At 48.7% G+C, this 141,003-nt stretch overlaps 6 protein-coding genes across 11 annotated transcripts in view; 2 read left to right on the top strand and 4 right to left on the bottom strand.

Annotated features, from left to right (window-relative positions):
- CELF3 (CUGBP Elav-like family member 3) overlaps positions 1-12,196 on the bottom strand; it is an 85,507-nt gene extending 73,311 nt beyond the window's left edge. For 2 of the 3 annotated variants that reach the window (XR_014214258.1, XM_082202341.1), the window contains exon 1: positions 11,335-12,196. Coding sequence is in view for 2 of the 3 variants with exons in the window: in XM_082202341.1 (XP_082058467.1) it covers positions 11,335-11,479 (145 nt within the window). In the remaining variant the exon portion in view is untranslated. The remainder of the gene's footprint in view (positions 1-11,334) is intronic. The other variant, XM_082202340.1, reaches the window with a different exon arrangement.
- Positions 12,197-34,604: 22,408 nt separating this feature from the next.
- Positions 34,605-44,573, top strand: RIIAD1 (regulatory subunit of type II PKA R-subunit domain containing 1). The gene is made up of 4 exons (XM_082202669.1): positions 34,605-34,754; positions 40,133-40,209; positions 40,812-40,858; positions 44,221-44,573. Exons 1-4 carry the CDS (start codon positions 34,656-34,658, stop codon positions 44,292-44,294), a joined length of 297 nt encoding a protein of 98 aa, XP_082058795.1. The 5' UTR covers positions 34,605-34,655; the 3' UTR covers positions 44,295-44,573.
- Positions 44,574-50,881: 6,308 nt separating this feature from the next.
- On the bottom strand, positions 50,882-61,594 carry MRPL9 (mitochondrial ribosomal protein L9). Its single transcript, XM_082202565.1, has 7 exons — positions 61,430-61,594; positions 58,080-58,239; positions 57,182-57,306; positions 55,938-55,988; positions 54,057-54,158; positions 52,632-52,715; positions 50,882-51,323 (listed from the first exon to the last, which is right to left on the bottom strand). Exons 1-7 carry the CDS (start codon positions 61,517-61,519, stop codon positions 51,204-51,206), a joined length of 732 nt encoding a protein of 243 aa, XP_082058691.1. The 5' UTR covers positions 61,520-61,594; the 3' UTR covers positions 50,882-51,203.
- A 2,422-nt stretch (positions 61,595-64,016) lies between these two features.
- On the top strand, positions 64,017-70,141 carry OAZ3 (ornithine decarboxylase antizyme 3; the record flags this gene model as incomplete). The annotated part of the gene is given in 6 exon segments (XM_082204362.1): positions 64,017-64,036; positions 65,420-65,480; positions 65,482-65,556; positions 67,512-67,687; positions 68,903-68,988; positions 69,876-70,141. Coding segments are annotated over 6 exon segments (627 nt in total). The 3' UTR covers positions 70,085-70,141.
- Positions 70,142-72,928: 2,787 nt separating this feature from the next.
- TDRKH (tudor and KH domain containing) lies at positions 72,929-98,549 on the bottom strand. Of its 3 annotated transcripts, none has more exons than XM_082202158.1 (13): positions 98,487-98,549; positions 94,968-95,110; positions 92,858-92,964; positions 91,535-91,724; positions 90,685-90,818; positions 89,294-89,606; positions 87,576-87,739; positions 86,273-86,454; positions 83,132-83,196; positions 82,118-82,269; positions 81,130-81,252; positions 77,113-77,209; positions 72,929-73,008 (listed from the first exon to the last, which is right to left on the bottom strand). In XM_082202158.1, exons 2-13 carry the CDS (start codon positions 95,089-95,091, stop codon positions 72,944-72,946), a joined length of 1,716 nt encoding a protein of 571 aa, XP_082058284.1. In that variant the 5' UTR covers positions 95,092-95,110; positions 98,487-98,549; the 3' UTR covers positions 72,929-72,943. The 3 variants fall into 3 exon arrangements, with proteins under 3 accessions (XP_082058284.1, XP_082058282.1, XP_082058283.1); XM_082202156.1 differs by having other exon boundaries at positions 72,936-74,863; XM_082202157.1 differs by having other exon boundaries at positions 72,936-74,863; positions 98,425-98,515.
- A 1,241-nt stretch (positions 98,550-99,790) lies between these two features.
- LOC309520435 (semaphorin-7A-like) lies at positions 99,791-131,038 on the bottom strand. Of its 2 annotated transcripts, none has more exons than XM_082202213.1 (14): positions 130,607-131,038; positions 121,860-121,999; positions 119,553-119,615; positions 115,844-115,939; positions 115,234-115,342; positions 113,477-113,575; positions 111,060-111,202; positions 109,268-109,446; positions 107,715-107,823; positions 106,488-106,692; positions 105,016-105,131; positions 104,573-104,745; positions 102,813-102,868; positions 99,791-101,777 (listed from the first exon to the last, which is right to left on the bottom strand). In XM_082202213.1, the coding sequence occupies exons 1-14, from the start codon at positions 130,689-130,691 to the stop codon at positions 101,440-101,442; spliced, it is 1,911 nt and encodes a 636-aa protein (XP_082058339.1). In that variant the 5' UTR covers positions 130,692-131,038; the 3' UTR covers positions 99,791-101,439. The 2 variants fall into 2 exon arrangements, with proteins under 2 accessions (XP_082058339.1, XP_082058340.1); XM_082202214.1 differs by having other exon boundaries at positions 111,060-111,199; positions 130,607-131,037.
- Positions 131,039-141,003: the final 9,965 nt, after the last annotated feature.

Raw genomic sequence — 141,003 nt, 5'->3', positions numbered from 1 at the left:
GGGCAGATGTGTCCGTTTTCAGTTCTCAATCTGAAATTCAGTTCTCCACACTTCTACCTCAGGTTGCAAATCCTTTTTTTTAAAAGGTCCTCAAGAAAATTCAGCGGTATTTTAGTGCATTTTTCTCCTAATAGCCACACGCTCGCATGCAGTTTTAGCCTATGACACATATTTTAGCAAAGCAGTTCCCCCTAATACAACATGCATTTGTACATTACAGTGGTGCCTCGCAAGACGAAAAGAATCCGTTCTGTGATTCTCTTCGTCTAGTGGTTTTTTCGTCTTGCGAAGCAAGCCCATTGACGGATTAGCGGATTAGCACTATTAGCGCTATTAGCGGCTTTTAGTGGCTTTTAGCGGCTTATCTGATGGTCGGATCAGCTGACAAGCAGCTTAACGGCTTAGAAAAGGGGGGGGGGAACCAGCAGGAACTCGCAAGACATTTTCGTCTTGTGAAGCAAGCCCATAGGAAATTTGTTTTGCGAAGCACCTCCAAAACGGAAAACCCTTTCGTCTAGCGAGTTTTCCGTCTTGCGAGGCATTCGTCTTGCGGGGCACCACTGTATATGCATTCTTATGCACACTTTACCGCAGTATATGCATTTATGTACTTATAGAGGAGGGAGAAAGGTTGTTTTCTGCTGCTCCAGAGAAGCGGACACGGAGCAATGGATCCAAACTACAAGAAAGAAGATTCCACCTAAACATTAGGAAGAACTTCCTGACAGTAAGAGCTGCTCGACAGTGGAATTTGCTGCCAAGGAGTGTGGTGGAGTCTCCTACTTTGGAGGTCTTTAAGCAGAGGCTTGACAACCATATGTCAGGAGTGCTCTGATGGTGTTTCCTGCTTGGCAGGGGGTTGGACTCGATGGCCCTTGGGGTCTCTTCCAACTCTATGATTCGATGATTCTACACGCCACTTGGGTGGAGAACTGCATTGCAAAATTCGAAGGGGTGTGAGTTTTGCAGGAGGGCTGCATTTGGGTTCGTCAATTGTTTTGGAAAGTGTGAATTTGGTAGGTTTTTGCCTTTAAATGAGAACTCTGTCGAATTTCTCCCCCTATCCCATGGTTGCTGAGCAACACCAAATTATCTAGAGGCATTCCAAAGATTTCTGTGTGCAGGATGAGGTCCATTGGCCTCTGGTGCCATTTATGGGGAATTTTCACAAGTTTGATTTTGTCACTCCAGTCTAAGAAATGTGTCCCAACTGACGCCTCTCTCATTTACTCAAGTCTGCAAGGCCCAGGATTTCCTTTGCACCTGGCCTAACCTATCCCCCGTCTCTCAGACGAGGGGATGCCAACTGACCATGAAAAACCCAGACTAGTCTGCTCCTGCGCCCATTTCAGCCGGCTGATTTGCAGGAAACTAGGAAGTGAAACCATTGGCAGCATGGAAATAATGTCGGGTCAGCCCAAGCTCTGCTTTCCTGTTACATGAAATTTCAGGAGCGAGAGGCCGGTCCCAGAAGCTGGTGAGCCTGTCAAGGGTGAGATTTAAACCAGACACACTTTAAACCACACCCTGAATCTCTGCGTTACACCAGTTGTCTGATGGGTAGCAAACCACTGTATGCGGTTGGAGGATGGATGGAGGGCTAACAGATTGACAAGACAGAAGTACTGCTTTTGGGGGACAGGGGGCAGGTGGGTGTGGAGGACTCCCCGGTCTGGAATGGGGTAACTGTGCCCCTGAAGGAGCAGGTGTGCAGCCTGGGAGTCATTTTGGACTCACAGCTGTCCATGAAGGTGCAGGTTAATTCTGTGTCCAGGGCAGCTTATCTGCCAGCTCCATCTGGTGCGAAGGTTGAGACCCCACCTGTCTGCAGACTGTCTTGCCAAAGTGGTGCATGCTCTGGTTATCTCCCGCTTGGACTACTGCAATGTGCTCTATGTGGGGCTACCTTTGAAGGTGACCTGCAATTAATCCAGAATGCAGCAGCTAGACTGGTGACTGGGAGCGGCCGCCGAGACCATATAACACTGGTCTTGAAAGACCTACATTGGCTCCCAGTACGTATCCGAGCACAATTCAAAGTGTTGGGGTTGACCTTTAAAGCCCTAAATGGCCTCGGTCCAGTATACCTGAAGGAGCGTTTCCACCCCCATTGTTCTACCCGGACACTACCCGGCCATCCAGCCTCTGCTTAAAAACCTCCATGGAAGGAGAGTCCGCCACCTCCTGAGGGAGACAGTTCCACTGCCGAACAGCTCCTACTACCAGGAAGTTCTTGATGTTTAGTTGAAACCTCCTCTTTTGTAATTTGAAACCATTGATTTGGGTCCCAGAGCATGAGAAAACATCTTCCATGCGAGAGATATTTGGAGATGGCCAACATCTCTTCTCAGTTTCCTCTTTTCCACACTAATCATACCGCAGGGCCCTAGTCTCTTGTGTCAACTGGTGGTCGGTGCCCATGGAGACTGGTGGAGTGGAAGACAGGGAGACCCACAGTGGGCGGAGCCAGAGCCAACAAGACCCACAGTGGGCGGAGCCAGAGCCAACGATGGGCGGATCCAACTGATTCTCCATTGTACCCCAACCTCCTCCCTTCTACTAGGACAAAATTGAAGCTCAGGGCTAGGAAGATGACAGGGAGAGCCAAACCACAGGCTGGTTGAAAGTCCGAAGGCAGGGAGACCTACTGGTCTTGTCCGATCACAAAATGCCGAAATCTACAGCAAACAACTCCAGGTTCCAGGCAGGGAGATAGGACAGCAGGGGTCTGGCAGCTTATTCCACCCTATCTTTATATAACTTTTTAAACAATTCAAGGGTCAAAGTCGGCCTCTTTTTCCAGGAGGATTTGGATAGCTGTCGTTGGAGTGCTGAGATAAATCAACTGTTCCTCATAAGGCTGAGTTTCCAGACCCTTGATCATTTTGGTCACCCTCCTCTGCACACATTCCAGCTTGTCAATATCCTTCTTAAATTGTGGCACTCAGAACTGGACACAGATTCCAGGTGTGGCCTGACCAAGGCAGAAGAGAGTGACACTGATCTGACACTGTACTTCTGTTTATGTAGCCAAGAATAGCATTAGCTTGTTGGGGTTTTGGGGGGAGGGTTTTGGGGTTTTTTTGCAGAGCAGCGCTCCCAAACTTCTAATCAGATTCCATTTTCTGGCAGAGGGTCCAGGCTAGGTCTTTGGGAACATTGTTTTGGGTCTTTTTCTTTTTTCAATCAAGTGGTACATAAATCTTAAGAAATAAGTAAAACAAATAGTTCACAAAACCCTAAGCAACTTGGTTCTAAAGTTACTAGGGGGCTGCCTGATTCTACCTCAATCACCAAGATCATCTGATGGGCCACCTCTGGTGGTTCTCCCCAGGCCCCAGGGCTTCAGCTGGCCTTAGGACCCTAACCATTAGGTCCAGTTGTGACCGACTCTGGGGTTGCGGCACTCATCTCTCTTTACTGGCCGAGGGAGCCGGCGTACAACTTCCGGGTCATGTGGCCAGCAGGACTAAGCCAATTCTGGCGAACCAGAGCAGCGCACGGAAACACCGTTTACCTTCCCGCCAGAGTGGTACCTATTTATCTACTTTCACTTTGACGTGCTTTCGAACTGCTAGGTTGGCAGGAGCAGGGACCGAGCAACGGGAGCTCACCCCGTCGAGGGGATTCGAACCGCCGACCTTCTGATCAGCAAGTCCTAGGCTCTGTGGTTTAGACCACAGCGCCACTCGCGTCCCTTTCAGCTGGCCTTAACTGACCCTTCAATGCAGCGGGCTCTGCCCTGTGGAACTCCCTGCCTCTAGCGGTTCAGATGGAACCACCCCGATTTCTTTCAGGTGTCTTTCGAAAACTGAATGCTGCCTAGAAAAGGCCTTCATAAGACGAGCTTCTCTTTTCCACCATCCACCGAGGTTCTATTGATGTTTCCCAATAATTTTTTACAGATATTTATAAATGTGGCGTTTTCGACATGTTGTAAGCCGCCTTGAAAAAGTGGATTATAAATTGGCAAATAAACGAACGAATAAAATGCTTGTGCCGGAACAGGCAATGGGGGCAGGATACTTTTGGCTTCCCAGAAGGATCCAGCTGTGCGTTGCAACGGAAACAGTGTGTTGGGTCTAAATGGGCCTCCCTTGGGCTTGATCCATCAGGGGTCCGTGAAACTCTCCCAGGCCACGCCGTCTGAGCAAAGACAGATGGGGGTAAGGCCTGTCTATCTTCAAGCCCATCTACCTGTCTCTCCTTTCCTTGTTTGCTTAGTTAGTTAATATGCTCCTACATTATAATGAGCCATTCCCGTTGGGGCAATTAAGAGATTAAATTTGGCAGCTGTTCCTGTTCGCTCTGATTTGGCAATTTCCGTATCCCTCCCTCACCCCCAGCCCCAAATTGGGGGTTGAGCGGAACCAGCTATCACAGCTGCCCTGGGCAAAATTAATTTCATATCTATCCCCCCCCCAAAGCCCCTCTTCCTCAGATCTTGCTGTACCAAACTCAACCTAAGCAACAAAGAGCAGCAGAGTTGAATTTTCTGCTCCGGTTTTATGGATTGAGAGAGAAATGGACTGCTTGGGGGGGGGGCAGGAGACCAGGCAGGAGAGCTCCCCCTGGCTTGGGAGTATTTGTCCTGAGAGGGGTGGGGTTCTTCTCCCCCTAAGTTTTCCTTACTAGCTAGGCACCCCTGAGATTCTGCTGCACACCCCCACACCACAAGTAACCACCTGAACTAGCGAAATAAAGGCCTCCTTCATCATTTCCCAAAGACCCTTCTCAAAGAGTTACCGTATTTTCCGCTCCATGACACACTTTTTTCCTCCTAAAAAGTAAGGGGAAATGTCTGTGCGTCTTATGGAGCAAATGCGTGGTCTCTGGAGCTGAATTGCCCAGGGGCGAAAAGCAGATCGTGCTTTTTTTTTTTTTTTTTTAGAAAGAAGGAAGTGGGTGTTGCAGGGAAGCAGCTGATCGGCAAGTGATCAGGGAGGGAGATAAGGGAGGCTAGAGATAAAGGAGGCTGCCTGGGAGGGGGGAGGTAAAAGCCCGTGGATCCTCAGGATTTTTGCATTGGGTCACCCCAAATTCACCATCAGATCACATAGCATGTCCATGGCTACAGCCTGCACCAAAAAAATCACGCATCCACTGTTTTGTGGGGCCGCAGTGGTGCAAAAATGTGGTTACAAAGCATGGATCCGCATGGATCCTCAGGATTTTTGCACTGGGTCACCCCAAATTCACCGTCAAATCACATATCATGTCTGTGGCCACAGAATGAACCACAAAAATCATACATCCACTCTTTCGTTCAGAATATTTTTTTTCTTGTTTTCCTCCTCTAAAAACTAGGTGCGTCTTATGGAGCGAAAAATGCGTATCTAAAAGCGTGCAATGTTGCACAGCTGGCTGTTGCCGATAGGAATTGTGGTCCAAAACACTTGGAGGGCTCCAGTGTAGCAAAGCTTGGCCTATCTTTCCTTTAAAAGAAAACCACCATCAGCTGTGCTTGAAGGAGGGTTTCCCTTTTTTTGGGGGGGGGTGTATACAGACAGACCGAGGAAATAAAAGCCCCACAATCATTCCAGATTTTATTTTTGATTTATCTCGGCACACGCTGTTCAAATCCTCCTGGAAAAGGAGGCTGACTTTGCCCCTTGAATTGCTTAAAATTTTGCAAGTTATATAACAGACAGGGTGGAATAAGTTGCCAGACCCCTGCTGTCCTATCTCCCTGCCTGGAACCTGGAGCTGTTTGCTGTTGATTTTGGCATTTTGTGATCGGACAAGACCGGTCGGTAGATCCTAAGCATTATGGAGGCTCCATGCCTTCGGACTTTCAAGCAGCCTCTGGTTTGGTCCTCCCTGTCATCTTCCTAGCCCTGAGCTTCAATTTTGTCCTAGTAGAACACAGCAGGGAGGAGGTTGGGGGCAATGGAGAATTCGTTGGCTCCGCCCATCGTTGGCTCTGACTCCACCCACTGTGGGTCTCCCTGTCTTCCACCCCGCTGGTCTCCATGGGCACCAACCACCAAAGATTAAGGGTGCAAGGCAGAAGGAGACCCTCGTGAGCGTGTTTACTCAGAAGCAAGCCTCTCAGGTCTTGGCGAAGCTCGCTTCAGAGTAAGCACGGTTTAGGAATGTCAACTGGGAGCACCATCCCACGCAGGTTGACTCAGAAAGGAGTCCCACTGCGTTCAACAGCGTTTGCTCCCAGGTAAGTGTAGAATGGATTTCAACCTCCCTGTGTGTCCCTGTATCATGGAAAGTGAGAGACTGTTCAGTTCTGGGTTATGTAAACAATAACTTGTTGGGTATCCTTCATCTCTGGCAATTAGGCTTTAGGAAATTGGTGAGCAAGGAAGAAGGCAAGCTCACTGCCAAAGCTGTGTGATTGTTACGTGGATATTATATAGGCATAGTAAAAGGTAAAGGGACCCCTGACCATTAGGTCCAGTCATGGCCGACTCTGGGGTTGCGGCGCTCATCTTGCTTTACTGGCCGAGGGAGCCGGCGTACAGCTTCCGGGTCATGTGGCCAGCATAACTAAGCTGCTTCTGGCGAACCAGAGCAATTCTGGCGAACCGTTTACCTTCCCGCTGGAGCAGTGCCTATTTATCTACTTGCACTTTGACGTGCTTTCAAACTGCTAGGTTGGCAGGAGCAGGGACCGAGCAACGGGAGCTCACCTCGTCGTGGGGATTCGAACCACCGACCTTCTGATCGGCAAGTCCTAGGCTCTGTGGTTTAACCCACAGCGCCACCCACGTCCCCATTTATATATAGACATACCAACTTCTTATTTCTATGCCAGGAGTGGGGAACTTTTCTGGACTGGCCATCAGACCAGATCTCTCTCTCCCCACCCCTGCCAGGCCAAATTTGACAGGTGGGTGGGACCAATCACCTGTCAATCACCTGACATCACTTCAACATCACTGTGCCCCGACATTTGGGACTTCAAAGCACAGCACAGGCTGTTTCAAAAGCACATTTGCAAGCAGCCCTTTGCTGCTCTTTAAACCTCGAAAACCCTAGTTATACTGAAAGGCAGGCTTCCTCAACCTCGGCCCTCTAGATGTTTTGAGACTACAATTCCCATCACCCCTGACCACTGGTCCTGCTCACTAGGGATCATAGGAGTTGTAGGCCAAAAACATCTAGAGGGCTGAGGTTGAAGAAGCCTGCCTAAGGGTCTTCTCCACCTGGTTTGATCCACCAGCTCCGCAGAAATCCTGTCAATTTAAAAGCCAAAGAGGTGTTCAGTTCTTTAGAATAGGATGGTGGTGGGTTAGGATCATTCTTGCTAGATGCAGGATGTGTGAAATGGAAACCTAACACCTTAGCACTCATGCGCTAAAGCAACGAGGTGCATTTGTTTTCCCATGGAGAGATTTCGCTTCTAAAGATTCCTTGGCGGGGTCAGGGGTGCTTGGACTCTGCTACAAACTCGCACCAGCTAATTATTATTATCCAGAATGCGGCAGCTAGACTGGGGACTGCGGGCAGCCGCCGAGACCACTTAACACCAGTCTTGAAAGACCTACATTGGCTACCGGTATGTTTCCGAGCACAATTCAAAGTGTTGGTGCTGACCTTGAAAGCCCTAAATGGTCTCGGCCCAGTATCCCTGAAGGAGTGTCTCCACCCCCATCGTTCTGCCCGGACACTGAGATCCAGCTCCGATGGCCTTCTGGCGGTTCCCTCGCTGCGAGAAGCCAAGTTACAGGGAACCAAGCAAGAGGGCCTTCTTGGTGGTGGCACCCGCCCTGTGGAATGCCCTCCCATCAGAGATAAACAACTACCTGACATTCAGAAGACACCTGAAGGCAGCCCTGTTTAGGGAAATTTTTAATGTGTGACATTTTAGTGTATTTTTGGTCTTTGTTGGAAGCTGCCCAGAGTGGCTGGGGAAGCCCAGCCAGATGGGTGGGTAAAAATAATAAATTAAAGGTAAAGGTACCCCTGACCATTAGGTCCAGTTGTGGCCGACTCTGGGGTTGTGACGCTCATCTCGCTTTACTGGCTGAGGGAGCCGGTGTACAGCTTCTGGGTCATGTGGCCAGCAGGACTAAGTCGCTTCTGGTGAACCACAGCAGCAAACCGAAACGCCGTTTACCTTCCCGCCAGAGCGGTACCTATTTATCTACTTGCACTGGTGTGCTTTCAAACTGCTAGGTTGGCAGGAGCAAGGACCGAGCAACGGGAGCTCACCCCGTCGCGGGGATTCAAACCGCCGACCTTCTGATCGGCAAGTCCTAGGCTCTGTGGTTTAACCCACAGCGCCACCCACGTCCCAATAAATTATTATTATTATTGATTACGTTTATTGCCCACCTTTCTCCAAAGAGCTCCAGGTTCTCCCTCTCCCTGTTTTACCCTCACAACAGCCCTGTGAGGGAGGTCAGGCTGAGAAACAGAGAATGGCCCCGATGTCTCACCCAGTGGCTGAATGGGGTTCTCGAATCCTAGCTTACCACCACAGCTGGCTCAAGGCATCCACAAATATGAAGAAAAAGTACTGGGGGAGGAAGGAGGGACCACAATTTGCGTGGGGCAGGGGCCAGGAACACAGAATGTTCCCAGGAAACTGAGGACTCATCCTGCCTCCATTGGCATAGCCATTGTGGCCAGCAGTCAATCATAGCCCTGTTCCTCTGATCATAAGCCTGATCCTCTGAGCAAGGGTAGCCATGTGGTACCCTTGCTAGACTACAAATCCCATCCTCCTTGCCTGTTGCTGCACTGGCTGCTGGGCGTGAGGGTCTGAGGACCCCTCTGAGAGGGCTGGTCAGATGTGGTGAGGGGAAAACAACCACACACTGATCCCAAATGGCTTCTCCTCAGAACACCCAACCTTTTCCCTCGTTCAGCTACAGAGAAACTGAGGCTACTCAAAGGAATTCTAAACGAAAAAATATATTCAAACTGCATCATATTGCAGATTTAGAATATGCTTGTGTTTTTCCAGACCTGGAGGTTTGTCCTCCACCCCCAAGCCTTGCATGCAAATCTGAGGGAATTGGTTCGTTAATTGATCTTATTTTATTGCCAGTGTTTTGCAACGCCCAACATCCAATACCACCAAACATAAAACTTTAACTCCTGCTCAAACATCCTGTTTATTATTATTATTTTTTTTGGGGGGGGGGATATCCCACGCCCTGCAACTTCCAACTTACTCAGGCTCTAGGCCTCAATCTCGACTCATTTCCCTTCTAACAAAGATTGCCAATTCCTTTTCCAGCCCTTGCTCCTCCGCCTTTAATAGCATCTCAATTTATTGGAACTTGGGGGTGGTGTGGCTGGGGGGGGGAGATATTTTTCATGGCACTGGAGATAAACATGGTCCCCTTGTAAACACTTGTCAGCTGAACCCTTGTCCGAGTCACGGAAGCACAGGCTGATCACAAAAAGCTGGCAACTTCCTTGTCTGCGCGAAACCTACCAAATACCATTTGCAATAAAACGAAGAGAAACAAACCAACCCAAGAGCCTCACACCTGGTTATTGTGTTCCCAGCTGGCCTGATGGGTGATCAGTTCTCTTTTCCTAGACTTCAAAGACAAGAGCAGCTTCAAATGGGCTCCGCAAATGTTACTTCTTTCTGTTATTGCCCCCTCTCCCAGCAGTTTACAAAGCCAAAACCATTTTTCATGGTGCCGCAAATACCTGCCAAACAACGTCCATTAATCAGGGTTTTGGATCAGCAAACCCAGACACATACTAGACGCCTCTATCGGTTGCCAAAATTTGGATGCTGACGAAATCTCAGAAATTAAGCGAAGCTGGACCTCAGGAATTTTTGCCACTTTAAAAAAGACCCCCAAAACCCCCCAAACCCCTTAATGTTCTTAATTATACTCCATTCCCTTACTTGTGTTCCTTCAGGGTGTACTGAGTGGATTTTGCTTGCTTTCTCTTCCCTCTGAATCAGCACCTGAGGCCAGAGCCGTGTTTACCAGTCGGCATCACAGGGAAAAATAATAATAATAATAATAATAATAATAATCTTATATTGCAACTTTCCCTGCCACTCACCTACAAAAGTTTGATGCATCTTGGAATGTGGTTTCAAACACAATTTAAACAAAACAATTTCAGAGGTGGCTACTCTCTTACACAGCTGAGAATAAAGGCCTGGGAAGGGGAGGCAGCGACAGTGAGGGGCAGTTTTGCTGGGGAATCTGGAGGGGGAATGATCTGGCAAAAATAATAAAAACCACCCAAGAAAGACGAAAGCTTTCTTGTTCTGGAAACCAAGAGGTCTCCCGAGTTCTGTTGGAACAGGCATGTTGAAACCTGGAAATCGTTCCAGGGGCTGCAATTGTGTCACCCAGCACTGAGCTTCAGCTAAAATCACACATTGTTTCCTCTTCAAGAAGGTGGTTTTAATTTCCTTTTTTTTAAAAAAAGAAAAGGCAAAACTTGATAAGCGATTAGGTTACAAAAATCCAGAAGCTCTGCCGTCACAGGTAAAAACAACAACCGTGGATTTATTTAGCGACACTTTAAGAGGAGAGGCATCACTGAAGCCCTTTCTGAAAGGGGGGGGCTGGACCCCTCCCTCTTTCCAACTCCAAAAGGAAAACATAAAAGAGGAAATGAACTGGAGAAAGGGTCTGAAATCTTTTGCCCCCCCCCCGCCTCTCTCTCTCTCTCTCTCTCTCACACACACACACACACAAATACACACACCCCAAGCTCAAAGTCAGTGGAAATCTGCTCAAAACACCCTGATCCCCGCTAAACGATTCCTGCTCCCCTTCTAAGTTAGGGTCCTCTGCTTCCGAACCTTACTCCACACGACTCCAAGAAATCAGAATCTAGATGCCCACCCTCCATCCTATTGACAGGCAAGTCTCTAACCCCATCCTGTGGGTGGTTAGACATCCAGGGTTCTATTCATGGTGGCCTTTTGCAGGGGGGGGGGAGGCGGGAGAAATCTACTGGCTCTCTACCTCCGGCCATCTGTTACCATCTCCCGCCCCCCTCCCTCTCCTCCTGGAAAAACCGCTTACCCTCAAATGCCTTGCTCTGACAGCCCCCACCCCCCCCCAAGCCTACAAACTCCGCGCGTAACGCTCGCCAGTGACCAGCCGGGCGGTGCTTTCGGAACGACGAATTTATCCTCTCGCTTAAAGCGTTTTTTTGTGCGCCCCCTCCTCCAACCGGGCAGTGCAATTCCAGGCGATACTTGGGGCTCAGAATTCTCCTTCTTCTTCTCTCTGCCCCCCCTCACTCCCCCAGTAATGTCCCCATCGGCTTTGTTGTTCTTCGCCCGCTCCTATTCCATCCCCACCGCTGCCACCAGCGCACCCGACGCGCGGCGGTACCCGGGGCGCAGCGCTTGGTCTCTGCGCGTAACGCGCGCCTTACCTTTATGCATGCCGGTGTATTTATCCTTAATGACTGTCAACTCGTAGATTTTGCCGAACTGCTCGAAGATAGGCTTAAGGTCCTTCTCCTCTAAATTCCGGGGGATTTGTCCAATGAAAAGTTTGATGGCGTCTGGTTCCTTCATTGGTTCAAAAAGGAGCAAGCTGGAGCGAGCCTCGAATTCAGAATGTTCACCAAAAAAAGGGGGGGGATAAAGGAAGGGGGGACCACGCCGGAACAAAACAAAGAAAAAAAGAAAAGGGAAAAAAAGAGCAGAAAATCCCAAACTGGACTTGGTCGCCTTCGTCGTGTGTGCGTGGAAACAAAGAGATCAAAAGCCGCCAGCAGTTTGGGAGACAAAATTTCCCTCCAATCTCGCTTTAATTGAACGGCATTTCCGTCTGCCTCGCTTCTCTCCCAAACCCTTCAATTATTATTATTTTCTTTTTTTAAAAAAAACAACGATGAGGAAGTGTGGTAGGGGGACGAGAAAGAGAGGGACAGAGAGATTTCCTTTCCTTTTTTTCCCCCACGGGTGCAAAAAAATACAATAAAATTCCTATTGAAAAGATAAAAATAAAATAACAATTCTTCTTTTAAAAATAATGCAAAGAGTTCTACGATTCGGCCTTATCCCAGGGTCGTGGGCAGCCCCCAGACCCTCATTCTAATTCTTCTGATCAAACAATTATAAAGCTTGCAAGCAGTTAATTAGTTTATTGATTAACTTTCCGTGGCGCGGTTGAGATTCTGGGGTTTCTTGTGATTTCCCCCCCTTCTCCTCCTCTTCCTCCTCCTTCTCCCCTCTCTTTTCTTCGCTTATTGATTCATTTTCGCACCCTGACGGCTCTTTCCCTCCCTCCCACCCCTTTAAAATTTCCTTCCTTCCCTCCCCCCCAGCCCCACCTCAAGAGCGCGATTTCGGCTGCTTTTTCAGGTTTGACGGTCCCTTCCTTTAATGGATCTTGAGCTCTGTTTCAAATCTTTTTCTTTACCAACAAAACCTCCAGCAGCACACACAGCCCTGGCGGCCCCTCCTCCTCGCCCCCCCCGACTAATAATCATGTCAGAGTTAGGGACCGCCAACAAATTACCGGCTCAGGAGAGACGAGAGCAGCGCTCGGGCTGAGTGGGGAGCCAGGCAAACAATCCTTAAACCCTGAGAAAGGAGCCCTTTACCTGCTTTCAAAGAGTGACCTGGAAACTTTGCACACCCACCTGGGGGCAAATAACGCCTCCCTCCCAGGACCCACCTTATTTCTGCGGGATACTGGGGTGGGATATTGCTTAGGGGCTGATTTAATTTTGGAGATGTTCATTCTCCTGTTAATAGATACTCATTTGTTGCATCTTAATTTTCAGATCTTTGGTAATAACCTTTATTGGGATTTTTATTAAAGTGATTTTTATTAGAGTGCCTGGCATGCTCTGGTCCATGGAGTCACGAAGAGTCAGACGCGACTAAACGACTAAACAACAACAACGTTAAAGGGATGCAAAACAGGACCAAGAACAATGCAATAAATAAATAAACATAATAATCTCCCTGCTCTGCTGGTCTCTTTTGGTCTCCATCCTAATCCTATCATGTTTCACTGTGTTTTTAGATTTTATTATGACTCACGTGGGGGTTGTTTAATTTCCCTGTGCATATTTTGGTACACTTTTTATTTACTGCTTATGTCTACTTTTGTTACACTTTTGTAATTACGTAAATCTTCTCATGTTGCAAGCTGCCTTTTCAAGCGGCCCCCTGGTGTCATAATGATTGACAGGTGGGTGGCCCCATCCAGGCGGAAGGCTGATGGGGTAAAGAACTGGCTGGATCCAGTTCCCAACCCCTCCGTCAAAACATGGACAGAATAAAAAACCAGGCAATCAAACCATTCAATTTAAACAACAACTCAATGGTTCAGATGGAGAGATCAAGGGAAAGACGTCTGTGAAGCCACTGGTGACCCAAAATGGCCCTCTTGATACATCTTGCAGTCGTGAAATCCACAAGTTATTTTTATGCCTCGTATATATGACACAGGACTTCCCCGTCTAATTCGCTCCCTGTAGTCATAAGAACCAAGGAAGGGTTTTCTGGGTCAGGCCAGTGGCCTGCCTAGTCCATTCTCAGAGTAGCCACCCGGATCCTTGCAGGATACCCACAATCAGGATTCGAACACAAGAGCCCTAGGCAACCTAAGGCCCAGGGTCGTTATGCGGCCAAATCGCCTTCTCAGTCCGGCCCACTGACGGTCTGGGAATCAATATCTTTTTACATGAGTAGAATGTTTCCTTTTATTTAAAATGCATCTCTGGGTTATTTGTGGGGCCTGCCTGGTGTTTTCACATGAGTAGAATGTGTGCTTTTATTTAAAATGCATCTCTAATAATATTAAGTTTTATTTATACCCTGCCCTCCCCAGCCAAGACCGGCCTCAGGGCGGCAAACAACCAATAAAAAACAAGTTGATTGAAATGCAACTTAAAAAACAAGATTAAAATACAACATTAAAACATTCGGATGCAGCTTCATCACAGGAGGAGAAAGGAAAAAGAAAGAGGGGGAGGGAATCAAATTGACTCCAAGCCAAAGGCCAGGCAGAACAACTCTGCCTTACAGGCCCTGCGGAAAGAAATCAGATCCTGCAGGGCCCTGGTCTCATGAGACAGAGCGTTCCACCAGGCCGGAGCCACTGTTGAAAAGGCCCTGGCTCTGGATGAGGCTAATATAACTTCCTTCTCTGGTTACAAATAGGTAGCCGTGTTGGTCTGCCATAGTCAAAATAAAAGAATTCCTTCCAGTAGCACCTTAAAGACCAACTAAGTTAGTTCTTGGCATGAGCTTTCGTGTGCATGCACACTTCTGAAGTGTGCATGCACACGAAAGCTCATACCAAGAACTAACTTAGTTGGTCTTTAAGGTGCTACTGGAAGGAATTTTTTTATTCCTTCTCTGGATTATTTGTGGGGCATAGGAATTCGTTCTCTCCCCCCTCCAAAAAAAAAAATAGTCTGGCCCCACACATGGTCTGAGGGATGGTGGACCGGCCCATGGCTGAAAAAGGTTGCTGACCTATGCCCTACACAAATACAGAGTGGAGTCCCTAAGACGGTTGAATATCGTCTTGCACTGGAAACTCCTGCAGCCAAGTTGGTGCCGAATGTATAGCTTTGCCTTCCTTCGGACCACACTGGTGAGACTGGCGGGTGTCTTCTCATCTGGGCAGCCCAGGATCTCTATGCACTCTGCCCAGGCTTGCACCCCCAGAGGGGTCACTTGTCCCTCAAGACAGATGGATGGCAAAAACTATTGGCTCTGACCATGGTGCCAGAGCGTAGTCGTTGTGGCTAGTAGCATTCACTGGCCATGAATTTGTGCAATCTTATTTGAAAGCCATCTAAGCTAGCCGCCCCAGAAAGCCAAAGATTGGAAACACATCACTTGATGTTTTGGGGAACTTCCTGAAGATGTTCCAGGATGCTTTCCCCATTTTTATTTTATTTGAAAAATGGGAAATCTCAAAAAAGAGCTGTTTTTCTTCCCCTCTCCGGCTTATAGAAAGGGGCTGGATAACCCCCCTTTTGTCCTATAGAAAGATTGTCACAAATCTCCTCCGATAAGCAACAAGAATCTGACGCTAGGTTAATGAACCCAAAACTCTTTGGGTTGGTATCCAGCTAAACAATGTGCAGAGTAGACCCACCCTGAAATAACTGGATCGATGTTAGTCATGCCCATGGATGTCAGTGAGTTGTATGAAGTTATCATCAGAGTAGACCAACTGAAATTAATGAGCCTAAGTTAGCCTTGCCCATGAATTTCAATGGCTGTGCTCTGTGTAGGTCTAGCACGGGATACAATCCTTTGTTATTGCAGCATAGGTGAACAAGGGATAACGTCTGTCATTCAAATATGTCAAGGGAGCCCAAAATGCATGCATCCAATCCAGCTCAGGAATGCTAATTACTCTTGCTCATGGGATGAGCAAAGGAGTGATTAAAATCAGGGTTTCATTGGGGACAGCCTGGGCCCAGAACTTATTTTCAGTGCTGATGTTTAAACTGGAAATTGGCAGGTATTTAGCTGGCTGAGGGGGTGGCGGGCATCAAGTTGGGGATGGACTGGTCCAGGAGGACAGATATAAATACAGTTACACACACACACACACACACACACACACACACACACACACACACACCACAGTGAACACACACATGCCCATCAGATCTACTAAGCACAGCTCACCCTAACAGCCCTTAGTGAAAAATTAATTGGCTTACGCAAAGGTTTTAAAACCTTAAGAATACCAGAAGGGGCCTGGCTGCTGGATGAGGCCCAAAGGCACATCTAGTGCAGCACATTGTTCTCACAGTGGCCAGCCATGTGCCCCAGTGAGAAGCCCACAAGCGGGACCTGGGTGCGAAATCAGATCTCCCCATGAACCAGAATTCAGAAGCATTTAAGCCACTGGTTGTGGAGGCAACATGGCCAATAGCCACAGGTAGCCTATTCATCTGTTGATGTGCCTAATCCTGTTTTCAAACCATCCAGGTTGGTAGACCTTCCTAGGTTTAGACTATGCACTTTTTGAAGAGGTATCTCCATTGTAAGACAGCATCTTAAAAAGCAGAGGCATCACCTTGCCAACAAAGGTCCGTATAGTTCAAGCTCTGGTTTTCCCCGTAGTGATGTATGGAAGTGAGAGCTGGACCATAAAGAAGGCTGATCGCCGAAGAATGGATGCTTTTGAATTCTGGTGCTGGAGGAGACTCTTGAGAGTCCCATGGACTGCAAGAAGATCAAACCTCTCCATTCTGAAGGAAATCAGCCCTGAGTGCTCCCTGGAAGGACAGATCCTGAAGCTGAGACTCCAAAACATTGGCCACCTCATGAGAAGAGAAGACTCCCTGGAAAAGACCCTGATGTTGGGAAAGATGGAGGGCACAAGGAGAAGGGGACGACAGAGGACGAGATGCTTAGAAAGTGTTCTCGAAGCTACCAGCATGAGTTTGACCAAACTGCGGGACGCAGTGGAAGACAGGAGTGCCTGGCGTGCTCTGGTCCAGGGGGTCACAAAGAGGTGGAGACGACTAAACAACAACAACAACAACATCTCCCTTGTATGAGTCCTGTCTCTCCTAACATTGCTAAGAACATAAGAGGACAAGGAGAGACCACTGGATCAGGTCAAGGGCCCATCTGGGGCCGCATCCTGTTCTCACAGGGCCCCCTAAGTGCCTCTTCTGGGAAGCCTACAAGAATCTGAGTGCAAGAGCTCTCTCTCCTGTTGTGGCTTCCAGAAACAGGTATTGAAAAGCATGGCTCCTTCTTTGTTTGATGGCCCCGAATTCAAGTATCATAGAATCACAGAACTGTAGAGTTGGAAGGGACCCCAAGAGCATAGCTGTCAACTTTCCCCTTTTCTTGCGAGGAATCCTATTCAGAATAAGGGAATTTCCCTTTAAAAAGGGGGGAACATTGACAGCTATGCCCAAGAGTCATCTAGTCCAATTCCTGGATGGGCTAGAACCACCAACCTTCAACAGAGAGACACACTGACCCATTGCGTACTATGCGTACTGACCAGTACTATGAGCGAAGAGGAAAGCGTCTCCTCATTCAATTTCCCCAGTTTACAATTTGATGCAGAACAGATTTCCTGTATTCAAGCTCTTTCCCCCCCAGAATTTTTGGATGCTTTCGATAGGAAAACGTACACACAAAGCTTTAAAACATCTTCTTGATAAATGTCTCTGAGATTTGGCTCAGCTCTAACGCACGGCGCCTGGATGCTCTGCCCAAAATTTCAGACCATTTGGAGAACTGCATTTCATTAGCATTTAAAGAACACTCAGACCCTGGAGGCTGGTTCGTTAGGGTGAATGGGGCCGTGGCCTGCCAAACGCACGTCTGCTGTCTACCAGTCACCACCTGTATGCTTTCTTGCAACCCGTCCAGCGGGTGGTGACCTCGGCCGCCATCTTCCTCCTCCTTGATATCAGTGTTGCCCAATCAAATACACTGCAGGGGGAAAGAACCCACCGTAGAAATTCAGAACCAAATAGGTGAATCTGTGCATAGACGGTGCAGACTTGATCCACAATGTGATAGAAGAAAGTACTTTTTCACACAGCGTCTACTGTGGAACGCACTTCTGCACGAGACATTCATGGCCACCATCTTGGATGGCTTTAAATGAGGACTGGACAAATTCATGGAAGATAAGGCTATAGAGCCAGTGTGGGTAGTGGTGAGAGCTGGACTAGGACCCGGGAAAGAACAGGGTTCAAATCCACACTCGAATCCATGAAGATCACCGGGTGTGACTTTGGGCCAGTCCTTGCCTCTCAGCCTAACCTGCCTCACAGGATAAAAAAATACCTTGCAGTAGCACCTTAGAGACCAACTAAGTTTGTTATTGGTATGCAAAGGTCCGTATAGTTCAAGCTCTGGTTTTCCCAGTAGTGATGTATGGAAGTGAGAGCTGGACCATCAAGAAGGCTGATCGCCAAAGAATGGATGCTTTTGAATTCTGGTGCTGGAGGAGACTCTTGAGAGTCCCATGGACTGCAAGAAGATCAAACCTCTCCATTCTGAAGGAGATCAGCCCTGAGTGCTCACTGGAAGGACAGATCCTGAAGCTGAGGCTCCAAGACTTTGGCCACTTCATGAGAAGAGAAGACTCCCTGGAAAAGACCCTGATGTTGGGAAAGATGGAGAGCGCAAGGAGAAGGGGACGACAGAGAACGAGATGGTGGGACAGTGTTCTCGAAGCTACCAGCATGAGTTTGACCAAACTGCGGGAGGCAGTGGAAGACAGAAGTGCCTGGCGTGCTCTGGTCCAGGGGGTCACGAAGAGGCGGACATGACTAAACGACTAAACAACAACAACAACAAGGTGCAACTGGTGGGATTTTTTTTATTTTGTTTCAACTACGGCAGACCAACACGGCTACCTACCTGGAACGACCTCACAGGGTTGCTATGGAGAATAAATGAGAAATGTAAGAAGAGTTGGTTGGGTTAGGCTAATTGCCCATCTAGTCCAGCATCCCTGTTCTCTTTTTTTTTAAAATAAAATTTTTATTGGTTTTTCACAATTTTTATAAACACAAACAATACACAACATAAACAAACAAACACATAAACAAACATGTATAATTTCGAATCCTTTTTTCTTAAACCTTACTTCACCGACTTCCCCATACCTCCCCTTTCTGCATCCCAATTTCCAAATTTGTTTCAGCAAATCCTGCCCCTTGGTTTTATCAAATTTTCCCTTATTCTTTTCTTTTACTTAATCTTTTACAGCTGTAATCCCCTTTTTTTCTAAAACCTCCACATTTTAGCATTCATTAATTTTGCAATGTTTCTTAAGATAAATTTTAAATTTCTTCCAGTCTTCATCCGCCGTCTCTTTCCCCTGGTCTCGGATTCTGCCAGTCATTTCTGCCAGTCCCATATAGTCTATCACCTTCATCTGCCATTCTTCCAGGGTGGGTAGATCTTGTGTCTTCCAATACTTTGCAATGAGTATTCTTGCTGCTGTTGTAGCATACATAAAAAAAGTTCTGTCTTTCTTTGACACCAATTGGCCGACAATGCCCAAGAGAAAGGCTTCTGGTTTCTCAGGGAAAGTACATTTAAGTACCTTTTTCATTTCATTATATATCATTTCCCAGAAAGCCTTAATCCAGCATCCCTGTTCTCACACTGGCCAGGCAGATGCCCCCATGGGAAGCCCACCAGCAGAATTTGCGCACAGCAACACTTTCCTCTCTTGCCGTTTTCTGATATTTGGAACCACACAGCACTGCTCCCTGTGGCAGCGAGTTCAACTATGCTCTGTAGGCATACAACCATGTGCACCCCCTCAAGCCCCTTGAAGAAAAAGGTGGACTAGAAATAAAAATAATAATAAGTAAGTAATTTATTATTTGTACCCCGCCCATCTGGCTGGGTTTCCCCAGCCACTCTGGGCGGCTTCCAACAAAGACGAAAAATACATTAAAATGTCACGCATTACAAACTGCCTTCAGATGTCTTCTAAATGTCAGGTAGTTGTTTATCTCTTTGACATCTGGTGGGAGGGCGTTCCACAGGGCAGGCGCCACCACCGAGAAGGCCCTCTGTCGGGTTCCCTGTAGCTATGCTTCTCGCAGGGAGGGAACCGCCAAAAGGCCCTTGGCGCTGGACCTCAGTGTCTGGGCTGAACAATGGGGGTGGAGACGCTCCTTCAGGTATACTGGGCCAAGGCCATTTAGGGCTTTAAAGGTCAGCACCAACACTTTGAATTGTGCTCGGAAACGTACTGGGAGCCAATGTAGGTCTTTCTAGACTTGTGCTATATGGTCTCGGCGGCCGCTCCCAGTCCCCAGTCCGGCTGCCGCATTCTGGATTAGTTGTAGTTTCCGTGTCACCTTCAAAGGTAGCCCCACGAAGAGCGCATTGCAGTAGTCCAAGCGGGAGATAACCGGAGCATGCACCACTCTGGTGAGACAGTCCGCAGGCAGGTATATAATAAATGAGCTTCAACACAAGGCCCATTTTCCTTCAGTCCCTGGAGGAAGCCCGGACATGGACAGCCAGAAAGAGGGAGAAAGCGCGCCCCTCTCTGAGATTCTACCCCGCCCTGCATTCAACGCAACTGACTCGCCTGGAGTTTTCCTTTTCTGCCGGCTAGGAATTTGTTGAGCATCCCTAAGCCAGCCTCCCTCGCGCGCTGCCCCATTGTTCGGCTATGGCGCTGTCCTCGGTGCTGAAACACAGCTGGGCACATCACAATTGGAAGAAAGGCCTACCTTGGGGAGGTCGGGCAGGAAATGGACGGGGGGGGGGCTGGAGCAACCCACCCCCCTCTCGCTCGCCATGGATGGAGGGAGGGAGGGAGAGAAGAAAAAAGAGGGCCGGAGGGAGGGGGAGAAAAGGCTGTGCCAGCAGCCAAACCTCTACCCACCTCTTCTCTCTCATACGCATACGATTCTAGCCTACCCATTCGCACTGGCACGAGGCTTGGGGCGTAACCGGCCCCTGCGCTCCCCCTGGAACCTTCCCCCACCCCCCAGGATATATGTACAAAGAGAGTGCCTCTGAGCATATGCAGAGAGGCTCGCTTTCAAAAAGCAGCCAGCCTTGTTCCTCAGGGATCTGGAAGGGCTGGGAGAGAGCCCTGCCTTAAACCCAGGAGAGCTGCTGCCAAATGATGATAACAATAACAAAATAACAATAGCAATAACATCCCACCTTTCCCCCAGACAGGGTCTCAAGGCGGCTTGCACAGATGAAAGCATAGACAAAATAAAAAAATAATAATTATAAAGTAATTAAACTCTAGGAGAATTAGAACAATAAAAAAATCTACCCAAATACAGAATGAAAAGTTTCAGTTAGTGTTGACCATACATGGACCCCAATGGTGATGGGGATATACAGATACAAGAGAACCCAATATATTTTTGGTCTGGAGACATAAAACCAAAAGAGCTCCCTGTGGCTGTTTTGGGCCTCCCTGGGCATGGGGCCACAAAGAGAGTGAGAAGATCTCCTGCACAAAATGGATCAGGCTTAGGAAAAGATAAGCTAGATCAGAGGCCAACCAGATGGCTAGGAAAAGCTCACACTCAACCTGCCGCTGCTTTTCCTTCCTGGCAACCAGCATTCAAAGGTATACTGCTCTTGCCCGCATGGGATCCATTCAGCCCTCCTGGCTGTAATAGCCAAGGACAAATCTGTCTTCCTCCAGACGTTTGCTGAATCCCCTTTTAAAGCCACCTGAACTTCTTACTCTGTTCACAGAAGGTGGTGCAGGAGAATCTAGGTTGGCTGTGCTCTGGGGGTGGGGCAGGCTCCAGGGGGTCTCCTGGCCAGTTGGTGTCAATGATAACAATAATAAGTTTTATTTATACCCCGCCATCCCCGGCCGGAGCCGGGCTCAGGGCAGCTAACACCAATAAAATCACAGTAAAAACATAATAGGGGGGAAAGAGGGAGGGGAGGGGAAAAAACCAATTTAAAATACAGGTTAAAATGCAATTTAAAATGCAGCCTCATTTTAAAGTAGCTGATAAATCAAGACCGTAAGGGGAGGGAAACATAAGGGTCAGACTGAGTGTAAACCAAAGGACAGGTGGATCAGCTCTGTCTTGCAGGCTCTGCGGAAAGATGTCAAATCCGCAGGGCCCTGGTCTCTTGGGACAGAGCATTCCACCAGATCGGGGCCACTACTGAAAAGGCCCTGGCCCTAGTTGAGACCAATCTAACCTCCTTGAGGCTCGGGACCTCCAAAGTGTTGTTATTTGTGGACTTTAAGGTCCTCCGCGGGGCAGACCAGGAGAGGCGGTCCCTTAGGTACGTGGCTGCCCCCCAGATCTACTGCTTAATCTAGGCCGCTTCTGATGGCAGAAAACCAGTTTTACTTTCTATGCCATCTCTATGCACAACAGCACTTTTCACGCCATCGCAACCACAAGCCTGAGAACATCGTTGCAGGAGGTTGAGCTAGATAACCGCCTGGATTCCTTCCAATTCCATGGTTATATCCCAGGGGTCTGCAACCTTTAAGACAAAAAGAGCCACTTGGACCCGTTTCCGAAGAAAAAAACAACTGGGAGCCACAAAACTCGTCATTATAAAAATAACATTTTTGTCACTTTTTAATATTTCTTTGTTTGACCCCTCAGAATTACTCCTCCTCATAGAAATAAACGTTAAATTAACAATAAATAAACAGTGACCAGCGTACATGCCCCCTTTCAATGCAGTGACCAGCGTACATGCCCCCTTTCAATGCAGTGACCAGCGTACATGCCCCTTACAGTGTAGCGGGCGGGCGGGCAGGTGACGTCGGGACGGTGCGTGACTAACGCACGCACTGCCCCCATGCGACGTCACAGCCAGTGCAGCGCCCGCCACAGTGGGGAGTGTCGGGGCGCACAATGCGCCTCCTCCCCTCGCTAGTATCCACCCCGGAGCCACGGCAAAGGTGTAAAAGAGCCACATGCGGCTCCGGAGCCGCGGGTTGCAGACCCCTGTTATATCCCATTCCAGGCCAGCAGCCCTGCCAGCTCAGATTGACATGTCTAGCATCCTGATTCCTCACCGAGGCCAGATAGATGGCTGTAGTCTAGGGCAGCCCTCAAGCAGGGCAGAAGGCCTGAGCTGCCCCCTGGCACTTGAATTTCAGGGGCACACTGTACCTATACGTGGGTGTTCCATTCCTAAATATCACACCAATAAGAGAAGAAGGAGAGACCTGCTTAATCAGAACAGGTAGCCACCTCCAGTACCAGCTTCCTGCTTCCAGCAGAGGACAGCCAGAAAATCTCTGGGAAGGCCACAAGAGGAACAGGATGTGCTGAGGGCCTTCTGGAGGTTCCCTCATTGTGAGAAGTGAGTTTACAGGCAACCAAACAGAGGGCCTTCTTGGTGGTGGCGCCTGCCCTGTGGAATGCCCTCCCAACAGATGTCAAGGAAATAAGCAGCTATTTTATTTTTCAAAGACACCTGAAGGCAGCCCTGTTTAGGGAAGTTTTTAATGTTTAATGCTGTATTGTTTTTAACACTCGATTGGGAGCTGCCCAGAGTGGCTGGGGAAACTCAGCCAGATGGGCGGGGTACAAATAATAAATTTGTTGTTGTTTAGTCGTTTAGTCATGTCCGCCTCTTCGTGATCCCCTGGACCAGAGCAGGCCAGGCCCTCCTGTCTTCCACTGCCTCCCTCATGCTAGTAGCTTCGAGAACACTGTCCCACCATCTCGTCCTCTGTTGTCCCCTTCTCCTTGTGCCCTCCATCTTTCCCAGCATCAGGGTCTTTTCCAGGAAGTCTTCTCTTCTCAGGAGGTGGCCAAAGTCTTGGAGCCTCAGCTTCAGGATCTGTCCTTCCAGTGAGCCCTCAGGGCTGATTTCCTTCAGAACGGAGAGGTTGGATCTTCTTGCAGTCCATGGGACTCTCAAGAGTCTCCTCCAGCACCAGAATTCAAAAGCATCCATTCTTCGGCGATCAGCCTTCTTGATGGTCCAGCTCTCACTTCCATACATCACTACTGGGGAAACCAGAGCTTATTATTATTATTAGCATACTTTCCAGTGCATGCCACCTTTTTGCAATGGCTCTAGGTTTGAGGGGAGCACCCCCAGAACAAGAGCCCCCCTTCTCTCCTGTCTGTCTGTCTCTCTGTCTGTCTGTCTGTCTGTCTGCCTAATCTGTACCAGTGTCCAGCATAATAGAGGAGGGTTTGGGGTGGTTTTGTTGTTGCAAAGGAGGAGCAATTGGAGCAGCCACAGCAGAGACAAGGCCCAAGACATAGGCAGTGCCCCTCTGCCACACACAGGTCTCAGCCAATGCCCCACGCTGCTGCTGCTGCTCCCTGGTGCCTTCCAAGGCTGGCAATTCCCTTCCCATCTCACCCCCACCCCACCCCATGGCTAATAGCCTCAGCGCCGCCACCTCCAAAGCGTTAGACTTGAGGAACCTCCTGTCACGTAAGAGGCCCTCGGCGCCTCGGCGTGGGGACGGGCGAGATGCCCGCCCGTGTAATATATATTGGCATCTGTCGAGGAGCGTGCACTGTTTGTTGATATTGGAGATGACAAGATGATTTAAGAATTTGCTCGTTTCCACGATGATCTCATTCGTGCTTGGGGGGGGGTGTCAGAAGAATGAACTCTCCTCTTTGCCTCTCTTTCCCTCTGTCTGTGTAACACACACACACACACACACACACACACACCATTCATCTTATGCTAGCAGCCTGGTTCTGAGATACTCCCCACCCTCCCAGAGGCCAGTATTTAATTTTTCAAAACGAGCGGCGTTTTGCTCAGCTGTAATTCGTTTTGACCTGGATTGCAGTGGATCAAATCAAGCGGAGAGGCAGTAGATCTAGAGCGCAGGGAAAGGGAGGCAGGCCGACAGTCCTCAAGACTCTCAGGGAGCCAGAGTTGGAAGGTACCCTCAAGGATCATCTAGTCCACCCCACCCCCACAAAGCAGGAACCGCAACTTAATAATAATAATAATAATTTATTATTTGTACCCCGCTCATCTGGCTGGGTTTCCCCAGCCACTCTGGGTGGCTTCCAACAAAGATTAAAAATACATTAAAATGTCACACATTAAAAGCTTCCCTGAAGAATCCCTGGCAGATTCTCTAAAGTATCCTGGACAGTTGTTCTCTTGCAAAAAGCATGGCTGCATTTTCCAGGGGTGATGCCCTGTACCAGAAAGGTCCATTGCTGGAGAGCTCTAAGCAAAAAAGGGCTGTGTACCATTCGGTGGGGGGTAGAATCAGATTTGCAGGAAAAGTGTTCTCCGGGCAAGGCAGTGGAGTCTGGTGCTGCTCAGTTAACTCCAATGCAGTCAGACCAAAGCTTGTTCAGGTGGGTGACGCTTTAATTCTAGAGCATTTTAGTCCAAAAGCAGGTTATAAGTCAGGGGCCAAAGGTACCCTTCAGGTAGGGTTACCAGATGTCCCCGTTTTCCAGGGACAGTCCCCGGATTTGCAAATAAGTCCCCGGACAAATACCATCCCCGGAATGTCCCCGGATTTCATCTAATGTCCCCGGGAAACGCAGCAGTGGCAGTCTCAGCAGCCCGGAGCAGTTGGCTCTGGCTGGCTTCAGGAGCTGAATGGAAGTCCCCATATGATGGTGGTGCAGGGGCTCAAAGACGCAGCTTCCGGGCTGCTTCCACCTTCCCTGACCCCAGCAACTCAGCTGTGAAGGGAGGCTTCATGCTGCCAATCAGAGCTTGCGTGCAAGGAGGAGGGGGCAGGGATCTCGCAGTTAGGCAATGGGAAGCCTCCCTTCCCAGCTGAGGGATCCCTTTCCCCTCCTGCTTGCACACAAGTAGGAGTTGGTATGGGGCTGCTTCTCAATGTGTAGTATTTATTTATTTATTTATTTATTTAAAGTGTCCCAGGATTCATGGGGGGGGGGGACTGGTAACCTTACCCGGGCTTCAGGTGCTGTTGAACTCCCAGCTCCCATCAGTCCCAGGCCTTGGAGGCCAGACTATCCTCCCCCAGGGCCAGGGCCTCCTCAGTGGTGGCTCCGACCTGGTGGAATGCTCTGTCCCAGGAGACCAGGGCCCTGCAGGATTTCACTTCCTTCCGCAGGGCCTGTAAGACAGAGCTATTCCGCCTGGCTTTCAGTTTGAACTTAGCCTGATCTTTTCTTCCCCTTCCTTCCCTTTTTATGAAGATTACCCGCTTTGGGATCCCACAGCTAGTTCTCCCCTGGTCTCCTCGCTGGCCCAAATAGGACTAATTTAGCCAGCTAGCCCTGGTGACCATCTAATGTTTATTGGATGGATTTTGCCCCTAAACCACCAGAAGGCCCTCGGCACTGGACCTCAGTGTCCGGGCTGGACGATGGGCGTGGAGACGCTCCTTCAGGTATACTGGACCAAGGCCGTTTAGGGTTTTAAAGGTCAGCACCGGTCCCCAGTCTAGCTGCCGCATTCTGGGTTAGTTGTAGATGTAGTTATTATAATTAAAGACCTATTCTAGCTAGGAATGATAGTAATAAAATGAATGTGGGCTAATCTGGGCTGGGGAGAATCCTAAGGGCCAGAAAGACAGGGCTGGGGGCCACATCCCCCAAAACCTGCTATAATAGTTTTGGTTTTGAGAGCCCGTTTAAACCTGGGAAGGGGTGCAGAATGTGCTTTCCTCGACAGCTTTGTTATCAGTCAGCTGGTTGGATGGAAGGAACATGCACGGGGGGGGGGCGTCAAGGCGAGCCTGAACAGCTTGAGCCCTCCATGCCAGGGGGTGGAGGGGAAGGAGCAGAGAAAGTGGGTCAGGAGGGAGCCCATGGCTTAGAGAGACGGAACAGCTGCTGGAGACGGAGGAGGGCAAAAGGCAGGTTCGGCGGAGGGGCGAGAGCGGAGGGGGTGTCCCTCCATCCTGATTTGGAGACCTGCCAAGGTGAGTCTTGGCTAGCGTTGGCGGGGGGGGGGCGGGAGAGCTGCTGGGAATGGCCTGCCCTGTCCTGGATGAGCTGACAGGTTTCCCCCAGCTGATTTCTGACTGTGAGGGGTGACAGACGTATCTACACCCCAAGACTTAAATCAACTTTTATACAGATAACAGGGAACACAGGCAACTGGCTTGTGTTTGGTTAGGCCATACGTCCATCTAGCTTAGTGCTGCAGACACTGACTGGCAGAAGCTGTTCGGGGTTTCAGGTCTTTCTTGGCCTTGTATTGGGAGATCTCACTGGAAGGACAGATCCTGAAGCTGAGGCTCCAAGACTTTGGCCACCTCGTGAGAAGAGAAGACTCCCTGGAAAAGAACCTGATGCTGGGAAAGATGGAGGGCACAAGGAGAAGGGGATGACAGAGGACGAGATGGTGGGACAGTGTTCTCAAAGCTACCAGCATGAGTCTGACCAAACTGCGGGAGGCAGTGGAAGACAGGCGTGCCTGGCGTGCTCTGGTCCAGGGGGTCACGAAGAGGCGGACACGACTAAATGACTAAACAACAACAACTGGGAGATGTTGAGGGTTGAACCTGGAAGCTTGAGCGTGCAAAACAGGCATGTATGTGATAAAGGGGAGACATACCAGGGTGAAGGTGTCTTCTATTTGTCCCCGTGTCAGTTTCAGTTTTTGGGACGCGGGTGGCGCTGTGGGTTAAACCACAGAGCCTAGGACTTGCTGATCAGAAGGTCGGCGGTTCGAATCCCTGTGACGGGGTGAGCTCCTGCTGCTCGGTCCCTGCTCCTGCCCACCTAGCAGTTCGAAAGCACGTCAAAGTGCAAGTAGATAAATAGGTACCGCTCTGGCGGGAAGGTAAACGGCGTTTCCATGCGCTGCTCTGGTTCGCCAGAAGCGGCTTAGTCATGCTGGCCACATGACCCTGAAGTTGTCTGTGGACAAACACCAGCTCCCTTGGCCTATAGAGGTAAAGGGACCGCTGACCATTAGGTTCAGTCGTGACCGACTCTGGGGTTGCATTGCTCATCTCGCTTTACTGGCCGAGGGAGCCGGCGTACAGCTTCCGGGTCATGTGGCCAGCATGACTAAGCCACTTCTGGCGAACCAGAGCAGTGCACGGAAATGCCTTTTACCTTCCCACCGGAGCAGTACCTATTTATCTACTTGCACTTTGACGTGCTTTCGATTTGTTATATCATGTGGTTTTTTTGAAAGAGAGAAGGGGGTGTTGAAAGGAAGCAGCTGATCATTTGACATTCAAGGAGAGAGATAAGGGACGCTAGAGATAAAGGAGGCTGCCTGGGAGGGGGGAAGTAAAAGCTCATGGATCCTCAGGATTTTTCCATTGGGTCATCCCAAATTCACCATCAGATCACATGACTGTGGCCACAGCATGAACCACAGAAATCATACATCCACTGTTGCGTTCAGAATATTTCCCCCCTTGTTTTCCTCCTCTAAAAGCTAGGGGCGTCTTATGGTCAGGTGCGTCTTATGGAGCGAAAAATACGGTAAACAGCTGAGCTCAGGGTTGAGGAAGAACCATTTCCAGCTTGAGGTCCACATTCCAGACAATGGGCCCAAGTTAGCCAAATCCCTTAATCTTAATGGGTCTACTCAGAGTAAGACTAACACTGGCAACCACCCCAGCCAGATTTCTACACGTGCTCCTCTCTATCCAAGGAAGGAAGGAGCATGGCTGGAGTCCGAGGGCCCAATCCGACCAGGCAAAAACACTCCAGCCTGGGCTTTTAGAGAGAGGACTTGACGGTCGCATTCAGCCGCTGGCTTTGCCTTTCCAACCAAGGAAATGGAAAAACCACGACCCGCCCCCTCCTGACTTTGCACCCCTAACCAATGCCTCCTTTGCCAAGCTCGGCCTGACCCGGAGTGCTCTTGCCAGCTGCCTCCTTCCCTCCTGCTGGGACAAGGGAGAGCAGCTGGGGCACCTCCTACGGCAAAACATGGAAGGACCACGGGAAGCGGCTTTCTTCACGTCTATTATCTGCTCCCCACAGAGAGAGGGGAGGAAGGAGGAGAAAGGGGGGGCTACAGAAGGGACCTGTCTGAAAAGCTGCAGAGTGGATGGGGGTGGATGGGAGATGCTGTCTCCCCAGCGGGGGGCCCTGAACACGTCATCTCTTGCAGAAAGGGAACTGGGCCGATTCAGCTCCAGTGACTTCTGGGAAGGCCTGGGCCGTCTTAAGCTTATCTGGCGCCATGGTGCAAAGATCCCTCCGGCGCCCCCCCTGGCAACTCCAAAACAAGGGAGGGGGCAATGGAAAATGTCCTCTGCCTCCCCCACCGCCCTGATCCCTGGTGTGGCGGCGACGATTGAGCAGGAAAACGTGCTGGCGGACATCCTGTCCGGCGTCAGGGCACCCAGGAAGGCTGCACGCCGCCTTTCACCAGGAAGCAGGAGGACGACGGCGACTGGGATCAGGGCCGTCTTTAGCAGATGCAGAGGCCTCTGAGGGGATTGCTCTCCTCCCGAGGAGGCTTGGGAAGGAAGCTGCATGCCCGCCTGCCATATAGGTTGGATCTTCTTGCAGTCCATGGGACTCTCAAGAGTCTCCTCCAGCACCAGAATTCAAAAGCATCCATTCTTCAGCGATCAGCCTTCTTTATGGTCCAGCTCTCACTTCCATACATCACGACTAGGAAAAGCAGAGCTTTAACGATACGGACCTTTGTCGGCAAGGTGATGTCTCTGCTTTTTAAGATGCTGTCTAGGTTTGTCATTGCTTTTCTAAATCTCATATACCTCTCATTTTAAAAAAGCTGCATTGATTACCAGTTCATGGATTGCCAGGACCAATGAGTTGCCAAGCCCAATTTGAGTTGGGCCTCTTGGGTGTGAAGATTGGCAGAAAGGGTCCTCTTGGTAGTTCCAAGACCCTCAGAAGTTCAGGGTCTGTGTAGGTATTGCATACTTGCCAAGTGGCCCAGAAAAAAGGGACATCCTGTTTTTTCACCCTGTTGGGGTTGCCATACGCCCGGAATTTCCCAGACGTACCCGGAATACCGCCATCAAAAGCAGTGTCTGGGCAAGGTGTGGGTCACGTGAGTCACCCAGAAGACGAGCGTCCCAGTTCTGGGTCTGAAATGTTGGGCGGTATGGTACTGGCCTGAGAGAGGGCCTTCTTAGTGACATCCCCCCAGCCTGTGAAATTCCCTCCTCACAGAGGTGTGCCTGGCACCTTCATTGTATAATTTATGTCATGGGCTGAAGACGCAACTCTTTGCTCTGGCCTCTGATGCTTGAAGATGTATATTTGCAGGACCCCGCCCTGTTCTTGTGACCATGTTGTGTTTCAACCTGTTTTTAATACCGAATTTTAAATGTTTAAAAAACAGAGTAAGTAATGCTCAGCAATGATACTTCTTGACTGGCAGATGAATATGGGGATTGACACCCCACCCAAAACTATATTTTGAGGCATGAGGTCATACGAGCTGATAGGAGACTTTGAGCTACAACTGGGAGTTTTGCAGTTGGGCCTCTTCATAGGCTTGTAGACTTGCTTCTTCGGCTCAGTTTCATGAAAACGTTTGCTGACCCTACATTTAGACAGAATTGAAGAATGGACGCTTTTGAATTCTGGTGCTGGAGGAGACTCTTGAGAGTCCCATGGACTGCAAGAAGATCCAACCTCTCCATTCTGAAGGAAACCAGCCCTGAGAGCTCACTGGAAGGACAGATCCTGAAGCTGAGGCTCCAAGACTTTGGCCACCTCATGAGAAGAGAAGACTCCCTGGAAAAGACCCTGATGTTGGGAAAGACGGAGGGCACAAGGAGAAGGGGACGGTAGAGGACGAGATGGTGGGACAGTGTTCTTGAAGAGACCAGCATGAGTTTGACCAAACTGCGGGAGGCAGTGGAAGACAGGAGGGCCTGGCGTGCTCTGGTCCAGGGGGTCACGAAGAGTTGGACATGACTAAACAACAATATGAGATTTGGAAGGACCCAAACCAGGAAAGCTGCCTGCTGCATTTTGGACCAGCTGAGGTTCCTGAGCAGTCTTCAAGGGCAGCCCCACATAAGGGACATTGTAAACAATCAAATGCAGCCAAAAAGGGTGTGTGTGTGACATCAGATCGATTGCCCGGTTCTTTGCCAGGTTGCAGAAAGAGGCCCGTGGGCTGCTGATTTTGCCCTTCAAGGAGCAAATGTGCGAACGACTGTGTTTAGCGATGCCATGGCCGCCTCCGCTCGTCAGGAGATCATTGTAATTATCCTGCCAGGCCAGCTTCCCACCACTGGCAGCGCCATGCGCAGCAGTCTCTGTGAAGTGACGGGAGGCGGCGAGGAGAGGAGAGCCCGTCCTCTCAATTGGCAGGGCTTAATTTGCACCGAGGCAGCCTGCAGATCAGTTTCCAGTTGCCATGCTCATGAGAACGTAAGTGGAGCCTGTTACATTAGACCAGGGGTAGGCAAACTAAGGGCCAGGGGGCCGGATCCAGCCCTATCGCCTTCTCAATCCGGCCCACGGACGGTCCGGGAATCAGTGTGCTTTTTCATGAGTAGAATGTGTCCTTTTATTTAAAACGCATCTCTGAGTTATTTGTGGGGCCTGCCTGGTGTTTTTACATGAGTAGAATGTGTGCTTTTAATTTAAAATGCATCTCTGGGTTCTTTGTGGAGCATAGGAATCCATTCATTATTTTTTTCAAAATATAGTCCGGCCCCCCACAAGGCCTGAGGGACAGTGGACCGGCCCCCTGCTGAAAAAGTTTGCTGACCCCTGGATTAGACCAAAGGCCCATCTAATCCACCAACCTGGTCCTACAGTGGCCAAATATCCCTAAAAATCTAGGAATCTAGATAGACTCCCCCTGGAGCTGGAGGTTCTATAAAACAACCCCGGCTGAATCAGGCCAGGGGCTCCCCACGTAGCACGGCATCCTGTTCTCACAAGTCATTGCCACTAGTCCTTTGTGCAACAAAGCACATCTCTTGGCACTCAAAGCATCTCTCTCCATCTCTCTCTCTGCCAGTTTCTCCTTTCCTCCTTTCCAAAGGTCGCTGCTCTACCAAGAAATCTCAAACCAAAAGTCATCTTGGTGCAAAATATCGACTCTGGAGTGCGTGGCCTTCTTGCAGGCAGCTATTTTGGGCCCTCCTCGTTTTCCCACTTTCCCTCTTTTAATTAAAACGGGGGGGGGGGGACGCCTCACTCCATCCCTCTCTATTCCCTTTCCCATTCCTCCATCTGACATTCACTTGAAAGAAAATCTTCCCTACAGGTTAAAAAAAACAAAAACCACAAGGGGGGCGCATTAATATATCCAGGTGAGTGAGTTTGGCAATGCTTGCTAAGGCCAAATCGCCGCCCCCCCACCTCCACCTGCCCAGAGATGCTGGCTGGTTCGTGAAAATTTCTTCTTGAAAATTCACTAGATGGACGCCTTGCTTACACACCATTGGCAAACCCCATGACATTCCAGGGGGCAGCCGCTGCCAACTCCTGGCCTTGCTACAGGGAACCAGGCAGAGGGCCTTCTCGGTGGTGGCGCCCGCCCTATGGAACGCCCTCCCACCAGATGTCAAAGAGATAACCAACTACCTGACGTTTAGAAGACATCTGAAGGCAGCCCTGTTCAGGGAAGTTTTTAATGTGTGACATTTTAATGTATTTTTAATCTTTGTTGGAAGCCGCCCAGAGTGGCTGGGGAAACCCACCCAGATGGGCAGGGTACAAATAATAATAATTATTATTATATTAACCCTAACCCCCCTGAACTTGAAGCATGGGAAGTCCCAACAAAAAATATATAATCTAGGCAGAATATTTGGACTATTTGATATGTATTTGTAACATTCAATGTGATTTGATTTGATTGTTAAAATGGGAAACTTAATAAAAATGTTTTTTTTAAAAAATAAAATTATTATTATTATTATTATTATTATTATTATTATTATTATTATTATCGCTGCAGTGCTTTGGGGCTGTCCTTACCTCTTCACCTGCCCCACTCGGAGCATTGCAAGAACGCAGCCTCAGTTTCCCTTACGGTCTCCTCTCTGGGCAGTTAGGCAGCTCAGGGACAGAGGGCGAGTAGGTGGCAGGGCTTTGGAGCGAACCCCTGGTGGGGCATGATGAACCCCAACAAAAACCCTGTCGGAAGATGTGATGCGATAGAGAAGGGAAGCTTCTGAGCATGGGCAGAGTGCCTACCTTGCCAAAGGGCAAGAATGAGTTGCCGGGTTGGCCTGCACCAAAATTTCTCTTTCTGCTCACTCTTTCTGCTTCGTTTTGCTTTCCTTAATTAACCAACGCTGATATCCCGTTCAATTTCCGTGCCCTTGGTGTGGGGAGAGAACTTTGCAAGGCTGGTTTTAACCTTTCCGCTGCCATCAAACCATTTTGCTGCAAGTTTCTCTTCTCATTTTGCCCCCTCCACCCCGCACTCCTGCTCCTCGGCCGTTTTCAAGGGAGGACTTGCGGTCGCTCAGAGAAAATAAATAAATCTATTTATACAACCGCACAGCGAAACGAAAGAGGCTTCAGATAGGGCTGGGAGGCTGCCAAGGCCCTGAGGGCTGGGGAGGCTTAAGATAAACTCACGGGTCAAAACACTAACTGCCAGTGCCTGCCCAACACCCAGCAGGGCTCACGTCCCTTTTCCAGCTGCGCAGTCAGGCAGAAATCCAACTGGTGAAGTTCTCCCCCCCCCACAACTGCACCTGAAGAATTCCTGCCTGTGTTAAAGGCACAGCGCTTGTGCCAGCTCTGCTGATTGTGTTTACTTCTTCACCTTCATTATTTGTTGACTTTCTTACCCTTTGTCATCCCTAGGCCTCACCTGCCACACAAGGTGGTTGTGTGAGTGCAGAATGGGCAAGGAAGTGGGAGAGAGAACCAGATATGGCACACCTTGAACTCCTTTCCTTGGAAGAAAGGTGGGGTATAAATGAAACCCCAGATTTTCCGCTCCGCAAGACGCACCTGACCATAAGACGCACCTAGTTTTTAGAGGAGGAAAACAAGAAAAAAAATATTCCGAACGAAACTGGGTGTATGATTTTTGTGGTTCACGCTGTGGCCACAGACATGTGATTTGACGGTGAGTTTGGGGTAGCCCAATGCAAAAATCCTGAGAATCCATGTGGATCCGTGATTTGTAACCACGTTTCTGCGCCACTGTGGCCCCAGGAAACAGTGAGTGCATGTTTTTTTTGGTGCAGGCTGTAGCCAGGGACATGCTATGTGATCTGATGGTGAATTTGGGGTGACCCAATGCAAAAATCCTGAGGATCCATGGGCTTTTACCTCCCCCCTCCCAGGCAGCCTCTGCTAGCATCCCTTATCTCTCTCCCGATCCCACCAATCTGCTGTTTCCTTTCAACATTCCCTTCCCTCTTGTTTGCCTTAGTGTCTTTCCCTTAGCTGGAGCAGTTTTTTGCTCCTCCTTTTCTTCTAATTTCTCTGCTCGTTGCTTTCGTCTTCCTGTTTCCGCCCTTTGCAAGTTTGCTGTCTTTACCTCCCCCCTGCCAGACAGCCTCCTTTTTTGCTAGCGTCCCTTATCTTGCTCCCAATCGCTTGCCAATCAGCGGCTTTGTTTCAATACCCACTTCCCTCTTTCGAAAAAAGAGAGCATGATTTGCTTTTGCCCCTGGGCAATTTGGCTCCAGGGACCACGTATTCGCTCCATAAGACGCACAGACACTTCCCCTTACTTTTTAGGAAGAAAAAAGTGTGTCTTATGGAGCGAAAAATACGGTAAATATTACTAAATAAAGAATAATTTCCCCTGTCTGCAATCAATTGATGGTTAAGAAGCCCAGGAAATCTGGGGTCTAGGATTTCTCTCTCTCTCTCTCTCTAGGTTCTCTTTTGTGAATTATCCAATATAGAGAGGGTATATTATTGAAACTGCATTTACTGCCTGAGGTATAAACAGCGCATACCCTGAAGGAAGGAAGGAAGGAAGGAAGGAGAAGGAGAAGGGGGGAGAGAGAGAGAGATGGAAGGAAGGAAGAAAGGAGGAGGAGAGGGGGGGAGAGATGGAAGGAAGAAAGGAGGAGGAGAAGGGGGGGAGAGAGATGGAAGGAAGAAAGGAAGGAGGAGGAGAAGGGGAGAGAGAGAGAGAGAGATGGAAGGAAGAAAGGAAGGAGGAGGAGAAGGGGGGGAGAGAGAGATGGAAGGAAGAAAGGAGAAGAAGGGGAAAGAGAGAGAGATGGAAGAAAGAAAGAAAGAAAGAAGAAGTAGAAGGGGAGAAAGAGAGAGAGATGGAAGGAAGAAAGGAAGGAGGAGGAGAAGGAGGAGGAGAGAAAGATAGAGAGAGTGCCTGCTTCCTGAGGAATCTGGCGGGGATCCTGGCATGCGTCTCTGTGTGTCTCTGTCCCCATGGCAACGCCAGCCGCCTGCCTGCCTGCCTGAGCATGGCGCTCCGTGACATGGTGGACTTGGACTCCGGCCTGCAAGGCCAGGACTGGGGAGCCCTCAACCCAGAGCAGCAGCTCAAGCTCTCCCACTTCAAGGTGGGTCAAGGGGAGGCGAGGGGGGTGTATGGGGGGGTCCCTTAGAAAAGACCCGCAGAGCTCGGCGCTGTGGCTCCGCTTTCCCAAGGCATGCTGGGAGTCTGGTTCACGCGCCCTGCAAAGGGGCTTCTCTCCTGGTTCGGGAGGGGCAAAGCGGGTTTGGAGAGGGTGGGCAAGAAATAGCGATAAAGGGGATGAAAGGCGCGAAGATGGGGAGCACGGGGAAATGGGCAGTTTAGTTTTGGGGTGTGCAAAAGTCACAGCCCCCTGGAGAGGTTGCTTAGCATAATCACACTGTGGTTATGATTATGATTACTATGATTAAACCTGTTTCTTTCAGAACAAAGTTTTAAATAACTGCCTGCTTCGCGATGGCTTCTTTTTGTTGTTCTCTCTCTCTCTAATATCTATATCTATCTATCTATCTATCTATCTATCTATCTATCTATCTATCTATCTATCTCTCATCTAATCTATCATCTATCTGCCTTATCTATCTTATCTATCTGTCCGTCTGTCTAATGTCTAATACAGTGGTACCTCGGGTTAAGTACTTAATTTGTTCTGGAGGTCCGTTCTTAACCTGAAACTGTTCTTAACCTGAAGCACCACTTTAGTTATGGGGCCTCCTGCTGCTGCTATGCCGCCGGAGCACGATTTCTGTTCTTATCCTGAAGCAAAGTTCTTAACCTGAAGCACTATTTCTGGGTTAGCAGAGTCTGTAACCTGAAGCGTCTGTAACCTGAGGTACCACTGTATCTCTCTCTCTCTCATCTATCTATATCTATCTATATCTATCTATCTATCTATCTATCTATCTATCTATCTATCTATCTATCATCTATCTATCTATCTATCTATCATCTCTCTATCTCTATCTATCTATCTATCTATCTATCTATCTATCTATCTATCTATCTATCTATCTATCATCTATCATCTATCATCTTTTGTCTTTTTTTATGTGATGGCGCAATTTGGAGTGGGATTGACTTTATTTTCCCAGTGCAAAAGCTTCGGGTATTTGTCCATTTTGGGCGAGCCTCTGGGGCTGGCGTTAGCGATGGCTGCAAACTTGAATGGCTTTTAAAGAAGACTAGGCCTGCTCACAGAGGATACAGCTCTCGGGGTGTGTGTGTGGCTGCATGTGCTCATCAGCACTCTACACATGCTCCAGGATGCTTATTTTGCACTCAAAACACTTGCCTGCAATTAGTGGTGATCTTTACAGGTTGGGCTGCGCTGCTATATGGCTGCTGCTGAGATGTGACAGGCAGCTGTTACCTGTACTTTCCGGAAACAATTGAATACATTTTTATTTTATTTCCAAACTGGATAAAAAGATCTCAGCTTTGGCTTTCCTTTGCTTACCATCTTCAAAACTCTCTCTCTCTCTCTCTCTCTCTCTCTCTCTCTCTCTCTCTCTCTTTTTTAACGATATGACGGCAAATCGCCTCGAGACATGAATGTAAAAGCAGATTCGTAAATTAATAAATCATCGCCATCCTTTTAAGTAGACGCCCTCCCTGGTTTGCAACTGCATCGGGATTGTTTTGAGATATTTTAATTGCTTTCTCGTTTGTGCAGTTGCTGCCCTGGGCTCCTCTGGGAGGAAGGGCGGGATATAAATTTAATAAAACAAAACAAAGCAACCACAACCACCATAAAAGCTAACCGAGGCCGTATTTTAACTGTGACACGTCCCGGAGAGGGTAGCCTGGTATAACATCTCGATACAGCCAACACGGGGGGAAAGAGGAGCGCCGTGGCACCGTCAAGACAAAACAGATTTATTGTGGCAGACGGTTTCATGGACTGGAGCCCAGCACATCAGGCGCATCCAGTCCGCGAACGTTTATGCCACAATAAATCTGCTAGTCTTTAAAGGTGCCACATGGATCTTTGTTGTACATTTTAATGGGCCTCTCTGCAAGCTAAAGGTGTCTATATTATTATCAGAGGGGGCGGGGAGGATCCCTGTGGTCTTGATTTCCTGGGCAGTCTATCCCTGTCAGGGAACTGACATAGGAGCGAGAGGCGAAGGGGAGGCTCCCAGATGATGCTGGCGAAGGACCCAGCAGCAGGGGACGAAACACCAGGGATAAAGGGGGGCAGACGGGGGAATTGGAGAGAGGGCTCCAGGACTCTTCACTGGACATCAGTGGGGAGAGCCCAGGTCCTCCGCTACCCACGCCTTCCCTGCGCAGAAGACTCCCGCGCAGTGAGAGGAGGAGGAGGAGACTGGGTGTCAAACAACTTTTATGTTGGAAGAGGTTCAAGAAACGCCCACTGACGGATTCTGCCAGTGACTGAGACAGCCACCATGAGAAGGGGCTGCACAGTCAGAAAGTTTTAACAAGGCAAATTAGCCGAGAAAGGCACCAGTTTACGCACATACCCTACTCATAAGGTAAAGGTAAAGGGACCCCTGACCATTAGGTCCAGTCGCGGACGACTCTGGGGTTGCAGCACTCATCTCGCTTTATTGGCCGAGGGAGCCGGCGTACAGCTTCCGGGTCATGTGGCCAGCATGACTAAGCCGCTTCTGGTGAATCAGAGCAGCGCACGGAAACACCATTTACCTTCCCGCCGGAGTGGTACCTATTTATCTACTTGCACTTTGACGTGCTTTCAAACTGCTAGGTTGGCAGAAGCAGGGACCGAGCAACGGGAGCTCACCCCGTCGCGAGGATTTGAACCACCGACCTTCTGATCAAGTTGAAAATACACCCCCCCCCACACACAACCCAACTGTAGGTAGTGTCCCTCTTTTCATCTGGAAAATGTTTTTTTAGAGCAGGGGTCTCTTAAGGAATATGAAGAACCCAGTTTTTAAAAATGGATTTTTGAAACCAGTTCCATGAGATTTGGGGCAGCTGGGAAACTTGAGCCATCCCATAACTGGACTCACCTTCTTTATTCCACTGTATTCAGCCTTATTATTATTAATTATTATTATTATTAATTATTATTATTATTATTATTATTATTATTATTATTATTATTATTAAAACCCACCTAATTAGAATCTGATGCAACTTAAAAAATAATGCACAGCCAAGATGTGAATGAGAGAAAGTTGTTTTTGCAAACCTGCATGCAAGAAAAATAGCATAACCTGATGAACTGGATTTCACCTTAAATGGAGGAGGAAAACAGAGAATGTCAGTTCTTTGGAGGGGGTTTTTGGGGTGGGGAACAGCTACTGTTTTTTGCCATCTGCATTATGCCTTTTGCAAACTTTGGAAAGACCGTACAGGAGAGATTTGGTTAGCCATCTGATTCAAGGGACGGCTTCTGCCAGGCTGAAGAGTTAACAGCTGACTAGACCCGGAATCAGCAAGAAACGACGATTCTTGTCATTTTTTTAAAAAGGGCAACTTTACAAAAGGATATAGCCTGGGTTATCAGCTGGATCTCAGTGACGCCAGTCCAAGAGACCATGGGTAGGCCTCCATCGCAGTGATGGTCAAAGGAGCAGCATACACAAACTGAAAACTCTGTCTAGGTAACTCAACAAAGCGAGCCAATGCACATCCTTTAACTTTTTGTTTTAGCAACGTCCCCTTCCAACTGTCTGGTGTAACCACGATGTCCCCCCTCTTCCTCAAATCCTTTCAGGCTACCTGAAACTTTTATGTGCATCACAGTGTGGTTTAGTGGGTAGAATATGGACCTTAAGACCTGGGAGACATGAGTTCAAATCCCCACTCAGCCATGAAGCTCTCACTGGGTGATCTTGGGCCAGTCACCACTCTCTCTCTCAGCTTAACCTACAACACAGGGTTGTGGTGAGGGGGGAAAAAAGGAAACATGTTATTGCCAGGAGCAAGATAATATGGGCAAGATGAGCCTTTGGCCATATCCAGTATGGGAATAGTTTAGCGACTACTTTCCTCCCCACAATGTGCCTTTGAGGTTGAATCCTGACAAGACAGAAGTACTGTTCTTGGGGGACAGGGGGCAGGCAGGTGTGGACTCCTCTCTGGTCCTGAATGGGGTAACTGTGCCCCTGAAGGACCAGGTGCGCAGCCTGGGAGTCATTTTGGACTCGCAGCTGTCCATGGAGGCACAGGTCAATTCTGTGTCCAGGGCACCTGTTTATCAGCTGCATCTGGTATGCAGGATGAGACCCTCCCTGCTCCTGGACTGTCTCGCCAGAGTGGTGCATACTCTGGTTATCTCCCACTTGGACTACTGCAATGCACTCTATGTGGGGCTACCTTTTAAGGTGACCTGAAAACTACAACTAATCCAGAATGTGGCAGCCAGACTGGTGACTGGGAGCGGCCGCCAAGACCACGTAACACCGGTCTTGAAAGACCTACATTGGCTCCTGGTACATTTCCGAGCACAATTTGAAGTGTTGGTGTTGACTTTTAAAGCCCTAAACGGCCTCCGCCCAGTATACCTGAAGGAGCGTCTCCACCTCCATCGTTCTACCTGGACACTGAGGTCCAGCGCCGAGGGCCTCCTGGCGGTTCCCTCACTGCGAGAAGCTAAGTTACAGGGAACCAGGCAGAGGGCCTTCTCGGTGGTGGCACCCGCCCTGTGGAACGCCCTCCCAGCAGATGTCAAAGAGAGAAACAACTACCTGACATTCAGAAGACATCTTAATGTATTTTTAATCTTTGTTGGAAGCCGCCCAGAGTGACTGGGGAAACCCAGCCAGATGGGCCGGGTACAAATAACAAACAATTAGTATTATTATTAATTTCCCCATTGCTAGACCTTGTTTAGTATTTTTCCTCCCCAGCCAAAATGACCTTGCACTTCCCTCAAAGACTGAGCACTGCTTGTTCACATTCTATTGCTGGCAGTCCCTGCCACCAAGCTGTTAAGAAATGGGTTGTGAACATTCTCCTCCCACAGCTACCAGGTTTTTTGCCATAGCCTGCAATAATAATAATAATAATAATAATAATAATAATAATTTATTATTTATACCCCGCCCATCTGGCTGGGTTTCCCCAGCCACTCTGGGCAGCTTCCAAAAGAATATTAAAATACTATAATACATCAAACATTAAAAGCTTCCCTAAACAGGGTTGCCTTCAGGTGTCTTCTAAAAGTCTGGTAGTTGTTTCTCTCTTTGACGTCTGGTGGGAGGGCGTTCCACAGGGCGGGTGCCACCACCGAGAAGGCCCTCTGCCTGGTTCCCTGTAACTTAGCTTCTCGCAGTGAGGGAACCGCCAGAAGGCCGTCGGAGCTGGACCTCAGTGTCGAGGTAGAACAGTAGGGGTGGAGACGCTCCTTCAGGTATACTGGACCGAGGCCGTTTAAGATTTGGAACTGGGGAAAAACCTCGCCTCCAAGTCAGGGCAAATGTGCTCAGATGCTCAGATCTTAGCTTCTTCATGACCCTTTCCTCCCCCCAGATAAACACTAGGATCGCTAATGAGAAATACCTTCGTGCGCACAAGGAAGTGGAAATGCTGCTGTCGGGATTTCTCAGGTAAATTTTTCAACTTCTATGATTGTCGGCCACGGGGGGTGGGGGGTGGGAATCAGCCTTGGAAGAATCAGCTGGTGACCCACCATTTCAGTGAAAAAGTTATTTTAATTTACAAGGTCCCAGGGTATTTCTTGCGAGGCTGCAGTTCACCCTCACGGAAAAAAAAGTTTGGCAATTTCCCCCCACCCACCTCGCTTTCCTAGCTGCCTTGCTAATTGCTTTATCGATTCCCAATGAAGGAACCGTTGTAATTACGAAGAGGTCTTCTTAATTGTTATAAATATTTCCTCGGCCCTGTGACGCTTGTACGTTCTTGTTCCTTGTTTTTAATATAAAACTCCATCACACACGCACCTCCCCAAAGGTGAATGCAGATGTAAATTAAACGTTTCTCCCCGGTTGCTAATTGGCTTATCGATTCCCAATAAGGAAAGAGTGATTTACCAATTTGTCTTGCGTACCTTTGACAAGGACTTACAAAATCAACAGTGAGGAGAAAAGGGGGGGGGACACAATCAACTGCTTAAAAAACTCCCTTTTAAAAGTCTTTTTTTTTCCCCTGTCCACCTCTCTCCCCCCTCCTTCCTGCTCCATGTTTCCAGGGAAGTTCTGCTGCAAAGACCAAATAATATTCGGGAGTTTGCTGCTGGTAAGAGTTTCATTTACTAGCCTTATATATTGAGAGATTTTATTTTTTCACATACCAGTTGTTGAAAGGAACTGGAGGGGAGTATTTTCTTGTGCTCAAATCACACAGGTTTCCTGCAGGAATCTGGTTGCACTCAGGATGTTCAAACGGAAGGGCTGATGGCCTGATCCTGCAAATGCTTCCTCTGCTATTAAGAGCAGGTAGCACAGGAGCGTCTGGCGATGGGGTACCTGCAGCCCTCTGGAGGCTGTTGGGACTCCCAGCAACCCCTCATCCTTGGGCACCCGTAGCTGTCCTCTGCCCACCCCTGGCCTCATGCGTGCAACACCCGTGCAAAAGATTGTGGCGTCCGTCCCTGGCCATTACCTCCACAGCTGGCATGACCAGCTTCTGCGAGATGGCACTGGGCGTCACGGAATGCCCACAGACATTTCAACTGTGCAGGGGAGAGAACTGTCACGGTCCAGTTCGCGGGCGATCGAAGTCCCAGCTGGGGACATCGGGACCGGGGGCAAGATGGCGGGGTGGGAGAAGGAACGGGAGTCCAGAAGCCAGGAGTCCGAGGGTCAGAGAGCCGGGAGTCACGAAGTCAGGGGTCCGAGGGTCAGGAAGCAGGAGGTCATGAAGTCAGGGGTCCGAGGATTGAGAAGCAAGGAGTGACGAGTCAGGGGTCTGAGGAGCAAGGAGTCAAGGAACCAAACACAACAAGGCAGGGAATGTTTAGCCTGGAGAAGAGGAGGTTAAGGGGTGATATGATAGCCATGTTCAAATATATAAAAGGATGTCACATAGAGGAGGGAGAAAGGTTGTTTTCTGCTGCTCCAGAGAAGCGGACACGGAGCAATGGATCCAAACTACAAGAAAGAAGATTCCACCTAAACATTAGGAAGAACTTCCTGACAGTAAGAGCTGTTCGACAGTGGAATTTGCTGCCAAGGAGTGTGGTGGAGTCTCCTACTTTGGAGGTCTTTAAGCAGAGGCTTGACAACCATATATCAGGAGTGCTCTTATGGTGTTTCCTGCTTGGCAGGGGGTTGGACTCGATGGCCCTCGTGGTCTCTTCCAACTCTAGGATTCTATGAATGTGTTGCTGTGGCAAAGAGCTGAAGGGAAATGCTGACCTTATATCCCTTCCCAGCTCTTGCCACCAGGTGCTGTGAGTTACCAAGCAGCCTCACCTGTGAGGCTTCACCTTGCCTCTCCAGAACAAACTTAGGAAGGCCCCAATCCTGGTCACAGGACCTGGCTCCTGCACACACACCTGACAAGAACCAAGCGCACCTGAACGAACAGCGCACCAGTTTCTGCGCGGAGACGATGTGCACTTGAGTTACTGCTGTGTACCAAGAAGGGTCCCACCTTCCCGATTCCCGTCCCTTGTAAATCAGCGCCCCCATGTTTCCCTTTCGAGAACGTCCGGTCAAAATTTAGCCAAGAGTGATTAGTACTGTTCTCCCTTCGGGGAACTCAACCTAGGGCCTTCTGAAGGCTGCTGGATTCCAGTTCCCACCAGCCCCAACCACAGGAATGATGGGAACTGTAGTCCCAATAACAGGTTGGGGACCACGGCTTCCCCTGGAGTGCCTTTCCCTCACGACGACGCAGGACCCACCTGAAAAATCAAGTTTTTTGAAAGAGGAAGGGGGTTCTCAAAGAACAAGGGGCGCCCAACTAACAACCCAGCCCCGTCAGAAATCAAAGATCAGGAGGGAGAAACGGCTTGCAGAAGGAATATGCAGTGGTGCCCCGCAAGACGAATGCCTCGCAAGACGGAAAACCCGCTAGACGAAAGAGTTTTCCGTTTTGGAGGTGCTTCGCAAAACGAATCTCCTATGGGCTTGCTTCGCAAGACGACAATGTCTTGCGAGTTCCTGCGGGGTTTTTTCCCCTCCCCCCTTTTTCTAAGCCGCTAAGCCGCTTATCAGCTGATCCGATCAGCAGATAAGCCGCTAAAAGCCGCTAAAAGCCGCTAATAGCGCTAATCCGTCAATGGGCTTGCTTCGCAAGACGAAAAAACCGCTAGATGAAGAGAATCACAGAACGGATTCTTTTCGTCTTGCGAGGCACCACTGTAAACAGAAGTAAGAAACGGCTTGCAGAAGGAATATAAACAGCCCTTCCAACAAGGGCTGATGGGCTGGTCCCCTGGGTTTCCGTGAGGCGCGGTCCGAGTCCAGTCCAAGGTCGAGGCTGCAGTATTGAGGCCGTCTGTCAGAGCTGAAGCTGGGTCCAAGGCAGGGAGTCGGGTGAGGTCAGGAGATCCAGCAGAACAGGGTGCAGGCAGGAACTGGCTACCAACAACATTGCTCCCGCAACTTGGGACTGGGGCTGGCTGGCTTTTATCTGCCCCGAGGCATAGGGCAGCCCCAGTCCACAGGTGACTCGCCTCTCCTGGCCTGGAGGCAAGCACTCCTCCTGCGGGAACTTAGTTCCCTCCGCCTCTCTGCCCTGAGCCTCTGCAGCTCAGGAGAGGCTGGAGGGTGACCGGACCCAGAGGCAACCTCACCTTCTCCTGACGGGGCTGAGAGTGGAGCACCTGCAGTCAATGGGTCCTCCATCACCTCAGGAGCCAGAGCAGACTCAGCTGATGCCTGCACCTGAGGACCCAGCACAGGTGAGGACCCTTCAGGCTCAAGCCCCAGCCCTGGCTCAGCTGGTTCTGGAGGCGGGGAATCCTGTGCAGGCTGCAATTTCTCAGGTTCAGCCTTCGAGTCTGAATCCCAGGCCATCACAGTTGATGCTCTGGCACTGGGAGTGGAGCTCAGGAATGGCCAGTGCATGTAATACTCTTTGCTGTCGGGTCTGTGACAAAGAGAACACCCCGTACAGATGGGGTCATTCAATCATGGCCGCGGTGGGTGGGAAGAGAACAGGAAGCCGAGGCCTTTCAGTCCATTTCTGCTCTGCGCCCTGGAGCTTTTCTGGAGGAGCATGAACGGATGAGGCAGGCAGGTCAGCACCAGGTGTGCCTAGGGGCTCCATGCGGCCCCCAAACCACTCTCCCTGGCCCTCGGGGAGCTCTCGCCAGGCCACGTCCTCCACCAGCCCTGCCCCACAGATTCCTTGTGTGTTTTTCTCTGCCTGGGATGTGCCCTCTAGGGCCAAGGGTGGGGAAAGTCAGGAGCCAGATGCGGCCCTCCAGACCTCTCCGCCTGGCCCCCGAGAGTCTCCCCAGGCAATGCTCCCCTTCCACAGCCGCACACGACCGGAATGCTTTTGCTTGGCTGGGATATGCCCTTGAATTCTTGAGGATGCCTTGAAGGTCCTCGGTGCACCTTGGAGATGCAATAAATCTTTTAGCGGCCCTAGCTTCCTTCTCCCTTTGGCTAACCCCCTCGTCTTCCTTCTCCTTCTCCTCCCAGACTACTTCACCAACCCGGAACTCCCCAAGAAGATCCAGCAGCAGATGATGGAGAAACTCAACGAGGCCGTCTAAGCGACACCTCGCAATCGGGCCCCTCTCGGAGAATGCAAACTCTTCGCCTTTGGACTTCCCATCACAAATGAACAGACCTTCCCCTGGAAATACGTTGTTTGCGACTCGCTTCTATTCAAGAGGAGAACCTCTGAAACCAACATCCACCAATTTCAGTGGGTCTCCTCAGAGCAGGAGTGCGGAGCGGACAACCCAACTCTTTTACTCTTTTGCGTTTTAATTTAACCTCTTCTCCTCCGGGTCCGAAGGGGAGAGAATAAAGCTGGACTTCCAAAACAAGGGTGATGTTGACTTACTTTGCCATGACAATTATTTGCTTGGGGATGAAAGGTACCCATGAACGGTTAGAACAGGGGTCAGCAAACTTTTTCAGCAGGGGGCCAGTCCACTGTCCCTCAGACCTTGTGGGGGGCTGGACTATATTTTGAAGGGGGGGAAATAAACAAATTCCTATGCCCCACAAATAACCCAGAGATGCATTTTAAATAAAAGAACACATTCTACTCATGTAAAAACACGCTGATTCCCGGACCGTCCACAGGCCGGATTTAGAAGGTGATTGGGCCGGATCCAGCCCCCGGGCCTTAGTTTGCCTACCTATGGGTTAGAAGGCATACCTTTCTAAAAGGAAGTATGCCATCCTAAGTAGCCTTCCTCGGGAGTAAGGTCACATTCACTTTAAACAGCAATACCACTGCCATGGCTACCCCCCCAAAAATTCCGGGAGCTGCTTTTGCACCCTAGTCAGAGACCCCAGTTCGCCTCACAGAGCTACAACTCCCAGAACTACTCTGGGAATTGTAGAACGAAGCTGCATGCTGGTTTCCTGCTCAGTTCACTCTTGCCCAGCGTGGATCCGGAGTTAAAAAAAAAACCCTCTCGTTTCCTCTTTGGTTCATCTAGCTGGTGCCTGGATACCCCATGAACCCTCTGCTATTTGTGACGCATGTTCTTTGAGGTATGTGCTTTGATAGCAGGGCTCAAGGGACAGCCCAGAGATGGGCAGGGAGGGCAGGGCCTTTAGGATACCTGCGCCGCAAGGACGTCAGTTACGAAAACAAGGTAGTTTGGGGAAATGGGTGGCGAGAGACAGAATTCGCTTAGCGGTTTGAGGAGTCGAGGGCAGGATGAGGGCGGACAAGACAGGGGAACGCCCTCGTAAATCACCCGGAGGTGTGATTCGGCTGCCACCTGGTGGTGCCAAACAGGAAGAGGGGGGAAATTTACGTTGTCAGGGCTGTAAAATGAATAAAAATAGCAGCCAAATTGTAGGGAGGCAGACACCAACAAAAAAAGGGGAGGTGAATCTCTGCTTCAATAATAGAGATTGCCCTTCCCCTCTGCTCACAGCTCCCCAAGACTCCTAAGAAAATAACAATAATAATAATAATAATAATAATAATAATAATAATAATAATAATAATAATAATTTTTTTTTACTTATACCCCATTTGGCTGGGTTGCCCCAGCTACTCTTGTGTCTAGGCCCTGAGCTCTCACTAGGGTCCCAGATGGCATTTGTTTCATTATTTACCGTATTTTTTGCTCTATAAGGCTCACTTTTGCCCTCCTAAAAAGTAAGGGGAAATATGTGTGCGTCTTATGGAGTGAATGCAGGCTGTGCAGCTATCCCAGAAGCCAGAACAGCAAGAGGGATTGCTGCTTTCACTGCGCAGAGATCCCTCTTGCTGTTCTGGCTTCTGAGATTCAGAATATTTTTTTTCCTTGTTTTCCTCCTCCAAAAACTAGGTGCGTCTTGTGGTCTGGTGCGTCTTATAGAGCGAAAAATACAGTATATCCTGCTTTCCTATTGGAACAAAGCTGCTCAGAATTTAAGAAAGGGGAGAGAGCAATAGTGACCAAGAACTGGTGGCCACCCCTCTGGTTCCACTGGTCAACCTCTGGAAGAGCCAGTGTAGTAGTGTAGCAATGTCAGGCCAGGACTCTGAGTGACGAGGGTTCAAATCTACACTTGGCCATGATGTTCACTGGGTGCAAGCCTTTGGCCCTATCTGAAGGAGCGTCTCCACCCCCATTGTTCTGCCCGGACACTGCGGTCCAGCACTGAGGGCCTTCTGGTGGTTCCCTCTCTGCAAGAAACCAAGTTACAGGGAACCAGGGCCTTCTTGGTAGTGGCGCCCGCCCTGTGGAACACCCACCAGATGTCAAAGAGAACAACTACCAGACTTTTAGAAGACATCTGAATGTTTGATGCATTAAAAAGGTAAAGGGACCCCTGACCATTAGGTCCAGTCGTGGCCGACTCTGGGGTTGCAGCGCTCATCTCGCTTTACTGGCCGAGGGAGCCGGCGTACAGCTTCCAGGTCATGTGGCCAGCAGGACTAAGCCACTTATGGCGAACCAGAGCAGTGCACGGAAACGCCGTTTACCTTCCCGCCAGAGCGGTACCTATTTATCTACTTGCACTTTGATGTGCTTTCGAACTGCTAGGTGGGCAGGAGCGGGGACTGAACAACGGAAGCTCACCCCATTGCGGGGATTCAAACCGCCGACCTTCTGATCAACAAGTCTTAGGCTCTGTGGTTTAACCCACAGCACCTTTAATGTTTTGTTGGAGGCCGCCCAGAGTGGCTGGGGAAGCCCAGGCAGATGGGTGGGGTATAAATAATAAATTATTATTATTATTGTCACTGCCTCTCAGCCTGACCTAAATTGCAGGGTTGTTGGGGGCACTACAGAGAAGGGGGAGAGCCCTGCATATGCTCCTTGGAGAGAAAAAAGATCGCGAAGTACTGGAAAACACAAGATTTACCCACCCGGGAAGAATGGCAGATGAAGTTGATGGACTATATGGAATTGGCGGAAATGACTGGCAGAATCCGAGACCAGGGAGAAGAGTTGGTGGAAGAAGACTGGAAAAAGTTTAAAGACTATTTACAGAAATACTGTAAAATTAATGAATGTTAGAAAAATGTTGGAATGAAATTATATAGCTTTAGTAGAAATGTTATAAGGAATTAAGTATAAATAGATTAATAGAGTATTAAAGGAAAAATAAGGTTAGAATGTGTTAAGATAATTATAGGATAGAAAACAGAGGAAGATGGAAAGGAATTGCTGAAACAATTAACAGAAGTGGAATACAAAAAGGGAGGTGTGAGGAGGTCGTGGAAATAAGTGAATGAAAGATAAGATATTGAAATTGTTTGATTTATTTTAAACTGTTTTTGTTTTGTTAGTTTAATGTGTCAATGTTATGTAGTGTTTTTGTATTGTATTGTATTGTATTGTATTGTTTTTGTAGTGTTTAAATCGTTGGAAAAGTAATAAATATTAATTTTTAAAAAAATAAGAGAAAAAAAGATGGGGAAGAAATTCAATAAATAAATGCTAAACGGCTGGGGAGTATCTACAGGGGATGGGGAAGAGGCAGTAGGCGACACAATGGGAGGAGAAGACTGCAGGGATAGCTAGCACGGCTTCTTCCAGATCTTGTTGCCAACGGCCAGGCATGCTGCTAGCCACAATGGCTGCGCCCTTTCTCTACAGTCGGAGGGAAAAATGCTTCTGAAAATTGGTTGCTGGAAACCACAGGAAGGGAGACAGTTTGCACGCTTTCCTTTGGGGCGACTGGTTGGCCACTGTGAGAACAGGAGGTGGACCAGATAGGCCATTGGCCTGATCCATGAAGGCTCCTCCTGTGTTCCTATGCTGATGGGAGTCTGGCAAGATGTAGAGGCCCAAGGGTTAAGGCACCCCTGAGCTAGCTGAGGACGGGTGTCTGTAGACTGTGGAATGGACTCTCTCAGAAGGTAGTGGACTCTCCTTCACTGGACATTTTTCAGCAGAGGCTGGATGGCCGTCTGTCAGGGATTCTTGGGCTGCGAGGGGGTTGGACTGGATGACCCCTGCCGTCCCTCCTGTGCTGGGCCCAGGGGTAACCCGGGTAACGCAGTCCAGGTCCGGTCCCGAATCCAAGGGTTCCGCGAGGAGTCAGTCCGGCAGGGCCAAGGCAGGAAACCAGGCAAGGTCAGGCACCGGATCTCAGGCAGGATTTGGCATACAGCAATGTTGTTCCCGCAACCTGGGGCAGGGTCTGACAGGCTTTTATCTCTTTCGGGGTAACAGCCGGTCCTGATCCCCCGGCAACTCACCTCCCTGTCTCGCCTGAAGGCGAGCACTCCTCTTGCGAGTACTCAGGTCTTTCCTTCTCTCAGACCTCAGTCTCTGCAGCTCGGGAGACGTCGGTGGGTTACTAGACCCAGAGGCCGCCTCAGCCTCCCCTGACCCAACCGGTAGTGGAGCAGCTGTAAGGGATGGCCCAGCTGGAGGCAACGAGGTCATCCCCGCATCTGGAGCCAGGGCAGGATCAGGCCCCTGACTCGGCGCAGCTGGTGCTTGTTGCAAGGGAACCTGTGCAGACTGGGACTCTTCAGGATCAGGCCCCAGACTAAGTTTAGGTGCTGCCTGAGGCAAAGGGTCCGGTGCGGACTGAGACTCCTCTGGCTCTGTGTCCATCACGCCTCCCCACTCTACCATTCTATGACCTTCCAGGTGCTGTTAGGATTCCCAACTCCCAGCAAGAGCGGCGGAACGGGGGGTCCAAGCACATCTGGATGGCACCACGCTGACCGACTGCGCTTCGCAGCAAAACCACTGTGTGTCTTTACGGACTCGCTAGCGGGTGGCCAGATATTTGCATCCCAGCTGGGAGATCAACTTCCCACATCCGTCCCATTAAAGGAAGAGACGGGGATCAGCGCGCCACACCCTCTCCCTCCATCCGCCCCCCTGTCCTCTGAGCTGCCTTCCCCTCCCTAGCTTGGAAGAATCATCCTCTGACATTATCTCGGGAGTCACCTTGACGAGGCGGGACGTCAGCCTTGCCATAACTGATGGGCCTCCTGCGGCAAAGGGCCGAGCGCCTCTGTGAATATTCATGGCCGTGTTCCGTCTCCCACCGGCAGAGAGAGCCCCTCCGCCGGCCCACGTAAGGGGCTTAATGACACTTTTGGCAGCTTCCCCTGCTTTGCTTTTAAGAGGGAGGAGGGGAGGACGAAATAAAAAGCTTTCCCGGCTATCTTCCCCACGGGGAGGACGCAGCAGCACGCCCACACTTTCTTCCTGCCCGGGCCGCTCCAAGCGCTTCGCGGCTAAAGTGAGCGAAAGCTCGTGCTTCCCCTCCTGGGAGGGAGGGTGGTTTTTTTTAAAAAAAGGAGGAAGCAGAGGGCCCCATCCATCATCTGAAGGGCTGGCTCCAAAGGCACACAGCCCCAGGCGTGAATTATTCCAGAGCGCGCTTCAAACGCCATTGTTCATGCCGAAGGTGTGCAATGCTGTAATTAATGGCTGTGGAGGAGGAGAGACGCAGACCCGAACGGGCGAAGGTCCACAGGATGGGCCGCCAGGTGTCGTCCAGGATGGAGCCATCGGTTCCATCTCCTTTTGCACGACTTGGGGAAGGGGTCGCCAAGGCGGCAAAGTCTCCTTGGTGGCGGGACACACCGCAGAGGAAGATGGGTCGCTGCCGCAAGTCCTTCCAAGAGTTCTGTTCTCGAAAGGTTCGAAACTTCAGCTGGGGCACAGCTCAACCCATGCAGACTGCCAGCAGCTCCCCAGGGTCTCAGACAAGGATCCTAGCCCTATTGGGAGGTATCATTACACAATGACCCTAGCACCTTCTGCATGCACTGAGCTAAAAATAAAGCAAGATCCCAATTCTCACAACTCTGGAAAGATGATTCTGATGATGCATGGGTTTCTCCGACCCACAAGGGCCTCTCCTCTAAAAGGTAAAGGGACCCCTGACAGTTACGTCCATTCGCGAACGACTCTGGGGTTGCGGCGCTCATCTGTCTTTACTGGCCAAGGAAGCCAGCGTTTGTCCACAGACAGTTTTTCCAGGTCATGTGGCCAGCAGGACTAAGCCGCTTCTGGCAAACCAGAGCAGTGCATGGAAACGCAGTTTACCTTCCCGCCAGAGCGGTACCTATTTATCTACTTGCACTGGTGTGCTTTCGAACTGCTAGGTTGGCAGGAGCAGGGAGCAACGGGAGCTCAGCCCGTCGCAGGGATTTGAATCGCCAACCTTCTGATCGGCAAGCCCTAGGCTCTGTGGTTTAGACCACAGCGTCACTCCTCTAGCCTGCTCCTTTTCCTGGGTTTCTGCCCTTGCAACTCGTCCTCCTCCTGACCGTCTCTGTTTTCCCTGGGACCTCTCCCTCTTCAAACCTTCCCGTTCAAGGCTCTTTGCTGGGATATTCTGCCGGCCCCGCCCCTCTAGAGGAAACCGGGGGAAACTCAGCCAGTGGCAATTGACAACTGCTGCAGCGTCAGTGCAAGCTCAGCCAACAGCAGTTCCGTAACCTTTAGTGTCAGAGCAAGGCTCGGCCAATGGCAGATCAGCGGCTCCCTTCCGTCTCCGCACCCTGCGACCGAGGCAATCAATGGAGGCCAACTCCTCCATCGCCATCACAAAACCCTTTCAGTGCTTTACTATCCAGATGCCCTCAGACATTGAGAGAAGAGACGCAGAGTGCCTCAGCGGCCAGATCTCCCTCTAACTCCCCTTCCTGGTCCACAGAACGGGGATCTTGGCCGAGCTGACTCACTGCAACCAGGAAGAGTTTCTGATTTTGAAACGTTTTTATTCGTAAGAGACTTGACATTCTGTTGCTCCTCAAGAGAGGAAATCATAGAACTCTACTTGGTGTTATCCTCTTACTCGAGAGAAACACGTCCGTCAGAGATGCCTTTGAACGTTTAGGACAGGAGTACACCCCCCAAAAAAACCTCCCACCAATCTGACGAAGATCTTGTCCAAACCCAATCTGACGAAGATCCCTGGACCTCCTGAGCTGTGCAGGTAAGCTGGGTGCCCCCCCCAGTCTCTATCTTTTGTTTTGATAGCCCCCGCTGCTCCCTTCTCCTCCTGGGTTGGGGCAGATTTCAGTGATATTGCTGAGGAGCGTCTTCCGGCTGAGCCAGCCAGACCCTGTAGCTTTCGGGCTTGGGTTCTGCGAACCGCACCACAGAAAGAGGGACCCGGACGGTGTCGAGGTCGTTCACCTGCAAAAGGAGGGCAGAAGTGGGACAGGGGGCCCGGGTGTGTCCCCCCCAGAGCCAAGACGATGGTCAATCGAAAGAGGAGATGGGGAGGACGTTAAAGCTCCCCTGCTGAGACTAGGACTGCCTTTCCCGGTCCCTTTCAGGCAGACGGCTCGGCCACAGGACTCTAACATCCAGGCTGGACTATCGTCCCTGCAGGAGGCAGTAATGGCCTGATCCAGCGGACACTCCTTAAACTTTCATAATTACTGCCATGCGCTCCATGTGGGGCTGCCCTTGGAGATAATTCAGAAACTTCAACAGGCCCCAAACACAGTGCCCGTTACTGGCTGGAGTTCCATTTAGATGAAATGAAATACTTTATTGTAACTTGTACAACTTGTATACAGTGAGCTTACATGAGCACCCCCCACTCAGCTCTCTTAGTCTTAATTTAATCTTAATTAATCTCTTAGTCTCATATGACACCACCGTTTTAAAACAGCTGCCTGGGCTGCCGGTTTGTTTGCAGGCCCAAATCAAGGTGCTCACTTTACAATAGTAAAACCCTAAATGACTTGGGCCCAAAATATTTGAAATATCATCTCCCTGTACCCCGCAGACACTCTTGGGTGCTAGTATCAGTTGAGGGGTCCCTTTTGGCAGTTCCAACACCCTCAGAAAATTTGGGGAGTGTGCCTCAGCCTGGGAAGGGGGGTCTTCTCTGTGGCAACCCCCTAACCTGTGAAATTTCCCCTCCTGGCACCTTCATTATAGAGCTTCTGTCGTATGCAGAAGACACACTTCTTTCCTCTGATACCTGAGATAGTTTTTTTTAAGACCCGCCCTAATCTTGCTCCTATAACTTGTTTTGAACTGGCTTTCATATTGTACTTCTTAAATTGCTGGGACCTTGTGGTGGAAGAATGGGCAAAAAAATCGGAATAAAGAAAGAAACAAAGAAACGTATTTTACACAATACATACATCATCTACCCTGGCATTCTGGAGAAAAAGAGGGCACAATTTTCCTATTACAGTGGTACCTCGGGTTACATAAGCTTCAGGTTACATATGCTTCAGGTTACAGACTCCACTAACCCAGAAATAGTACCTCGGGTTAAGAACTTTGCTTCAGGATGAGAACAGAAATTGCACAGCAGCGGTGCGGCAGCAGCGGGAGGCCCCATTAGCTAAAATGGTGCTTCAGGTTAAGAACAGTTTCAGGTTAAGAACGGACCTCTGGAACGAATGAAGTACTTAACCCGAGGTACCACTGTACAAATATCCCATACATTGACCTGTATTAACATACAGGAGGCAAACTTACCGTAACTTCGCACCAATATTCCCCCAATTCCGTGATGGGCTCATCCGGAAGCTTCAAGGTATGCGGCAGAACCACGACCCCGAGCTGGAAGGACAAGGGCACAGCGTTATCAGAGCAACCCACTTCAAGCGGGGCAGGGGCACGTTGTCTGAGACCTCCACATCCCCTATGAAAACACCTCCTCTCCCCTCAACCGTCCCCGCAAGGATATATGCCACCCTTATCAGGTAGAGATCAACTCAACGAAATGCTCTTAAAACCCTCCGTTGCCAAACCCCACCACCCCGTAACTCATTAGGGCTCTCACCCAAACATCCTTGCCTTTCTTTTTTTGCAAATGGAAAAATGCTGTCACAAATCTAATGGGCAAAACAACAACAAACCTCTGGTTACGCGAAACATTCAATAAGCACACAAGACATAACTGGCTGTACGTTTGAAAAAAATAATATGTACTATTCATTGTGTTAAATTGTAGATTACAACAGAAGTAGCTCAAAGTTCAACGGAAAAAGTAGAAGACCCAGTGGATCAGTTCGTTCTCTAATCAGTTTATGCATAAGGTCCATATATGTGGAAGTGTCTATTCCACCTGTCTGTTCATAGAGTCCAACAATCCACACGAAAGGTTGTTGCAGTTCCACAGAATCCTTCCAGAGTCTAAGACAAGGATTCCAGGAATATTAGCCTTGTTTTGCCATCCTAGGCTTCATCAGTAGTACAAACTCAAGGTAATGCAAATAAATACAGTATCGTAATCTCACACATTTTTACAGCAAAAATAATACAAAAACCGTCAACAACCATACATACCATATAGGATATCACAGGACAGTGCATCTTATGGCATAGTAGTAGCTGATGTAAGCAGCAACTTTTACAGAGTGGCGTTAAATGGACAAGCACAATATGGATTCGAGTGACAGGTGTTGGCAATCAACAGATACAAAATTTATTTCTTAAAAAAAAAAAAAAAAATTCCTTCCAGTAGCACCTTAAAGACCAACTAAGTTAGTTCTTGGTATGAGCTTTCGTGTGCATGCACACTTCTTCAGATACCACGGCTACCTATTTATTTCTTAAAGTGACCCATATGGCACAGCAGAAGTAAAACAAACTAAATCCATATACATATAAACAGTAATGCAACTCATACAAAAATGTAATCAAATATCAGAACATATTATTTTTTCAAACGTACAGCCGGTTACGTCTTGTGTGCTTATTGAACAAATCTAATGGGCAGCATGGCCATTTTGGCCGACGATTCCCATCAGCCTCTGCCAGGACGGCCATTTTTTTTACTACGGCTCCCATCAGCCAGCCCAGGACTGTGTCGGCTGGGACTGAGAGGAGCCGGCCAGATCCCCTCCGTTCCCCACGCCAGGAAGGCAGGGCGCCAGCGGCCGCGCAGGCGGGGCTCACGTTTCTCAGGAAGTGCCGTGCCACGATCTCGTGGGTCAGCTCAAACTGCTCGCAGTCGTTCACGCCGACTTCCAGGGTGCACTTGCGCAGGAACCGGACGGTCTGAAAACCGGGAGAGGAACAACAGAAAGCCTTAAGAAAAGAAGCCCTCCAAAAAACTACACCCGGAAGATCGCCCATGGCAGAACACCTGTTTTGCATGCAGAAGGTCCCAAGTTCAATCCCAGCATCTGGGGCTGGGGGAGACCCCCCCCCCAAATCAAATCCCTGGAGAGCTTCTGCCCATCAGTGTAAATGCTGAGCTGGATAGGCCAGTGTTCTGGCTCGTGTAAGGCAACTTCCTCTATTCCTATTTATCAGCCCTTCATTCAGAACAATGAGGACTAGACTCCTGCTTTTCTTTCAGGGGAAAGGCTTAGCTCAGCGGACAGAGCAGAAGGTGCCAGGTTCAATGGAGAATGGGAATGGAGTTGAGGGATGACCTAACCTGGGGAGAAAACAGCAAAGACGTGATGCAGAGAGCACAGCAGAGGTTATATTTTCTGAGAATCCTCTGGAAAAACAATCTCTCCAAGGACCTGTTGATGGCATTTTACCATTGTGCTGTGGAGAGTTGTATTAACTTATGGTCTCCGTGTGTGGTTTGGGAGCTGCACGGTCAGGGAAAAAACAATGCTGTCCAGGGTTGTAAAGACTGCGGAGAGAATAATTGGGTGCACTCTTCCCACCTTGGATCAAATCTATGCTTCCAGGTGTCATTAGAAAGCTGCAGAGATAGTGCAGGATAGTGCACATCCTGGAAATGATCTCTTTCAGCTTCTGCCTTCTGGAAGAAGGTCCATGGTTATAAAGACCAGGACTAGCCGCCTGAGAAACAGTTTCTACCCAAATGCAATTCTGGTTTTAAACGCAGTATAAGGAGTCTCTATAGTATATTGTATTTTAAGATGGGGTTTCAGAGTTTTTAGGGGTTTGGGAATGTCTTATGTAGATTTTTCAATTTCATTGTTCTGTGTGGGACAATGACAATAAAGATATCGTATCGTATTGTATCGTAATCCCCAACAACTCTAGGTAGGGCTAGGGGAGACTCCCCACTGTCTGAACCCCTGGAGAGCCACTGTCAAACAGAGTAGACGAGACTGAACTAGGTGCACATGCAATCTGACTCTGTAAAAAGCCGCTTTCCCTGTTCCTCATAGCGTTGGGTCCTCCTGCTTGTAGCTGAAGGTGCCATTTGATGGGGCTTCTGCATATTCAAATGTGCGGTGGGGTTTCCTGGCCAGGGAGGGGAGAGGGAGAGATGGCCTGCTGCTGCCCCCCGCCCAAAGAGAGAACTGCAAGGGAGAATATACAACACTACCTGTCAGATGCTGGTGGGGGTTGCTCGTGAGTAACCAGGCAGGACTCCGACCTGTCTTTTACAGGTTTTATTGTGCAAACTATTTACAGTGCAGATCCACAAAGTTCATGTCAGTCTCTTGCAGAATCTGGGAGTGGCCCCTTCTGGTTTCTTCCCCAAAATAAGAACTTTGGCACCCCAAGTCTCCTCCTCCCCTCTTGCGTTTCACCCCTCTGCGCAAGCTGGGCGACGGAAGTGGTGAGTGTCCCACCCCTCCCCAGGAATCCATGATTTAGGAACTCTCACAAGATTTGCAACGTTCACGAAAGCGGCAAGCACTCGGCCACGCATGTTGCCATTGATCTGGTACTGCCAGGTTCTCCCTGTTGTGCCAGGTGGGAACTTGGAAGAGTTTTAGTAAACTTCACTTCCCAGCATTAGATTTTTGTGCTCAATTTCTGCTTTCAGGTTTCCCACTAGGGCACTGTCCTACCGGAAAACTGCATTTAGACACACGCCGCAGATCTGGATCAGTTTACCTTTTCGCCTGTGTGGGTCTGCAGCCTCGGCAGTTTCCCTTCCTGACGTAACTAAGGGGCAGAAAAACAGAAGAGAAGTCAAGGACGAGCGAGACAGCTTGCATATTGTCCCACTCAGCCCAGATAGACCAAGGCTACAGGCATACCCATGTCAATATTGAGGAGGGGTGTAAAAAAAAAATCATGCACTTTCAGGAGAAAGCGGATAATCTTTTCTCCCTCGCATATAATACAAGAGCGCGGCGCCATGCAATGAAGCCAGATAACGGAAGCTTCAGGGCAGAGCAATGCACTTTTTCATACAGCAAATAATTAAATGATGCTGCCACAGAGAGTATGTTAATGTCCACTGATTTTGTTAGCTTCGCAGGCATGAATCATCCTCAAATCCACCTTTTTGTACACAATTCTGGCCAATAGGCATTTTTTGTTTTGTTTTTGCAAGCTGTAGAGACATAAGAGGTTTCTCTCACTCTCTCATCATAACTAGAAGTTGGGGACATCCAATGATGATGATGATGATGATAATAATAATAATAATAATTTATTTATACCCTGCCCATCTGGCTGGGTCTTCCCAGCCACTCTGGGCGGCTTCCAACCAAATATCAAAAACAATACAGCACTGTCAGACATTAAAAACTTCCCTAAACAGGGCCGCCTTCAGGTGTCTTTTAAAAGTAAAATAGTTGTTTATTGCCTTGACATCTGCTGGGAGGGCATTCCATAGGGTGGGCGCCACCACCGAGAAGGCCCTCTGCCTGGTTCCCTGTAACCTCACTTCTTGCAGGGAGGGAACCGCCAGAAGGCCCTCGGAGCTGGACCTCAGTGTCTGGGCTGAACGATGGGGGTGGAGACGCTCCTTCAGGTATACTGGACCGAGGCCTTTTAGGGCTGTAAAGGTCAGCACCAACACTTTGAATTGTGCTCGGAAACGTACTGAGCTTCAGAGATTCAGTCCAGGCAAAGGGAAAGATCTCTTCACACAGTGTGGTTAAATTGTGACGCTCAATCCCAGGAGAGGCATCAAAGGCCCCCAACTTGGAAGGCTTCCGGAGAGAATTGGACAAATCCATAGAGGAGAAGCCTATCAATGGCTCTGCTCTGCTGTCACTGTCAGAAACTGCAGGAGATGCTGCTGCTGTGATTGTGGGGCCCCTGGTTGGCTGCTGTGAAAACAGGATGAGCCCCTCGCCCGGCCTGATCCAGCAGCCAAGGTCTTCCAGTGTTCTTACAGCACTCACCCGGTTTTCCTCTTCAAATATCTTCTTGTTTTCCGGAGAGGCGTAAACGGCTTTGTTCTGGTTGAGGAGACGGCTGCGGCCGAAAGATTTGGGCACCAGGACCGTGTCGCCTCGGCTCCCCACATCTGCGAACGAGAAACGTGGAATGTTTTTGCCTGCAAAGCGGGGTAGGAACTAAAGCGCTCTCCCAAAACACAGGGCAACACAGAGAGAGAGAGAGAGAGAGAGAATATGCTCCCTTTACAAAACACACCCGGTGTATAGTTCCTTCCTGGAAATCCCAGCTCAATTTTAAAATAAAAATTAAGGCAGGAGAGAAGTTTCCAGTCTGTATCACAACAGTTCCTAACCTGATGCTCTCCAAATAGGTTTCGGACTACCCCCTACTAAAGATACTTGCATATATATTTAACTGCACTATCCTAGCATCTATGTTTGGATGAAGATGTGATTTAGAGAACATGAAGAAATAAATGTGTGGTCCCTGGAGCCGAATTGCCCAGAGGCGAAAAGCAGATCATGCTTTTTTCTTTTTGAAAGAGGGAAGTGGGTGTTGAAAGGAAGCAGCTGATCGGCAATTGATCAGGGAGGGAGATAAGGGAGCCTAGAGATAAAGGAGGCTGCCTGGGAGGTAAAAGCCCATGGATCCTCAGGATTTTTGCATTGGGTCACCCCAAATTCACCATCAGGTCATACAGCATGTCCATGGGCTACAGCCTGCACCGCAAAAACCATACATCCACTGTTTCGTTCAGAATATTTTTTTCCCTTGTTTTCCTCCTCTAAAAACTAGGTGAGTCTTATGGAGCGAAAAATACGGTAAATTCGGATTAGCATGGGCTTCTGCATCTTCTGTAGAACGGCACCGGATGTGCAAGTAAGATGGGGAGCTACGTACCGTCCACGGTTTGGGTGAGGATGAGCTCCAGAGGCTCCTTGGGCTTGTGTTTGGTGTCCTCCACCAAGCGGTAGACCTTATACCGGCGGTGCTTAATCCGAGGCTCCCGGCCCACCTTGCTCAAAGGCACCTTCCACCAACGCTCCACGATGCACGTTTCCTGAGCAGCGGAGACAGAGAACTTGGGATAAGTCACCAACACCTCCGCTCTGACACAGCCGCTCGGACTGCCTCCTCGCCACTCCCTGTTAGGAGGCCCCCTCTCTAAAAACAAAGGTTCTAGTCCTCATGGTTCAAAGACAAGCACAGGGAGCCGCCTTGAGCCGAAAGCCAGATCCTTTTTTAAAAAAAATTATTTGCTATATACTTATTGCATACATACAAAAAGGAATACAATTGCATAAATTATAAAATTAAAATTCCAAAAATACAAAAATACAAAAAAAACCCCAAACCATACAAAAATTCCAGAAATACGAAGTGGAAAAAGAAAATAAAAAGAATAAGGATATACAAGAAAGAAAGAAAGAAAGAAAGAAAGAAAGAGAGGGAGGGAGGGAGGAAGGGAGGGAAAGGAAAGAAAAGAAAAAAGGTTGACTTCCTTCGACCACTATACAGGTTCTCTAATCTCTTATTTTGGTTGTCTGTAATCATTTTTTACTTTGCGAAGAGGCAATTTGTTTACCTTTAAAAAATGGTGATTTTCTTGAGTAAAAATGAGAGTACCCCTAAACATTTTTTTAGAAGAAAAGCACTGGGGACACACACACATATATATACACATATACATATATATACATATACATATACAGTGGTACCTCGGGTTAAGTACTTAATTTGTTCCGGAGGTCCATTCTTAACCTGAAACTGTTCTTAACCTGAAGCACCACTTTTGCTAATGGGGCCTCTGGTTGCTGCCGCATGATTCCTGTTCTCATCCTGAAGCAAAGTTCTTAACCCGAGGTACTATTTCTGGACTAGCAGAGTCTGTAACCTGAAGCATATGTAACCCGAGGTACCACTGTGTGTGTGTGTGTGTGTGTGTGTGTGTGTGTGTACACACACACACACACACACACACACACACACACACACACAGTGGTACCTCTAGATACCGGAACGGATCCCCATTCACATCTAGAAGCAAACGTAACTAGTGAAGGCACATCTGCGCACGCGCGCATCGCTTTTCGTCGCTTCTGCGCATGCACGTGACGTCATTTTGAGCATCTGCGCCTGCGGCGAAACCTGGAAGTAATGCGCTCCTTTACTTCCGGGTTGCCGTGGAGCGCAACTCGAACACGCTCAACCCGAAGCGCATTCAACCCCAAAGACCCCCCACCCCCTATATTTCTCCCCAAATCTAATATTTTAAAATATTTCTCTGTTTCGGAGGGGCCCCCAAAGCGACTCTGAAATGATGAAGGTGATGGACTACATGGAATTGGTGGAAATGACTGGCAGAATCCAAGACCAGGGAGAAGAGTCGGTGGAAGAAGATTGGAAGAAATTTAAAGACTATTTACAGAAACATTGTAAAATTAAGGAATGTTAGAAGGATGTCAGAATGAAATTGAGTGGTTCTAGCAGCAATGTCATAAAAATGGATGGTTAATAGGTGAGAATCTAAAGTTATAATATATTAAGTTAAAGGACTAAGACAAAAACAAAGAGGGAAAGGAATTGCTGAATTAACCAACTGAACTGGAATACAAAAAAAGGGAGGTGAGAGGAGGTCAGGGAAGTAAGGAAATGAAATGTAAGATACGGAAGGATTAATTTGTTTTTAAGTGTTTTTTTGTTTTTTCCCCCTGTACTTTGTATTTTGTATGTTTTTTCTTTTTATGTTTTTTTATATATATTTCCCCTTTTTTCTTTTCTCTTTAACTATGTAATTTTTTGTTTCTGAAATCTTAATAAATATCATTTAAAAAACAGTTACAGATAGGTAGCCGTGTTGGTCTGCCATAGTCAAAATAAAAAAATTCCTTCCTGTAGCACCTTAAAGACCAACTAAGTTAGTTCTTGGTATGAGCTTTCGTGTGCATGCACACTTCTTCAGATACACATTTATTTAAAAATAATTTATTTTATTTATTAAAAAATAAAACATTTATTAAAAAATAATTTATTTTATTTAAAAAACAAAACAAAAAAGCGACCCCCAGAGACACCCCCCGCCCTGTAATTTCTCTGAAATGACCCCCCACCTCCGTGTCCCCCAAAAAGAGCGTTTTAAAGGCCTCCATTTATAGGCATCACATTCCTGCCCCCTTTCGCCCCCTTAGCAGTCTCCCCAAAGACCCCCCACCCCCTAGATTTCTCCCCAAATCTCATATTTTAAAATATTTCTCTCTTTCGGAGGGGCCCCCAAAGCGACTCTGAAATGATGAAGGTGATGGACTACATGGAATTGGTGGAAATGACTGGCAGAATCCGAGACCAGGGAGAAGAGACGGTGGAAGAAGACTGGAAGAAATTTAAAGACTATTTACAGAAAAATTTTAAAATTAAGGAATGTTAGAAGGATGTCAGAATGAAATTAAGTGGTTCTAGCAGCAATGTATGTAAAAATGGGTGGTTAATAGGTGAGAATCTAAAGTTATAATATATTAAGTTAAAGGACTAAGACATAAACCAAGAGGGAAAGGAATTGCTGAATTAACCAATTGAACTGGAATACAAAAAAAGGGAGGTGAGAGGAGGTCAGGGAAGCAAGGAAACGAAATGTAAGATACGGAAGGATTAATTCGTTTTTAAGTGTTTTTTCCCCCTGTACTTTGTATTTTGTATGTTTTTTTCTTTTTATGTTTTTTTTAATATATATTTTCCCTTGTTTCTTTTCTCTTTAACTATGTAATTTTTTGTTCCTGAAATCTTAATAAATATCATTTAAAAAACAGTTACAGATAGGTAGCCGTGTTGGTCTGCCATAGTCAAAATAAATAAAATTCCTTCCAGTAGCACCTTAAAGACCAACTCAGTTAGTTCTTGGTATGAGCTTTCGTGTGCATGCACACTTCTTCAGGTGCACATTTATTTAAAAATAATTTATTTTATTTATTAAAAAATAAAACATTTATTAAAAAATAATTTATTTTATTTAAAAAACAAAACAAAAAAACCAAGCGACTCTGGAATGACCCCCAACCTCCGTGTCCCCCCCCAAAAAGAGCCTCGTTTTAAAGGCCTCCATTTAGATAGGCATCACATTCCTGCCCCCTTTCGCCCCCTTAGCAGTCTCCCCAAAGACCCCCCCCCACCCCCCCTATATTTCTCCCCAAATCTCATATTTTAAAATATTTCTCCCCAAAGACCCCCCCATACATTTCACCCCCCTCCTTCCTCACCAGGGGGGCCGAGAGGCGAAGCCCCCTACAGACGAGCGGGACCCCCAGGGAGGCCCCTGCCAGGATCAGGCCCCTCGCCGCCGCCAGCATCGCCCTGCCCCTCACGCGCCTCGCTCGCCTCGCGCAGGCCCCGCAGAAGCCTCGGCCTCGCCTGGCTCCGCCCGCCGGGGTGGGTCGACTGCGGGGCGGGCAGAGCGGGAGGGAGGAGCCGGCGTAACACACAACCGGCACGCTTCCTTCCCCCAGGATTTATTTACTCCTTTTCTCTCTCTCTCTCTCTCTCTCTCTCTCTCTCTCTCTCTCGACTATCGTGACACGGAAGCAAAAACCCACCTCCCTCGCCGCCCCCGATAAAAGCATGTCAAGAGTGCCCCTGAGCATACGCAGAGTGCAAAAAAATTATATATTTTTTTTTTGCGAAGAGGAGTCCTTTGCTGCAACCCGCCTGGGGTTCAGGCTGAGTCATCGATTTACACTCACTAGTTGTTATCCCCAGAAAGTTTTTTTTTTTAAAAAAAAATATTTATTAAGGTTTTACACAAAACATACAAAAAAAAAGAACAGTTAACAAGAAAATTACCAAAAAAGAAAAAAAAGACTTAAAAAAACCCAGTAGTTGAAAAAATAGAAAAGAGAAAAAAGAAAGAACAATATCTTAAAAAGAAATAATCCATTTTTCAATATCTTTAAGTTCATTTGCTCATTTCCTTGACCTCCTCACACCTCCCCTTTCGTATTCCCGTTTACAAAGTCCGTTCAGCAAATCCTTACCCTCTTTCATTCATCTTTATGATCTTAACCTATTATAACTATATCCCCAGAAAGTTTTTGATTTGAGTTTCTGCTGAAATGAGGCTGCATTTTAATGTTGTGTTTTAATCTTAAATTGCATTTTAATCCATTTTTAAAATGAATTTTATTAGTATTTTCCACACAACAACAACGCGAAAGATATCAAAAGATAACTACACAACACACAAAAATCAACATTCGAAAACTAAACAAAAAAACACAAACCAAAAACAAAACAAAACAAACAAACAAATCCATATCTTACAAGTTAATATTATAAACACTAAAACAACAACAACAAGACATTCAATATCTTGGAAGTCAATGTCTTAATCCATTGTTTTTATACCTGGTGTTAGCCGCCCGGTCTTGGCTGGGGAGGGCAGGGTATAAATAAAAATTATCAATATTATTATTATTCATATTTCTATTGCCAGCAAGATCATCGTTAAATTTATTTACTGACGCCCTGGACGCCGGTGCGGTTGGGCTGCGGTGCCTGCAGGGTGGGCAAAGAAAAGGGGCAGCAACTGGGGGCCGCAGCGCAGAAGCCTGGTGAGTAATGGGGTAATGGTCTCCCTTGGTTTGAATAGGCTGGACCAGTGGCTCTGGGCTGTAGGCCGGCTCAAAATACTGGGAATCAAGATCCTAGTCCTCATGATTGCAGCCGAAAGCTTTGCTCTTGGGCTCTGGGCTCCAGGCAGGCTAGCAAGTGATAAGAGCACAAGATTCTAGTCCTTAGGGTGGCAGCTGAAACTCTGAGCATGCGCCGAGTATGTTTCTCCTTTCCTTTCTCCAAGTACAGCATAAAGGTGATTTTTAAATTTATTTAAAAAGTCGTAAGGACAAAGGGCCTCAGAAAAGGCACGCTGTGCCTTTCTCTCGCCAACAACTCCAACAGAACTGAGGCTCTTCAAAAAGGAAGGGCAACGTGCCTCTGAGTGTGTGCAGAGTGCGCCCCTGAAGATAATTCACTGTTTCTTTAAAGAAATGCATAGAAAAAAATGAAATGATTTTAGACTGTTGTATCATTTTACTGTTTTTAGCCGCTCTGAGCCCGGCTTCGGCTGGGGAGGGCGGGATATAATTATTATTATTATTATTATTATTATTATTATTATTATTATTGCAGAAGGTCCCAGGCTTGGTCTCCAGCATCTCTTAGACCCTTGCCTGAAACCCTGGAGAGCAGCTGCCAGTCAGTGTGGGCAATAATATGGGCAGCCCCGAACCATAGATTTAAAGCACACCCATGCACATTTCAAACGCATGGCATCCCCCAAGGGATGCTGGGAACGGTAGTTTGCCAGGGGTTCTGCGAGCGAGGGAAACTACAGCTCCCATGATCCTCCTGGGGAAGCCGTGTGCCGGATATGTGTGTGTTGGATGTGCTTTAAATGCATCCCATTTGGTGCGGACCCAGAGCCAGGTGTGCTTATGAGGGAGAGGATGCTGTGGTACCCAGGAGTGGGAGGAGCTTCGCCTGGGTGTGGCCAGGAGGGGGCGTGGCCTCTCACAATGATGCTTGTGACACAGCCCAGTTGCCATGGGGCAGAAGCTCACGCAGGTCACAATAGGGGTCCCTCGGGTACTTAAGGCGGGGGCCCTGCCACCTAGGACCCACTTTGCCCGGGGCGGGAGGCACTGCCCAGCAAAACGCGGCGGAACCGGGCACCCACAAACACCCTTTCTTGGACCAAGAAGGGGGGGGGTACGGAACTGCCTTTATCCGCTATCATTCTCCAGCCCCTCTTTCTGCGCCATCAGCAAGCGCCGCCTTAGATATCGGCGGAAAATGACGCCCAGTGGCAAGAGGTAAGAGGTGGCCACACATGGGTGCCACCTTGGAGGACGTGCCACCCATATATTGCTAGAAACATATAGCGCGCACGGCCAAGGATCGGAGACTATGGGAGCGGCTGCATGTCCCCCATCCCAGGACTGGGAACTTTTGGACCCCCAGATTTTGTTGGGACAGCTGCCTGGAGATGAAGAAGCACCATAGTTCAGTGGTGGCACAGCTGCTTGTCATACAGAAGGCCTCGGGTTCAAGGCCCGGCATCTCCAGGCAGAGCTGTGTCAGAGACATGTTTTCAGAATGATGAGGACTAGAATCTTGCTTCATTTTTAAATCTCAGTGGTAGAGCATCTGCCTTGGAAGCAGAAGGTTCAGTGCCCCCACCATTTCCAGGTAGGGCTGGAGGAGACTCCTCTCTGAAATGCTGTTACGCTGCTGCCAGCCTGTGTAGACAATATTGAGCAAGATGGACCAATGGTCTGACTCCGCTTCAATCCACTCGCTTCCTATTTCCCTATTTAAGTCAGCCCATTATACTGCAGATATTAATATTGCACAGCAATTGGAAGCATACAAACTGACTCCTTGTTGACCAGACCCATAGGTTTGATTTGAGCTTTACTTGCAAAACTTTCTTCAAAACAGAACAAAAACATCAGAGATACATCCAGATAATTCCATGAACTTATCTTGTGCGTGGCTAGCACAGGCTCGACTTCTTAAAAATAACTTTGAACAGGATTGAGATCAAAACTCTTGTCTGTCCCCCATTCCAGCCCGAGACTGCGGGCTCATGGAGAGCTTCCTTATCGCAACTTGCTTCCACTCTGGCTGGGATCAAAAGACTACAGTCATACCTCGGGTTAGATGTGCTTGAGGTTGAGCATTTTCAAGTTATGCTCCGTGGCAACCCGGAAGTAACTGAGTGCGTTACTTCCGGGTTTCGCCGCTCGCGCATGCGCAGACGCTCAAAATGACGATTCGCGCACTCGCAGTCGCGTCTTATGTTTTACTCAGGATGCAAACAGGGCTCTGGAATGGATCCCGTTCGCATCCAGAGGTACCGCTGTAAAGGCATCTCCCTTTCAAGATGAGGATTTGCAACCCAATACTTCCCGTGTGATCTAAAGTTAAACACATTGTCAGAACTACCAGATAACAGTAACAGTTAATTTCCAACCCATTGAGAAGCTCAGAGGAAAATCTCCCATGTTAAAGCCTTCGGGCATTTTTCATTGCAGTGTGAATTGAGCCATTATACTTTACACATTATTATTCAGAATTATGGGGCCAAATGTCAAGTTTCCAGCCCCTTGTGTTCAAGGCACCTGCTGATTTCAGAACCGGCTTCCCGGGCTTATCCATGGCATCTATTTTCTTGTCTTCGTTCTGCGGCACAGCTCAACCCTTACCCAGCGTGAGAGCTTGAGTATCCGGCCCCGCTACTGCCCGCAGTGCTCCTGAGTTCGTGGGCGGCTGCCCAGACAAGAGAAGGAGCCTCGAAGGAGACCAAGCGAGCCTTAAAGAGGTATATAAGGTAGGCTTCTTCTGCCTCGGGCCTTTCCGGCCTTGCATCGGATCAGTAATTATTATTATTAGAAATTTTATTGCGGTCCAGAGACCCAACAAATCCTTACAAAGCAATGCATAATTCAGACAGCCTACCTCCAGGTTAAACAAGCATTTTGTTCAGACTTAAAGATAGGGATCATTGGTTCTTGCAATCACCGATAAAAACTTCACCACTGCTAATGTTCTAGTGTTTGTCCGGTCTTCCAATAGGAACCTGACATAGTGAGCCTCTGATTTTCCTGGGAAAGGTACCAGCAAAGGTAATATCAGTTCAGCCCTGGCTTGCTCATACTTCGGACAGTGCAGCAAAATATGCTTTATGGAATTGATGTCTTGGGCACATGAGCAAAGTCTGTCCTGGTAGGGAACTCCTCTCCACCTGCCATCCAACACTGCAGAAGGAAAGACGTTTAGTCTGGCTTTGATGAATAATGTTCAGTAATTTGGTACTTTCAGGTTTTTAATGTAAGGTGTTAACTTAAAGACATGCCCATATTGTACTCCTACTGCCAGTGGACTACAGACTGCGTGTGATCGAGATCGCAAGTCACTGTGTGCATTATCCCATAATCTTTGCTTTAACGTCTTTAGGGCACCTTCATAACCCAGGTAATTGAGTTGGGGGGGGGGGTGACAGACCAATAGAGGTAGTTTTTCTAGCCATGGTTTTCTGCCATTTGCTGACAAACTCCTCATTGGTCAGGTGTTGGTACAAACCCTTCCCTAGATCAAACACTGAAATCCTGAGCCAATGTTTTAGGCCAGCCCACCACGCTTTAATTGAAATTGGGCGTTCACCAGCTTCTAACAGAAGTATGGAGTTAGGGACGCAGTTGGGTACCTGCAGCAGAGATCGGAGAAATTTTGCCTGAAAGCCATCTAGCTTAGGCTGGTCCCCATTATGCCAGACATTTGCAGCGTACAGGAGTTGGGAAATGGATTTTGCGTTGAAAACCCTTAAGGCTGCTGGAACATATTTGCCGCCCTTTGTGTTATAATAGACCACCATCTGCTTGCACGATGCTGTACAAAAGTGCACTGAAAGGGTCCCAGCCCCAATGAGCTTACAATCTGAAATTTGACAACAGGGCTCCCCCCCCCATTATATATCTACCCCACCTTTTTTCTCCAAGGAGCTGAAGATAGCATACACAGTTTGCCCCTACCCTCCAACCTCAGGGAAATATCCTCTGCCTGAAGTCCTGAACAGCTGCTGCCAGTTCGTGTAGACAACACTGGGTTTGATGGACTCATGGTCTGGCTCAACACAAGGCAGATTTCTCCAGGGAGAATATTCATTCAGCCTTTACTGACACAATTTAGACAATAAAAATCACATAAAATATTTGCAATACAGACCTATTGAACACATATAAAACATATAAAAGACTCAGTAGCCACCATTAAGTAGTTTTAAATGAGACTTTGAAAAAATCTCAACTAAATAGTCTGAAACCATCTCAGTAGTTGGGTGGAAATATCATCCCTCAGCGGATATTGGATTAAAGATGCTTTGCAAATAGATGCTTTCAGCTTCAAAGGAGTCGCCAGCAGGTCTCTCCAAAGAGTGCTGATTTCACAAACTGAGTTGGGGGGGGGGGAAGGTTGTGGACTCATTGTTTTGCTAGTTTCCTTCCTTCGACTGGTTTAAATATATTGCATGGGATTGGGCGATATATACCCTCTGGGGTCTCCTTCCAAAGTCTACAATTTTCTAACGAAATGTTGCCATAACTCAGCACTTGTGCAAACCAGCTGACATCTCCCTCTTGCGCAGGGATGGAGGCATTTTAGCAAATCAATCAATCAATCAATCAATCAATCAATCAATCACTGGCACTCTTCACCTGAAAGAAGGGGGATTCTGCTAAGGTGTTTTCTAACCAGTAGTTGCAAACGTTTCACCCAATAACTGCCCAGGCTGGGAATCTCACTGTTTTCGCCGGCGAGCGCCAACGTCCCGACCAGCCGGTTCAGTTGGACTTCCATTTTGCCCGCGGCAGCCAGGGGGTCAGCCACTGGCACGGCCTCCTCCAGGCACGCACGGTTTTCCTCGACACGCCCCACCTTGCCCTGGACTGCAACAGCCGCGAAAGGTGAGAGCGGTGCTCCGCTGCAACTGGGTGTCAGAAGTGGGTGGCTTTGTCACTGCGCGCGGAGTAGACCCACTGAATGTCCCTACGTTGGCCGTGCCCGTTCTTTTTCAAGATGTCTGCTCTGAGTAGGACTAATGTTGGAAACAGCCCAGCGTTTTTCCAGCAATTTAGAGACCACCGCTCACCCCCACCCCAGCTCTCGTGGGGGGAAATATTAGAAGCAAAGAGAGGGAGGCAATAGTTCAGAACCAATGGAACTCAATCCCAAACCCAAGGCATTGAGGATTTATTTATGGGCAGAGATGCTCTAGATGCGGTCGCCTGCACCTGACTGTGGGAACCTAAGATTTACAGAAGTAGGGAAAAAGTCGATGGGTTGGGGTGGAACTTCAGAAACATGAAGCATGCTCAGTGATAATGGGGTACTAACGTTTGTATGTGTAATGGAAGAGCCAGAGGGAGGGAGGAAATGGAATAGAGTGCTGTATTTTTTGCTCTATAAGACTCACTTTTTCCCTCCTAAAAAGTAAGGGGAAATGTGTGTGTGTCTTATGGAGCGAATGCAGGCTGCGCAGCTATCCCAGAAGCCAGAACAGCAAGAGGGATTGCTGCTTTCACTGCGCAGCGATCCCTCTTGCTGTTCTGGCTTCTGAGATTAAGAATATTTTTTTTCTTGTTTTCCTCCTCCAAAAACTAGGTGAGTCTTGTGGTCTGGTGCATCTTATAGAGCGAAAAATACAGTATCTTCAACAAGAGCTCCTTGCGCTGCAATTTTTTACTGCAGCTAACATCAGTAGATTTCCACCTCCCAAAATGGCCGATTGAACCGCTAGCAAACTTGGCACTATGCTTTGGCTCCGTAAATGATTGTGGGGTGTGTTCAAAGGGAGTGGTGTCAGACTGGGGCACTTATGACTGGACTTCCAATTTAAAATGGGAGCAAAAACACACACACACACACCTTTCCCTGTATGTAGAAATCTAGCATGTCAAGGAGAAGAGTAGCCTTTTCTGTGACAATCTGGTTTTCTAGGTCCAGGGAATTCTTTGGATGGATTCACTCATGGGAGCTCTCACAATTCAGTGGTACGGGCCACACACAACCCGAACACCTTACTGAGGACTAGTCCCTTTGCAAGCCCTGCTTGCAAGAGAACAGCACCCTTAGTAATAATAAATGCTTAATACGGACCCTGTGGCTGTTTCTGCTCCTAGCCTGACTGCAACGCTGGAATACGTGGAAGAAAATACAGAGGCAGACCAGGTGCTTGTTAACTTCCACAAGACTCGACGGGACAGGGGTAAGGAAAGAGATTCCCCTTGCTAACAGAATCTGGGTTTTGGGTCCTGAATTCCACATGCCAGAAATCTGGAAATGATATAGAAATGGGCAAAGAGGAGGGAAATTCCAATTCCAAATTTGGGCTATTATTAGGCCAGAAAAAACCATCCTAAAAAAGCATTAAAAAAGGACATTTTGGTCCAGCGTCATCCAAATTCGGCCACCAGGTAGGGTCCAGGAGTGAACCTTGCCTGAAACCGCAGAGAGGCTGCCAGTCAGTGCAGACAGTCCTGACCTAGCTGGACTAATGGTCATAGCTTCCTATGTTCCGATTCAAAGCCGTATTTTTTCCAGAACCATGTGGACTGGAATCATTATTCCAAGGGGGTCCCAGGTTCAATGCCCAACGGCATTTCCAGGTAGGGCCGGAATCTACCTGTCTTTAGAGTGTGAGGTGGAAGGCAGGGTGAAAACCAGTTTGCTACTGGACCAGTTATGTTCCTTCACAAAGCCCTGTAACAGCTTAGTGTCCAAATACTGCCTAATCCTTTACACTCCGCCACGATCCTCTGGCGGGGCGCGTTCAGAGGTTGCTCGCGCACCTCTTGAGGTTCGGTCAGCTCTGTGGCCCTGCGGAACTCCTTGCCACTAGAGGTTGAGCAGGAAATAATCCCTGGCTTGCTTTTGATGTCTGTTAATCTGACAGGCCTCTGCCATGCAGTTTTATTTTTATTATTTTATTTTAACCGATTGATGTTTCTACTGCTCTTAATGTAAGCGTGTATATACGCTGCATTTTTATGGAAGTGTGGCTTGACAAACATTCGGATAAATGGGATAAACCAGAGGAAAGATCTTCTTGCCCTTGGTTTCCTAATCCTCTTCTTTTTCTCCCCTCGCTCGAAGGAGACTTGCTACGAGCCTTTGGCTTCTTGGGTTTCACGCTCCTGCGGCCGGATCACCCTTCCCTTCCTCCCTGGGAGGACGTCATCTTCATGGCTTACCCCGTGGAACGAGAACTTTGCCAAGCGGAGGAGGATGAGAAGTGGAGGACCCTGAAACCAGACCCATCTGGGAGGCAGGATGGGGCTGTTCTTGGCGGACAGGCTCCCTGAATGAGTAGGTCACCGATTCCCCCAGAGGGTGACATTAAACAGGCACCACAGCTCACAGCATCCTGTTTGTTTCTTTGTTTAAAGGTAAAGAGACCCCTGACCATTAGGTCCAGTCGTGGCCGACTCTGGGGTTGCGGCGCTCATCTCATTTTACTGGCCAAGAGAGCCGGCGTACAGCTTCCGGGTCATGTGGCCAGCAGGACTAAGCTGCTCCTGGCGAAGCAGAGCAACGCACGGAAGCGCCGTTTACCTTCCTGCAGGGCCCCCAACCAGCGACTAGTTCCTAAGTCAGTTAATGGCAAGCGTGGTTGGGGTCTCCCTCTTCCTCCTCCCCATCTCGTAAATCCCTGTTATGTTAAGACGGAACAGCTGTCCTTTTGTTCCTCTGGTCATGGTACCACATCTGTATGAGGAGGGTCAGTTGAGGTCCAACTCCGAGGGCCTTCTGGCGGTTCCCTCACTGTGAGAAGCCAAGTTACAGGGAACCAAGCAGAGGGCCTTCTGGGTGGTGGCACCCTCCCACCAGATGTCAAGGAAATAAACAAATACCAGACTTTTAGAAGACATCTGAAGGCAGCCTTGTTTAGGGAAGCTTTTAATGTTTAATAGGTTATTGTATTTTAATATTCTGTTGGAAGCTGCCCAGAGTGGCTGGGGAAACCCAGCCAGATGGGCGGGGTATAAATATTATTATTATTATTATTATTACTACTACTACTACTACCCTCCATCCATTTGCCTAAACCTCTTCTAAAGCCCTCCATACGCCCTGCTTGTGAGGCAATCCCATGGTTTACCTATGCGCCGTGCTCAGCACTGGTTTCTTCCTGACAAGAATTTGAGAACAATCCAAAAACGAGCCTTTATTTAAAGAGGAAAACAAGAATCAATGTAATAATGCATGTAACGCACATTGAGTTCAAACACTGCATTTTGTTTGTGGGGGGACGAGGTGGACACAGCGCCAAAGGAGATTCCAACTTTTACGTGTGATGCCCAGTCTTGTCTGTCCCCCCCCCCAGACGTACACATGAAAACTCCCATGACCAAAACTAGGATGCTTTTTAAAAATAATAATGGGCAAACCCCCCTCACCTATTGGGAGCAGGAGGCAATGAGGTCTCTTTTGGACAACACAATCTTCTTGCTTCTGAGAAAAGGCCAACCCCCCTTTAACAACAAAAGAATGGAGCTCAACCTAAGGCTTGTGTCACAGTAGGGCTAGATGTTGAAGGCACCCCTTCTCTCACCCCCCCCGGGCCAAAATGGCCCAAGGCAGGTTGCCGCTCCTAACAACCCTCTAGATCAGGCATGGGGCACCTCTGTGCCTCTAGAGGTTGCCGGACTACAATTCCCATCATCCACGCCAGTGGCCATGGATGATGGGTGTTGTAGTCTGGGAACATCTGGATGCACAAAGGGCCTCCCCCGCTCTAAGCTGGACTCAGCCTCCCTCCCTGACCCCTTCCCATATCTGAAACGTCAAGCTGCCCATCGCCACTGCCATTTACAACCACCCTTGTGAGAGGACGGCTGTCGTTCAGCCTGTCATCTTAACGATGGTTTGCCTCCTTTGAGCTTGGCCTAATCGATGGTCTTGCAGCCCATCAGCACATGCACCAAAAGTCACCTGATGCAATCCTGCCGGGCTGTACTATTTAAGGATATGGCTGGGGGATAGGAGAGCCTTTTGCGGACAACCCCCTCCGTTTCAAATGCAACAACAACGCTAGGAGAGAACTCCTCTGCCTGCTCCGCAATATGATAAGGAGGCATTGAATTTGGACTGGGTGTGGTGGGAGCATTCACACCGTTCCCCCCCCCCGGCAAGCCGAAAAATGGTACGGCCCTGGAAACACGTGACCCACAGAGACCGGATGAACGAAGGTCGCTGCAGTTGGTTCCCTACCCACCCTGCAACAGAGGAAAGAGGCACAGTTAGCGAAGCCAACAGAACTTAGAATAAGGTTTGCAACGTTCCTCTGCTGAGGCCAGCTGACCCGCAGAAAAAGAGACGATGACTCTAGTAGTTGTGCTTGCCTCCCAGCTGCTAGTACCGGCCGAAGATCAAGAGGACAGAGTCTCAACCCACTGCTGGGCATCTGTGCGTTGGCAAGATCCCTCAACGGAGCGCATGACCCTTCACTGCAACGGCGCTAACAAAACTTTGCAAATAAACAACAGCAGCACATGCGGATCCTTCTCGGAAACCCCTTTGGGAAAGCCGTGACCACGCGGAATAGAACACAGCTCTGGGCCTGCCGAAGTCTTACAGTTTTGCAAGCTTTGAGAAGGAGCAAAAGTCTTTTTTTTTTAAAAAAAAAGTAAGGCTCTTCGCGGCTACAGCTAACAGGTGTCCCCTTCCCCTTGGACGTGGTGACACGCTGAAAGCGTCAACTTCCCCCGGCCGGTCAAGAAGTCGGGATGTTCCCGAGTCACTGAGCAAAGCTGGAGGAACAGGCGATTCCCTGTGCTGCTCAGTCCCAGGCAGAAAATCTGGAAGCAAAAGTGGGGACAAGAGAAGGAGAGATCAAATTCCCCGTGATTTACAAGCAGCTGCCACCCGTTCCTTCTAATACCGAAATCAGCTGCCTTCGTGCCAAGCCCTTTCCCAGCACAGCAGCGGCCCATTTCTCCCCGAATGGTTTCTCCATGTTTCGGAGACTTGCCAGGTACACGGAAATGTTAAGTGTGCAAATTTAAAGCCCCTCAAAAGTGAGCAGGCGAGAACTTGGGAAGAGCCTTCTGGAACAGGCCAATCGACTGGGCACCGAGGTTCTTGCTCGCTCACGATCCTTCCTCTCTCAGGAAGGGCCTCCCAGGGACTCAGCACCCCAGGAACTCACCCACTTGCGCAGCTCAAGGGGTCAAGGAGCCACTGTCCAACGGGAGGAGCTCACCGGCCTCCGAGACAGAGGCAACTTCTGCAGAGAGGTTGGGAAAAAGTGAGTGTTAGGACAAGGTTTGCTGGGGGTTTCGCGCTACCATTAACAGCGACAATGTGCCACAGGGAGTATAGATGTGCTCAGAAAGCACCCCAGGAGTGCAAGCCCCTTCGAGCGAGTGCGTTGAACCCCACAGGAAGCACAGGATGAAACCCGGGATTTGAGCCCGACAACCACCGACTTGGAGACCCGTGCTGTTTAGTCTTACTGTGTCCGGTGCTACCAGAGGATGGGAGATCTTTCAGCAAAGCGGCCCCTGTGGGTATGAGTGGGTGCTGCTGCAATGGGCAACAAAGAGGGCAGGCAACCACGCTTGTCATTTTTAGCTGATCACATATAAAACGGGCGGCTTTTCCAAGATGCTGAGGACAAGGCAATAGCTCAGCAACTCATAAAAGAAATCTATAGCCTGTGGAAAGGTCCCTTTCACAGAGTACGGTAGATCCAGGAAAAGCTGAAGGAGGTGTTGGGATCGTGCTACTCGCGTGTAGGACCCTGGTAGAGACACATGCCTGACTGATATGTTCTCTCCCTCCTGGCTGGTTGTTTGGGAGCTTCAAAAGCTTTCTCCAGCCCGAACATCACAGCGGCTGATACCAAGTGGAATTAACACGCTTAAGGATCCTGCAGAGTATTAGCAGTTTGCGTAACAGACTCAGCAGCACAGCATTTTGGCTAATTATTTACATATAATACACTCGGAGCATTCTGCCTTAATTCCTTTCCTCTTTCTCATCAGACAGCAAAGAAAAAGAACAAAGGACAATAGTCCCACATCACGGAACACAGTAATACCGAAACATCCTGTCTCCGTCACTTCCCACACTGTGGAATGAAAACACACACCGTCATGTGATATAAAACAATCCCATAACTGCAAACACGGAGCAAGAATCCTAACGAGGTCATGTGTCAACTTCCAGTCTCGATGGCTACCATTAGCCTTCACGGGTCAATCAACTTAAATGAAAGTCGATTAATCTACGCATAAAAAGTAGTGCCTTTCCCCCAAATACCTAAGGTCCCAGTCCTCATGGTTCTGAATAAAAGGGCTGACACTTAAAGTCTGGTGGGGCCCCCACGGTCTCTTACCTAGGGATGCTTCCCCTCCACCCCCAGAGCTCTCCAGAACACAACCGCCGTCCCAAAGCAGAGGTGATCAAGGCAACCAAAGCTGGCACCCCGTGTGTGGCAGGCAGTGTGCCCAGTAGTACCAGGCTCAAGCGCAGTGCTCCCCCTTCGACACCTCCAGGAGTGCCGCTTCAAGCGGAGACGACCGTACCTTCCCTCCCGCTGCCTTCAGAAACGGGGCTGGAGGGGCTGGAGGACATGCCACTAGACTCGTCGTCGAGAGAGGGGGACCCTTTGCAGTAGAAGACCGAGGAATCGCAAGTGTCCCCGGACGAGGAGAGGTAGTAGAAGTAGCCCCGGGGAGAGTAGGTGCTGCTGTCCGCCTGGCTGATTGACAGGTCCTCCAAGCCGGGGGAGCCTTCGCTCGAGAGCCAGGGGGATGAGGCCCCCTCTCCGGGTTGGCCAAGACCGCTGGGGGTGGACGCCTGATCCGCTTTGGCCGCCCACAGCTCAACGTCCGGCAGAGGGGTCAACTCCATCGCCGCCTCTGCCTGAGCAGGCGTTTCTGGAGGCGGGTTTGAATCGGAGCGCCCCCTGCCGCCCCCTATTTCACAGGGGCAAGGGGTGGAGGGGAAACCCTCCGAAGGGGTGGCAAAGGGGAGGGAGAGCTGCAGGGACTCCAGCGAGGGGGGGAGACCTTCCAGGGTGGATGCCAAGCAGTGGGGGGGCTCCGTCTCGTCCCGAGGTCTTTCAACAGGCTCATCTGAAAAGGGCTGAGTTCATTTCACACACACAAAAGACATACACTGCCTGGTTGCAAAAAACCTCAATGCAGTTTACAAAAAAAAAGATTACTGGTATGAAACAATCTTAAGAATTCCGAAAAGCTTTTTTTTTAAATAGACTTAAAGACAGATTAAAACTCGCATCAACTTCCCAGTATGCTTTTAATATTCATAAAATAAGTATTAAAATATAGGGGGGAGCTATTGGTTTTATTTTTATTATGTATTTTGTGGTTTTATATCTTGGTTTTATTCTGTGAACTGCCCTGGTATAGGGCGATATATAAATCCAATAAACAATACTAATAAATAATAACTTGCGTACTGCCCTACAACTGTAGCTCTCAGGGTTCACAACCTAAAAATATAAAAAAATCACAAAATACATAGTAAAAACAAGAGCTTGTCTAAACGCACGTGTTTTTAAGCAGGTGGCAAAAAAGAGTACAGCAAAGGCACTTCGCTTCTCAATTGGCAAGGAGTTCCAAAGTGCAGCTGCTGCCATGCTAAAATGTTGAGTTCTTACAAGGGCAGAATGGGTGGTAGATGACACTTGTAGAAGTGCTGATTCTGCCAGGGCACCCATGGGGTAAGGCTATCTCATGGGTAGACTGGTCCCGAGTTGTTCAGGGCTTTATTCACTAGTAGTAACTCCTTGAACCTGGCACCGTTAAACACACACCGGAAGCAGCCGTCCTTCGCAAAGGGCTGCTAAGACTCAAAGTTGGAGACAGGAGACTTTCTAAGGGAATCAGCCAAAGCCTGTCTCTTGCTTTAATTCCCTCTGTAAAAAAAAAAACCCCAACACACTCCATTTACACTGTGTCAGGAGTTATTCAAGGTGCAGGATAGAGAAGGGGTTGCATTCAATGCAACATAATAAAATTGTTCCAGAACTTTCTTCCTCTCTCCTGAATGGTCCTGAGTCCCCCCCCCCCCAGACTGCAGGAGCAGATTTGGGGGCAACAAGAAGCACACATTGGGTTTTTTTTGGGGAGGGAGTGGAAGGGGAGTCACACCGACCCCTGCGTTAGCGCAACTATTGAGCTGAATACTGAGCAAAATATAAAGGACTCTCCCCATAGTGTAGAAGATTTGATAGGAAAACTACCGTCCAAAGATGTTCATACTAAATTTGGCCATGACAAAAAGATGGTGGTGCGATTTATTTATATATAATGGAAGTGTGGCTTAACGGTTAGTGGGTTAGATCAGGGCTCAAATCACCACTAGGGATGGAAAGCTGGCTGGGTGTCACAGTCTCTCAGACAAAGCTCCCTTGTTGTGGGGATAAAAAGGATGGGGTGGTGATAGAGGAAGAATGTTGAATGTCATTTTGAGAAACTTGGGATATGAATGTCAGTAGCGAACACACCGGTTGCCAATTTGCTACCAGGCCAGGTTCAAGGTGCTGTTTTCAGTCAACAAAATAAAGCCCCCGCTCTACGTTTATAAGAATCCATCGTGGGAACTCCCCGCCTATTGAGGCCCCTTCGCTGTGCTCTTTTCCACACCTGCTGAAAACTTTTTTGTCTGGAAACTGAGGAGGCTCAAGTGCGAAAGCAGGGACTGGCAGAGCTGTGAAAAGCCCCTCGTATTTATGGGACCGTCTCTCCTGGTCTGCCCCTTAAGGGTCCATGAATAACCATAGCTTAGAGGTCCCGGGCCCTAAGGAAGTCAGATTATCCTCCACCAGGGCCGGGGCCTTTTCAGTGATGGCTCCGACCTGGTGGAATGCTCTGTCCCATGAGACCAGGGCCCTGGAGGATTTAACCTCCTTCCTTCGGGCCTGCAAGATACAGCTATTCCGCCTGGCCTTTAATTTGAATTCAGCCTGATCTTTTATTTCCTTTCTCTCCCCCCCTCCCCTTTTATGAAGATCACCCGCTCTGAGCTAGCCCTGGGGATTATCTAATGCTTATTTCCCCTAAATTGATTTCTGAATTTTATTGTTATTCATATATTTATACTGTATTTTATGCTGCTTTTACAATTAAGTGCTTTAAATTTGTTGTTAGCTGCTGTGAGCCTGGTTTTTGAACTGGGAAGGGCGGGGTATAAATAAAAATTTATTATTATTATTACTTGGAGAGCCTCTACGGGGCTCACAGACCAAGCGCCCAGAAGTCAGCTTTAGGCGGCTTCCGGTGTCCTCGCATTCCTGTTTTTTGGAAGTGACCAGGGCACACCGGTGCACAAACCCACGTGGCGGGACAGAGGAGCTTACCGGAAAGGCTGAGGCAGGACAAAGTGAGGGGCATCTCGTCGGGGGTCTTCTGTGTGTCTGAGAGAAGGCTCTCCAGGGACACCCCCGTCGTGTCTCCCTAGGGGCCGAAACAAGGGCTGTCAAGGCACATGCAGAATGAGAAAACGTTTGGCCCTGGCAGCTTCTTCCTATCTCTCTCCCCCCCCCCTGGAAATATGGCTTAGAGAGTTTGGTGCTTCTTCCAGATTCATAAAGCCATATAGAGTTGGAAGGGACTCAGACGGCCATCTAGGCCAACCCCCTGCGATGTCAAAACGTCTCATAAAAACAGCCTTCTGGGTAAGGCCAATGGCTCAGGAGTCTGGCATCCTGTTCTCACAGTGGCCGATGAGACGCCTCTTTGCGAGCAGAATGAGAGTGCAAGAACCCTCTGCCCCCTCCACCAACCAGTATTCAGAAGGGGTTCTGCCTCTGAACGTGGAGACAGAGCACGGCCATCGTGGATGGACAAAGCTAAGACTCTGGGATGCAGAACAGGTGGAAGTCACAAACCATACCCACAAAGGAGGAATGGATTTGTAAACAAAAGGAATATTTAATTTTGGCAAAATTAACTGCTCTAATAAGAAATCAGTCGAATCAAAAATTAAAAAAAGGAGTGGAAATGTTTTGATGAATATATGGCAAGATATATATATATATATATATATATATATATATATATATATATATATATATATATGCAGGTTTTGGTGTCTTCGGGTGTCTTCCCGTGTAAGAGTCGGGGTGTCTGTGCGACGTTTCGACGAGGTCTCACTCGTCATCTTCAGGCTGGTGCTTTCGGCTTCTTGTTACTGGAACAGAGCAGAATCTGGTGTTTGAGTTCCTATAAATACTGTTGAGGGGTGTGGTGTATAGCCTACAACGTTCTGGGCAGAGAGGAAGTTCCTAGATTAGTGTGCCTTTTCTTCTTTTGTTCCTTAATTACTTGAGGGATATCTTGAGTGATTTCATGAGTGATATTCTGAATACCACTGGGTGGGTCATTAAGTGTAGATTAGTTGCTAAAGCATTCGTGTCTTGACCTCTTGAGCTTGTGAAGAGTTTTTCTGAGAAGATGGCTGTGCTGCATTTAGTTGTGCTCTGGCTTGGCTTCGTGTATAGGGGCGAGCTGTAATTTTGTGCCTTGTGCCAGCCAGATCTGTGTAGGGATTGCAGGGGGGGTGCAGCATCCGGAGGTGCCACTATAGTTTGGCTACTGGATGGAGTCTGTAATATGTCTGTGGAGAGGGTCTGGGTTTGGGTCTGGTGTGGTTGATTGGTGACGGCGTTCTGTGTGCCTCTGGTTCTGGTGTCGGTTTTTGTGGGGAGGGCTAATTTCCAGATGTCAGGCAGGCGGGACGTGTCGTCACGCTTGTTCATGTTGTGAGGGTGTTTCTCTATCTCGATGGCTTCCATGATTATTCTCTTGTGGTGATGTTCCATGTTAAAGAGCAATTTGGAATCTGCAAAATTAATTTCGTGTCCTGTTTCTTTCATGTGTTGGAAAAGAGAGGAAGTTTTTTCTTCTTTTTTGACGGCATTCCTCTCTGAACTTCCTCTCTGCCCAGAACGTTGTAGGCTATACACCACACCCCTCAACAGTATTTATAGGAACTCAAACACCAGATTCTGCTCTGTTCCAGTAACAAGAAGCCGAAAGCACCAGCCTGAAGATGACGAGTGAGACCTCGTCGAAACGTCGCCCAGACACCCTGACTCTTACACGGGAAGACACCCGAAGACACCAAAACCTGCATTCCTGTACCCGTGAAAATCTACGAAAGCATATATATATATATATATATATGCAGGTTTTGGTGTCTTCGGGTGTCTTCCCGTGTAAGAGTCGGGGTGTCTGTGCGACGTTTCGACGAGGTCTCACTCGTCATCTTCAGGCTGGTGCTTTCGGCTTCTTGTTACTGGAACAGAGCAGAGTCTGGTGTTTGAGTTCCTATAAATACTGTTGAGGGGTGTGGTGTATAGCCTCCAACGTTCTGGGCAGAGAGGAAGTTCCTAGATTAGTGTGCCTTTTCTTCTTTGTTCCTTAATTACTTGAGGGATATCTTGGGTGATTTCATGAGTGATATTCTGAATATCACTGGGTGGGTCATTAATTACTTGAGGGATATCTTGGGTGATTTCATGAGTGATATTCTGAATATCACTGGGTGGGTCATTAAGTGTAGATTAGTTGCTAAAGCTCTCGTGTCTTGACCTCTTGAGCTTGTGAAGAGTTTTTCTGAGAAGATGGCTGTGCTGCATTTAGTTGTGCTCTGGCTTGGCTTCGTGTATAGGGGCGAGCTATGGTTTTGTGCCTTGTGCCAGCCAGATCTGTGTAGGGATTGCAGGGGGGTGCAGCATCCGGAGGTGCCACTATAGTTTGGTTACTGGATGGAGTCTGTAATATGTCTGTGGAGAGGGTCTGGGTTTGGGTCTGGTGTGGTTGATTGGTGACGGCGTTCTGTGTGCCTCTGGTTCTGGTGTCGGTTTTTGTGGGGAGGGCTAATTTCCAGATGTCTGGCAGGCGGGACGTGTCGTCACGCTTGTTCATGTTGTGAGGGTGTTTCTCTATCTCGATGGCTTCCATGATTATTCTCTTGTGGTGATGTTCCATGTTAAAGAGCAATTTGGAATCTGCAAAATTAATTTCGTGTCCTGTTTCTTTCATGTGTTGGAAAAGAGAGGAAGTTTTTTCTTCTTTTTTGACGGCATTCTTGTGTTCTGCGATACGTGCATTTATTCGTCTGTTTGTTTGTCCAATGTACGTGGCTGGGCAGACTTTGCAGGGTATTTCATAGACCCCTTGGTTTTCCAGCTGGATTTTGTCTTTTGGGTTTCTGAGGATATTGGCTATTTTTTGGTTGGTGCAGAAGGCTGTTTTGATATTGTGTTTATGGAGGATTTTGCTGATTTTGTCTGTAGTGCCCTTGATATAAGGAAGGAGGGCCATGCCATTGTTTTCTTCTGTGTCTTGGTTTTTGGGGGGTGTTTCTTTTTGGATTAGCTTCGTAACCCTGTTTTTCTGGTATCCATTGGCGATTAACACATTTGAGAGATTCTGTAACTCAGTTGTCAAGTGGTCTTTGTCAGCCAGGCGTTTGGTTCTGGAGATGAGAGTCTTCGCTACTTACATGCACAATCACACCACCACCCTGCACAAATAAACTCCGTAGCCAAGACAGTATTTATAGGAACTCAAACACCAGACTCTGCTCTGTTCCAGTAACAAGAAGCCGAAAGCACCAGCCTGAAGATGACGAGTGAGACCTCGTCGAAACGTCGCACAGACACCCCGACTCTTACACGGGAAGACACCCGAAGACACCAAAACCTGCATTCCTATACCCGTGAAAATCTACGAAAGCATATATATATATATATATATATATATATATATATATATATATATATATATATGCTAGCTAATATGCCTAGATTAAAATGTGAAGTACTGGATGGAAGAAAAATTAGTAAGGAAAGATAATGAGAATATACAGATGATTTGAGAAGACCGCAAAATGCAAAGATATAATGTATAATGTGGAGGAAATCGTGTGGAGGTGGAGGGAAGTGGGAGGAAAGAGAAAATAATATGATGGATTGAGGAAATGTAAATGTATGGGGAGATAAAGAGGAAATGGTGTTGGCTTTGGTACATCTGTATTGTAATATGTGAAAACCAATAAATAATTTTTTTAAAGAAGAGAGAGAAAAGACTTTGGGACGCAGCAAACGTCACCCCCCCCAACGTCCTGCCCCACCCACCCACTCCCCGTTTCAAGCAAGAGTTTCAGCTGCCATCCTAAGGACTAAAATCTTGTGGTCTTATCACTTGGTAGCCTGCCTGGAACCCAGAGCCCAACAGCAAAACTTTCGGCTGCAATCATGAGGACTAGGATCTTGTTTCCCAGTATTTGGAGCTGGGCCACAGCCCAGAGCCACTGGCCCAACCTATTCAAAGCAAGGGAGGGCACATCAACCGACCCCATTACTCACCAAGCTTCTGTGCTGGGCACCTTTGTCTAACGGATCAGGTCCATCTCCAGCCCCGCCGTCTCCATCCTGCAGGCACTGCACCGCGTAGCCCAGCCGCACCAGCTCTGCACCGACGTCGATGTCCTGAAATCGGAAGGGGAAAGAGGGGCTCGTGGTTTGTGTGAAGGACCCAGTTCCCCACCCCTGACCAAACTCGATTCTCCTTGCCTGTTAAATAGGGTGCTAGCGAACCCTAGGGCCGAGATTTTTAGTTGTTGTAAGTTGTTAACAGGGATGCGGGTGGCGCTGTGGGATAAACCACAGAGCCTAGGACTTGCCGATCGGAAGGTCGGCAGTTCGAATCCCCGCAACGGGGTGAGCTCCCGTTGCTCAGTCCCTGCTCCTGCCCACCTAGCAGTTCGAAAGCACGTCAAAGTGCAAGTAGATAAATAGGTACAGTGGTGCCTCGCAAGACGAAAAGAATCCGTTCTGTGATTCTCTTCGTCTAGCGTTTTTTTCGTCTTGCGAAGCAAGCCCATTGATGGATTAGCGGATTAGCGCTATTAGCGGTTTATCGGATCAGCTGATAAGCGGCTTAGAAAAAAGGGGGGGGGAAGGAAAAAAACCCCGCCGGAACTCGCAATACATTTTCGTCTTGCGAAGCAAGCCCATAGGAGATTCATTTTGCAAAGCACCTCCAAAACGGAAAACTCTTTCGTCTAGCGAGTTTTCCGTCTTGCGAGGCATTCATCTTGCGGGGCACCACTGTACCGCTCCGGCAGGAAGGTAAACGGCGTTTCTGTGTGCTGCTCTGGTTCGCCAGAAGCGGCTTAGTCATGCTGGCCACATGACCCGGAAGCTGTACGCCAGATCCCTCGGCCAATAAAGCGAGATGAGCACCGCAACCCCAGAGTCAGTCACGACTGGACCTAATGGTCAGGGGCCCCTTTACCTTCACAAGATCTTAACGCTCAAACCACGGAATGGCGCCACACAAACCGTGCCCTACCTGCCCGCTGGTGGTATTGTACAATCTGACGTGAGGCCAGGTGCTGCTCCCAGCAGGCAGGTAGCTGGAGATCTTCGCCAGCACCGGTTTCCACTTGGCGCAGTGTGTAAGGCGGTCAAACTCGTCCAACGCAGCTTCGGACCAAGACTCTCCTGTTCAAGACATGGAAGCAAAAAGACATCAAGGTCAAGCAGCCCCTTCCTAAGCGCGTCTCCCCTGGAAGGGGGATCCCTGCCAGATTAAAACTGTGCGCCCCCAAACCAAGCGGTGCGTGGAGGGTGGCAACACGAGAACGGGGCACTATTGGTGGTGGGACCCTCGCGCCCTAGGAATGCTCTGCTTGGGCAGATGTACCTGGCACTGTCCTTGCCAGTCTGCAGCCTTTTAACTCAGGCCTTTGGCAATCAAGTTTCCTTCTCCCGCGCTGCTCAACTTTTAGTGTTTTTATTGGCTTTAAAAAAGTGTGTAGCCGGAGGCCTTTACGACAAACAGCAGAGTGCAAGAGCAAGGCTTTCTTCTGAAATCACACAGCATAGCCTATGAAATTTTACAGCATTAAAAATTTGCAGCAGCATAAAGTTTTAAAATTAGAAAACATCAACAGAACGGAAGAAAGCAGCAACGGAGCTGGAATGGAGCTTCTTAGCTGCCAGAGCAAAGGCCCTGGCCCTAGTTGAGACTACCTTGCGACTTGGGACCTCCAAAATGTTGTCATTTGTGGACCTTAAGGTCCTCCGTGGGGCAGACCAGGAGAGGCGGTCCTGTAGGTACGAGGGTCCTAGGCCGCATAGGGCTTTAAAGGTCAAAACCAGTGCCTTAAACCTGACCCTGTACTCCACCGGGAGCCAGCACTGCTAGAAAAGCACTGGGTGAATATGCTCCCATGGCATGGACCCCGTAAGGAGCCTCGCTGCGACATTCTGCACCCACTGGAGTTTCTAGGTTTCTTATCCTCTATGGATGTGCCTGAGCCTACGAAGACACAAGCTGGTGTTTCCTGAGCCTGCAACTCACCCGCTGGAGCGATTCCGGCAAGGCCACATTCTATCGCTTGGAAGGGGAGGCTGAGGAAGTCACTCCTGGGAGAAGAGAAGACGAGGAATAGGTCTTAACCACCATGGCCTTAAACAGGAGCTTATGCTTACTTCCAGGGAACAAGAACCCTCCCAGGCGCCTCGACACATGGTTTTAAAAGAGCCAACAGCAGCGGGGAAAGGACTTAAACCTTCAGAAGGGGACCAGTTTCACTTGCTTTGGGGGTGCTGAGAGAGGAGGGGGGGAGGCTAAACGCACAGCCTGTCAAAGGACTGGCTGCCGCTGCCACAAAGGCAGCGGTCAAAACTCCCATTGCTACAGGCGCATTTTGCGACAGGGAATTCCATTAAATTTTTTTTAAATATAAATTTTATTAGTATTTTCCAAACAACAACCACAACAGGAAAAGTATCAAAAAATAACAGTCCAAAAAACACAAAAACCAACATTCAAAAACAAAAAACCACACAAATCTATCTTACAAGTTAGACATTGACTTCCACCAATCCCACAGCACCTCCTTTATCTCTCATTGTGTCTTCCTGTTTTCCTGATCATGTCTATCCTAGCATCTAGATATAAATCCCTCTTTTTTATCCTTTCACTTCACAAGGTTATTCCAGACTCGGCCGGATTTCTGTCCTCGAACCTTGGGCTTTTAAGGTATTCATTTAGACACTCCAGTTCCTTTTTCACTTCACTTTTTGGTTCTTGTCTTGATATATCTGCCAATTTGGCTAATTCTAAATATTCTGAAAGCTGACATAACCACTCTCCCCTAGTGGGTAACTGATTCCCATTCCAATACTTAGCCACCAGGGAATTCCATTAGCACGAGCAGTTTCTGAGCTCTGGGTGAAGCACCGCGGCTAAGATTTCAGATTAAAATTGCCACTGCTGGCACTAGGGGAGGAGAAATTCCTCCCCGCTGGGCTCCCAAGAGATGCCAATCTGGCTTTTGACACAGACAGACCAGTCACCTCGCAGCAGCCGTTCCATCAGGCTACCTGGAATCATTTCCCCTTAAGAACCGGGGTCTGAGCATGCCTTCTTCCTCTTCCCTTCCCTCCCGTTTCTCCTCCTTTTCAGGCTACAGATGTCTGGCCGCAAATGCATCCACACCAGACGTTTAAAACACTCTCCAGACCCGTCCCGGTTCCTCCCGGGAACTGCGGTTTGCAAAGGGTGCCCAGTGTCGTTAGGGGGACCCCAACACAGAACAACACCTTTAACAAGCTACGGTCCCCAGGTTCCTTAGGGGGAAAGGCACAATTCTTAAAAGTGGTGCAAGGGTTGAGACACATAGAGAAACCATTGACCCCCTGCTGGTGAGGCTTGCTGACCTCCCGGTAAAGCAAAAATTTGATCTTCTCCTGTTAGGCAAAGGCCACAAGACGACCCGAATTGTCGCCAGATTCTGCACACAGATTTGTAGGTGCAGACCACCCCCCAGTTCAATCTAGTTTGTTAAGAAAATTCCCAAACCCGGATCCACGGGCGACTTTGGGTCATTTCTCTAAGGTAGTCTATTTTAAAGTTTTTATGCCTATCGCTGGGACACGGGTGGCGCTGTGGGTTAAACCACAGAGCCTAGGACTTGCCGATCAGAAGGTCAGCAGTTCGAATCCCCGCGACGGGGTGAGCTCCCGTTGCTCGGTCCCTGCTCCTGCCAACTTAGCAGTTCGAAAGCACATCAAAGTGCAAGTAGATAAATAGATACCACTCCAGCGGGAAGGTAAACGGCATTTCCGTGCACTGCTCTGGTTCGCCAGAAGCGGCTTAGTCATGCTGGCCACATGACCCGGAAAAGCTGTACGCCGGCTCCCTCGGCCAATAAAGCGAGATGAGCGCCGCAACCCCAGAGTCGGCCACGACTGGACCCCCAGAGTCGGCCACGACTGGACCTAATGGTCAGGGGTCTTTTTTGATATGCCTATCCCACTTTTAAACTTAAAATCCATTGTTGTAGATTGTTTTAAATGTTTGTTTTGCTATTGGGATTGTAGTTCCATTTGTGTTTCTCAAGATGGTCTCTGACTGTAATAAATTTCATGTTCAAAGTGGTGCAAGGGTGCGTTAAATGCGTGGGGCGGACGTCTCTTGCGGTCGGGTTTTCACAACCTGCTCTGGGGAGCCTAAACAGGGGGATAACAATGCCTTACACCACGGCTTCCTCAACCTCGGCCCTCCAGATCTTTTGAGACTACAATTCCCATCATCCCTGACCACTGGTCCTGCTAGCTAGGGATCATTGGAGTTGTAAGCCAAAAACATCTGGAGGGCTGAGGTTGAGGAAGCCTGAAATGAATGAATGAAGCCACAGAAATGAATGCACTTCTTAATATCCAACAGGTTAGTTGATTACTGTATTTTTCACTCTATAACACGCACCAGACCATAACACGCACATAGTTTTTAGAGGAGGAAAACAAGAAAAAAATATTCTAAACGAAACAATGGATGAATGATTTTTGTGGTTCATGCTGTGGCCACAGACATGTGATCTGACGGTGAGTTTGGGGTAGCCCAATGCAAAAATCCTGAGGATCCATGTGGATCCATGCTAAAGTCGCCCTAAAGTCACAGGGGCGCTGGGGGAGTGAACGGGAAGCAAGCGAAGGAGAACGATGCCTCACACACACACAAGAGTATCAATCCTAAAGTCGCAGGAGAGCGCAGGGGCGCTGGGAGAGTGAACGGGAAGCAGGAGGAGGAGAACGATAGCTCAAGCACACACACACACAGCCCCTACAGTGGCTAATCCAAAATCGGACAGCAAAAAACTGCAGGCAGGGACAGAGAGCACGGGGTTGTTTTAAAGCAGCCAACCCCGCTCTGCTTTTCTCCCTCCTCCCCAGCTCGGCTCGCTGACAGGAGCCGCTTACACCCGCTTTGCTGTTTCAAAGCAAGCCACGGACTGCTCACAACTGCAGCAGATTCCCCCGCCATCCGTAGGCATTCGCTCCATAAGACGCACAGACATTTCCCCTTACTTTCTAGGAGGAAAAAACTGCGTGTTACGGAGCGAAGATTACGGTAAATCCTCTTTTTTTAAAGGAGCATCCGAACACCCAGGAACCGGGACGCAGGTTCGAGGTGTCATCCTCTTTCCTCCCTCACCGTAACGGCTGCAGCTTCTCCAAAGGAGCCTCTCCGTTGTCACCAAAGTCCACGTAGTAGAGGTCCATGTTTCCATTGCCCAAGGTGCCGAGGACTCTGGCCCTGTACCAGGCGCGGTCTTCGGGGTACGGGGCAGCCACGATGTCCCCCACGTTCACCTTCAGGGGTTCCGGCTGGGGAGCCTGAGTGAAGGAATGGGTTTCCCAAATCTAAAATCTGACTGTGCAGTCAGTCTGAAACAGGCCCCAAAATCCCATTCTCCCTTCTCCAAGGGTGCATGAGCTAAACACCATTAACTTGAGCTCTTGAGCAAATGTATAACAGGAACACAGCTGTATAAACAGAGCTCTCTCCTTTATCAGTCCGTGACGCCTAATGAATGGCCTTGTCAGTTCCAAAGTGGAGCAGGGGTGACACATCTGGGTCTTATCTTACATCCTGACCACACTGACGCACAGACCTTGTCAGCCACCCGGGAATGGCTCCAGGAGTGCTCTTAGAGTTGGTGCCCTTCTTACCGCAAGATAAGGAATACAGGAACAGGAACACCCTTTTATGGTTAAGAGTACAGGAACAGGAACATCTGTGAAGTCAACTTACATGTATAAGCTTACGTGGTTGGATTCCTGGGGAAGGGGGGAGAGGGTGCCTGCAGGATATACAGTGGTTCCCCGCAAGACAAATGCCTCGCAAGACGGAAAACTTGCTAGACGAAAGAGTTTTCCGTTTTGGAGGTGCTTTGCAAAACAAATCTATGGGCTTGCTTCGCAAGACGAAAATGTCTTGCGAGTTCCTGCGGGGTTTCCCCCCCCTTTTCTAAGCTGCTAAGCCGCTTATCAGCTGATCCGATAAGCAGATAAGCCGCTAAAAGCCGCTAATGGCCGCTAATAGCGCTAATCCGTCAATCGGCTTGCTTCGCAAGACGAAAAAACCGCTAGACGAAGAGAATCACAGAACGGATTCTTTTCGTCTTGTGAGGCACCACTGTATATACTGAATGGAATCTCTCATTTCTTTGGACTTGCTGTGAACTGACCACACAAGTGCCTTCTGCTATCCGGAGAGCAGAATAAACTCTTTCTCTGAATCAACCTCGGTGTCATTTGACTTCCTTTCTCCCTCCTGGGAGCAACGCAGACCCCACCAGTCGGTAAAGTCTAAGAAGGCTACATGAGGGACAGAGGCACACCCACACACTAGCACTGCAAAAGGACCCGGAGTTCAAACCGGGCGGGCGAGGGAACGAAGGGGGTGCCCTCCTCTCCCCCACGCCAGGGGCCTCCCCCGCCGCACAAACCCTCACCGAAAGGCCGCTGTCGTAGTACTGAGTCATTTCGCGGGTGAGCTTGTCCAGCTGGAAGGTGCGCGAGCCGATAATTTGGATCCAGAAGTGGTTCGGGCTTTCGGAGGCCGAGACGTAGACCTCCAGGTGCTCATTGGCGTGGAAGCTGAAGTCCGGGCTGGGGACTGAAGACCCGGGAGGCAGAAAGTAAGGAGAAGACCGGCCCTCTTTCTAAACCAGCCTTTCCTGTGGGTCCCCAGATGTTGTTGGACTACAACTCCCATCACCCCCAGCTAGCAAGGCCAGAGCTCAGGGATGATGGCAGTTGTAGTCCAACAACATCTGGGGACCCACAGGTTGAGAACTGCTTCGAGGCTAAACCCTCCCAGATGGATGGCTGCAGAGGTCAGGGTCTGACCCGTAGCTTCCCTCCCTGCATTCTCTTCCTCCCTAGACAACGCCCCAACGATGGCGCCGTCACAGGAGCCCCAGCATCAGATAAGATTGCAGCTGTGGGAAAGCTATTTCAACCTCCCCTACCAAAAAACAAAAGGCACTAGTCCTCATGATTATCTCCTGGAAGAGGGTTAGCACACGGCAGAGTCAACCATTTATTGTCAAAGGTAACAGTCACTTCTACAGCTGCAGATATCTACGCGCACTAATCTAACATCTAGGCCAGGCATAGGCAAACCCGGCCCTCCAGATGTTCTGAGACTGACCACTGGTCCTGTTAGCTAGGGATGATGGGAGTTGTAGTCCCAAAACGTCTGGAGGGCTGACTTTGCCTATGCCTGGACTAGGCAGTTATATAAATATAACCATCACCATCATTCTCAGGAAGTCAATACATGAAACAATGTAACTGCTGGAGTTTTTTTGGAGAAAAATTTATTTGGTTCTTCAGACTAAAATTTTAGTCACATGTCCAGCATACAACATAAAAACAAGATTCAAAGGAATCTCTGGAATTCCCTCCTCCCCTTTGTGGGTCCTATTGTTAATAATTTTCTCCTGCTTGTTTTATAATACTGTTGTACCTTGGAAGTTGCTCAAATGCCTTGCGTCTTGAACGTTTTGGCTCCTGAACGCTGCAAACTCCGAAGTGAGTGTTCCGGTTTCCCAACGTTCTTTTGGAAGCCGGACGTCCAGCAGGGCTTCTGATTGGCTGCAGGAGCTTCCTGCAGCCAATGAGAAGCCACGCCTTGGTTCCCGAACGTTTTGGAAGTCGAACGGACTTCCGGAACGGATTCCGTTCGGCTTCCAAGGCACGACTATAATCCAAATCTTTTGTCTCTCCATTGCATCCAAAATTCACCATTAAACTACAAGCGATATTCCAATCCAACGATTTCAACTGTTTACAATGGTCTTTGAGATAAGTTATAAATTCCCCCCATTCCTTATTAAAATTTAGGTCTGATTCTTTACTTTGAAGCTACTTTGCCAAAAAAAAAAAAAAAAAAGGAAACGCGATAAAAATTATATTGTGTGTGGGGAAGGTTTCTAGTCCTCACAACTGAATGAACTCGGCGCTACTAGGTATGGGGCTGCCCACCATCTTAAGATGGCTTCTAAAGCGTCAAGGAAGAGAAGCCGACCAACAGTTGAAAATTAAATGGAACCTCCAGCTCCAGAGGCAGCCTACCTCTGAATGGGCTTTCTGGACAACAGCAAAGGAGGGGAAGGGGAAATTATTATTTTAAAGAGAGATATAAAGGCTGCCTCGTTCCACTTACCTTCAAAAGCATAGCTCAGGCAAGAGGTTTCTGATAAGGACTCCTCGGAGGAGCTGCCTTCGCTCCTCAGCTCCTGTGGCTCCTCGGGGGGATATTCTGGGAACCTCCCAGCGGCTCCTTCCTGGCGTGGGGTCCCCAGCGGCTGAGGGAAAGCTTCTCCGGTGCAAGGAACATCTCCCCTTCGATCGCCGCTGCCGCCAGCGTCCTCCTTCCTCGTGCCCAAAGGCTGCTTCCGCTGGGACCGGTACAAAGCCGCGTGCGAGAGTTTCTTGTGGAAGGCCTCATCCTCCAAAACCTTCTCCGCGATCAGTTTCTACGGGAGATTTGGAAGAGTAGCAAATGATGCTGATGGGCCGGGTGCGAGTTCCCTTTGTCTAGGGCAGGCTGCAGTGGGAACTGGCTCCCAACGTATTTCAGGGGTCCCGATTCAGCTTGCAGCCTGGCTGGCCAAGGAATTGCACCCCTGAAGAGGCCTAGGACTTGCCGATCAGAAGGTCCAGCTCCGAGGGCCTTCTGGCAGTTCCCTCCCTGTGAGAAGCAAAGTTACAGGGAACCAGGCAGAGGGCCTTCTCGGTGGTGGCACCCGCCCTGTGGAACGCCCTCCCACCAAATGTCAAAGAAATAAAACAACTATCTGACCTCTGAAAGCAGCCCTGCTTAGGGAAGTTTTTAATGACTGAAGTTTTAATGTATTTTTAATCTTTTGTTGGAAGCCGCCCAGATTGGCTGGGGAAACCCAACCAGGTGGACGGGGTATAAATAATAAATTATTATTCATCATCATCATCATTATGTGTGTGAGAGAGAGAGAGAGAGAGAGAATGAATGAGAGAGGGAGAGGAGGGAATGAAACTTTCTCACCTCTGCCATATAAGGAACCAAACATCTTTTTTAAAAAAGGAACAAGGAGCCCAGTATAGTAGCAGCCATGCTTAACCCTAAAACCCAGCCTTGGAAATAAGTTGCATTTAATTACAATTACAACTGAAAAACTAATAAAATTGAAAACTAATAAAAATAATTATAAAAAAGGAAATGAGTTTCAGAGAAGCTTCTCGCCCCCCCCCCAATAAAAACGAAAAATCCAACAGCGCCACTTCCTGAAACATTGGCATAGACACCACATATTTACCTCCTCTAGAATCCCAAATGTGTAGTTTAACCCTCACAGAACTACAACTCCCAGCACCCTTAAACTGCACTTCCCAGGATTCTTTGGAAGGGGGGTTGGGCCCCCTGCTTAGAAAGGAGGTTATGCCTGCGGTTTCCTAGGGTGTAAGGCAGGCCTCCTCGGGGCCAGGATCCCGGCACATGGCAAGATTGAATTGGGGCCGCCCACCACAGCCTCACAGAACAATGCCGGCAGCTGGGGAGCAGGGCAGGGGTCTCACCTTAGCTGCCAGCACCTCCTTGCGAGTCCCGGAGAGCATGATCTGGCGGGTGAGCGAAAAACTCCCTTCGCGGTCGCAATCGATCTTGGCCCCCGTGCTCTGGTGGATGGCTCGCACTGTCTCCCCGCCCCTGCCTGGGGGACGAGAAAAGGTTAGGCAGAAACCGCAAGGGTCGTGTCCTGTCCCCTCCACCGTCCCTTGAGGGGACCTCCATTGCAGCACTGGGAGAGACTGGAAGAGGAAGGCTCTCTCCATCAGCTTCGCCGGAGGCCCATTTGGTTATTGGAGCAGCTGTTTAGAAATCGGAGCCTGAGGGTTGGCTTTTGTTTTCCTCTACCCTCCCAGTTCCTCTTTCCTTGTGTGCTGTCCTTAAAAAAAAAAAAAAAAAGGTCGCAAGCTCAGAGGTAGGGATTGTCTTCTGTTGACCATATATAAACCATTCCTGGAGCCTTTATGCCTGAAGCCGAGGGCACCAAATGCTCCAAATAAATAACAACAAACTATATAGGCCCAAAGAAGCTAATCTACGGGCTGCAAAATATTTGCCCTGTTAACTATATAAGTGAGAGCTGTAGAAATTTGAAGACGTTAGCAGGGCTGAAATAAACCTTATGACATGGTTTAGATATTACTAAGGAACTGCGGATCAGAGATTGGAATAAGAAAACCTACGGAAGGGAGGGAGGGAAGTCAATGCTCTGTAGAGCGAAAAGATAGATATAAAAGGATATGAAATATCAGTGTATTTTGTTTGTGTATAGGAAATGAAAACTTAATTAAAAGCATATTTAAAAAAAAGCAAAGCGCAAGAAAGTTTTGAGGCATTTAGAGGACGCAGAACAGGGATTACCAATGATGCGCCCCACGGCACGCTGGGGCACGAGGATCTTTTCCGTCACGGCCGTGTTCTCCTCCAGGATCTGGTGGATGGCGGCTTTGGCCTTGCACACCTGGACGGCGGAGCCACAGAGGCGGATCAGGCGCTCCTCGCCAGAATCCTCCACGTCGACGTCAATGCGGGCCTGGGTCTCCTTCCGCAGCTGCGGAGAGAGGGGCAGGGGCACTTCAGCCTCAGCAATCTCCAAAACAGTGATGGCCGGGCCAGGTTGCAGTGTGCCCGGTTCCCAGCAGCCTCTACGGTGGGGGCCTCATCCAATTTTATAGACGGCAGCAGAGGCCCCAATCACACCAGCGTGAGGATTAAACGGTTGCCACTTCCCTCAAAGGATTCTGGGAGCTGTTGGTTGTTCAGAGCGGTATGAATTGTTAGGGGACACTCCTCCATTTCCCTCCCAGAGCTATGATTCCCAGAAGACGGAGGGGTTTTTAAAGCCCTCTAGGAACTGCAGCTCTGTGAAGGTGTAATAGGGCGCGCCTCCTGACTTCCCTCAGCACCCTGAAACTACAGCTCCCAGAATTCTTTTAATTCTAGCCTTAGTAAATAATTCTAGCCTGGTCCCGATATCCTCTTCCCTGCTGATTTCTGCAAGGAGATGCAGAAACAAAGGCTGCATTCACACCAAACATTTAAAGCACCACAATACCAATTTAAGGAGTCGTGCCTTACCTCAGAAGAATCCTGGGGGCTGCAGTTAGTTAAGCAAGCTGTTAGGAAACCCCCACTGCTCCCCTCATATAGCTACACTTTCCTGCCACTACAGATCCCCCCCTTTGTGGGGAACTCTGGGGAACAGTAACCCGGCGAGGGCCTTAACCAGGGGTCAGCAAGGCTTACTGGGCATGGGCTGGATCACTACCATGGAGATCCTCTGTGGTCCGCACCAGCGCAGCGCCGGAAATCGCACCTGCGCATGGCCAGATGCTGAAAATCGCGCTTACGCAGAAGCGATTTTCGGCACCGCACACATGTGCAGACACGATTTCCAATGTCTGGGCATGTGCAGAAGTGATTTCTGGGTCCGCGGAAGAGTCCCTGCTCCGCCGGTTTAGCACAGTTCGCAGGGACTCGCCAAGCGGGCAGCTCGGTTCGGGGGTGGCTCGTGGGCCAGTTAAACGGCCTCCGTGGGCCACTTCCTGCCCATGGGCAGCAGGTTGGGGACTCCTGGCCTTAACCCAGAGGTGCTGGGGTCAATCCCTAAGCGCCGTTTTCTCCCTCCCTGTTGGGCTGAGGGCAGCGCCGAATTCACACGGTTCCAGGAGTTAGCAAACCTACCTGCTTGACGTTGGCTCCGTGGCGCCCGATGAGCAGCTTCACAGCATCCTTCGGGACCTTCATCTCCACCTGGAGCTCCTCCTCGCCCACAAACGTCACCCACTCCTCTGGAAGCCCCAGCCAGGGAGAAAGACAACAGACACACAGGGCGATGAGGACCCAAAACATCCCCCCATTTTTGAGGCAGCTGTTTCTCCTCGGCAGCCGTGAGGCCATCACCCCAGGGAAGAGATGGTGGCCGGCCTCCCTGCCCACTCAAGACCTCAGGGACCTGCCCATCTACTAGCCCCAAAGGCTCTGTGCCACCTCCGCTGCGGGAGGCACAGTGCCACTGAATGCCCGTTGCCGGGAACAGCAAGTGGGGAGATGCGCTGGGGGTCCTGCTTGTGGGTTTCCCTTGAGGGCATCTGGCCGTCCAGTGTGAGAACAGGTTGCGGGGTTAGAATGGCTCCCTTTGGCCTGATCTTCTCAAGATATTATAGAACTAGAGGAATTCTCTATCAATGGCTGCTGGCCATGGCTGTTATACTCTTCTCCACAGTTGGAAGCAGCAAGGCCCCTGAATACCGATGGACATAAACCACAGTGGGGGATTGCTCTTGCTTTTGAGGGCCTGCTTATAGGTTGGCCCTTGTGATGTGGGCTAGATGGGCCTCATCCACCTGTATTTTAAATTTGCTTTCCCCCCCTATTATGTTTTGATTGTAATTTTACTGGTGTTAGCCGCCCTGAGCCCGGCTCTGGCCGGGGAGGGTGGGGTATAAATAAAAAAATATTATTATTAAGGGCTCCTGTAATATTCTTGACCAACACTGCTACCCCCATGGAGCAGGCTAGAAAATAAGGATGGGGAACAGTGAACCCGGCCAATTTCTATTAGTACAGTACTGTTAATAATTCACACGGCGGCTGCGCTTTCCCTCTGTTGCAAGCCATCACAGCATCTCCTTGACACAGCACAGTGCTTTTCGAGAGGAGAAAACAAACTCTTACGCATTGCAATGGCTCTTTGGGTTCCTTCCAGCTCTCCAATTCTGTATGAACCTGTCTATAGAGACCCAGCACTGTCCTTGCTGGGATGAGGGAAGAGGAGACCAGTAAGTTGGAAGAGCAGAGAGCAAGCACCCAAGCAGCCCGCCCTCTCTCCGGGATTTCAAAAGGGGTCCTTGAATTCCTGGTTCTGACCTAACACGTGCCATGTGGGGATTTAGGAGGCTCCACCAAACACAGCTGGACTCAACTTCCAAGCAAGAATAGGCTGAAAGCACTTAAAAGCTTACATAAATATTTATGTATGCAACTACGGCGGCAAGGTCGTTGATTGCCAAAAATTGGAAAAGCAGCAGCGTCCCAATTAAAACAGACTGGTTATCTAAAATGATGGAATACTTCCATATTGCCGAACTAACAGGGAGGATAAACGATACAAAATGTGAATAAGGAGTGGGCTATCTATGGAATACATCAAGATTTATGTGGAAAAAGTAGAAATTCTGACAGATACTGAGTGAATCCAGAAAATGATTAGAGTGAAAGGAGAGTAAAGCTAAGATAAAAGAAGAGATTAAAGAAATAATGAAATGCGTTTAAGCTAGTTGGAAAAATAAAGTAGCATAATGAGAATGGCTGGAAGTCAAGTCACTTGGTAGGTGTCTGAGTGGGGTAGGTGTGTTGATATGTGTAGTATAGGTAGGTATTATATAGTGTAATGTAGGTATGTTTTATGTTATGAAAATTAGGTAGCGTGTTGTGTACGTGTATTGTGTAAATGTATATGTATGCGTTTTATATGTCAACAACAACAAAAAAATGAAAGCACTTAAAAGCTGCATTTGCCACCCATCTGGTTTCACCAACGACCCGGCCCTCCACCCGAGCCCAAGGGCGGAAAGATGTCAATATGGGATGCGCGTACGAAATGACAGCAAGTGTCAAGCGAACGCTCGAGGGCAGAAGCGGCTCTGGAAGCTTTCCCAGAACGAGCAGCACACACAGACAGGAGAGGAGTACAGCAGGCAGGCGCGATCGATTGTTCACAGCCCAGTGCCACCCACACAGCAGATGCCAGTCGCACAGCCACGCTTCCCTCCGGCCCAGGGCGCACACCCACCTTGGCTCTCCCGGTAGCGGCGGTACAGGATGTACAGAATTGCCCCGCTGGCGGGGACTCCGAGCGCCAGGGCTACCTTCTGCAGCGTGGTCAGACTGCTCCAGGAGCCCTTCTCGGATGCCATGGCCCCTGCCGGAGGTGCCCTAAATGGGAAGGGGAAAAATTTCCTCAGCTGCATCTCCCCTCGGGAGAGGCCGACCAAGTACATCGCCCCGCAGGGAAGAAGCAGCAAAGCAGCAGCAGCAGCAGCAGACGGGATCCGCCAGACAGGGACCGCAGCTCCACGGTGGAAGCAACCCGGCCGGACGCCTGAGAGATGACTTTGCTTCTCAAGGGTTTGGACGGCTGCCTGGAGCCGCCTGCAGCCAACCTTGCTGTCCCGGGCGGAGGTTTCCCCTCCCCACCTCGGAGAAGGGAAGAAACGGAGAAGGTGCCAGGTATTGTGTTTCAAAGAGGATGGCCGAGCCAAGCCAGGGGGGTGTGAATCAATGTGGTTTCAGAAATGCGCTTTCAGGGCTGGCTTCCACCACCCACTCCTGGCAGAACAGGCCAAGAGTCCATTTAACCAGGCCTGGGGAACCCAATGCAGCCCTCTGGACCCCTGCATCCGGCCCTCATAAATTCCCCCAAGCCATACCCTTCTATGGCCCTGTTTTGCACCCAGGGTTTTCTGCCTTTTGCCTGGCTGTAAAGTTTGAAGGGACGTGGGTGGCACTGTGGGTTACACCACAGAGCCTAGGGCTTGCCGATCAGAAGGTCGGCGGTTCGGATCCCTGTGACGGGGTGAGCTCCTGCTGCTCAGTCCCTGCTCCTGCCAACCTAGCAGTTCGAAAGCACATCAAAGTGCAGGTAGATAAATAGGTACCACTCCAGCAGGAAGGTAAACGGCATTTCTGTGCGCTGCTCTGGTTCGCCAGAAGCGGCTTAGTCCTGCTGGCCACATGACCCGGAAGCTGAACGCCGTCTCCCTCGGCCAGTAAAGCGAGATGAGCGCTGCAACCCCAGAGTCGGCCACGACTGGACCTAATAGTCAGGGGTCCCTTTACCTTTACTTTAAAGTTCCCTTGAACTCTTGAGCATGCCTCTGGATGAAGGATTGCAGCGTCTTGAGTGGGTGCAGAAACCAGTTACATCAGTTCCCGTACCCAGTTCTGCCCACCACTGGCAAGCGGCCCTTGGAAGGTTTCCAAAGGGGGAATGTGGCCCTCAGGGTGAAACACAGGTTTTCCCTGCCCACAGCAGCATGTTCCCATGAAGCTTCACACACACGGGTTGAGGATTGCCTTCCTTGCTTCCTTCCTATGTCCCCAGCATCTAACACTCAGGTATACTGCCTCAGTATCTGGAGGTTCCACTCCTAACTAGCATAAAGACCAAAAGAGCCCTGCAGGGTTTGAATGAAGGACTGAATTCTGTCTCCCACAATGGTCAGGGCACATAACCCTGGGAACTGCAAAAGCAATGCGTGAAGCACAGCCCTGTTTTTGCCCCTCATTCCAGCAAGTGGAATTCACATATCGAGCACTCTGAACGTGGACATTTTGCCTAGCCTTCATGACCAATGTCTTGATTATTTCCCCTCCACAGTGAATTGGCTCGATGGCCTTTTAAAGCCACCCAAGTCTGTGGCACTCGCGACATCTGGTGGCAGTGAGTTCCACAGCTCAGGACACACCCTACACAGCAGCCCGTTTTCTTCTATATGCTCCAAGCCTTCTGCCCACCAGTGTCCCTGAGTCACTACCAACACCCTGGAATGTTTTAGCAAGGCAAGGAAGGGTTTTGTTTTTGTTTACATGCAAGCCCCTGCATCACAAAAGGGGGTGGGGCCTTTGGGAACTCCATATACTGGTGACACAGCTCCCATCAGTTGCAGATGAGAGGTGCAACCCCGCAACATCTGGTTGCAGCTGCTGCCTCACCATTGCTCTGAACCTCTGTGCAAACAGCGGTCATTAACCCAAGTGCCTGCTGTTGCTTTTTTCTTTAAAGGACCCCAGAGCTGAGGGATTGAAAACAACGCAAAAGCCACGGTCCAACACTTGGAACGTTTGTTGAAATCACAAGATACATGGCATACGTCTCTATCCTTCTGAAATTTGCTCTTTGCTCAGCAACACACAACTTTCCCCCCAACCCCACACAGAGCCCTTCTCAGCCACAGCCTGTGAGGGCTTTGGTAAACCCCCTCAATGTAGCTTTTTGGGGGGCTTCTTGGAAAGGGGTATTCTCTTGGAGGAGAAAATTAGGTGCAAGTAATTATTAAAATGTAGGGCTTTTAAGAAAAATGATGCGATCTTTTTCATAGGTTAGAAAATATTTGCGTCCCACTTTATTCAAAATGTCTGATACGTTGCTTGTATCCCGAAACACCTAAAAAATTTATAGCACCTATTAATTACACTCAGCCTAGAGAGTCATCTCCCAGCAATGGACAGGGGGCCTTTCTGTAAAGCCTATGGAACAGGCTCCCTTCTGCGAATCAATAGGCATCTGCTGTAAAACATATTAACTTGGCAATAAAATTAATTAAAATTATAGACAACATGCACACAGAATCTTAGCCACCCCACACATGGGGATATTGACACTATACAAAGCACCTGAGTTTCAGCAAGGACTGCTGGGAACCTTAGCTTGTTAAGAGCGGTTTACTATGTCAAAAGAAAACTACAGGTCCCAGGATTCTTTGGAAGAAGTCATGTGCTTTAAATATATGGTGTGTTCCTCTGCTATTCTTAGTGTGATAGGCGATGAAGGAAATACTCAGAGTAGACACACTGAAAGTACATGTAAACAAGGCCTTGGTTCTCTCTCTCCATTTAAAATTTATCAACCTGGTAATAAAATGAATTAAAAATGCAAGTAACACTCACACAGAATCCTGGCCTGCCTGTTTTTATCTGAGAAAATCCTATGCACCCGACAAGAAAACGAACGAAAAAGTAAATAAAAGCCCACAAAGAGAACCCTGTCACCCTTATTTCTCTCAGTTAAGACATATAAACCTGACAATAAAATGAAATGAATACTCCCACACAGAATCCTGCTCTCCGGTTTTAATCCGAGATAATAATCTAAACCTGGTAATAAGGCGGAAAAACGTAAATGAAATTCGAGCAGAATCCTGGTTCGTTCCCATTTCTCCCAGCTGACCTATTAGCAAGTAAATAAAGAATAAGATATAGATGAAGAACCTTGCCCTTTCACATTTCTCCAAGAAAAACCCATTAGCTTGCTATATATAAAAAATCACATCTGCAGAGAATCCTAATCTCTCATTTGGGTTTTTTTAAGGTCATAAAATATATAAAGCCCACGCAGAAACCTGTGCTCTGAGAAGATCATAGAAGCCTGGTAGGAAAAATGAATGAAAATGTAAATTAAAAGCTGTGCCTGTAAATAATGCAATGCAAGGCTTGTCCTCCCCATTGCCTTTAGTTAAAATACATTAAACCTGGCAGTGAAATGAGCAAAACCAGAGGCCCTGGCCTCCCCACGACGACGCCCCCCAGAGACCTTCCAGAGCGCCTCCCCGCCGCCCTCCGCTCTCCTCCGCGCCGGAATACAAATGAGAATGACGACGCCCAGCGCAGGCTGCTCCTCCCTCCCGCTTACGTAGCAGCTGCTTAGCCGCGCCCCTTGCCCCTCATTGGCCGAGGGGAGCGGCCACAGCCGTAGGGCGGAGAAACAGCTGTCATTGGGCGAGATGCTGGGAGGGAGAGGCGGGACGGACGAACCATTCTAATTCGACGCTACCCTCAGAGAGGGAGGGGGTAAAGAGAGGAGTCCATTCTAATTGGGCGCATGCGGAAGAGAGGAGATTTTCATTGGGCACCAGGGGCCGGAGGGCGTTGCGAGGAGAAGCCCCGCCCACAAGCTTCCCAACGAGTCCTCGACCAATAGGCAGAGCGGTGCTGCGTTTCTGAAGCAACTGGAGGCGGGGTCGTAGTTACTCTGGGGGCGGAGGGAGAAAGGTGGCAGCAGCCAATTAGGAAGAAGCAAAGCGCCCGAGGGGTAGGGGTGTGAGCGAGGGTGGGGATAGGTGCCTGAGGAGGGGGATATAAAAGCCGACCAATAGGCAAGGGAGAAGTTCAGACGGCAGCCAATCCCGCGGGTGGGGGGGGGGAAGAGGGGCGGGAAGAGAGCCTTAACCGTCGTCCTCTCGCGCAGGTGTAACTGTTTAGCATCACAGGTGCCTCAGAAGTGGTCCCATGATGCACTGCGCCCATAGGAGGCTGCCGTTTCTGGCTTCCCATAATGCACTGCGGGGAAAAAAATTGGGCCTACGGGGTTGCCATGGTTACACACATAGCATGTGAAATTAATAAATTAAAAAATTGTCCAGTAGCACCTTAGAGACCAGCTAAGGTGCTATTGGACAATATTTTATTTTATTTTATTTCGCCTACCTCAGACCAACATGGCTACCTACCTGAATCTACAAAGCAAATGGTTTTGGAATTAGGGTGTGTGAGACGGAAATGAGCTCGTCAGTATTATTAGGATTGTGCCCAACACGTAAAATTCCCCTTGCAATTAAAGGTCCCATTCATTTCAATAGGTCTATCCTGAGTATATCGTGTGGCTGGATGCCCAGGGCAGAATAAAAATAAAGAGTTAAAACCACAGCAAGCTTTAAATCAATTTATTTACTCATCAAATCTATAGCCCCCCTTTTCCCCTCCCAAGGTGGCGTTTGTGGACTGCATTCGCTGAAGCGGGATTCGAACCTTGGGTCTTTCCTGATGCTCTAACCACTGCACCCCCCCTGGGAACATAGGAACATTTGTTTGTTTTGTTCAAAAAAACTGTTTTCAAACTTTCTTGACAATATTAAACGCTTTATTTTTTCTGCAAACCGCTTAAGAGGTTCTATTTACAATCAAGCGGCGGATACATTTTGCTAAATAAAATAAATAGCATCTCTGGCGTCTGTCCTAACACCATCGTCCACACTGTTTCCCCACAGTGAACCGACCAGATCCCAAAAACAGGACTCTCCTCGCTCATCTCCCCCATCAACTGGCATTCAGATGCATGGCGCCTCTTAACATAAAATATGAACCCCACCATAGGAATTGTCCAGAAATTGCTGAATCACTTTTTAAAAGCCAATTTTCCCAGTAACCTGTGGGCAGAGAAGAGGCGTAGCGTGGAGGGTCTGTAGGGTCTGTCGCCCCAGTTGCAATTTTGTGAAGGGGTCGCACCCCCATGCACCAGCCCCGGGCATCGTGGGCATACGATCCACCGCTGGGGCAGAGGCGCAGTTATCAGAAGTTTCCTGGTTCCTCTCTTTCAATTCCCAAGTTTTTTGGGGGAAAGAGCATGCCGTGATCAACACCACCCAAATGCAGGCATCGCCCCTCTTGTGTTGGGTTCAGTTCATTATGCATTATGAAACCCAAAACCCCTTCTCCACTTTCAGCTGGTCATCAACCTACGGTTGCGTTCCTTCATAACTGGATCCTTCCTCTCACTCCTTTACAGAACCTTCCCGCTGATTTTTATATATATATATAAAATGCACTAACTGCATGCACTGTTAGGATTGTAAACATTATATAGGCTGGGCGTTGCACACTGACGAACTGGAAAAAGAAGCTAGGAATCATTGGCGTGAGGGTACGACGGCAAAAAGCGTCCAACTTTGATCTTTTTGAGATAATCCGCTTCCGGGTGAATTCAAACACACAGGCAGTTGAGTTCTTGCAGATGTTGACAGCTGTTTTGGCATCCAGCTTATGAAGTAAGGCAGAAGTTTGGCCAACATTTGCTCCAAAATGGCAGCCCAGGCCCAGAAGCTGTTTCGCTACATAGAAGTCCCAGTTCTTAAGAGTTGGGCATGGAACCCAAATCAATCCCATGCCTTCTAGCAGTAAAGATTTCGCAGACTGTGCAGCTCATGCAACAAGACAAAGCCTTGGGTTATTATGTCCAGAATCTAGAACAGAAATGTAACAATAAAGTGTGGAGTGCATTTCTTTTCATTACTGGAAAATGGCTTGCTTAAAAAAAGGAAATAAACTCTGGGTAAACTCTACCCAAGTTGGGAAGGGCCACTGGGAAAGCAAAATGGTTTGCAGGGTTGGATTGAGCCAGAGTTTAGTCCAGGATGGCTCAAGAAACATTCTTTCATTGGTAATCGTACTGGAATGGAAAAATCAAACAATCAATGACAAGTCTTGCCTTCCTTGATTCTCCTCTGACTCTCAGTATTTCCTAGTAAAAGGCTATTCTGGAATTGGGAGCCGTGGAATTAATTCTCTTTTTGCGTGTGTGGGATGAAATGGTGGACTTGGAGAAAGTTGATGGATGATGGATCCATTTTTGCTGAATTGGGTGCGATTTGCCCAATGCTCAAGACTGGGCAGGTGGGTCGGGATAATTTGGTGCCCCTTGTTTCGTTTTCAAAGACAGACAGACATACAGACAATTAGTTGGCAGTGTGTGAAGAGATCTGCAGCCTGGTCTATAGCAAGAGAATTGTTATGGTGAGGAACAATATGCCCATAGCCATGACAGCCACGGAGACCTCTGGGATCCGGCCGCTGTTGAGGGTGACTTTGAAGGCTGTGATTTCCTCTTGGTAACCTTCTTCCCTGGAGGTGCACTTAAAGACCCCCTGGTCCATCGGGGTGCTCTCCCCGAAACGGAGGGTGCAGGACTGTTCGTCCATGGAGCATGGGTACGTCTTGTCATCTTTGACCCAGGTGTAGATGGCGTGGTGAGACCGCAGAGGGCACGGCAGGTAAATGTAGCCAGTGGGATCTACACTCACTTTCTTGAGAGCCTCCTGGGCTAACTTTTCTTCAAGGGTCAACATTTAAAGAGAGAGAAAGAGAAAAAAACAGAGGAGAAACCAATTTTAGGTTTGTTAGCAGGTTCAACTAAGGCTCTTCCTCCAGAAGGCCCTCAGAAAGTTGCTCTGAAAGGAAGGCAGCCTTCAGTTGGATAAAGGTTCTTAATCCCTGTTCTAGAGAATTGGCACCCATGTAGAACTTCACTTACCATCAAGACATTTAACAGAAACCAAGGCTCACATCACTTAAGGCCAATGGGCTTGCATTGAAACAGCAGTTTATTCCATTTCCCCATTATATCTGCGCTTTCATGTGATGTAAAAGCCACTTAATGGAAACCTAATGGAATATAGCACCTGCTCAGCATTCATTTCCTTGTTTTCTAATTCCAGTAAAAGCTCATTTTGCAACCCAATGGACCCAGAAGATTGCAGGAGTAAAGTGACCAAATGTGGGGCAGTATGTTAGCACTCAGTTCTTTCCTGAGGTTTCCATGGAGAAACAGAAAGGATGCAAGTGTAATAGTGTTGTTCAGTGGCATTCACTGTATCATATCATGCCGACTGGTGTGAATGCAATTTAGCATAAAATGCTGGTATATTGGTCAATAAGCCACGGTTCCATAACGCAACAGGTACTGTGTAGAATCACAGAACTGCAGAGTTGAAAGAATCCTGAAGGGCAATTTAGTCCAACATCTTGCACTGAATGCTCTGCGCAAGGAACATTAGAAAACGGGACACAAGCACTAGCATTATAATCAGGAAAACTAATGCAATATTCTCCCCCTCTGAATACAGCCTAGGTCTAGTCCTGCCCTTTGGAATCAGCAGCAGACAAAAGCCTTTGGTAGTTAATTGTTTCAGTACTTGGCCCAATCAAACTGTGCTGGAATTATCTGAGGGTTCAGGGAGATGAGGGTTGGAAGAAGCCTCAAGTAAAAATAAACCCATGCTTTTCATTTCCCCATCATCTGTGACCCTTAAAGACAACCCAACCCAGCCGTTCGCATCCACAGGCCTAAAAGGTTTCTATGTCTTACCTTCAGCGTTTTCACACATGGAAGCGGTGCTCGATGAATCTAGGTTCTGAAGCAAGCTGTTGAAGGAAACATACGGGTGTAAGAAGAGCCCAGTCGGAACAAACCAATGGGTTGGACTGGGTCCCAGGGACTCAGCTACGTTAGTCAAAAAACAACGCTTTGAATGCATCATAAACATGCAAGACCAGGGACTCAGCTACATTGGCAAAGAAAAAACGTTTTACAGTGGTACCTCGCAAGACGAATGCCTCGCAAGACAAAAAACTCGCTAGACGAAAGGGTTTTTTGAGTTGCTTCGCAAGACGAATTTCCCTATGGGCTTGCTTCGCAAGACGGAAACGTCTTGCAAGTTTGTTTCCTTTTTCTTAACACCGTTAATACAGTTGCGACTTGACTTCGAGGAGCAACTCATAGAACGCGGTGTGGTAGCCTTTTTTGAGGTTTTTAAAGACTTTGGTGATTTTTGAAGCTTTTCCAAAACTTTCCCGACACCGTGCTTCGCAAGACGAAAAAAATCGCAAGACGACAAAACTCGCGGAACGAATTAATTTCGTCTTGCAAGGCACCACTGTATATGTTTTGTTTATGCATTCTAACACTGAGACACCAGATGGCGCTGTGGAGTCCTGTTTTTGCCAACCTGATTTCTCATACAAAGTTTGCAATGCGTTTAACTGAAACAGTTCTTTGATGTGTTTAGATCTAGCCCTGATGGTGCTGGACAGCAAAAAATAAATAAATCTAACATAGCGTCCCTCCCCCTTTTGTTATAATGGTCTAATTTTTGATGTATTTATAGCAGGTTTTTCCTGTGTGTAGATCCACCCCAACTCTACAATTCTATGATTTCTATTATCCTGTTCCCCACAGTGGCCAAAGAGATGTTTCAAATAAGTATAAAAGCAGCATGTGAAGGCGACAGCTCCACCCTTGTGTTTTGGGGTTTCCTTAGTCCCAGCACCGGTACTCAGAGGTGCAAATGGACCAGCAGTTAGAATGGATAAATATGTCAATTTTGTTTTCATATCTCCCTTTTCCACGCTGAAGTTCAGCTCTCCACATTTCCATATCAGCTTGTGCTTTTCTTAAGACAAGTCCTCATGAAAATTTAGCAGGGTTTCAGTGCAAATTCTTCCTAATGTACATGTTTTTGGGATGCAATTTTGCCAAACACCCTTGCAAACACCCTCCCCACCTCCCACTAGTCTGGAGGGGCCATCAGTTTCAATAGATCAACTTTGAGTATCACTTAATTGCATACAGGTAAGGTAAAGGTAAAGGGACCCCTGACCATTAGGTCCAGTCGTGGCCGACTCTGGGGTTGCAGCACTCATCTTGCTTTATTGGCCAAGGGAGCCAGCGTACGGCTTCCGGGTCATGTGACCAGCATGACTAAGTCGCTTCTGGCGAACCAGAACAGCACACGGAAACGCCGTTTACCTTCCCGCTGGAGCAGTACCTATCTATCTACTTGCACTTTGATATGCTTTTGAACTGCTAGGTTGGCAGGAGCAGGGACCGAGCAACAGGAGCTCACCCTGTGGCGGGGATTCGAACCGCTAACCTTCCGATCGGCAAGCTCTAGGCTCTGTGGTTTAACCCACAGCGCCACCCGCGTCCAATTGGATACAACGTCACAGGAAAATGCAGCAATTAGACTGAAGCAACATGCGGACGATGGGGAGGAGGTGCTTTGGAAAGTCGATTTATCAGGATCAGCCACCCCAAATTTCCTTTCCCCTTTTGATTCTGGGCCAGACCTGCCAGTGGAGTTACTGTCCTGGGAGACAATGGAGCAGGTCTTCTGTTCCCCGTCCCAGCCACAATAGGGGTCACGGGCCAGGATACACTTCCAGCAGTTTTCCTTGTACTGGTCGCAGTCGGCCAACAGCAGGCGCACCACCTCGAACTCAGTGCTGGCGTACAGGTGGCCCTGCCGGAGAGAAGACGGATTAGAGGGCCGGAGAAAGAAAGGAAAAAGAGCTGCCTGAAGGGGACCCCACCCACTGCAAGGAAGAGAGGACCGTAAGATGCCCCCCCCCAAGTTTGGGAAACTAAGATGGATCACTGAGAAAGGGATTTTTTAAATTTTCTGTTTTTGGAAAAAGCAACCCTGCCTGTCTGTTCTTTGAGTTTTGGGGAGTAAGGAGGGGAGAAAATATTCTTGCACTTGCCCAACTGTGCCACTTATCTGCACTCTTACCGAATCGTCGTCCAAGATCATAGAAGAGACAGGGGCTTCCTTCTTGAAGGGACTGAGCTCGGCAACAATCACCGTCTGGTCTTTGCTTCTCAGCACCTTGTGGATCTTCCCTTTTGCTGCGGCAGCGAGAGAAGGAGAGGCGGAAGTTGTGTTCATAGGAAGCTGCCTTAAATATTGAGTCAGACCATTGTTCCATCTACCTCAGTCCTGTCTACATTGACCAGCAGTGTGGCCCTCTGTGGATTCCAGCCAGGAATTTCTCCCAGATGCCAGGGATTGAATTTGAGACCTTAGCGCATCAGGCGCTGGACCACTGAGAGTTGTCGGTTTCCTGCTCTTCAGCATCAGACCACATTCACTCTGTGCATTTAAAGCACCGCAATACTGTACAGTGGTACCTCAGGTTAAGTACTTAATTCGTACCGGAGGTCCGTTCTTAACCTTGATACGGAAGGGGGGAGGCATGTCTTCTTCACCTTCTTCTTCGCTACCATATATCCATTTATTTCCAATTGTCAATGTCAAAAGGGACTAAAATCTATAAAATTCATAGAAAATCAACGTGCCAATTTGCTCAATTTCTCTAGGACTCCATGACACCTCCCCTGTCCTCCATAATCCCTCAAGCAAGGTGTCAAGACCCTAATCCTGTCAAATCGCTCTGCCAAGCCCTTCCTCCGGGCGATGCCAGGTGACAGACTATGCGTACATGGACCATTGTCTTCTCAGGATGTGCTTATCTGCGCATATCTCCAGCTCTGCATATTCCCCCCTCCCTCCTCCATCCGGCTCTCTGCATATTCACCCCCTCCCTCCTCCATATGTTAATCTGTGTAACCCAACCTCTTCTTAATGTATTCATGATGTAACTGGGATGTATTTTGCACTGTATTCTGGGACATGGAGGGAAATTTCAAAAGTTCATGTCACCCCTTTCTCGCTGTTCAATCTCGCCTTGAACCTGTTGCGCAATAAACTTGGATCGTCTGCAGTTTGCTCCTGTCTGGCTGAGCTCATTTTCTTCCGCAGGGACCCGCGGACCTAGTCCGATGAGCTGGGTGGCAGAGTAGCCCCGCACCCAGATTTTTCCGTAACACCGAGGTACCACTGTATAAGGGCAGGCACACTTTTGTTCTGGGTTCCTGCTCCCTCCTTTGTGTGGTGAGTGAGGACCCTGCTGCAAGAGTTAATCAATATCAGGCTTACTAGCTGCTTTGCTTCTCAATATTCTCTGCTTGGCCTCTGTTATTTTCTCCGACCAATAGGGAACCTACGTAAGGACTCTGTATGGGCTCTTGGGTACCCCATAAGGGAAAAAAGGGCAGATTTTTGTTTACAACACCCCATAAGGGAAAGGGAGCAGTTTTTTCTTATAGGACGATGATCCCCACGGACAAGCAGTTTGACAGAGCAAGAGTGTGGTGCCGGAAGGCTGGTCTCCCCTCCGTGGCCGCCAGTCATGCCAAGCTCACCTGTTCCCAGGAAGAGGACATCGCGGGAGATGCCGGCAGCATCTTGCACGCTATCCACCACCACCTGGGTGTACGTGTCGTTGTTCTGGAGGATGTAGAGGGGGTGCTCTTCATCCGGGTAGATGACCGAGTCGATTTCGGGGTGGTCCTTAATGAAGGTCAGGGTAGATTTGGGCAACGGAGGGTGGCCATCTGGTGGCACACACTGAGCAGGAGGAGAGAAAGGGAGACGGGGATAAGTCAGCGCGTGTGTAGGAGAAATGAACAATTTGTACAAAAAAAAAAATGATTCCTGCTTTTTGCTTGTTTGTTTTTATTAAAGATTTTCTTGATTTACAAAAGTGTGTGCAATGTCTCTCTCTTGTATTTCCCACCCCCATGTAACATTTTTTACAAATCAGTTTCATGTGTTGAGACATTGGGAAGAAAAGGGGGAAAGATGGGTGGGGTCGGGTGGCGATGTTTCTATTTCACTTACTATATGTAGGGTTTGGTGTCAGCATTGCTTGTGCACCTTCTCTGCTGTTCACTTGTGTTCCTTTGGTGGTGAGAGAGGTTGGGGTTGGCCTGGGGTGTGGATGTTCATTTGTGGTGGTCTTTGTTTTCATGTGTGAGTGGGGTGGGTGGGTGTTTTGGATCAGGTTAGCCATATTGATGCATATGCTGTTGGTGGATTTTTGTCATTGTCGTGTTGGGCTGTGTATGTGATAAAAGGGAGCCATACCGGGGTGAAGGCGTCTTCTTCTATTTGTCCCCGTGTCAGTTTCAGTTTATCGGTTAATTTTTCTAGTAAGGCTGTTTCCCAGACTATTTGGTACAATTGGTCCATGCTTACTCCTGACAGGTCTCTCCAGTGTCTTGGGTTACTGTTATGTACTGACGTTCTCACCCTGGGCCAGCAGGGGGATACGGTAGATAGTTTTCACTCAGGTCCACATATGCAAATAAGGGATTGAAAGTGATTGGATAGTTACAGAAAATGGTTACTGTTGCGTTCTAGTGGAGCTCTATATAAGCAGGCTGGCTGAACCCTTCAGTTCAGTTCTGTTCTGGCCTGTGAATAAACAAGAGCTGTTTGAAGAATCGCTGTGTCGTCTGATATGTTCACCCACAACTTAACATGTGGGTTATGAGTTCTTTGTGGTGCAAGTGGACATTATAGTCTTGGAAGATGTTTAGTAAGGTTCCTGCTTTTTAAAAAACCCAGAGGGTCAGTAATGACCTTACCATGCCGGGTCTGGGCACGGGGATGGGGCCGGTGACCCCTTTGAACTTCGAAGTCTTGAAAATGTTGCTGATCCGGTTCATCGAGTACGAACAGACAGCAGATGAACCCCTAAAGGGGGGAAAACCAAAAACACTGGTGTGATGTCAGTCTTACAGCCGACTGACCATTCCAGGAAGCACAAAATCACAAACTCAAAATCGGCTTTTCTCTGCAGTGAATACTCCTAGCACGTTTGTGAATGGATACCATGAAGACATTTTGTCAAAAGCAGCTTCTGATGACATAGATGCTGCTGGCTGAAGCAGAACAGTGGGAATGGCATTAAAAAATCAGACTCAATTATTGTGGCATTAAAAGAAATCTGGAATTTATTTATTTCAGGAAAAAGTAGCACACGAATTATGGGCCATTTTGACTCAGTTGTGGTGGTATTTTTTTCCGTATAGTTTAGTTTCAGATTTACAGGTGTATCCCCCATGCTGGATAGAGAAATATGGGTGTCATGATTTTAGATTGGGTGTTATCATTCAGTATGTTTAGGTTTTGCATGCCCTTGCCTTTATCATCATCATCTTCATCATCATCATTTTTAATTTGTATACCGCCTTTCTATCTTACAATACTCAAGGTGGTTTACAAGCTGAAGAAACAAACATCTTATAACAAGTTATAACAAGTTAGATGTATTATTGAATTTTTTATTACCTGTCTTCCTGGCTTTATAAGGGAACTTCGCCCAATCTGTTGCACAGGATCTCGGAGGGTAGAAACCTTATACAGTGGTTCCTCTGGTTGCGAACAGGATCCGTTCTGGAGGCCCGTTCGCAACACGAAAAGAGTGCAACCTGCAGCGGCACGTCTGCGCACGCGCGGGTTGCAATTCAACGCTTCTGTGCATGCGCGTGATGTCATTTTGTGCATCTGCGCACACGTGAGTGGTGAAACCTGGAAGTAACCCTTTCCAGTACAGTGGTGCCTCGCAAGACGAAATTAATTCGTTCCGCAAGTTTTTTCTTCTTGCGAGTTTTTCGTCTTGCGACGCACGGTTTCCCATAGGAATGCATTGAAAATCAATCAATACGTTCCTATGGAGACTGTCCGGGGACAGAGGGGAAGCGCCACGCACCTTCCCCTCTGTCCCTGGACCTGTTTAAAGCAAGCGGCGGCGGGGAGAAGATTGCTTCTCCCCGTTGCCTGCCGCCCCTTTGTTCAAAAGGGGTCCGGGGACAGCAGGGAAGACGCGCTGCGCTTCCCCGCTATCCCCAGAGCTTGCGGGGCAAGCTTCATTTTGCGAAGCAAGCCCATAGGGAAATGCGTCTTGTGAAGCGGCTAAGAAAACGAAAAACTCCTTCGTCTAGCGAGTTTTTCGTCTTCCGAGGCATTCGTCTTGCGGGGCACCACTGTACTTCTGGGTCGCCGTGGGATGTAAGCCAAAAAAAGGTAACATGAAGCAGACGTAACATGAGGTATGACTGTAGTGCACTTAATGCGACTAAGTTAGGCTGGCCTTGATATGGGAGCTGGGTTGAATCCTGCCCCGCCCTTAACTCACCACGCACTGGAGAAGACGCCGTACAGCACCGTCTCGCCCTTACCGCCCTCCTTCCTGGAGACGAAGGCGTCCTGGAGGCGGTGGAAGCGCATGGGCTCGGTGGGGTGTCCACACACCAGCCTCGCCTTGAGGAAGGTGCTCCAGGAATCCGCCATGACGGGCCTGCCGCCTTGGTCTACCTGGAAGGGCAGAAGAGCTGATGTCATGGGCGGCCTGGATGTATTCAGAGGAGAGGCACCAGCTGGAGAAGAAGACTCAGAGCTCGGGGAGTGGTGGTGGGATGACAACCGGTGGGCACAGGGAGGAGGTGGACGAGGTAACAGGGTTTGGTGAGCAGGAGGAGGCTGTGGCAGAGAGCAGCCCAGACTCCGAGGCAGAAGTGGAGGCAGGAGGGGAGTGGGGCCAGGAGACAGAGAGGAGCCCAGCTGGTAAAGATGCGAGGGCAGACCCGCCAAATGTCTCTATTTTCCAGGGACTGTCTGGGATTTACAGAATCCTGGTTTCTGATTTGATCCTGATTTTTTCTTAGGAAATCCCTATTTTCATCAGAGAAATGTTGGAGGGTATGGAATAGGATGTCTCTATTTTCATCAGAGAAATATTGGAGGGTATTGAATAGGATGTTCCTATTTTCATCGGAGAAATGTTGTAAGGTGTGGAAGAGGTAATAATAATAATAACAATAATTTATTTATTTATACCCCATCCATCTGGCTGAGTTTCTCCAGCCATGCTTGGCGACTCCCAATCAAATGTTAAAAACAGTACAGCATTAAATATTAAAAACTTCCCTTAACAGGGCTGCCTTCAGATGTCTTTTAAAAACAGGATAGCTACTTATTTCCCTGACATCTGATGGGAGGGCGTTCCATAGGGTGGGTGCCACTACTGAGAAGGCCCTCTGTTTGGTTCCCTCTTTTCATCAGACAAATGTTGGAAGGTATGGAATAGGATGTCCCCATTTTCATCGGAGAAATGTTGGAGGGTATGCCAAGGACTCTCCCCCTCCTGCTGTGACCAGTTCTCCCGGAAGAGGGATGAAAAGAGTGGAGCAGAGACAGACAAGGGAAGGAAGTCTCAGATTGCTTGGGAAGGACCCGGGGAGGGGGGGGCAGACTTATGCAATTGTAGGAAGGCAGGAATCTTTAGTTGGGACGCAGGTGGCACTGTGGGTTAAACCACAGAGCCTAGGACTTGCTGATCGAAAGGTTAGCGGTTCGAATCCCCGCGACGGGGTGAGCTCCCGTTGCTCGGTCCCTGCTCCTGCCAACCTAGCAGTTTGAAAGCACGTCAAAGTGCAAGTAGATAAACAGGTACCGCTCTGGCGGGAAGGTAAACGGCGTTTCCGTGCGCTGCTCTGGTTTGCCAGAAGCGGCTTAGTCATGCTGGCCACATGACCCGGAAAAACTGCGGACAAACGCTGGCTCCCTCGGCCAGTAAAACGAGATGCGCGCCGCAACCCCAGAGTCTTCCGCGACTGAACTTAACTGTCAGGGGTACCTTTACCTTTACCTTTTAGGGACCTTTAGTCCTCGCAACTGCCTCATGGGGCAAGTTCTACTGGGATGTGTTGCTGTGCTCACTAGGCCTGGCTTCCTGAGCTGTCTTGTCTCTTTGAATAAAGAGCTTCACTGACTCCGTGAAATATTACTGACCTGCTCCCGACACTTGCCTAAGCAGCCTTCAAGCTGCTGCTGGGACTACAACTCCCCCTAGCCCCTGCCCATGGGCCATGTAACTGGTCCTCACCCCATCCCGCCATCCTTCCCAGACGTCGCTGCCTCGCTCTAACCTTGCAGACACGCCCGAGCCCAGCTTTGTAAGGCTCCTCGTCCAGCCCGGCCGACTGGTTGACCTCATTGTAGAAGAAGAAGATTTCGTCTTTGCTCTGGTCCTTCTCCGCCAGCAGGGCGGCGCCGACAAACTCCGCTCCTGCTGGGGCGGGAGAGAATTGAAATGGTACGGCTGGTGTTTAGGACCTGTGCTCGGAAAAACACACGCAAGACGAGCCCTTCTCAAGGGATAGACTGGATCTACACATGGAGGCCCCATTGTTGCAGCCAACAGCTGATGGGCAGCCATGTATTGCGAGCGATTATTCCTCTTGACCTTGTATCTAACCAGATTCCAAAAGTCCTCTGCAAGCTCTCCGTTCATAAGCAAGAGCAATCACTACAGTGGTACCTTGGTTTGCAAACAGTCTGGTTTGCATATGTTTTGGATTACAAACACGTCAAACCCGGAAGTGCATGTCCCGGTTTGCAAACTTTTTTTGGATTACAACCCATTTTTTCTTGGATTACGAACAATTTTTTTTGGAGGCCCCATTGGCGAAAGCGCACCTTGGGTTACTGTTATGTACTGAAGTTCTCACCCTGGGCCAGCAGGGGGATACTGTAGATAGTTCAGGTCCACATATGCAAATAAGGGATCGAAAGTGACGTTCAGTGATTGGATAGTTACAGAAAATGGTTACTGTTGCGTTGTAGCGGAGCTCTATATAAGCAGGCTGGCTGAACCCTTCAGTTCAGTTCTGTTCTGGCCTGTGAATCAACAAGAGCTGTTTTAGAATTGCTGTGTCGTCTGATATGTTCACCCACAACTTAACACGTACAACCTGTTTTGGTTTACAAATGGACCTCCAGAATGGATTATGGTTGTAAACCAAGGTACCACTGTACTTCCCCTAAGAGCCAGTGGGACAGGAAGGAACAGACTAGCAAAAAGGAGGTGTTAGGAAGAGAGACAGAGAGATGGGAAAAGGGTGGCACCATCCATCTTTGTCCTTAGGCCTGTGGACCAGGACATATACCTGCAAGCAAATGTGGCTCTCAAAATGGCGGGGGAAGAAGCATTTCAGAGGAGAGCTGCAAAGACATTAGCTTTATGAGCAATCACGGCCGATGGCTGATGTGGGTGCCTTTCCCCCATTGATGGGGCTGAAATAAAAAAAATAAGCTCTTATATATATAAGAAACGTTCATAAATGTACCAAGCAAACATGTACATAAGTATATAAACCACATGTCTGAAGGAGCACAGGAAAAGAGCCCTGAAACCATTTTGATTCCCAAACTGACCAAATGTTTTCTCTGCAAGGTCGAAGGCAAATGGAAAAACCTCCCCATTGTCTTTTCCTTCACAAATCCTGTCTGAAGGGTTTGTCTGTGTATGAATAGGGTGAGCCTGTGACCTGGCTCAGGAACTAAGTAGTTATCATTACAAAGGACTGGCCAGGCTCCCCAGGGTATCCAATCAAGTGACCATTAATAGGTAACCTGCCAGACAGGAGATAAACAACGCACTCAGATTTCTGCTGTAGACCGCCTTTTCTGTGATGTAGGTATGATGTGTCTGGGGGTGGTCTTTGACTCCAGGGTGGGCAATTTAAAATGTCTATATAAGGGTGGGCACATCTGGGTTCTGGGTCCTCCTCCTTCTCCTGCGTGTGAGGGGAGCACCCTGTTGCAACAGATCAATAAAGATCAGGCTTACTAGCTGCTTTGCTTCTCAATATTCTCTGCTTGGCCTCTGTTATTTTCTCCAACCGATGGAGAGCCTGCAGAGGACTCTATAAGGGCCCTTGTGTCTCCCATAAGGGAATAAGGGCAGATTTTTTGTTTATTACAGGGTGGTTGATGGGTGCCATTTTATGGCCTGCCCATTTTCTGCCCTCTTAAACAGGGCAGCCGTTTTGTGCTACGTCGAGACTCCACGGCAACCATTTTGTGTTTTGCACTCGCAAAACTTCTTCTTCTTCTTCTTCGCAGCACTTCCTCAGAATTACAAAAGGCCAGAGACCCCAATGGTGTTTTCCTTATCCACTCCCAGCCTTTGTGACTTGCAGACGATGTTCTATTTATTTTAATGTATTTATTTCACGGGTTTTCCATACTGCCCAATGACCCGAAACCTCCCAGCCGTTTATCTAAAATATTCCTAAAAATGCCAGTGAAAACAAGCCATTTGACGGACATGGCATCTCCCGTGCAGAAGAGTTGGGAGAACTTTAGTTTGCCCTTCACAGAGCTATGCTTCCCAGCACCCTTAACATACTACAATTCCCAGAATTCTTTGGGGGAAGTCACATGCCTTAAATGCAGGGTCTGTAAGCTGCCCCTGGTTGATCCAAAACTAACAAAAATACAAATGAAAACCAGGAGTTTTAAGATATATACAAAGGGATGGAAGAGAGAGAGAGTTTCTTACGGGGCAACCAGCTGTTTTCTGTCTTCAGCCCCTTCTTCTTCCCATAGCTTCTCTGGATGCTGCTTTTGTCTCCAGACAATGCAGAATAAAGGGTGTCTTCTGAAATTGGAACATGCCGGGGAAGAAAAAAATGTGAGTCGCCCATTGCAAACTTTGAAATTATGAGAGCTGAAACATAGAGACTTGCCTTCTTCCTGACTCCTGATGCTTGTGATCACACTAACAAACTTACATATTTCTTCCACCATGTAGACTAGAATTTTACATCAGTGCAACTGACTCCATGAAGAATTAGTGGGACAGACAAGAGCCCTTTGTACAGTGCCAGATTCACGTATAAGCTAAACAAGCTATAGCTTAGGGCCCCACTCTCTTGGGAGCCAGTGTGGTGTAGTGGTTAAGAGTGGTAGTCTTGTAATCTGGTGAACCGGATTCGCTTCCCCGCTCCTCCACCTGCAGCTGCTGGGTGACCTTGGGCCAGTCACACTTCTCTGAAGTCTCTCAGCCCCACTCACCTCACAGGGTGTTTGTTGTGGGGGAGGAAGGGAAAGGAGAATGTTAGCCGCTTTGAGACTCCTTAGGGTAGTGATAAAGCAGGATATAAATCCAAACTCTTCTTCTTCTCTTCTTGGGGGCCCCAAAAAAATTTAAAGGAAAAAAACACACACGGATGTACATTTCCAAAATATAAGATAAAAAGCAAATAAAATAAAACCCACATACAGCAACAGTGTTTTGTGTTGTGTAGGCTCCTAGGATGTAAGTCATGGGCCCCGCCTGCTCCCTAAATATCACTGGTTTGCTCCTTTCTTTATATAGGGTGCCTCCGTTCTGCATGGACTGGTTGCACGGCAACATGTGCAAATGGCTTGAGATACCTATTACAGTAGTGCCTCGCAAGACGAAAAGAATCCGTTCTGTGATTCTCTTCGTCTAGCGTTTTTTTTCGTCTTGCGAAGCAAGCCCATTGAAGGATTAGCGGACTAGCGCTATTAGCGCTATTAGAGGCTATTAGAGGCTTTTAGCTGCTTATCTGCTGATCGGATCAGCTGATAAGTGGCTTAGCACTATTAGCGCTATTAGCTGCTTTTAGCTGCTTTTAGCTGCTTTTAGCGGCTTATCTGCTGATCGGATCAGCTAATAAGCGGCTTAGCGGCTTAGAAAAAGGGGGGGGGAGGAAAAAAACCCAGCAGGAACTCGCAAGACATTGTCGTCTTGCGAAGCAAGCCCATAGGAGATTCGTTTTGCGAAGCACCTCCAAAACGGAAAACTCTTTCGTCTAGCGAGTTTTCTGTCTTGCGAGGCATTCGTCTTGCGGGGCACCACTGTAGGTCCATCAATTACCATATACAGTGGTACCTCTGGATGTGAACGGGATCCGTTCCGGAGCCCCATTCACATCCAGAAGCGAATGCATCCCGCACCTGCGCGTGCACAGGTTACTTCCAGGTCGCCGCAGCGCGCAACCTGAAAATACTTATCCCAAAGCTACTTCAACCCGAGGTATGACTGTAGCATATATTCAACACAAAAAACAGTGACAATTTGTTGTGGACAAAGGACAGCTGGACATATAAAGGGCCCCATTACCTTCGGTAGCTCAGGGCCTCATCAGACCTAAATCTGGCCCTGCCTTTGTCAACCAGGGCTGCCCAAGACATTTTGCCGCTTGAGGCAAAGCAGAACATTCGAAACCCAAAATCTGAGCAGAACAAAGCAGCCAGGGAGATCCCTCTGCGCCTTTCCTTACTCCGTACCTACAGTGATGACCACGGCGTTCTGGGATGGTGATGCTGGTGAGATGTTTTCCCCTGAGGTGGTGATATTCCGGCCTTGCTTGTCCGTTTGGAAGGTCGTGGTGTTGACCTTGGAGTAAAGAGACAAAAAAGAAAAATGAATGCATTTTGATATATCAACTGAACTCGTGGCCTCTCGATTTTCATGTGACTTCCTTGTTTTTACAGATAATTTCATTGCTTTATTCTTTTTTAAACTGCTCTGAGGGTAGATTTCCCCACCTCCAACCAAACAACATATACCATATTTTTTGCTCTATAAGACTCACTCCCCCCCAAAAAAGTAAGGGGAAATGTGTGTGCGTCTTATGGAGCGAATGCAGGCTGCGCAGCTATCCTAGAAGCCAGAACAGCAAGAGGGATCACTGCTTTCACTGCACAGCGATCCCTCTTGCTGTTCTGGCTTCTGGGACTCAGAATATATTTTTTCTTGTTTTCCTCCTCCAAAAACTAGGTGCGTCTTGAGGTCTGGTGTGTCGTATAGAGTGAAAAATACGGTAATTTTTATGAAATGAAAGTAGGCAAAACACCTGCAGATTCCATCCACCACTCTGATATTTCTCAAGCTCACCAGAAACCAGCACTTGGGAGAAGCCGCGTTGGTTCCACAGACCATCATTTTGTTGTCCAGCTTCTCGATCACTTGGATGAAATTATCGCAGTCGTCCTATGAGGAAAGGTGATGGGGAGGGGAGAGGAAAAACACAGAAGCGTATTGATTCATTGTAACATTTATGACCCACACTTCCATGGCATCCTTCAAGGTGGCTTCAACAAAACCGATCTATCGATATTTGTAAAACAACAACAAAAAAACAACCCACAAACCTCAATAAAAGCAGCAATGTATATTTGTTAGAAATGGGGACAGTTCTACTCTGTTAAAAAGTGATCTGTGCTCCACTGAGAATTTTAAAATTGCCACTGTTTCTCTTGGAGGGAAGTTGTAGGGCACGGGTGTCAAACACAAGGCCCGTGGGCCGAATCCGGCCCGCCAGACCTCGTCATGTGGCCCGTGTAGCCACCGCCGGCTGCCAGCCTTCACCTTTTATTCTCGCTTTTTTTTTTTGACACAAGAAAGCTGCCTCTTCAGCGGATGCGCGGCAGCCTAAAAGCCAGAGAACGTCTGCCCTCTAGCAGCGCCGGCTGTTCTACACAGGAAACCTCCACTTTACATGCATTCATGTAAAGTCCTACAGATACAACCGGCCCTTTGAGGGTGACCAAACTGCTGATGCGGCCCCCGATAAATTTGAGTTTGACACCCCTGTAGGGAAATACCCTTTTCTCCTCAAGCCACCCTCCCCTTGCCATTGATAACCTCATGCTGCTGGAAAACATGAGTTTGCATTTTGCATGCACACACTTGAAATATTTAACATTTTCAGTGCAATAAATGCATTTTTTTTAAAAAAACAAAACAGCAAAAACTTTCTTCTAGGAAATAGGGGAGGAGGATACAGAGAAGAAATATATATATATATATATATATATATATATGCTTTCGTAGATTTTCACGGGTACAGGAATGCAGGTTTTGGTGTCTTCGGGTGTCTTCCCGTGTAAGAGTCGGGGTGTCTGGGCAGACACGGGAAGACACCCGAAGACACCAATATATATATATATATATATATATATTTGCTTTCGTAGATTTTCACGGGTACAGGAATGCAGGTTTTGGTGTCTTCGGGTGTCTTCCCGTGTAAGAGTCGGGGTGTCTGTGCGACGTTTCGACGAGGTCTCACTCGTCATCTTCAGGCTGGTGCTTTCGGCTTCTTGTTACTGGAACAGAGCAGAGTCTGGTGTTTGAGTTCCTATAAATACTGTTGAGGGGTGTGGTGTATAGCCTCCAACGTTCTGGGCAGAGAGGAAGTTCCTAGATTAGTGTGCCTTTTCTTCTTTTGTTCCTTAATTACTTGAGGGATATCTTGGGTGATTTCATGAGTGATATTCTGAATACCACTGGGTGGGTCATTAAGTGTAGATTAGTTGCTAAAGCTTTCGTGTCTTGACCTCTTGAGCTTGTGAAGAGTTTTTCTGAGAAGATGGCTGTGCTGCATTTAGTTGTGCTCTGGCTTGGCTTCGTGTATAGGGGCGAGCTGTGGTTTTGTGCCTTGTGCCAGCCAGATCTGTGTAGGGATTGCAGGGGGGTGCAGCATCCGGAGGTGCCACTATAGTTTGGCTACTGGATGGAGTCTGTAATATGTCTGTGGAGAGGGTCTGGGTTTGGCCACACGGGAAAGAAAAACTAGATAGCTTCCTCACACATCTCAACAGCCTACACCCCAAAATACAATTCACTATGGAAATAGAAGACAACAACCAACTCCCCTTTCTTGACGTCCTAATCTACAAAAAACCTGATGGCTCCCTAGGACACACTATCTACCGGAAAAAAACACACACCAACCGCTACTTACATGCACAATCACACCACCACCCTGCACAAATAAACTCCGTAGCCAAGACTCTCATCTCCAGAACCAAACGCCTGGCTGACAAAGACCACTTGACAACTGAGTTACAGAATCTCTCAAATGTGTTAATCGCCAATGGATACCAGAAAAACAGGGTTACGAAGCTAATCCAAAAAGAAACACCCCCCAAAAACCAAGACACAGAAGAAAACAATGGCATGGCCCTCCTTCCTTATATCAAGGGCACTACAGACAAAATCAGCAAAATCCTCCATAAACACAATATCAAAACAGCCTTCTGCACCAACCAAAAAATAGCCAATATCCTCAGAAACCCAAAAGACAAAATCCAGCTGGAAAACCAAGGGGTCTATGAAATACCCTGCAAAGTCTGCCCAGCCACGTACATTGGACAAACAAACAGACGAATAAATGCACGTATCGCAGAACACAAGAATGCCGTCAAAAAAGAAGAAAAAACTTCCTCTCTTTTCCAACACATGAAAGAAACAGGACACGAAATTAATTTTGCAGATTCCAAATTGCTCTTTAACATGGAACATCACCACAAGAGAATAATCATGGAAGCCATCGAGATAGAGAAACACCCTCACAACATGAACAAGCGTGACGACACGTCCCGCCTGCCAGACATCTGGAAATTAGCCCTCCCCACAAAAACCGACACCAGAACCAGAGGCACACAGAACGCCGCCACCAATCAACCACACCAGACCCAAACCCAGACCCTCTCCACAGACATATTACAGACTCCATCCAGTAGCCAAACTATAGTGGCACCTCCGGATGCTGCACCCCCCTGCAATCCCTACACAGATCTGGCTGGCACAAGGCACAAAACCACAGCTCGCCCCTATACACGAAGCCAAGCCAGAGCACAACTAAATGCAGCACAGCCATCTTCTCAGAAAAACTCTTCACAAGCTCAAGAGGTCAAGACACGAAAGCTTTAGCAACTAATCTACACTTAATGACCCACCCAGTGGTATTCAGAATATCACTCATGAAATCACCCAAGATATCCCTCAAGTAATTAAGGAACAAAAGAAGAAAAGGCACACTAATCTAGGAACTTCCTCTCTGCCCAGAACGTTGGAGGCTATACACCACACCCCTCAACAGTATTTATAGGAACTCAAACACCAGACTCTGCTCTGTTCCAGTAACAAGAAGCCGAAAGCACCAGCCTGAAGATGACGAGTGAGACCTCGTCGAAACGTCGCACAGACACCCCGACTCTTACACGGGAAGACACCCGAAGACACCAAAACCTGCATATATATATATATATATATATATATATGGGTGTGTATGTAAAATAATATATTTCTAGCAAGCATGAGTTGATGAACCATGCCCTCCTTGCCACTAGGGGGCACCAACTATTTAATTTAATGCAGCCTTTCTAGCCCTAAGGGTTGGGTGGGTTATACAGCAAAATGCAAAATGCATCCCAAAACAGGCGCCCAGATTGGCTGTGGAGGTGCTGATCCCAGGAGATTTACACAATGGTCTGTGCCTGCTGTTGGCTTAACATCTGTGAAGGGTCCTCAACAAACATGGAGGCCGGTAGTTCTGCCAGGGTGGTCCCTAACAGGTGCATTGGGCAGACTGAGACCCGAGTCAGCGGTAGCGTAATAGGGCCAGCTAGGATCCTATTGGCTTCTTGCGTCGCCACGTGATCCCTGCTGGCGCTGCAGTACCCCCTCCTGCCACTGGTGGTGCTGCAGCACAAGTGGGACAGGAAGTTGAGACACGCCCCCCACCATAGTCCCATATTACTTAGGAAGCATTTTGTAGACCTCTGATCCCGGTCCCCACAACTCTCTCCTTCCTCCTTACCCGCACTGCTTTGGCCTTGCTTTTACAGTCCTTTTCCGCCTTCTCATCAGCCTTCAGGGGGACCTGGAGCAAGGAGAGAGACCCTGGTGAGGAAACTGGGGGGCGCCAACCCTACGCCCCCCGCAAAAACTAGGAGGCTATTTCGCCCCGTGTTGGTCCCGGGATGCAGCTCAAGAGAAAGAGGACATCAGGATAGGAACCCAGGAATTTGCCTTCTACTGAGTTGGAAGTTTTGTCAGACTGGAGACTGGGAGCGGCCGCCGAGACCACATAACACCTGAAAGACCTACATTGGCTCTCAGTACGTTTCCAAGCGCAATTCAAAGTGTTGGTGCTGACCTTGAAAGCCCTAAACGGCCTCAGCCCAGTATACCTGAAGGAGTGTCTCCACCCCCAACGTTCAGCCCAGACACTGAGGTCCAGAGCCGAGGGCCTTCTGGCGGTTCCCTCACTGCGAGAATCGAAGTCACAGGGAACCAGGCAGAGGGCCTTCTCGGTGGTGGCGCCCTCCCTGTGGAACTCCCTCCCCATCAGATGTCAAGGAAATAAATAACTATCTGACGTTTAGAAGACATCTGAAGGCAGCCCTGTTTAGGGGAGTTTTTAATGACTGATGTTTTAATGTATTTTTCATCTTCGTTGGAAGCCGCCCAGAGTGGCTGGGGAAACCCAGCCACATGGGCGGGGTATAAATAAATAAATAAATAAAATAACAATAAATAAATAAATAATTGTCTACAATGACTGGGAACATTTCTCCAGGGTTTCGGAAAAGGGAGATTCCCAGCCCTGCCTGGGGAAGCCAGGGATTGAACTTGTGACATTCTGCAACCAAAGCATTCGGATTCTTGTCCTTCCCTGGTTGTTCATTTCAGCACCACGGACACCTCCTAGGGAGAAACGTGCTCCCTAGTAACCCAAGCCCTTCTGAGCCTTGACCTCAGAACATAAGAGCTTTGCTGGATCAGGGGAATGGCCCGTCTAGTCCGGCACCCTGTTCTCACAGTGGCCAGCCAGCTGCCCCAAAGGGAAACCCGCAATCAGGATTCGAACTCAAGAGCAACTCTTCCCTAGCTGCAGTTTTCTGGCAACTGGCCTTCAGAAGCATCACTGCTTCCAGAGCCCAGCAATCAGGCCTAGTAGCCACCAAGGGGCTCCATGAATTTGTGTAACCCTCTTTTAAAACCATTCCGATTGCTGGCAATCTGTTCCACCTGTGGAAGCGAGTTCCGCAGATTATGTGATGGCCTGCTGAGATATCTACTAATTGATGATGACCCCCTAAAATCACTCATGGTTGCCAGATTCCTGATCAGCGTCCTATCCCTAAAGAAGAGAAACGGTCTCCTGTGTGATTCGGACAACCCCTTTAAACCATGACCTGTGTTTTAGGTGATATCACCATTGTTTTAAACCATGATCTATGTTTTAGGCGATATCACCATTGATATCCCTGATTAATTTATGAGCAGAGGGCGATGTATAGGTTACAAAATTATTGTAATGTACGATGGTGGTTTCTGTTTGTATGATGGTGGTTTTTGTTTTTGTTTTGCTTCGGTTACTGTTTGTCTTTTGTAAGTTTTGGCGATTTTAAATTTGGAGGTTTAAGTATAATATGTCGGTATGGGAAACTGTCGTGTAACGGGCCAATGGCCGTAATAAAGATCAATGCAATCCATATGTGATGGCCTGGGAGTCTGATTCAGAGGCTGAACCGGAGGAATCCCAGCCTGCACACAGGAGTCCCCGCCTCCAGGGCCGGCTGAGCCGGGGCAGGGCCTTGAATCTGAAGGGCCCGCACCTGTGCCGGATCCTCAGGAGCAGACACCAGATGAATCCACTCTGGCTCCGGAGGTGATGGAGGACCCATTGCCTACAGGTGCGCCTCTCCCAGCCCTGTCAGGGGAAGGTGAGTCTCCCCCTGGGTCCAGTAACCCACCGGCCTCTCCTGAACTGCAGAGGCTCAGGGCAGAAAGGCGGAGGGAACTGGTTTCTCCCAGGAGGAGTGCTCGCCTTAAGGCCAGGAGAGGCGGGTCACCTGTGGGCCGGGACCGCCACTGGCCTCAGAGAAGATAAAGGCCAGTCAGCCCGGTCCCAGGTTGCGGGAGCAACGTTGTTGGAAACCTGTTTCGGCCAGCACCCAGACCTGTTCTTCCGGAGTTCCTGACCTCGCCCGGCTTCCTGCTTTGGACCCCGCTTCGCCCTTGGTGGACAGTCTCCAGACCCTCGACCCAGGACCGGACTCTGACCACGCCTCTCGGTAACCCCTCCCCCAGGTTAACTGTGCCCCCTGAAGCTCTGTACCTCTTTCGGAGTGACTTCGGAGTCCGTAAACGTCAAGAGCAACAGCTTCCCCCGGCCTCCGACGAGGACCTGGTTGGAGCCGGGCTCGTGGAACATGGCCGCCGGTCTCTCACGTTCACTGAAATTGAACCTCTGGGCATCTGAAAGGAGAGGGGGTCGTATTGGTCATTGTTGGAGGTGCGGTGGAGAAACCGGAACAACAATACAGTGGTTACAGATGCTTCAGGTTACATACACTTCAGGTTACAGACTCCGCTAACCCAGAAATAGTGCTTCAGGTTAAGAACTTTGCTTCAGGATGAGAACAGAAATCGTGCTCCGGCGGCGCAGCAGCAGAGGGAGGCCCCATTAGCTAAAGTGGTGCTTCAAGTTAAGAACAGTTTCAGGTTAAGAACGGACCTCCAGAACGAATTAAGTACTTAACCCAAGGTACCACTGTATAGGACTGCTTTCAGATGTCTTCTAAAGGTTGTATAATTACAGTGGTACCTCGGGTTAAGAACTTAACTCGTTCTGGAGGTCGGCTCTTAACCTGAAACTGTTCTTAACCGAATTAAGTACTTAACCTGAGGTACCACTGTACATATGTGGTGGAGGTGTGAGTGGTCATAAAGTTATTATTTAGTGACTTTCAGAGATTTATAAGATTTCTGTTTATTTGGTTTCAGAGTTCCTACAGAGCAGGCTTTGGAGATCTTTGCGACTTGCAGGAGAGACTCTCCCACGAACCTCAGCGATCTCGTGGGCGTGCAAGGGATAAAGCCGTCTTTCGAAATGTTAACGTCCTGTCCGCACCAGCACGGCGGTTTGGAGCCTGAATGGATCTGGGACCTGAGGTCTCCTTGGAGGAAGGGGCCAGGCGTGTAGAGGAGCTGTCTGATTACACAGAGGGAAGATTTGCGTTTGTTGCTCTGCCACCTCTGTGGCCCCCAGATAGGCTGCCCGGAAGGGATTGTGGCCCTCAGACTGGAAAAAAGATTCTGCTTTCTCTCTTTGGAGAGAGAAAATGGGAACCGGCTTCCACTTAAGCTCAAGTACAACGGAACAAGCTCCATTCTGCTGCCTCATCTGTCCAGAGAGCTCCTCTTCCACGGCGGCGATATTAATGCGGTTAATGCATAATACATGGGCTTAAAAAATAAAATCAGGAGGGGAAAGGGTAGAGGAGAACACTGAACAGTGGGTGGTGGCGCAGAAACCAAGAGCGGTGGTGGGCTCTTTACAAAAATATACAATTAAAAATAAACCCGTCCTGTTTTAATAATTACACCCCGTGAGCAGGGCTGGAGAAGCAGGGCTGGAGGGCCTTGGCCCTGAACGTGAAATTCCCAATCATGGATTGATCTTATATCTTATCCATCCATCTATGGCAGGCATCCCCCAAACGCGGCCCTCCAGCTGTTTTGGGACTACAACTCCCATCATCCCTGACCCCTGGTCCTGTTAGCTAGGGATGATGGGAGTTGTAGTCCCAAAACATCTGGTGGGCCGAGTTTGCCTATGCCTGCCCTAGGGTGTGGTTGTTTGTTTGTGATTGGCTGTGGCGAATTTTATTTTCATGTTTGAGTGGGGTGGGTGTTTTGGATCAGGTTAGCCATATTGATTCGTACGCTTTTGGTGGATTCTTGCCGTTGTCTTGTATGTACAAAATACTACTCCAGGCATCCCCAAACTCGGCCCTCCAACTGTTTTGGGACTACAGTTCCCATCATCCCTGACCACTGGACCTGTTTGCTAGGGATGATGGGAGTTGTAGTCCCAAAACAGCTGGAGAGCCGAGTTTGGGGGTGCCTGATCTACGGTGCCCATTGGGGCAGGTTGGGTGGCAGGCAGGGAGCCCGGCAGTAGGTGGCGCCAGAGAGCCAATGGCAGGCAGGAACTCACTAATTCTAGTTTTGCATCTCTCCTCCTCCTCCTTCTGAAAAGTGCAATGCTGGGGGAGATGATGATGATGAGGAGGAAGCCCACTAATGGTTCCTTCCCCCGGACTGGTTGTGAGCCGGCCGGCCAGTAGGGGGCTGCCTGAGAGCAGAGTGAGGCCAGTGGGGCCCTGCCCCATTCACCCTGATGGACCAACCTCTCCACTGGTATACCCAGAACATCCTTTCCAAGTCCCTAGCAAACTGCCTTGCTCAACATTTAAATGAGGGGTTCCCCAAAGTGAGTGGTAGCGCCCCCTGGAGGGTGGTGAAATTACCTAGGGGGTGCCAAGAGGCGGTGGGGGGCCACTGGGGGTGTAAATGGCCACCAGACTCCGAAAAGCTGGCATCACCAGAACACGTTCATTGAATTAATTAATCTGAACAGCTTTGGTTACATTTGCAATTAACCGTTGCTGTTTCGAATGTGATTGTGTTTTTATCGTGCAAACTGCTATTCTGAATAATGCTTTTTTATAGGGGAAAGGGACATTAGGGTGGGTTGGCGCTGTGGGTTAAACCACAGAGCCTAGGACTTGCAGATCAGAAGATCGGCGGTTCGAATCCCGCGACGGGGTGAGCTCCCGTTGCTCGGTCCCTGCTCCTGCCAACCTAGCAGTTCGAAAGCACGTCATAGTGCAAGTAGATCAATAGGTACCGCTCTGGCGGGAAGGTAAACAGCATTTCCGTGCGCTGTTCTGGTTCGCCAGAAGCGGCTTAGTCATGCTGGCCACATGACCCGGAAGCTGTATGCCGGTTCCTTCGGCCAATAAAGCGAGATGAGCGCCGCAACCCCAGAGTCAGCCACAACTGGACCGATGGTCAGGGGTCCCTTTACCTTTTTACCTTATGGAGCAAAGGTTTGGGGACCACTGATTCTTGGAATGCCGTGGTTTGGACTAGATCCCTCTGGATCCCTTCCAGGTCTGCGATTCTACAATCCTATGCTTCAAACCTCCCTAGCTGCTTTGCCCTGTGCTAACATTGCAGAGACTCTTGAGAGTCCCATGGACTTCAAGAAGATCAAACCTCTCCATTCTGAAGGAATTCAGCCCTGAGTGCTCACTGGATGGACAGATCCTGAAGCTGAGGCTCCAAGACTTTGGCCACCTCATGAGAAGAGAAGACTCCCTGGAAAAGACCCTGATGTTGGGAAAGATGGAGGGCACAAGGAGAAGGGGACAGCAGAGGACGAGATGGTTGGACAGTGTTGTCGAAGAGACCAACATGAGTCTGACCAAACTGGGGGAGGCAGTGGAAGACAGGAGGGCCTGGCATGCTCTGGTCCAGGGGGTCACGAAGAGGCGGACACGACTAAACGACTAAACAACAACATTGCAGTGGGGTTGAGGAGCGGGGAGAGCATTTATGGGGAAATTCCCCTAAGGTCACTCTTGGCTAGAAACTATCCGTCTTCCGCAAATGGGGGCATTGAACTGGGAAGCCAGAATGGGCATTCAAAGGGCATGCCCTGAGAGAGACTCTCTCTCTCTCTCTCTCTCTCTCTCTCTCTCTCGTTGCAGAAATGCTGGTTCAACCCACAGGCTGTCTTCTCTGGGGGCTGTGATGAGGAGCAGTGTGCAATTTGGGTCTGCGAGGGCGAGCCCTGCGGGTGGCAACCGCGTATCGGAGAACGAATCTGGGGCGTTGTTTTTGTGTTCCCTGCCTCCCCTCCTCTCGGAGCTTGCAGCTCTCTTTTTATCTGCACTGCAGAGAGTGCCAAGTCTAGCCTGACCCAGTCTATAAAATCTCCTCCTCCTCTGTTTCTCTGCAAAAAAAAGCCTCCTGTTTTTGGAAGAGAGCGGCTGTCTTGCTGGCTCCCAGCCAGGCCCTGCAATCCAATCTCAGGTGTGGCCCTGCCTCTGGTGCCAAGGGGAAAGAAATGCCCAGGTCTCAGGTATGCCTGAAAGCAGCACTATCTGGTCTGGGAAACCTCCGAGTGTGCAGGGATCCCCTGAGGAGGTGCAGAGTGCCTTTCCTACCTTCTACAAAGCATTGAGGAAAAACCTGATGTGCAGAGATTCTCTGAGGATGTGCAGAGTGCATCTTTCTGCAGTAAAGGGGACAAACACCTGCTTGGCCTTCTCAAAGGCCATTTATTCCTACTTACTAGACATTGCTCAGAACCCAGGGGAAAGGACTAGGGTGGGGTCTGGACCCCAGTTGTGCCAGTACCTAGATGGCTATGGAATTTGGAGGCATGATTTGGCAAAAGCCAGGAAAACTGGGGGAGAGGGGCAGCATAGGGGTTTTTAATGGCTTTAGTTAGCCATGAAGACCCCCACGGAGCCTCCAGATGCAGAGGCAGTCTACCTGTATCAATGCAACAGGAGAAGGCTGTTGCCATTGGGGCCTACCGGAGGGCTTCACAGGAGCGTCTGAATGGCCGTCGTGGGGAACTGGTCTAGGCCAGACCCCCTCAGATGTACACCCCCCCAAGAGGGTTCTTCCTGCTAGCCGTGGTCGTTCAGAATGGAACCTCCATTTACAAAGGCAGTCTACCCCCTTCATTAGGACACAGGGAGAGCCTCGCCTTGCAGCGTAAAGGAAGAGAGCTGGTGGTTTCAGACCTCATGCGTGGGCTTCCCTTGGTCTGACACATCGGGGCTGCCCTTATGTCCATCCCCGTCCCCCCAAAAGACCCCGTGTGGTGTAGTCGCTAGAGTGTCAGACTAGGACCTGGGAGAGTCCAGGGTTCAAATCTCCACTCGTCCACTTGGGAGCCAGTCACTGCCTCTCAGCCTATCCCACCTCGCAGGGCTGTTGTGGGCATTAAATGAGGAGGAGAACCACGTGCGTCGCTTTGAGCTCCGTAGAGGAAAAAGGTGGAACATGAACGCAATAGCAATAAATAAATAAAAGCCAAAGCATTTGTGCATTTGAGACCTTGGCCCCAGAGTAAAATGAAACAGCAACCCAGCTGGAGTGAGAATGTTGGGCAGGCCCCACGTCCAGCCTCCCTGCTTTTGCAGCAGCCAAATGCCCCCGGTTACCTAGAAGTCCAGATAGACTGCCTCTGGACCTGGAGGTTCCACAAGAATCTCAGAAGTGCCCGGTTGCTGGATCAGGCCGAGAGGGGCCCATCTAGTCTGGCATCATGTTCTCACAGCAGCCAACCAGGTGCCCCAACGAGAAGTTCCCCCAGCAGGACCCGAGTGCAAAAACACCCCTGTCCGTTTGTGGTTCTCAGCGACTGGCCTCCAGAGTCCAACAGAGGACGGAGGACATAGCCATTGTGGTTAGGAGCGAACGATAGGCTTCTCCTCCTTGAATTTGCCTTGTCCCTCTATTAAGCTGATTCATTTGCTGCTGAAATGGACTATTTAGTGGCACGAGGCCCTCAGGAAGCTGGCCTTATGCCCTTGGTCAATCTAGCCCAGTATTGTCCACACAGACTGGCAGCGCCTCTCCGGGGTTTCAGACGGAGGGTCTCTCCCGGCTATTGAACCCGGGTCCGTCTGCAAGCGAAGCAGATCGCGCTAGCCGCTGAGCTTTCCCCTAAAAACAACAACGAAGGTCCCAGTCCTCATGCTTGTGTAAAGAGGAATGCAGAGAGCAGCCTTGTGCAAGCCAGGCTCCATCCAGTTCAGTATTCCCTGCACTGACTGGTAGCAGCTCTTTGGGTTTTCAGAGGGAGAGGGGTGGCCATTGAAAGTGGGGCGAAGCAGATGTTCTGCTCCAGAGCCGCTGCTCTGCCCAACAACATCAAGATGGAAACTCCTTGATCTGCAGCTGGAAGATGCATTCGCCTCTCCAAATCACGCATCTGTGAACCACAAGGGTGAGATAAGCCAAGAGGCCGTTTGCCACCCGCCCCAGATGTCTATGGGTCCAGGAAAAATTGTGGGGGTCTTGGATTAGGGATGTAGGAAACCCAGCTCCTCACAGATCAGGCTATTTGTCTGTCTGGAGCAGGCTTGTCGGTTCTGAGTCACAGCATCTTTCCAGGATCTGAGGCCGGGGGGAAACCAAATCCACTTTCATCTGCTAACCTGGTTTTTATTTTTATTTTTAAATCCCGGGGACTGAACCTGGACTCTTCTGCTGATGCTCTACCCCTGAACTACTGTTGCCCCACTGCCGAAATCATTCCACAGAACTGGAAGCCAGCCTCACGATGACACAGCCCTCTCCCTTCTCTGAAATGAAAGAGACTCCTGCCTCTGAAGTTTAAATGATTTTAACTGCAAATACGGGTGTTTTCACAATTATAAAATGCACAGTACATTAGGAAGGCGTGTGCATCTTGAAAGGCGACAATGGCATTTCATAAACAAACAATTCGGCTTTGGACACACCCTATATTTAAAACCCAATGCTGGGAACTGTAGTTCACGGGTGCAGGGAATTGCAGTTTGGTGGGCGGTCAACTACAGTTCCCAGGATTCCCGACTGGTGGGAAGTCGTGTGATTTAAATTTAGGGTGTGGAGGTAGACTTCGTCCCACGCAATGGTGATGCTTAATCCTAGGATCACTCAGAGAAGCTCGCAAACGAGTTTGGTCCCTAATTGTTTGTACTGCAGCATCCCTGATTGCCTATCACCACCGATTTACAGAGTTCAAAGCGCTCATCACTACAACGCCTTGCGATGTTCAGGCTCCTTCAGGCTTTTGCCACTGAGCTCATGGCTCAGTATAGGATCAGAAGAAGCTGCCTCACACCCAGACAGAGCTTCACCTAGCTCAGAAGTGCCTACACTGACTGGCAGCTGCACTCCAGCGTTTCAGGCACTGGTGGGGGTGGGATCTTTCCAAGCCCTACCTAGAGATGCCAGGACTTGAACCTGGGACCTTATGCAAGCCAGGCAGATCCCCTACCACCAACTGATGTGCCTTCCCTGCTCCAGACTAGCAAGGACCACACCTGAAAGCTGAGAAAGTGATGTAAGGAAAGCGTTCGTTCCAAATCTTCCAACCAACCCTAGATATGTTTTTAAAAAACCTGTCATTATCTTATGTAATATTCGAAGCATGTATGGAAGTGAGAGCTGGACCATAAAGAAGGCTGACCCCCGAAGAATGGATGCTTTTGAATTCTGGTGCTGGAGGAGACTCTTGAGAGTCCCATGGACTGCAAGAAGATCCAACCTCTCCATTCTGAAGGAAATCAGCCCTGAGTGCTCACTGGAAGGCCAGATCCTGAAGCTGAGGCTCCAAGACTTTGGCCACCTCAGGAGAAGAGAAGACTCCCTGGAAAAGACCCTGATGCTGGGAAAGCTGGAGGGCACAAGGAGAAGGGGACGACAGAGGACGAGATGGTTGGACAGTGTTCTCGAAGAGACCAGCGTGAGGGAGGCAGTGGAAGACAGGAGTGCCTGGTGTGCTCTGGTCCAGGGGGTCACGAAGAGGCGGGCATGACTAAACGACTAAACAACAACAGCAACAATATTTGAAGCCTGTTGGGCCTCCCTCTCCGCGCTGCTTCGGAAAACCAGGATTCTAGCTGCTCAGATAGACTGCGCCTGCTCAGGAAGCTCCGGTGCAAATAGATAAAGGAAAACACCCCCCCCCCCAATGCTGTCTAGTGACACAGGGACATCGCCCGCCTCTCATCTCTGATCTGGCAGTGGGATTATCTGCCTGGAAGCCACATCTGTCCCCCTCCCCAGACATCTGCATTGCGCGGCAAGCAAGATTTGGTTCCAGCAAGAAAGATGTGCACCGCCGGGTCTGGCAAAACAAAACGTCTTGACCCAAAGGAACGGGCTGATGGTGTTATAATTGCCTTGGGAGGGGTGCGCTTCGAAGGCACTTTGCTGTGTCAGGCTGTAGCCAGCAAAAGGATAATAATAATAATAATAATAATAATAATAATAATAATAATGGCAACAACAATTGCCTTTGCTGCCCCACCCTGTGACCTGACTGCTTTCCTTGGAAGTTGCAGGCTGGCTTCATCTAAAACAGACTTTTGTCTGGCAATGGGGCAGGGGGTATCGAAGTTCTGAGTCGGCTCATTGGCAGGACACTTGCCTGGCATGCAGAAGGCATGCAATCCCCAGAGGCATCATCCCCAGGCAGGGCTGGGAAAGACTTCCGGTCTGGAACCCGGGAGAGCAGCTGCCAGTCAGTGTTGGCCGTGCTGAGCTCCAGAGGCCAATGAGCCTGTCTTGGTAAAAGGCAGCCTTCTCATGTGTTGCCTCCGGTGCTAGGCGTCCTCAGAGTGGACCCAACGAAACCAATCCTTTCAATGGGTCTACTCTGAGTAGATGGGGCTGCCCATCCTGCCCACAAGTGAAATCCCTCCCTGTCAGACTTGAGATCAAAACAAGCAGCTTGGTCGACTCAGAGTGACTGAGCCAGACCCGGTCCTCTCTAAAATGTGCTTAATGATAAACAGGTTTCCGTGGCAACCGCCTCCTCCCCATCCAACATGCCTCTGTGCAAAAGGAATGCATAACATCTTAGGTTATATATCTGTTTTTCTACCGAGTATCTCAAAACTGGGTTGGGGGACGACACCCACAAATGGACCCTGACCATGAAAGGATTAGCAGACCCCCAATTTTCAGGCTGGTGGGGTGAGCCCCTCCTGACTCCCCAACAAATGCAGAGCGACCACCTAGGATGTCCTGAACACAAATCTGCAAATAGTTTCTCATGCAGAAAGCTGAACAGAGGCAATTCTAACCTGTTCTTATTTCCAATCTCCTGCAACTACCATGCATTAAATAAATTTAAAAGCTATCGTATATACAACCCCCCCTTTTTTTGGAGGGGAGGGAATGTTTCTGGTTAGATCATCTAAGATGAATGCAAGATTGGCTTTTTTTAAAAAAAGAAATTGCAGGCACTATTATAATAAAAAAAATAGTTCTCTCACAAACCTTGCAGATTGAGCTTCAGCCTGGGTACCTTTTGGGAGGAGGCGAGGCAGAGGATGGAGAGCAGGTAAAAAGGGAGGCCTCTCATCTTTTTTTTTTTGGGGGGGTGTCTGTGTGGAGAGGAAGAGAGAACGTCTGCTTCCCAAGGATGGATGTCTGCAGCAAGGAAAAGTCTACACGCACTGTTTTTCCTCCGGCTTCTGTCAAGATAAGTGCACTCCTCCCAGCTCTCGCTATCCTAATTTATAGCCCCTTCGAAATAAATAAATAACTACATCCCCACCAACCCGGCAGAGGAGAAACAAACGTCAGCATAGCTTCCTCGAGGAGGGGGCGGGGAGGGAACCGTGACCAACCATCACTGCCTGCCCTGCCCCTTGTTTTAAGTCGCAGGCGAAAGAGAACCCCGCAGCAAAGAGATATGCAAGGTGGCGGAAGGAAAATGGGGAGAAATCCAATTTGGTTGCTCGGGGAATGTCCCTGCAGGGAAATGGCCAGCCCAGAAAGGGGTGGGATGCTTTCAGAGCCGGCTCTGTTGTTGGGTGATGGGCAAAGGTGGCCCTTAGTGCCTGGGTTACGATGGACACATTGTCAGTCAGTCGGTCAGTTTTATTGCACATAGCCAAAGGCTGCCGCAATGTACAATATCCTGGCTATTTTCAATGATGGTTAATTAAAGACTCTGTGCTTTAATGACACAAAGGGGGAAGAGTGAAGGGGTTGTGTTCATGGGATAAATGCTCGTTCATATATCAGTTTATATATCAGTGACGCTGTGGGTTAAACCACAGAGCCTAGGACTTTCTGATCAGAAGGTTGGCGGTTCGAATCCCCGCCACGGGGTGAGCTCCTGTTGCTCGGTCCCTGCTCCTGCCAACCTAGCAGTTCGAAAGCATGAAGTGCAAGTAGATAAATAGGTACCGCTCCGGCAGGAAGGTAAAAGGCGTTTCCGTGCGCTGCTCTGGTTCAACAGAAGTGGCTTAGTCATGCCGGCCACATGACCCGGAAGCTGTACGCCGGCTCCCTCAGCCAATAAAGCGAGATGAGCGCCCAACCCCAGAGTCGGCAACGACTGGACCTAATGGTCAGGGGTCCCTTTACCTTTACCTTTATATATCAGTTACTACTTGGAGTGCGCTGGTTGACATGACACTAAGCCAAACCATGCCTTAGAGAGTTCCTGGAGAGAAAACTGACAGCTGTCCTTCTCTGGTGCTGCTGCTCTGAGCATGCCATGATATAGTGTGTCACCTGAACCCAGGTTCATGGTTTGTCTCCTCTAGGCAAACCATGAGCTGGAAACTTAAGAAGAAGCCTTGGCTGTTTTGCCTGGACTGCAATGGCAGCAATCTCTCTGGAAACCTTCATGCTTACTTTAAAGTAAAGGTAAAATACACTGCCTTTTGCATATTTATTTATTTTAGTCATGGAATTTATACCCTGCTCTTCCCTGCAGCCCACAGGGCAGCAAACAGATTCTTAAAAAAGGGAAATGCAGCAAAAACTTTCAAAGAACAATTACGATTAAAAACATACTTTTCTCCAATGATCTTGAGGTTGCCCCAAAAAGCATTCTTCAGCCTCCCAATGCCTGGGCAAAGAGGAATGATTCCAAATTCCTCCTCAAAGTTTGTAAGGATGCAGACAGGAGCACTTCACTGCGGAGGGCATTCCACAAGTGGGGAACCACCACCGAAAAGGCCCTGTTTGGTTGGGGAGTGTGGACCATACTCTGGTGACAGCAGCATGAACAAGGCTTCCTCTGCTGAGCATAGGGTCCGAGATGGTTGGTACTGGGGAAGGTAAAAAAAGGTAAAGGACTCCTGGACGGTTAAGTCGTTAAGTCACTGTTTACCCTCTCGCCTATTTATCTACTTGCACTTTGACGTGCTTTTGAACTGCTAGGTTGGCAGGAGCAGGGACTGAGCAATGGGAGCTCACCCTATTGCGGGGATTCGAACCGCCGACCTTCTGATCGGCAAGTCCTAGGCTCTGTGGTTTAGACCACAGCACTACCCACGTCCCTATTGAGGAAAACACTCTTTTGGGCACGTCGGTCCCACATCATTTAGGGCAAGCATGGCCAAACTTGGCCCTCCAGATGTTTTGGGACTACAATTCCCATCATCCCTGACCACTGGTCCTGTTAGCTTGGGATGATGCAAGTTGCCTGATAGGGCTTTATATGATAGTAATAACACCTCAAATTGGACCCAGTTGATTGATCACTGGCAGCCAGTTTAGCACTTTCAGGACCGATATCACAGCGCCTGCCCCCTTAACAGCCTAGCAGCCAAGTCCCATACAAGCTTCAGCCTCTGGACAGTCTTCAAGGGTAGCCCCACGTACATCACATTACAGCAGTCCAGGCAGGAGGTCATCAGAGCATGGGCAACTGAAGCCAGGGAGATCTGCCTACCTAGACATTTAGAAAGCTAATGCAGGTCTTCACCTGCTTTTAAATCTATTGTTATTTCCTAAGGGCTTTCACTCCTGCTGTTAATTTTCCCTAGCGGCAAATCTTATTGCTTTATCTTTTTTTTTGCATTGAGGTTTTTTTATATATATATATAAACAACCCAGCAGCATATAAACTTTATAAATAAATAAATAAAACATGGACACTCTGTTCCGTTAGCACAGGTATAAGTGCTCCCAGGACACCAACGATTGGCATGTACTGGCTCAGAACAAGATAATAAAAATTGCCCACGCAGGGCAAGTAGGGAGCTTTCTACAGTAATTGCATAAGTGAACACAGTGCTTTTTTTTTTCTCCCCTCAAAAAATGTTTAGGGGTACTCTCACTTTCCTACTGCTATTGAAATACTGCCCCCCGATGAGGCCAAACTTAGATTCACAAAACGTTTAGGGGTGTGCGTACCCCTGCGTCCCCACAAGAAAAAAAAAGCACTGAGTGAACATAAGGAGCGTCTGGCCGTTCAGTCAGATCAAAGACAGGCTCCTGGAGTGCATTATCCTTTTCTCAAAACAGATTCCGCAACGGGGAGTGAAATATACTCAGACCCCCAGTAGGACACAGTCCCCTTAAGGTCTTTGCCGAGATTATGGATAGAGTTGAACCCGTGTCAAGCTCCATGCGGCATGGGGCCCCCTCTATCTGTACCTCTACATAAATTTTCTCTACGTTGGGGTGGGGCAACTGGTATACCTGGCAGTCCGTGAGCTCCGTCGAGTTGCCTTGGTGCGTTGGGCCCCGGAACCTGGGGCTCTTGGATTGGTCACCTGATGCCTGGCGTCGGGTGGGCCGAGCCCGACACACCCGGGCGATGTGTCCCGATTTTCTGCACTGCCTGCACTCTGCGTTGCGGAAACGGCAGGTCCTCCTCTCGTGACTCTCCCTGCAGCTTGCGCAGTTCCCTCCTTCTCGTCGAGGCAGCTGTGGTCTGTGCGCTGCTTGAGTGCGCTGCTGTACTCGGTGCACCTCCTCCCTGTCGGATCCTGAGTCGTCGGTGAGGTCTTCGTGGTGGACCCTCGGTTGGGATGGCAGGCTCGGCCGTGCCTCTTGCGTCGACCTCTCGGCAGCTTCCGTTGCCACGGCCTCCTCCAGAGCGACCTGGAACGTTAGGTCCTTCTTAGCGTAGAGGCGTCGTTGCAGCTTCTCATCCTTCAGGCCACCGACGAGGCGGTCACGAAGCATGTTCTCCAGCTCTGAGAAGTTGCAGAACTGGGCAGCTTGGCGGAGAGAGGTCACAAACCCAGTTATGGTTTCCCCAGGGGCACTCAGTACATAACAGGGAGCCTGCGAGCAGCACCCCAGGACAAAATCTCACTCTCCCTCCTGTGGTTTCCAGCAACTAATATTCCAAAGCATTGCTGTCTGCAGTTGCGGAGGCTGAAAAGCCATCATGCCACGAAAAGCCCTCTTCCCCCAAAATCCAGAATAAGTGAAAAGTGAAAATGCGGACGTCTTGCCTATTTCCGCCCAGACACTGCATTCGGCCAGAGTATTCCGGGTACATCTGGGGAATTCCGGACTTATGGCAACCTTTGTGGAGGAAGCTGTTTTCTGGTGGATTCGATTCCATGCCAGCAAATTCAGGGTTGTGTGATTAACACTGGTTTCGCCACGAACATCGCCATTTTTTGCTTTCAGGAAAGTGACAGTGAAATGCCCTGAGGTGATACTTGCTTGACAGAACGGCACCCAAAAATTCAAAATAAGTGCTTGATAGCAGCATCTGACATCACCGCGAACAAATTGGGGTGAATGCTCTTTAAAAGTGTTGTCCGGAGGCAACCAAAAAGAGCTTTCTCTTCCTCTCTCGTAATACTGGAATCTGAACGTTGGAAGATTCGGGACGGAGAAAAGGAAGGATTTCTTCCCAGAGTGAAGGGTTAAACTGGGGAACTGCCTGCCACAGGAGACTGCCCACAACCTGGGTGGCTTGAAAAGAGGACTGGACAAATTTGCAGATGAGAAGACCATCAATGGCTTCTTTTTTATATATATACACACATTTTTATTGATTTTTTAACATATCAATTCCAACAGTCATACAACATATCTTCTCATCATATACAATGTTTTAGACTTCCGTCAACACCTCTGATGATTTTCCGTTCTTTATCACTTATTCTGCATTTCTTGATTTCTATATTGCATTTAATTGTCCTTAACTAATAATTATTTTCATAGTCTTTCTTGTAACATTTCAAGATAACCCACCTTACACAACTTCTTGCAGTCCTACTACCGTAATATGTTCATCACAATTACTTTTCAGATAGTTCATATATTTACTCCAGTCCTCTAAGAATCTCTGGTCCCGCAGGTTTCGAATCCTTCCTGTTAATTTATCTAATTCTGCATAGTCCATCAACCTCATCCTCCATTCTTCTTTCGTCGGTAGTTCTTCTTGCTTCCATTTTTGTGCCAATAATATTCTTGCTGCTGTCATTGCATATAAAAACAGCTTACAATCCTGTCTGTTAATATCATCTCCTACAATGCCACCAAGAATCCTTTTTTAAAGCCATCACCGCCTCATGTGTCAGGGAGTTCCATAGTCCAGCTATGAAGGACTGTGCTGCATCTTCGCTTTGCTGAATGTCCACATTCCCTAGTCTTACGAGAGAGGAGGAAGAGCTTTCCTCCGCCCGCTTCCTCCAGGTCAAGCATCATTTTGTAAACTCCTGTTATGTTTTTCTTTTAAATCGCTTTCCCTATGTGTAGAAGAATACATGACCAAAAGATGCTCCAACAAGAATTTATTGATATGTATAGACTTATTTCACAAAGTTAAGTTAAGCTAAGCTAAGCAGATATATAAGATTGAACGTTTAATTATTAAGATACAAAATTACAATCTCAATAATAAAGTTACAAAATAATAACAAAGTCAAGTGAAGACCCAGGGCAAGAAATAAGAAATGGATAAATGCTGGTACATAATGAAATGTGAAAATGTGGATTTACGAATATAATGTATATGTGTCCATATGTAAAGATTTCATATATGTATTGCAACATTAATAATAAATAAATCAAGTGCAAAAAATAAATAAATTGCTTTTCCTCCAAACTAAAAAAAAATCAATCCCAGAGGCCTTTACTCACAGGGGAGACGCTCCACCCCCTTGATCCTGTGGGTCGAATTCCCTGCCGGAGGCGAAATCAAGCCTTAGACGAGCTCTCCTTCCAAAGGAATCGCAGGACTGGAAGGGAACCCCTGAGGTCATCCATCCCAACCCCGACCCTGCACTGCGGGAAGCCGGACCTGATCTCTCTCTCTCTCTGCCTGCTGGAGTCTCGCCAGAGGAGAGGGAGCATCGCACCAGTTGGGGAACGAAGATGCTCTTCTGGCACAGCTTGAACTAAAAAGGGAAAGCACTTTCAGATCAATTGGGGAGGGCGTGGGAAACAGGAGGCAGCGCTGGCGAGGAGGGATCAAGTGGAGCCGGCAGGACATCCATTTAGTATTGCCCATCACAAGCAGAAAGCCTCCGGCCTCCTCTTTCTCCTCCTCCCAAAGCATCTCTATTCCTTAATCGCTTCTGGGAACAGCAGGTTGGGTACCAACATCAGCACCACCGTCTCGGATGCGGCGCCCTCTTCTGGTCACGCCTGGGCGCTGCAGCCGCCTGGCGCACCCAAAATGAAGAAATAAAACCCCACGTTGCTGTGTCACGCATCTTTAAAGGGAGCCGGAAGGGGGGAAGCGCTTCTTTTATTTATTTCCTTAACGCGTGCGTAAAAAAGGGGTTTTGTATCCGAAATCAAACTGCCCATCTTCGCCGCCCTCCCCAGCAATAAGGTGGGCAGGTAAGCGCTAGTGCTCAGAGTAGACCCATTGAAATGAATGGATCTAAGTCATGTCCGGGTTTTTTGCGCGCGGGTGTGTGTGACTATGCAAAAATATGCACGTTGTATTCAGATTTTAATTTTCCCCCAAAGATCTTTATTGAAACTTAACATATATACATAATAACCAGAATTCCCAAAGATTCCCTCACATGAAATATAATATCTAAATTACAACAGCTGCATAATTATACACTGAATTATAAAACCCACCTCCTACCCTCTACTTCCCTTCACAGCAATTTGACTTCTTTATATTTCTTTCTACCTCCCCCCCTTGCATTCTATAATAAATTATTTCTGTTAAATTCTGATTTTTCCTTCTTTCTTTCTTTGTTTGGTTATTGCTTGCATTTTTTATTCTAAGCCTATTAACATGCCGTTTTTAAAACAAAATGTATTAGGTTGTATTCAGAATTAAGCTGCCCCTCTCTCCTCTCTTAAACAGCGTGGGCTGTGCTTAGGGCAAAAGCTACTCAGAGGAGACCCATTGAAATGGATGGACCAGAGTTATGTAGTTTGCTCGGAGTGGAATTAATGTCGGATAACACAACCCCGTAATTTTGCAAAGCGTTTGCTGGAGTGATTTACAGAGATGTCTGAGAATTATGAGCAATGTTACATCAGCGCCGCTTTCAGTCAACAGCGATCTGCCATTTTTGGCACCGAATTCCTTTTGATTTCTGGTCGCTATGGGTACTTGGAATAAATTTCCCCACAAAATGACAGAGGGCAAGGCGGATCTGTTGCTGAGTTTCATTGCTTCAACCCAGATGGGTGTTATTTCTTCGGGAGAACAGCCCAATCACTCTGGGCTTAAGGCGTCCCAGATAGGTGTTCCCTGACTCTGTTTAGTATGTCCCCACAAATTTTGTTGTTTAGTCCTGTCCGCCTCTTCGTGACCCACTGGACCAGAGCACACCAGGCACTCCTGTCTTCCACTGCCTCCTGCAGTTTGGTCAGACTCATGCTGGTAGCTTCGAGAACACTGTCCAACCATCTTGTCCTCTGTCATCCCCTTCTCCTTGTGCCCCCCATCTTTCCCAACATCAGGGTCTTTTCCAGGGAGTATTCTCTTCTCATGTGGTGGCCAAAGTCTTGGAGCCTCAGCTTCAGGATATGTCCTTCCAGTGAGCACTCAGGGCTGATTTCCTTCAGAATGGAGAGGTTGGATCTTCTTGCAGTCCATGGGACTCTCAAGAGTCTCCTCCAGCACCAGAATTCAAAAGCATCCATTCTTCGGCCATCAGCCTTCTTTATGGTCCAGCTCTCACTTCCACACATCACTACTGGGAAAACCAGAGCTTTAACTATACGGACCTTTGTTGGCAAGGTGATGTCTCTTCTTTTTTAAGATGCTGTCTAGGTTTGTCATTGCTTTTCTCCCAAGAAGCAGGTGTCTTTTAATTTTGTGGCTGCTGTCACCATCTGCAGTGATCATGGAGCCCAAGAAAGTAAAATCTCTCACTGCCTCCATTTCTTCCCTTCTATTTGCCAGGAGGTGATGGGACCAGTGGCCATGATCTTCCACAAATTTACGTATACTAATTTATTGCAGCTAAGAACCTTGTGCTTGAGTTTGCTTTCTTTCTCTTCCCTCCCAATCCATTTTCCTTTTGTGCTGTGCCTTATAAAAAAAATCAGGGTGGGGAACTTCTTTTAACCTGAGGGCCAGATCCAAAACCAGTCCACCTACTGTGAGTCTTTTTTTAAAAAAAAACAGATGGGCAGGGCCCCTATGACACCCGGTGACTCAAAGTTCATGCTGGGGAACAGGCAAAGGGTTGTTCTTAGCGCTTGAGCAGCCTCTCGCCTCTCTCCAAAGGAAGCTTGTGGAAATCCCCTTTATTCCGGCACTGGGGTCCCACCGCTCTCTGCATTTCGCCATCCTACACACAAGGTCTCTGGAACAGCTAGGGAATCCTAGTTCAAGTTCAACCTGCCCCCAAAAGGAACTGATCCCAGTTCATGTTCCACCCTTTACGAAACAAACTAGTTAAGTTCCTAGTTCAATCTGAGCTCCTCTCAAATGCCTCTTGGCTAAATTTCTTTCCAGTGTTCAGAGCATTGCAAGCTGCTCTGCTGAACTATGAAATAGACTTAAGAATGCTAAGAAAACATCAAAAAACACACAGCAGTGGAATGTAAATGACTCAGTTTATTTCCTTCCTATACTTATGATCTTAAAGGCCTAGAGTCCAGAAATTACAGAACTCAAAGGGGACTGTTATAAGTTTGTGGGGTGAATGGGCTTGTTGTTGTTGCTGCTGTTGTTTAGTCGTTCAGTTGTTTAGTCGTTCACGCCTCTTCGTGACCCCCTGGACCAGAGCACGCCAGGCACTCCTGTCTTCCATTGCCTCCCACAGTTTGGTCAAACTCATGCTGGTAGCTTCGAGAACATTATCCAACCATCTCGTCCTCCATCGTCCCCTTCTCCTTGTGCCCTCCATCTTTCCCAACATCAGGGTCTTTTCCAGGGAGTATTCTCTTCTCATGAGGTGGCCAAAGTATTGGAGCCTCAGCTTCAGGATCTGTCCTTCCAGTGAGCACACAGGGCTGATTTCCTTCAGAATGGAGAGGTCTGATCTTCTTGCAGTCCATGGGACTCTCAAGAGTCTCCTCCAGCACCAGAATTCAAAAGCATCCATTCTTCGGCGATCAGCCTTCTTTATGGTCCAGCTCTGACTTCCATACATCACTACTGGGAAAACCAGAGCTTTAACTATACGGACCTTTGTTGGCAAGGTGATGTCTCTACTTTTGCCCCCTTCATGGATCACTGCCTTGCTGTGGCGAAGGGCCTTGAATAACTCAGAGAAGCTATGAACTATGCCGAGCAGGGCACCCAAGATGAACAGGTCATAGTGGAAAGCTTTGATCCACCTGGAGGCGGAACCGGCAAGCCACTCCAGTATCCCTGCCAAGAAAACTCCATGGACAAAGACAACAGGGTGATTGGGCAGATCCCCCTAAATTCTTTAATTAGTAAATGTTATAATTTAGCTAATATTTGGAGTATTAAGGGAAGATGCCAAGCACAGGCAGGTTGTACTAGCTAAGGCTTCACAATTGGGATGTTCAGGGGATGACAAGTGTGAGATATATGTTGCCTTTCTGTGCTTTTATAATTTTAAGGATGCTTTTAGTAATGGTTTCCCATAAAAGCGGGTCTAAATACCTCAATCCATAGTTCTGCCATTTTAAAGGATGTTCTTAAGCAATTGTCTGTAGGACAATAGTGTGTGTGTGTAGAATTTGACAGGAGTTGCAAAATCCGCTCCCCTTCCCGGGGAGGGGGGGCGTGTTGCAAACTGGCACCTGGGACCCCCAGTGACCTGGATTGGGGGCAGAGGGTTGCCGCCCATGTCCCCAAGATTCCTGGCTGCATCATACCCCTAGCTGACCAATCGGGGTGCCCGGGGGGCGTGGCCACAGGACATTAAAACTGTGGCGCGGTGGGGCCTCCTTTCGCCTCCTTGCCGGATCTCCCAGTCCACCCGCCCTCTTTTTAAGCTTTGGTATGACTTGACCTTGCTACGGACATATGTCGGCCGCCATATTGGTGGGGCCAGGTAGCAATTTTCCCCACTTGGCAAATTGGCACCAGCCATTTGGTTTTCGCTTTCCTTGTAGCAACCGTCACAACTTTGTGCGATTAGGTAAGCCTTTGTGATGGTAGGGAAGGTGGTAGCTTGCCCCTATCCTATTAAAGAGGGTGTGGATCCTGTCCAAAGCCTGGTCGTGGGCTAGGGCCATGCCATGACCCAGCGGCGACCCTGGGGGCACCCCAATTTGATGTATATCATGTAATAAACGAAAATCTGCCCTTATTCCCTTATGGGGGACGCAAGAGCCCTTATAGTGTCCTTTGCGGGTTCTCCATCGGTCAGAGGAAAAAACAGAGGCCAAGCAGAGAATATTGAGAAGCAAAGCAGCTCGTAAGCCTGATCTTTGTTGAACTGTTGCAACAGGATTCTCCCCTCACACGCAGGAGAAGGAGGAGGACCCAGAACAAAGGTGTGTTCGCTCTTATATAGACATTTTAAATGGCCCGCCCTGGAGTCCAAGATCACCCC

Source organism: Podarcis vaucheri (assembly GCF_965113315.1).
Source record: "Podarcis vaucheri genome assembly, chromosome: 16".
In the NCBI taxonomy this organism is placed as follows: domain Eukaryota; kingdom Metazoa; phylum Chordata; class Lepidosauria; order Squamata; family Lacertidae; genus Podarcis; species Podarcis vaucheri.
The sequence above is the reverse complement of the archived record's forward strand: the minus strand, read 5'-3'. Positions and strand labels throughout refer to the sequence as shown.

Bases quoted from the DNA above. Each gene is read 5' to 3' on its own strand.
- MRPL9 (XM_082202565.1), bottom strand. From the start codon at position 61,519: ATGCTGGCGGCGGCGAGGGGCCTGATCCTGGCAGGGGCCTCCCTGGGG. The intron at 55,989-57,181 runs GTGAGTGCTGTA...TCTGCCCCTTAG, and splicing joins TATTTGAAGAGGAAAACCGG to TTACGTCAGGAAGGGAAACT. The intron at 52,716-54,056 runs GTGAGCCCCGCC...TTGTCCTTCCAG, and splicing joins CACGGCACTTCCTGAGAAAC to CTCGGGGTCGTGGTTCTGCC.
- TDRKH (XM_082202156.1), bottom strand. From the start codon at position 95,091: ATGGCATCCGAGAAGGGCTCCTGGAGCAGTCTGACCACGCTGCAGAAG. The intron at 92,965-94,967 runs GTGGGTGTGCGC...TGGGGCTTCCAG, and splicing joins CCGCTACCGGGAGAGCCAAG to AGGAGTGGGTGACGTTTGTG. The intron at 87,740-89,293 runs GTAAGTGGAACG...CCGGGTCTTCAG, and splicing joins CCTGAGCTATGCTTTTGAAG to TCCCCAGCCCGGACTTCAGC.
- RIIAD1 (XM_082202669.1), top strand. From the start codon at position 34,656: ATGGCGCTCCGTGACATGGTGGACTTGGACTCCGGCCTGCAAGGCCAG. The intron at 34,755-40,132 runs GTGGGTCAAGGG...TCCTCCCCCCAG, and splicing joins TCAAGCTCTCCCACTTCAAG to ATAAACACTAGGATCGCTAA. The intron at 40,859-44,220 runs GTAAGAGTTTCA...TTCTCCTCCCAG, and splicing joins TATTCGGGAGTTTGCTGCTG to ACTACTTCACCAACCCGGAA.
- LOC309520435 (XM_082202213.1), bottom strand. From the start codon at position 130,691: ATGAGAGGCCTCCCTTTTTACCTGCTCTCCATCCTCTGCCTCGCCTCC. The intron at 119,616-121,859 runs GTACAGAGCTTC...TCCTTGCTCCAG, and splicing joins CCGAAGTCACTCCGAAAGAG to GTCCCCCTGAAGGCTGATGA. The intron at 104,746-105,015 runs GTAAGAGTGCAG...TCTCTCCGGCAG, and splicing joins TGATCTTGGACGACGATTCG to GGCCACCTGTACGCCAGCAC.